This window comes from Platalea leucorodia (assembly GCF_965183815.1).
Source record: "Platalea leucorodia genome assembly, chromosome: 3".
Lineage (NCBI taxonomy): Eukaryota > Metazoa > Chordata > Aves > Pelecaniformes > Threskiornithidae > Platalea > Platalea leucorodia.
This window is the reverse complement of record NC_138825.1, coordinates 47,882,591-48,026,769: the sequence shown is the minus strand read 5'-3', so window position 1 is coordinate 48,026,769 and position 144,179 is coordinate 47,882,591. Positions and strand designations below refer to the sequence as shown.

General features: G+C 42.9%; 2 protein-coding genes across 6 annotated transcripts; one reads left to right on the top strand and one right to left on the bottom strand.

The window, feature by feature from the left end:
- Nucleotides 1-59,822: 59,822 nt before the first annotated feature.
- DLL1 (delta like canonical Notch ligand 1) lies at nt 59,823-67,673 on the bottom strand (the record flags this gene model as incomplete). Of its 2 annotated transcripts, XM_082308024.1 has the most annotated exons (11): nt 59,823-60,311; nt 60,704-60,818; nt 60,936-61,728; nt 62,447-62,663; nt 62,802-62,971; nt 63,123-63,253; nt 63,731-63,791; nt 66,235-66,492; nt 66,765-66,825; nt 67,101-67,412; nt 67,614-67,673. In XM_082308024.1, 11 exons carry the CDS (start codon nt 67,671-67,673, stop codon nt 60,306-60,308), a joined length of 2,184 nt encoding a protein of 727 aa, XP_082164150.1. In that variant the 3' UTR covers nt 59,823-60,305. The 2 variants fall into 2 exon arrangements, with proteins under 2 accessions (XP_082164150.1, XP_082164149.1); XM_082308023.1 differs by lacking the exon at nt 59,823-60,311 and having other exon boundaries at nt 60,607-60,818.
- A 7,370-nt stretch (nt 67,674-75,043) lies between these two features.
- Nucleotides 75,044-129,579, top strand: FAM120B (family with sequence similarity 120 member B; the record flags this gene model as incomplete). Of its 4 annotated transcripts, none has more annotated exons than XM_082305779.1 (12): nt 75,052-75,086; nt 77,852-78,026; nt 78,511-79,556; nt 82,830-83,010; nt 89,733-89,828; nt 96,039-96,211; nt 100,316-100,408; nt 117,874-118,080; nt 121,538-121,646; nt 122,918-123,031; nt 127,167-127,224; nt 129,445-129,579. In XM_082305779.1, the coding sequence occupies 10 exons, from the start codon at nt 78,537-78,539 to the stop codon at nt 129,455-129,457; spliced, it is 2,064 nt and encodes a 687-aa protein (XP_082161905.1). In that variant the 3' UTR covers nt 129,458-129,579. The 4 variants fall into 4 exon arrangements, with proteins under 4 accessions (XP_082161903.1, XP_082161904.1, XP_082161905.1 ...); XM_082305780.1 differs by lacking the exon at nt 75,052-75,086 and adding an exon at nt 75,165-76,299; XM_082305777.1 differs by lacking the exon at nt 77,852-78,026 and having other exon boundaries at nt 75,044-75,086.
- Between the last annotated feature and the right edge of the window lie 14,600 nt (nt 129,580-144,179).

Below are 144,179 nucleotides of genomic sequence, written 5' to 3'. Positions count from 1 at the left end.
ACCTCCCTCTTTCATGTTCTAGCAGTCTGTCACTTCCCTAATAGAGCAATATCGCACTGAATATACACCCCCAGAGCAATGGGGAACCAGCCCAGCCAGTGGATTGCGCCACAGGTCAGGTGCTTGCTCTTCAGAGAGCCTGAGGTATCCTCCTGCAGCATCCCAAGCCAAAGGCTCTGCTGGATCCAGTGTCCAAGGCATCAAAAAAAAGTGATCTTTCATCAAAGCACCTGGTTAGTCGCAAGGTGAACCACCTTAATTCCTCCAAAAGAGCTCCTGAATGCTGTCTCAGAATATCCCAGCACAGGTTTCTGGCTGGCAGTGAGGTCACAGCTTCTTTATACCTCATCAAAAATGTGGCCTTGTGCCACCAACATTGTCAACCGTCCTTATCACTTCAACCAGGACAGGCCAAAACATGCAAAGAGCCTCCGTTCAGTCACTCTCTCTGCCTCTCTCCAAGGTGATCACCTATCTTTTCAAGCATTTCAGGAACGCATTAAGTAATTCTAGACAAGCTTTGCTATCCAGCTAAACAAATGACCCTTTCTGAGCACCAAGCAAAATAAGGGCCTGGGAACAATTGGAGGAAGTGCACCAAACAGACGGTCCTGTAGTAATTACCATCATTCACTTGGGGGAGAGGGGGAGCAGGGGAGCACCCTAGCTAGGACCACCCTCTCCTCTGAGGCCGGGGTCTGCTCCCATTGTTCTCACCAGGAGCCATGCCACCACCTCCAGCGGGAGCAGGATCAGGCCTTGAATCCCCATTTCCTCTTGGCCGAATGAACTGCAGTGTATGCCAGTGACAGCTAAATGAAGGATTCCTTTTTCCAGAGGACCGGCAACAGCTCTTAACTCATAAACTTAAGGTAATTGACATTACAAACAAGCTTTACCCACAGGGACCCCAGAGCAGTCAACAATTGTGCTTTAATGAGAAGGGGGGAAGTCTTTGCACACCGCGGTAGGACATTCTAAGAAAAGCTCTTTCCCTTTTCCAGGCAAAGCAATGATTAAAGTCCGTGCACGAAACCCGGCAAGGAGGGAGGCCTTGCTGAAAACGCCTTTCTTCCTGGCTTTCCTGTGGAAAAAAAACACGGGGGATGAAAAATGGTTATTGGGACTGGAGAAGGATGACAGCAGCCAGTTAACAAACCCAAACAATAAAAGAGGAAGCCAAGCTTAGATGAAAAAGTTGGAGATCCCAGAGCTCTGGAGTTTTGCTCACAAAGGCCGTCTAACAGAGTTCAAATACTAGTATGAACTGCCACAGAAGGGCAGAGCATGGGGTGGAAGTGCAAACCCAGGTACTATATGAACTCAGCAACCTAACAAACCTGACAAACTTAAGAGGGTATCCTGCCTCACAATCTCTCTTCTGTTTCTCCTCCTGACTCAGCAAAGGCATGGTGGGTTGGGAGCACTGTGTCAGCGCTTCACAGAGTGACACCAGTCCTGACCACAGAGGGGAAATGAAGTAAAAGAGCAGCACACAAGAGCATCACTGTTTGCAGGACTGCACTTAATGCTTATATGGCACTGCTCAATTTTCACTTTACCCGCTGGGCACAAAAAGGCACTCATACTTCGTAAGGACATTTTTGTTTAAATGGCTCCTTCTCGACCCTAAATTGAAGGGAACTGACCCAGAAATTGATGAGACCTTTGTGCATACATTACATACAACATATTAGCAATTTATTGGAAAAAAATGGAATAATGAAAAATCCTATTATTCACCTTTATCAAAATGTTAGTGTGGCTGACCATGTTTCTAATAGGAGACCACAAAGCCAACGGGCTACCTGTTGTACAAAGACAGTAAGTAAGGATGGCCCCTGCCTAGTAGGATTTTCACTTATATTAGGAACGACAGGGAGATGCAGACAGAGATGCAGGGGAGCAAAAAAGAGTCAGGGGTAATGAGCAGTGGCCTCAGCCCACCACCTACCTAATGGGTATCGCTCTCTGAAGAAAGTGCTCTTTTTCTGGAGGATTAACAAATATTCAGTCAGGACAAGCTTAACTGAATGACATAAGTGAGATTTGGTCACATCTAGGGGGCTGAGGGGCAGAGACAGACTGTGCAGATCCAAATGGCATGGACTGTTTTGGAAAGGAGGGAGCAGTCCACAGACAGTACAAAGGCTGTGCGTTGGCTGATGGTACCAGATCAATGCCAGGAAACTGTGGCCAGTAACAGCAGTTCTCTGGGTTGATAGCTCATGGGGAAATGATTGCAAATAAGTAGCAAAGCCCTGAGATGGAAGAAAAAGATTAACCCGTCCTGAAAAAACTCCAGGAGAGGGACAAAGAAGATATGGGAACATGCAAGGGTTGCCCCTGGGGAGAGGCAGAGCCAGCTGTCGTCTCAGTCCCCTCACACCTGCGAGAGGTATCCCATCCTCAGGGCACAGGGCAGGAGATACCTTCATGTCTTTGGCAAGCCCTGTGAGAGTTGATCTCACAAACTCCAAAGAACCCAGGTGATTTTTGGTTTTTGTACACCATTGTTCTTGCTTGATTGGCTGGTTTTCCTTTGTCAGACCTTTAATGGGGGGCAGCCTGAATCCTGCATCTGTTCCCCCATAAAGTTCTGATTTGTGGTGGTCCAGGTGAAAGGGACTATTTCACTGGTGGTCCTGCTACCCAGTCACACCATAATAAAAAGCAAACTGGGGGGACTCAACTGCAGAGGAATTATCCCTGAATCCAGCAACTGAGGAGTTAACACAGTAGCACAGATAAGATATTACCTATGTTTTGTGATTGGATTAAACCATCTGACATGTCCATGCCTTTGGTCTGCTTTAGCAATGCTCCCTGACATAGCTGGGTCCCAATAACACTATCTGATGACGAAACTTAATCAATCAGCTGGGTTGGGTTTGGGCCTTTTTTTTTTTCAGTACACGCAGAGCTCTCAGTTTTTGCCAGAAAGGAAGGAAGGTCTTGTAGGTGAGCTCACAGGAATAGCACTCGGTGCATGCTGTCTCCAGCTCCAGCTCCACACTAACAGAGGTATAATTTCCAGACCTAAACCAGTGTGTCTCCCGTCAGCTCAGAGTTTGAGCTCAGGGCAAGCAGGGTCAGCTCTTCCACTGATGTGCACCCATCCTCTGCAGCGTCACACAGTGTGCTTGTGTCAGACAGGAGCAGTAACGCTGGCTAAGGGGTGCTGCAACAAGGTTTAGAAAGCTTTTCTGAGAAGGTGAAGCACTGCCTTTCCCAGCAATGGAGCACAGTACTGAAACAGTCCTGTGTGCCAATAATCAGCTGTTCATAGCTGTCCTTATCTTGGGTAAGTCCTGTTGTGTACCTCGGCATAAGCTATGCTGGCTGGAAGAAGCACACTTGTCAGCGCTCCAGGAATGCTTGCAACAGATACTCATTGTGGTGCTTGCTTGTCGATCAATAGTGCACATGAGAGCAGGGAGCTTTTCCCTTAGGTGGGGTTCAGGAGCCATCACCACTGCGGGCAATCCCTGATGCCCATTGCATGGGGATCCTGCAGTCTCATCGTCTACTTAAACCCCTAACGATACACACCCTGGCCATGCTGAGTTCAGTGCAAACTTACAACCATGAGCCCTAAGGATGCTGCTCAGACTGCCCTGGGATTCACAGCTCATGTCTTCTGGTGAAATAGTGGGCTACAGTCTCATTCCTACTGTAGCTAACAGCAAAACTCCCAGCGAGCCAGTGGGAGCAGAGTCAGGTCCATCTTACTGAGGAAATATTTAAGCCAATAAACTACGGCTATTCAGCAGACGTAATAGGCATCTCTTCATTCCACCAGAACTGGGAGTGGCAGGCCAGTGGCAGGAGCATCATGTTCACTGGAGGTAGCTAGGGCTGATATAACACCATGCCCTTGCTAGCATTGTGCTTTAAATACAGTAAACCTGTGCAGGGCAAAACAGAGACAAATTTACAGCGTACAAACTATTGTACAAAAAAGATTGTGAATTGCCTAGACTGGTAATATCATTTTGCTTGAAACCTCAAGTTGAACCCAGACCACGTTCCCAACTTTGAAAGGCCAGTGCATTATCTGCTAAGCCACTCATCCTACTGGAAAATCTTCTCCGTGTTCATGCAAAAGGAAAACAAAACCCAGACTGCTCTGGGCTCTAAGCCAAATCTGAACACAACACGCACACTCCCCAACAGGCAGGGAAAGTGCTGCACCAGAGTTTGGCAATTATGAACAGGCACTGATGGTTGCAAACTAGGCTTTGCCACAGAAGTCTTTATGCTGACAGCCTTGGGTATGTTCCGTTGTTCGTAAGCTGCAGGTACGTTTCTTTACTAGTATTATTGCATTCCTCCTGGAAGGGAAGGCAAAGCTGGAGTATACTAGCCCTCAGTGGATCAGAGGTTATTTGCAAAGAGACTCTTGAAATGCAGGGCACCATCTTGTTTGTTCTTTTATTCTCTGCCCTTGCGCACTGTAAGCACCTTTGTTTTACAAGAACAGGTACAGAGAGCAGGCACTCAGAACAAGATTTTCTCCTATCTTGTTCTTTTCTTTGAAATCTCTGGTCACTGCAGTCATCTGTGAAAGCTGTTTCCTACATTCCATGATGGGAGCTTCCTCTCCGTTGATGTTCAGCTGTTCTTCAAGAACACACCCCATGTGAGGATCCATCACAGTGTTGCTACTTACACCAGAATGATTTATTGTTTTGTTCCATATCAAAGCAAGGCACCATTCATTACCCTTCATCTGCATGCAAAACTCCCCCTGAGGTCACCAAACAATGTGCCTATACTCAGCTGTGTTATAGGGCAAATAAGCTGCTACAGCACCAATGCTTTGGTTATTGGTTAATAGTGCTGTGCTGGAATTTACAGAATTGGCTTATTAAAGAAGGTCCCTGGGTTTCCTAGTTAATCCTCGAGCGGGAAGCTGAGGACATCTGTAGTCTATCCCTGACTCTGACAAAGATTTCTGACTCTAATATTGAACAATTGCTATGTTAACCCTGCCCAAACTGCAAGAACAAGGTAAATAACACTGATCCACCCCAGAGTTAGGGACCAGAAGAATCCAGTCATCATGGCTGGCAACTTGGGTTTCAGTCTTCACATGAAGGTTAATGCAGCTATGTGAACGTGCCACTCTATATCCCCGTGAGGACAACCAGGGAGTCCCACAGCAACAGCGGTTTCCCCAGGGAGAGTGAAAGTTTCTCAGCAGCTATGACACACTGAAAGCCCATTTCCAGGGGATATTGCTGGGCATGAACAAGGGCTTCTCCCAACTTCTGCTTCAGAAAAAACAGCCCTGTCGCTCTTTCTAGTGGTATGTCCAAGGAAAACAGCCGCAGTGCTGAGGGATGGCAACACCCGTGCAGTACGGTGCAGTGCATGGCACTAGGCTGAAGGCAGACCTCTGCAAATGAACTGCTGCCACCGGCACCAGGGGATACCCTCTTCAAGGTCACACAACTGCTTCTGATGGGATTTGTTTATCATGGAAAGACTTTTCCAAAAAAGTAAATGAGGTGCACACACAAGTGCTGGAAGGGAGCCTGCCAGCACCACAAAAGACAGGATGGAGGGGTTATTTCCTGGATCCATGAATAAAGACCAAGACAGATATGGAAAGAGCAAGAGCTGTTCGTATCTTTGAAAGAACTGCAGCGCTGGTCTGAATGAATTATATTTGCATTTATACAGCACAGACATCCTGGGAGGCTGGAAAATTCATGCACAACGTTGCACATTGCATATCAAGAAAGCTAAGGAGCTGAAGTCAAAGTGCATGCAGCAGACAAGCCTGATTCAGAGAAAAGGAAATTTATTCAGAGTCATTCCAAGTAAACCCCTATTTTTATAAGAAACACCGCTAACTGCATGTACAGCCACTTCTGCAGAGCAAACTGCTCGGTTTATCAGTTTCAGAGTGGTGGAAGGCAGTATCAGTTTTGCCTAGATTTGTATCTACAGCCCCAGAGTACAGAGATAAAACAAACTTGTGTTTAGACCACTAGGCCAATACCCTTACTCTCTTATTAGGGTTATTGGATCTTTCACCACTTAGGCATTGCATGAAAGAGAGAAACTGACACTAGCTCAGAAACCATTAAAATGCACATTAGTAAACAGTGAGCCTCATCGCTGAAGCTGTAGTTGTGGATTCCTTGTTCACACCACAGGAGCAACGTGACGCTTTAAGGCTTGCTTGGCAATGTGAGGTGCTTTCCAGCTACCTATGCTTGGAAGAGGAGTGGGTTTGCATCCCACAGAGTGAAAACCTTCCTAAACCTTGGCATTTGGGAGCATTGACCCCCAACCAGATCTTTGCCGCTCACTGGGAAATAATTCCTAGCCTTGGGAATTGCCCCGAATTACTCTCCTGAAGCACAGTTCCCATCGGGATTGTCTTTGTCTACTACCTCATTTGAATTTCTTGCCTCCTTGGAGACAGAGGGTCCTATGAGTGGAACTCACCTGGCCTGCCTCTGGCTACCAAATGTGCTTGGGGTGGGCATGGGTCTAACATGGATGCCCCGGGGCTTGAGAGAGCCCACAGCCCTTTGGCCTTGCCAGATCTCCAGCCAGTGCCTCCTTCAGTCAGGCCAAGCCACCATCTTGGTCCTGCAAGAAACAGCAAACGCTGCAAGCCGCTATGCCACTTGCATGTACCTCCAGCCAGGCTTGAAATCTGGAGCAGTACCAGCTTTACAGTGATTCAGCAACAGGCCGTTTTAGATGAATATGCTTATAAGAGAGGGCTCCCTTCCTTCTCCAAAATATGGCTTGTTCCCTGAGACCACAGGCAGGAATAAAGCAAGTTCCTCTTCTTCCTTCCCATCACTAAGTGATCCTGTGGTTACCTAAGAAAGGCTTCGATTTCCCAGAGCTACTGAATAGCCCCAATGTCTGCTCCGAGTAATGGGAGCTGTAGGCACTCGGCACCTGAAACATATGGATTTAGGAGTCTAACCTTCATTCCCTGTGATCAATCATTTTAACCCAGCCACGGTGTTCAGAGACTTAGCCGCAGCAAGTAGGGATCAGACTTCTGCAGACTCCCACAATGTGGCATGCAAATGTCTCATCAGCAATGCAGGCTACATAAAACTGATGCAGACATTTGGAGAAAAAGAGAGCAGTTTGAAATCAGCATCTTCTGCTTGCCAGGCTGGGCCAGCGCAGCCCTGGTGCACACCCCACTGCCACTCCATCAGCCACGAGACGCACACGCCGCCTGCTGCAGCAACTGCTATTCAGAGAGATGGAAGGAGCCATTTCTTTGTCATTAACAAAAGGCAGAGTGTCTATTAAAAAATAAAAGGCATCACAAAACAAACAAAATGATTCATTGGGATTTTAGGACTCACCTCCAGACACAGCAGGAGGGGAAGAGCTTGCCGATACCCATTCTGGCTGCAGAACGGGATCAGCCCAAGAAAAAGCATGTTCCCACAGTAGACAGTTTGAGCTTGTTTTGTTCGACGCTGAGGTTCAAATGACCTTTCTTTTTTGGCACAAGGATTTTGGCAGCCTGGAGAGTGCTGGTGCTAAATAACAGTAACACCAGCTTTTCTATGGTACCACATATAGTAAACAATGCAAACAGTGTTTCAGGGACTTGGTGGGGCCGAGTTGCCAATTGGGATCCAGAGACGGATCAAACTTTGGTTAGTGAATGAATAGCTCCTATTTACTTGTAATCTCCACCGTGGTGGGGGACACAGACACACATGTGAGAGCAACTCCTTCTGCGAAAAGATTTTTCACCTTTCTTGTCTCTGTGCTCTGCTTCTTCAAATACCTTCTTGGATATCATCTCTGCAGCTAATGTGTCATGCAGAAAAGGTATCCAGTCACAGGAACAGTACTGTGAAACAAATCTACAGTATTAACAGCTACAAGAAAAGCAAAGGTAGTCCTGCACTGCAGGTTTTATACTTGAAGTTACCTTTTAGTTCAGCTATTGCATTTTTGTGCCTTTATGTCAACTTTTTGTTTAACAACTTTTGCATCCATAGGACAATTTCAATGAATTTTGGCAAAGGGATAGAGATATTTTGTACATCACCTTCTCACAAGGTTTGTGAAAGGCTTTGTGAGGAACGAGTCCCTCTTAAGGTCTGATACAGAAGGACCCTGCTGTCTGGAGTCTCTCAGTCATTATTAGACATCAAAGAACCCAAGCAGAGGCTCGGCCAGCTTCCTTCTCCAGACCTGCCTGGTTTGCATCTTACTGAACTGTGCTCCGCTCCAAAAGAGCGAGCATGCAGGTATCTACAGCTTCCTTCAGCTTCCTACCAGGAGCAGACTTCTCAGAAGACCAATAGAAGGCAAGCACAGACATTTCAGTTGGGAAAAAAATCAATCCAAAAAGGTAAGTGGCATTATCTTTTGATCAGCTTAGCTTTAGGCTAACTCTAGGCAGCAAGGGCAGAAGGTTTGCTAGGAACCCTCAAACACACAAGAAAGGTATTTCATGACTAAGTATCACCTGGAAATGTTTGATTTGATCCCTCTCAAATGCTCCAATAGGTTTACTTTCCATTTGGCTGTTCTTCCCTCACCAGAATTTCAGACTGCCCCCCTGCCCCACTCCTGACCTCACTGCTAAAAGACACCTTTCTAATTAATTGTTTTACACATTGCTACAATATTTAAATGAATCCAGGTGGGAGCTTTCAAAGGAGATGAAGGTGGAAAGTCAACACCTCATTTCCTTTTAGAACCTTTGAAGATCCCATCTAATGGGGCTTGAGGGTTTTAAAGTTGAAAAAAAAAAAAATTGTAAATAGTCCAACATACCCTCTCAGTTCTGCACCCAACAAAGCTAGAGCCTAGAAGGCAGATTTTCAGTACTTGAGTCCTTGGCTGAATTTAGTGTCAGAGGACATGAAGATAGCTACAGTCTGCCTGCGTGTGGGTTTATATCCCATCATCTAAAGTTTCCACCTGGCAGGAGGATCACCACCTTGTATTTTCGTTCTGCTTTTGATATAGAGAAAGTCACAGCAGCGTGGTGAAAACTCAGCATCCTATGGAGCCAGTACTGGAGACGTGAGCCATAAGGAGACCACTCTGACCTCTTCTAGAGAGGGAGCCTATCATCCCCACCACATCCGTCACCCATCCTCACACCTGGTGCCAAGTTAGCTTGGCGCCAGTGGTTGGAAGGCAGGTCCACCTTTCCAGCAAAAGGTAATCACGGCCCTCTCCAGCATTGATCAGTGCTGGTAACCTTATCTGGGTCACACTGCCAGGCAGAGGTGTCTCCCTCACACCTCCTCCTGGGATGCTGCTGCCTCCAGGCGTACCTGCACGTTTGGGTCTTCTGTGGGGCTTGGCAGCGGGAGAAGTTTGCGTGTTTGCTGAGCGGTTTGTGGCTGGACAGTCACCTTTATTATGCATTTCGTGCTGGAAATATGTAAAAGAAATGTTTTGTAGTATGTGGTGCTCGAACCTCTCCCACTCTGAATTAAAAACAGCAGAGCAGAGCCCAGCACCAGACCTCATCTGTCCGGTGTACCTCTTGGCAAAGGAGAAAGCAGGAGCGAGGAACGTATCAGCGCCTTCCGCTTTCCACAGAGAAAGCTGATGTAAACGTTCTTCTTTGAAAGTGAAATTTCTTTTCGTATTGACCCGAAATACAGTGAGGCACATCAGGAGGTATTTGTCTTCCTCTGAAAACTGATGGTACTAGCTTTTTCACAGAAAGCACGTATGTGTGTTACTACTTTTGATTTGTTCAAGTATAACAAATACTGTCTTAACCTCATGGCAGCAAAAAAGTTAAGATTGCATCAAGAAAAACTTGCACAGGATCAAACCGTACTACATGCTGTATAACTTCTACTCCTAAGAAAGGTACTTATCTTGCAATATCAAACCATTGCTCCTTTTCACAACACACAATTATTTTTCTGAGAACAGCGGGTGCCAGGCATTTTTTATAATCTGGCCATAGATTATCCTTCTGTATATCCTTCTGTCTGTCCATCTACTGATCTGTGTGGTACTATTCATATAGAACTAGTCATGTCTCACCACAGAGATACCTGTAGCATCTCCAACATAAATAACTTCAAACTCCTCAGAAAGGTGAGAGCAACACACGCCCTTCCTCGGTGAGGAACACCAGTTCCTCTCTGTGGATACAGCTATTGTGAGGTGGAGCACTGAACAGAAGCATTCCCACTGTCAGTGGGAATGAGAAGAGAGCTAAATTAAATAAAATAATTATGTACTTTCCTATTTGTCTGAAAGAATGCAGAAAATGGAAAGGCCAAAGGCTGTCTACGGGACCAGGTAGACCATGGATCAACTCAGCTAACAACAGGCATTTGGTCATCTTAAGTAGAAATAAGTCGCTTATATTTAGAAATGTAAGCAAAAGCATCATCTGTTCAGCAAATAGCTCCCTTATCTAACTGTGGTGCAGGCACAGTGTGTCCACATAGATGTCAGCAGCACAGATCCTGTTTGCATGGGTCTGGTCAGATAAGTCAGCAGTACGACCAGCAGATTTTCAGGACCAAAGGGGTGCTGGAGGTGGCTTGGTCGGGTAACCTGACCTGGGTGTTAAGCCACAGCCCATTCAAACGTCAAGAGACCTGTTAAACATTTCTTCCATTAAACTCAGCCAACGCTGCCTCTGCTTTCTCCCTGGGCAGATGGTCATACCACCCAAACCCAGCCTGATACCTCCTGCACCCCGTTTACCCAGCCCTGCCTGCAGCTCCCAGGCCTTTCCTCCCCCGCAGAATGAGAGCCCCAGCTCTCTGCTTCAGGCTCTGCCCAGGGGAGGCTGCCCAGCTGCTGCGAGTGATGCTCCGAGACTGGAGCAAATGGCAACCAGAGCTCCTTTCTGCTTCTGCGCTCCTGGAATGAAATGTCCCATTTTCAAATCCAGACAACGAAGCTCAGCACCCTGACCCTGCAGCATGTTCCTCAAGTGTCTTTTAGATTAGTAGAACAGGAATTGAGGGACCAGTGCACTCATTTGAATGTTCAGACACAGTGATTTGGCACCTAAGGTTGGTCCTGGTTTGAAAACTGGGTCAACTGTTAGTTTCTCCTCTGATCTGCCTCTTTACACTGGTGGCAGTCAACAAAAACTACTTTTCTAACCTGAGACAATCTCTCACAGATTAATATGGCAGAACATTGCTGGAGAATTAGTGTCTTGGGCTGCAAAAGCATGTGGTGACTTACTGAAAAGATAGGATCTCAGCAGCCTTTGCAGGACTACATCCTGAGAGGCAGGACAATTCTCCCAACAAACTGATGGGTCTGATGTGAGAGAGCTCTAATATGTCTTCAGTCCTTGAAAAATTTTCATACCCAGTGGCTGGGTGACACTGTGAGCATGGTCAAGAGGCATAATTTGCAGCTTCCCCTGAACAGATGCTCACGTAAAAGACTATATGAAGGGCAGCTGGAAAGACTGAGCAGGGGACTGTTTGTGGAAAACACTCATATGCTATAGGCTGAGTGGATACTGAGTTTCTATCAGTTTCACTTCTGGTCACCTACATGCAGTCATATTAATGAGGGCTTGCTGCTGCTCATTGCTCGGTTTTATTTTTTTGTTGTGTCAATCCTGTACACAGAGCTGCCCACAGCCTTAAAGCTTGGGGGTTTATCTATTTCGATTTAGAAATTACCAAACTGAGAACTGTTGACCTCAAGCTCTCTGTTTGCTAGAACAAAACCAAAGGTCTGCAAAATCACATTAAATCACTTGGGTCAGCTACCTGGAAAAGACATGCTCAGACTGGACCCAGTGTTTTACTAGGATGTGCCAATACTGAACCCCAGCTTGCTCCGCGGAGCCTGTGAGAAGGGACCACTGAGGCAGGAAAGCAAATCACAGAGTCAGAGGCTCGCGACCCTGGACCAGCCTTTCCATCAGAGAGATCACAGTGCCTAACCCCCAGCCCAGCTTGTCTCTCCTGAAGGTGACAAAGTCCTGGGTGAACACACAAGCACCATTACCAAGCCCAAGTGGGCTCTTCAGCATAGAGGCTACCTGGGAATTCAAGAGGCAGCCTGGAACCCGGTGACATCTTTTCAGCCTGATTCATAAATAATAACTTCCTATACACCATAATTTGTGGGGGTGATATAATTGTATCCAACCTCTCTGGTTGTTGTCTGTAACCTATCATTCCCTCTGTTTCATCTTGTGTGAACTCCTGCCGGTTAACCTTCACCCAGATCAAACCTTCTGTAAACATTGGATCATCCTTTCCACCACACCAGCAACACCAACTGTGGTGAAAACACCCCCCCAGGTTTCAGCCCCGTGCTGCAGACACCATCCTCGGTGTCTCCTGGCTCACCCACAGGGACAGGACCACTTGAAGCCCCTGGGACCTCCCACAGGAAAGACGTGGAGGTGACCGGGGGATTACCTTAATTGTAGCTTTGGGTGCTACCGTGAGCTGTTTGCAGTGCCCTTGCCTTGGCCTCTATTATTCTCAGCATGCTGGACATACTTTAATTTGGATTATCTTTTACACTTGGTGCCTCAGTATCACCCTGTAAAATTCAAGTTCCCATTCTGAGCAGCACGCTGCATGTTTATGGTGATAAGTCGCAAGACACTCATCGACAGATGCTTGTTGCTCAGGCTGGCAAATGATGTCTGGGATCATATACTGTGTTTTGGCTATGATTTTTTTTTTAAGTCTCAATTCAAGAGAATTTTTTGCCAGTTTCAAAGCACAGCTGAACTACCAGAGGGACTCATGCTTAACTTGGATGTATTTACTGTCAAGTATACCATTATAGCTCCCATTTTTCTAAATTCTCTGACCTTGTGCATTTCCCTTGATCAAGGAGCACATCCAACTATTTTTCTGTTTTGAAAGAGATGCGCAGGGGGAACAGGAGTTCCTCAATGCTCTAGCAAGACCTAGCCATCTCCAAGCCCTGTTTAAAGAAAGTTACCCTGAAGACTCTTCTGGTATAAGCAGAGGCTGGCTCCAGCAGTGTGTCACCCCAGCCGTCCCCTCCCAATGGCAGGGCCGAACCGGGAGCAGTGAGGGCCAGCTGCATGGCCAAGGACTTCCAGCTAGTCACATCAGGATTTCTCCAGCCACACACATTTCTAGTGAGCACTGGAGAAGTAACAAAATACTGTGTCAGCATAGGGAATGTTTAAGTATTCTGGAGAGTTTGTTTAATTTTACAATTCTACAAATAAAACATGGGGGGTTGACCTATTTCACATTGTTTCTTCTTTTCCTTACTGCTTTTTTCTATATTTTTCTATCAGTTGTTCTTCTCTTAAATGCTGTTCCTGGAGCGGCAAAGTTTCTCCATTAAAAAAAAGTCATTATCATTTCTGCAGCTTGACCAGGCTCCTCTCTCTTTGTTACAATGTGCCCCACTAGGAACTGGGAGGATGAGCTCCACGGCAGGACCCCCGCTCCGAAAGCACCGGGGTGCACGTGTGCATGAGCGTGTGCGGGTGTGCAGAAAGGGAATGCGAGAGGGAGAGAATGTGTGTGTGTCCTCAGTTTAATTAGAAAATTTAATTGGATGGAGTTTGGGTCATTTTTTTTCCCCCCCTTTAGAGCTGGCTGCAATAAACAGACTTTTCTCTTTCCCTTTCATCCTTCAGTGGTTTGTAGTTCTGCATCTGCTCTGCTGGCATTGTCTCCGCTAACGGCCATACCGATCAGGAAGCCAGAGCCAGGAGGCAAATGAAGGGACTGCATTGATACCGCTGATCACTGAGCCCCACATAACTGGCAACTGTTTCTGTCTTTTACCTCTGGAGATGAGTTGAACAGATTGTGTAAAATTAGGTGGCTTCCAAAAAAGGAAGGGGGGTGGGGGGAGAGGGACATCTTACTCCCTGGGCCCTCTCGCTACCTGGTACCCAGGGGTCTGTTGGAACGACATCCTCAGCATAGGAAGCAAAAGTGAAAAATTTGTGGAAGTGAGCAAATCCACTGCTTTCAGGGAATGTTTGTACAAAAGAGTGAGATGCTAAACACACTGCTTCCGTTTCTCTGTGGGCAGATGCTACAGGCTTAAATCCTACTGCAGAGCCGTCCACCTCCCAGCTTTGGCTCTGCTGTGGCAAGAGAGCAGGCAAAGCCTTGCACCATATGCTTGGGAAAGTGTTCAGCTCGGACACAGGGGAACCGGTGCCAGGAACATGACTAACGTTCGAGAGAGGCTGAGGATGTGGGACACCTCTTGCAGACACCGTTCTCCCTTGCTCAGCAGCATCTCATCGCACAGGATATGGGCCACAGTCATAAGGTGAGATGGGTATTTGTCATCTCTACCCAGAAAAAATGGCTTGGGGAAGCTGACTGATGTTTTTTTGCTCCCCTCAGCCCATCTTCCAAGCAAGGCAGTAAAGAACTTCTCCTTCACCACGTCCTGCCACCTTTCTGCATGCGTTAGCAGCTCTCCTGATGTTTGCCATGTGTTCGAGTATGCAGGTGAATTACATGTATGTGGATGTCTGCCCATCCTTGCCTCCTCGGCTTTGAGGAGGATTATGACAAAATAAACGTCTAATAGAGGACAAATTTTGATGCAAACAATTCCTTTCTCTGAATTTTAAGATGAAAGGGACAAGGTGGGCCCCCACCATATCATTCTGCTGGTTCCTCAAGTGGATCAGGTTCAGACACAGGCATTACATGGTCCACACTCCCTGTAATCTCTCTCTCTCTCTCTCTTCTTCTTCTTCTTGCTCTCCCTGCCCCACCCCCCCATTACACAGTCAGGCTAGGATCAAATTCAGCTTACTTGAATGTATATCATTTCCAAGCTGAAGTCTAATCTGCAGCCTTGTCCCCAGTGAGATACTCAATTTACCACTCCTGTAACTAAAGCTCATTGTTACAGCTATAATAATCAAATGTATCATTTTCCTAAAGGATACTTCTGGTCAACATTTTGCATTTATTAGAAAGCTTTCTATAAAACTCTTCTCTTTGCTAGGTCACACGCAGGCTTCCTGCTCCATTCATTCTTTCTTTTTATTTCTGTGTCCCATTCATCACACCAATGTGGAGGCAAAAAAAAATTATATTTCCCCTTGGAAGAATCAAAACTGTTCATGTCTATGAAAGAAAAATAGAATGACCAGGGGACTACAGATCAATGTTATCCAGATCAGCACTTAAATGGAAATCACTCTGCATGAAAAATTCACGATGCCCTCTATCCTTTAGATGGATAATGGGGACATCTGGTTACAGCAGACAGAATCATTTTACGTATGTATATACGTGAGATACAGACCTGTGTTCTTTTGGTGTAATTCAGACAATGACTGACATTGCCTGAATTAGTTATTTTGTAACTATTTTGAGGAGTCTAATACACCTTCCTCTAATGAATACGCGTCCCTGATAGCAGCAGCATCAGAGAGAGGATAGTGGGCTAGGTAAGATCACTGCTGAGACCCCATGATGCCTGCAGGCTACCTGCTGCTATTTTTTAACTGATGCTTTTAATATTGATAAAAGGGTTGGTGACCAATCCTCCTGCCCATTCATTTCTCCTTCTTTGATCTCAGCTGCAGCAACGTTTCCGCTGCCCTGGGACTCTTGGCATCACCCGCACAAAGAAGGAGGGAGCGCAGAGCCTCTCCGTGCTCCAGGCACTTTGCACACTTTTTGCCCACTGGTGTCAAAAGCAGTTTGTGCCATGACAGCCTTATGGAACAGCTAGTGGAAAACTCGGGAAACACAAATGTATCTTAAATCTCTGACCACCCTACTGAGGACTGTACAAACCACATGCTTACCTACCACCCTGACTCCCCTTCTGGAGGCTAATGCCTCGGTGCTTTACATCCAAGGACTGAACAGGACCCTCTTACCCTTTAAACACCATAGGACGACAAGTGTCAGCAACCCCGCTGGCCTTCTGATGTGGTGTACTTGGGCCTGGACACCCCCCTAGAAAGTGGGACACCCAGTTTTGTCCCTTCCCCTGTCCCATGGGACTTGATCCTGTGCCCCAGCCCATCTGGGGAGGAATTGCCTTGGGGAAGAGGCTGGGAACTGCTGAGCAGAGAGGCAATGCTTCCATCGCTCCTCCCAGAGGTGGCCACCGCCTGGCGAGGGATGAAAGCTTTGAGGGCTAGAAGGAGAGGCAACGTCAAAGGGAGCCCCGGGCTGCAGCCTCCGCCTTTAAAGGCATACACGAGTCTCAATTTCTCAGCCCTACCCCACTGTGGATTTATACTTAACATGATCCGGTCTTTGGACAGAAGTTGCTAGTTTTGATTTGTAATGGGGATATCTCCATCTTTAGTTAGGCTTTTGAAAAAAACATCAGGCCTATATTGTATTTCTTCTCACAAAACACTCACAGCTACTTCAGTTTTGCCTGAAAACACATCAGAAGTGTAAGGAAATCAGCGAGCTTCCCTCCTCTTTCTCAGGAAAGTCAGGGGTCAGTGTGCAGTGTTGTGCAGCACCCCAGAGACCGGGGAGCATCTCCTGCCCGTGCCCACCAGCAGCCAAGGCCAGAGGACAGGAGGGCAAGCCCAAGGCCTGGGAAGGGGAACTGCAGCACCCCCGTCAGCACGCAGTAGCATGGAGGAAGGAAAGGTGGGCAGCTACGCCACTTTTAATTGTCAGGCATGAAATGTGAAGGCAGAGGCCAGCATGGAGGGAAGAGCAACCCAAGCGGTTTCAGGATACGCATATGCAAAGGTTCACATATGTTAGCGTTAGAAATTAAGACAAAACCTGTCTTATACCTGGAGAAAAGTCATGAACAATAGACATACAAGCTCAGCAATCCAGAAATAGCAATGGTAACAGATGAATCAAGATTATCTCCCACCTTAGAGGAAAATTAAGTTGTATATTAGCTGTTCAAGTTAATGATATATCAGCACATGCTTTTATTACCTATATATTTAGCTGTCTTGGGTAATATAACCAAACTAGATCAGCAGAAGAGGATCCCATATCCCATACTATGGACTTATGTCCTAATAAATATGCACGAGAACTACTTCACACACTGCTCAGGCCAGAAGCTGCTCTCTCCGTTGCCATTAATATTGATTGGTGTTTAAGTGGAACCCACTGTCAGTCCATTGCACTAACTCTAAAGTGACAGCCACGGTTAGTGCAATTTCTGTTTCTAATACAGACCTTAACCTTTCTGCACTTACTGATTCCCTCAGTACCCGCTTCTCTTCAGGCGTGCTGCCTCAATCAAACGAAGGCCCAGGACACAGTTTACATAAGGGAGATGTGAATTTTCTATATTAAGAGCATAAAATTTTTCCCCATCACTCACACAATTTTAAACATTCAAATGAGGAAATTAACTGTTGAGTGGTACAGACTAGATCTAATCTCATTAATCCAACAATAATTGAAGTACAGGACTTCCCCTGAGGCCACGGATTAATGACCAGCTAGGTGGAGCTGCTGACATGAAGCACCGCCAAGTGCTATTAACCCCAGCCAGGCATTATTTAATCCCAGAGGAAATGTCCTGTGCAAAATTCGTTACCGCTCGGGCGAGAGGAAAAGGGAGGAGAGGGGGCACGTGGGCTGGGTGCACGGAGGGCGCCCTTCCGGCTGCCGCGCGGGGCATCCCCGCACGTGCCCCTCACCTCCCGGCATCCCATTCATCCCGCCGCGTCCCCCCAACCCGCGCTGACCAGTGGACACATAATTAAAATGAATTAATGATCTGAAGCAGAAACTGTGTTTAATGAAGCCCCACTCAGGCTTGTGCGCTAATGCCAACCCTGTTTGCCGACAAATATTTACTAACCCTCTGTGCATAAAGGGCCGGGCCACCTGTTCTCCCCTCTCATTATGTCTCCCTAAGTCTAAAGGTAGCACTGTCTGGTTAGACCTGCAATGCCCAAGCTGCTTGAGAGGCTCATAAATGTCTCCGAGAAAGCTGAGCCAGATCTGCCAAGCTCTATTTGTTTCAGCCTCCTTCTTTTTTAACTGCAGCCATTGTTCACTTCCTAGATGTAAACTCAACTACATGCTGTTGCCTCTTTTAGCCTAAGAGGTAATTTCCTGGCTAAAGGTTCCCACCAAAATAATTTCTGTCTTCTCAGCCAGAAATTGGAAGTCCTTTAAGCTGCATGTGTTGCTCCCAGCCTCTACAAAGTGCTCCACAGAAAAAAGAAATAGGTAATAAATCATATTAGTAGTTGTAATAGCGATACTAGCAATACTAGTAATAGTAATAGTCATAGTAGACATAGTAGTCATAGCAGTAGTAATTAGTATCATCATAACGCAATTAATAATAGTAATGGTTTAAGAGCCTACGCTTGTTTTCATTGAACTTGATGGAACTTTTGGGATTTACTTCAATGGGAACAGGGTCAGATCCTAAACAAGCAAGGGTTAGCCTACTGAAAAAAAGGAAGCAGTATAGGATTAAGTCTCCCTCCCCTTTCCACTCCAAGTAAAAGAAAACCAGGAAAGATTAGAAAGCTGTAAGGGAGACAGACAAGCAAGAGACAAGCAGAGGTTAAAAAGCAAACAAAGCTGCATGCACAGCACTGGGTGGTGCCCCTATTCACACCAGCAAGGGAATGTCCACCTGAGCCATCCCTTACCAGGGGGTGAAGTTCCTCTGCAAGAATAAAACCGTGCCTCGCATTTCACCTCTCTGCTCAGTGGCTTAGGCTTTGATGCTGCCCTGAGGTGTTAAGTGCTCGTACGTGCTCAGGCTGCCCACCCATCCCCACACGTGAGTGTGGGAAGCTCTGGGATCCACAGAAGGAGCCGATGTTCCCGCACAGGCAGGTAACTCTTCTCCTTTGGCACGCGGGCTGGAGCTTGCTGCACGCAGACAAGCAGGCACCCCTGGCTGAGCAACTGAAGCTTGGACATTCAAGTGACACCAAGCACGTATTTCTCTACAGCAGGCCAAGTCTGAGCTCACAACAGCCAAAGCTGAACCGCGCCGTACCCTGTCGGAGGCCAGGAAGAAGAGCCCTACAGGCAGCCCTTGCTCACGCTGCACAGTGCTCAGCCCAGCTCTGGGGAGGCTGGACCCAGAGGGGCAGCTCCGGCAGCAGAGGTAGGCTGCCTAATGCACTCCCGGTGAGAGAAGGAAGAGCGGTTGTGAGCGCAAGACGCGCTCAACAGATTTTTTCCACCTCTGGCTCCTCTGATCCTGCCATTGGCCACACAAAGCTTCTGTTTCACATCCGTATTTTTCTGGGAATGGCATGACACAAAGCAAAGCCCCACGGTATTACAAGGTCATGAAAAAAAAAGGCAAAAAAAAAAAAGGCACTGCCTGCTTGTTCCTCCATCTAACCATAGCCAAACATTAACAACCGATTGTTCCTTTGTAGATAGTTGGCTGCTTCCAGTCCTGACATGTGCAATTGCTTTCTGGTCTCCCACCCGACAAAGCACAGTGTGAAAGGATGTACACATGAAAGCTAGGGTAAATTCAAAAACATCAGTCCCAGGCTGCAAGGGAGCTGAATTCAATATCAGCAAAACATACAGGAAAGGACAATGTATAATGGAAGCGGAGGGGGACGGAGGAGGGAGCATGCAGGGGGAGGGGATAACGTAAACATTCACGCATGAAAATATTAGATGATTCTTGTTGCACAGTGACTTGAATTTGAAGTATTTATGTGGTCATTTCCATTTCTTTTCCCAAGAGGGTGCTGGGACTGGCATGGCTGTCAGAGGAGTGTGAGAAGATGCCAGCACAGGCAAGCAGTTTCCAAGGCAGAACTACAGCAATGCCTGATATTGTATTAATGTGAGTGCTGGCCATCTGGCCATTAGGGACAAGCTGCTGCCAGGGTGTCTCTCTTTTTCCATCTCATTTCAGAAGCTCTGGAGCCTGGGACTGAGACCCCTAGGGAGATTCTGGCTAAAGATCATTCCAGCATCCACTCAGATGTTGTAGAGAAAGGGCCAGAGAGCTGATAAGGCAGGAGAATGTGCTCACACCCACACAGAAAAAAACAACGGAGAATAACACTGAATGGGGGGGGTTAGAGGCAGAAAGAAAATGAGAGCAGATGAACAAGGGAATGGTTTAAACAAATAAGAGGGAGGAAGCAGGCAAAGGAAAAGAAAAACAAGAGGCACAGCACTCACTCAAAGGAGTCTGAAAAGGAGGAGAGAGGAACAGAGAAGAAAAGGAGTAGAAAGGGTTCAAAGGGTTCAATAAGGAGAAATGGCTATCATTAAAGAGGCAGGGGTTATGAAAGGACTACCAGCACAATGCACCTTTTCGGATTTTAACTACTCAGGGCTAAAGTAAGATGGCTTTCAGTTCACCCTCTTGAATAGCACCTTGTCCCAGGAGCCTGCTGAAGTCAGTGCTCCGTGTAAGGGATTAGGGAGCGTGGGTAAAGGTGCCAAAACTTTGTCTTGTCAAAACAAATGCTCTTCCTTATGCTTGTTTATCTACTTTTGAATGGTCATTGGAGATGCTTAGACTAATCCCCTGGGAATTTTTTCAGCATATAGAAAATTAAGTGCAAAGCTGATTGATAGTCACCATTTTATATCAATATGGAAGACTACATTCCTGGAAATGTCAGCAGCTTTACCAGATTGCTGCTAAATCAGAAGACTGAAAGGAAGAAACAAGGGCACCCAATTCTTCTGTAAAAGAAAGCAAAACATCTACCTACAAAATAAATCTTGGCTAATGGGCAAGGAAGTGGCATGGAAGAGCGAGAGTACTAAAATGACAGCCTGTGAAGCCTCACTTCCTGCAAAAGCTGCTCAAGAACTGGCATTATAGTGTGATTTCCTGACTACATTACTGAAAAGTAGGCATCATACATGACTGTTATTTCTGTTCCTGTTATTATTTTACCACTGTTATTTAGATCCATATCCTCCAAGAGGATCTGCGGGCGGATCTGGAAGTCCAAAAACAGGATCCCTTCTGAGATTTCCCATGCTTCCTCATTTTACCTAACATCTGTCTGGTGACGTTTAAGGGATGCTTTTCAAGAAGATGCTTCTGGCATGAAAGCTGGGGTATTAACTCCACACTGAGGAGCCTAAGTCCATCTCTGGATCAGGCCAAACTAGGGGCAATCTGAACTGCACTGCGGTCTGGCTGGTGAGTCTGGTGTGGGTCGCACAGCTAGGGCTTATCCGTAGCTTCAGAGGACATGGATTGCAAGAGCCTTTCTGTAACGGGATCTGCAGGGCCTCACCTTTCACATCAGCAACAGGTAAACTTCTGCCACATGGAACAGGACTGATCCTCACTAAAATGCGTGCAGAGAGGCAAGTAACTGACTAAGAAATAATTTCAGAAAAAAATAATTCTTGACAGTATTTGGGATGGGAGTGGCTGTGTTTATGTACCTGACATTCACTTGAATTTACAGCAGCAGAAATATTTGATGTCCATTGTTAATTAAAACCAAACCCAATTAAGTACTGGTATAGTATTACCTTGGAGTTAAACCAGTATAACCGGGACTAAACCCAAGGTTTGGTTCCTGCAAACCCTCCCATGCAAGTCACTCCCGCTCACCAGAGTGACCCATTTATGGCAACGTGATTACTTGTATAACTTCCCCTGAGCGAAGCAGCAGAGGAGCATGTCCTTAATGAATAAGACGTTTTTCTAGCTTTTTGGAGTTTGGAGTGCTTTTTTTTTACATTCGACTAGCCATTCCTGCCATAGCTTCCCTCTAGCAGCAGTGCTGGCTGCGGGCAGCAGGCTGTGCAGGAGGATGCTGCGGGGCTGCAGAGCTGGGGCCGGCGGCAGGACGGGTCACCTCTCAAAGGCAGCCAAGAGCCCCTGTCCCAGGAGAGGCGGCGTTAGAGGAAGGCGGCCTGACAAAAAGCCCGAAACAATGCTGAGGAGGGGAAATAGGATGGCCAGAAACCTGCTTCTGTCCGTGGAGCACAGCTGTGTGCTGTAGCATACACGGGAGCTGGGGTTTCTCCAGTGAAACCACGCCGCATCACACTTCTATTCTAACAATTCATTCTGTGCTCATTTCTTTAAAAAAGATTTTCCAGCCACCTACACAGATTTCAGTGAGAAAAAAAAAAATCTACAGGAAACGTACTGGTCATTGCATCCATTCCCATTTAAAAGTTCACTGAAGTTTAGAGTCCCTTTGCAGCGGCACCCCCTCACTAAACATTGAGGGACTGCCACATGAGTGATCTTGGTAGGCATTCTTCAGTAGACACAGAGAATTAAAAATTTCAGAGAGGCAGAAACTAATTGAAATGAACTGAAATAAAACCAACCTAAATGTCTTCACCTTCCTGGAGTATTTTTAATGCTGCAGGGTGCCTTAGCTCCCTTTATCTTATATTTTATTAGCCAAAGTGAAATTGACAGCACTTATAAAGGTTTTATTTTTTTTTAATGTCCATAATTACTTCTGTGAAAAAATGTCATGGTTGGGACAAAGCATACTGTAGGAAGATACATGGTGGGAAGAGGAAGAATTCTTTGTCTTCCACGAAGAGAACAAAATCATGTAAAAGCTCTTTTTCGCTTCTAGTTTCTAAGATTTAATCTATCTTCTTTACATTTCTGAAGCAGAACTGGCCAAAACTCAGGAAAATTATTTCACTAAATAGGAGTGCAAATCAAAACTGGTTTTGTTTTACAGAATCTTCAATGGATACATTCTTGCCCGATTTCCTAGGGTGTTTTTCAGATATTTTCTCTACCAAAACCTTTAACAAAGTTTTTAGCTGAAGGCGGGTTTTTTTAATTCTGCATAAAAAAATTTTGTTTGATGAACAGTTATTTCCCACTAAGAAAATCCACTGTGCTTGATTTTAAAAAACTCAATTATTGTTCTGATAAAAAATACTGGAGAAGAATCTTGCAAACTCAGACCGTTCTGACAATGATTTGACCTTTTCACCATCTTTAAAAAGCTTTGAAAATAAAAACATCTAGCAGAAGAATTGGAACAATGGTTTTCTAAGGGTAACTTTTTCAACTCCACCTTCATGCAAGAACGTAACAGCTCCAATGTGGCCATGCTTTCTTTCTCTGATGTTTGAAACAACCATGGATTAGGAAACACCATGTTGTGAGGGAAAGATATGAGTTATTAACCAGGCGTCCGTGTCACTGTTTGTATTCTCTCGCTGCGTTAAATCACAGGCACCCAGGAAGCGGTTTCATCTGTTGATGTCTAAGTGGGATGGGACAGAAAAAACAAGACGACTCAGTGCAGAAGGCCAGGACAAAGACCTGTATGGCTAACAGAGTGCCACCCCTGCACACATGGGGATTAAGGAGGAATCAAGTGGCACGGGGACCCTGTGCTGCACCCTCTGCGCAGGACTGGATTTCACCTCTGGCAACAGAGGCAGCCGGGGAAAGGCCAGGTGAAGCAGTAGCAGGCAGGATGGGTGGTGGGCAGGAGGGGAACTGGGAGGAGAGCTCTGTTCACTGACACTGGGTCTCCCACATCAGGAGACCCGCACCAGGAGTGGTCAAAGAGGATACCAGCGCTCTGGGGGGTGGGGGCTCTGGGTTAATCTGGTTGGACAAAGCAAACCCAGAGCCTGTGTATCTGCTGCTCAGTGGGGTTAAGAATGGGCGATCAAGGTGTTCCCTTCTCTCTGCAGATCACATGGAGAAGTACAATTTTCCCCCACTTCTGAGAAGCCTGCGACTGTTGCTTCTTCCCCAGGGAGGTGGCTTGGGGCACAGCCTGTCCTGGAGCAGGAGAAGTATGGCTCAGAGGGGTGGCACTCAGCAGAAGGCTTCCTTGGGGCCCCACCTGCACAGGTGCACTCATGGTGCTTCTGCTTCATCTGAGGCCACCAGGCAGCCACTACTGCTCTGGGCAGCAGCCACCCAGCTGGGGCACAGATACAACTATTTGCTTTGCCAGGAGCCCGTGCTCTTGCCGCTGTGGAGGATATGGCTCTCTCTCACCTCATCTGCTTGAGACAGCAGAGAGAAGCAGCAGAGGAAGGAGCAGAAGTGAGATGGAGGCGAAACTGTGGGAAATCAGACCAGGCTCCAGACAGCACCTGCAGAAACAGGAGTTTCGGCAATGGGCGTTTCACAGAGCAGCCCTAGAAGTGATCGTGGGACCATATCAGTGTGATGCTGCAATCTTGGCTGGACAGCGAAGCGATGACACAGAAATCAATAACAAAGCTGCCCATGATGTCAGTTGCATCAGATCAGGCTCACAGCGCAGGTGAAAGCTGAGGATCATTCTGCAGGGAAGCACAAGCCTCTATAGCACAATTAGTGCTGAGGCCAGCTTTACAATATTTACACCCCATGATTATGATATTCCCTGGTTAGGAGAACAACCAGCTAACAGATGGGTAAATAATGGATTACATGTGCTGTTTGGGATTTGATTTTACTCCGTCCTGTGAAGGCAGAAAAACTACGCATTTTGAAGGATTTATTGTTTGGAAATAATATCCTTCACACTCAAGGAAAATCAATCCTAATGCAAACATTTACAAATAAATTTTACTTTCTTCATAAAAATGCACTTTAACGTTAGAGCCCAACCTTGGCAAGTCCTGAAAGACTGAGTTCTTCAAAAACTAAAGGTTCTCATTACCTTTCAGGACCAGCCCTTAACCTCGATCTCTCCTTAATGTTCATACGGAACTTTCTTCCCTTTTAGGCTTATTTTTGTTTTTAACCAAGAGCCAATTAGACAGATTTTGAATAAGGCTGGAGCACTTTTTGTTCAAATGAGAAATTTTTAGTCCCTTGAAGTGTAATGGGTTTTCAATAGAAATCCTCTCCTGCTGTGCATTGATCAGCTATTGATTGGTGAGGGTTTAAACCAAATTATCACTGCCAAATAAAAGACCTTCAGGATGAAGGAACTGAGCTGAGCACAGTGTTATATGAAAAGTAAGCCAATCCTTTGTGGTGGAATCGAAAGGGCCTGGTCACTCTTGAAGAAAAAAAATGTTAATTGAAAAATTCCTTAAATAGGTAACAGCTCTGAAAGTCTGCTTTACATAAAAGATATGAAATCACAATCAGCCGACAGAGAGAAAAGGATCCTGCAGCTCAAGTGGTTTTTCTCTCTAAATGGTGCTGATTACTTTCCCATTCATGGATGACATGGAGTGATGGAAATTAGTCATTTCAGAAGAAAGGACTAATGACAGCTGAACTTGCGGGCACTGGGGGAAGTTTGACGATTGGCTCCTCGAGACAGAAAGTTAAAACAAAAGAACTTCCTATTGGGTGGAAAGATTTATCCCAAACCTAGCAGCAAAACACATACACAAGCTTGATCAGGCTTCGAAAGATCCATTTTTTAATTTTTGCTTTCACTAGCAATCACAGGGGTTTTGAACTTTGTTGAAAGAGCAATGAAAGAGAACTGTGTTGACCACACACAATTGGCTATTGGAAATTAAAAGAATGGATCTTGCTGATCCTCCAAGGCAGGTGTGGGAGGTCGGAGCTCCATCCAGCTGTTGGAATTTCAATCAAAGGTCTGATCTGAAGAGGCACTAAAAAGCTTCTGGTAGCCCCCATGTAAGTTAAAAGGGAGGTCAGTATTCTTAAAGTCAGGCCAGATTTTTGAGGAGCTAACTCTAGATACCCATATCTCAACACGTGCAGGACTGCAGGATCAGGCAAGATTGTACCCTGCCAGAGTCACAGAGTGCTGCAGTCCAAGTTGCTCCAAAGCTGCATTCCCATATCCCCGCTGGAGCACGGACACGTCTTGCCTTGGCCATATCCGTGCCTGCACTCAGCTCTGCCTCCACGCTGCCAAGCTCACCTGCACCACCCTGGGCATGGCTCTGCCTTCTCTGCTGGGTAATTTCTCTGCTGCCAATCCTCAGAACATGTCTTTTTAAGGATCAGGTAGCATGTACTTAATACATACTGTCTTTCTTAGCGTGTCAAATGGTAACATGGAATAGGATCATTTAGTCAGCATATTTAAGTGTGTCATATTATTACAATCAAAGGTATTTCAGGACAACAAATCTATAACCCTGTTTGTGAGATTTCAGTACCTCAAAGTTCAGGATTGCTCAGTTTCAGGGACAGTTTCTTCCCATTTCTGAATAGCTGGCTCCGTAACTAAACATGGATTCCACAACATTGTCATTCAAACTCATATTTACAGGGCTCTGTAGTGTCTGGTTCAGGGGTCAGTTTAGTTTGTTATCCAGATCTCTGAAAGAGAAAGGTCTGGTTTGGACTCCACAAAAATTCACTTTCTATCTGGCACTTTGTACAACAAAATCATCTGCATTTCAAGACTTCAAAGAAGTCAGAGCCAATATGGTTGCTTGATTTCTTTCAGTCAGAGGAACCATATCTATCAAGTAAAAGCACTTTGTAGGCATTTAGCTGCTGGTAGTTGTAAACTGAGTGCTTGCCTAGATTTTGATACAAATAGTTCATCCAACAAGATCCAGCAGAGATCTGCCATACCTTCTCAGTCGAGCAGGATATCACAGCAGTAACAGAATAAATATTTCTCTGTCATAACTTTGCCAGTATTATAAATACAGTGGTCAATGCCAGAGCCTTCAAAAGAGTAATAAAATCCCTCATAAAGCCCTCAGTTTTGTAACTGTAGATACCTTGAATGTTAATGTCCCAGAAGAGCCTTATCATTCATAATCAAAGACCAGATAGCATTCACGTGGGTAATATTTTTATCTAGACAGATGTCTACTGCTTTTTCTTTATTTATTAATATCCCAAAGCTGCGAGTTTCATCAGATAATCACATGTGCATCAGCCAAGCACAAGCTATGCTTTAGGCAAGCATGCATTCAACCAGGCTTGAGAGAGAGGTAACTGGGAAAACGTAATAATTTCTGATAAACAGGAGGACAAACTAAATTATATAGTTGTCCCATCCGGCTCAGAGCTCTGTGAAACAACTTGGCATGAAGAATCATGCCCTTCCATTCATTTTATACCTGCTGCCTTTAAACTGAGAGAATTCCTTTTTCATGTACTCTGTGTGCAAAAGTAAGTAGGAAGTAACATCTCTCTCCAGTGCAATCTCCAGTTGAACACACAAATTTCCCCCATTTCTGTTAAATAATCACAACAGAAGAGTATACTGAACAATGAAAGCCCAGTCTTCTTACCATTTCAGTAGTAATGAATCACCTGGCTTTAGTAGGAGAAAGATCAAGCCATAGCCCCTGAGGCAAATGAATCTGATGATGCTGAAGATAGCAATCTGGGAGAAGGAAAACTTATGCAGAGGAGACTGGAAACGTTTTCTTCCCCTGCTGCCCACAGAGTATCTTCTTCATTCTTGCTCATTCCAGCATATTTATGCAACAGACACATTAATAAATTAAATAGTGCCTCCTTAATCTCCAGTTTATCCCCAGCATATGGATACAATATGCTCCAAATCCTAACTCACTGATAATTAGGACGAATTTTAGAGTAAAAGAATTAAAAGAAAAACCTCTAATGAGGATGTAGAAGTTTGTCATCCATATAGCAAATATCTACAAAATTAGGTAAAGTAAAATCTAGTGGTTTGATTGGACAACTCAATTTGATGCACAACTGGTTGCCAGATTCCCTGTTATGTCTCTAGACAATCAGTGCTTTGGGTGGCCAGAAGGGTCCACTGGCAAGTCAGGGTGCTGTGGCAATGCTGGGTGTCTTCCCAGAACACTGCGCGCAAGCCTAGGACCAGAGTTTCAAAAAAGAAATTCAAAAAAGAGAAGTCAGCTCTCACCTCTCCTGCGCCTTGAATTTCAGACCTACATTTTATGTATCAAAGTTTCAGATTACAATCACCAAAAACTTCAGGCTTTGGCATCTGACACAACATGCCTACTGGGCATGTTTTTCAGACTCCACAAACTCACTGGGCAAATGAAGAATAATCTGTTTAAGCATCCACACTACTCCTTTGATGCAGGTATAATGAAAATCTCTATTTCACAACAGAGAAAACTGAGGAATGGAAAAAATATCACCTACCTACAGGAGGAAACCAGCATCACAGACAATGCTAGAACACAGATCATCTAATTACTGGACCGTGTTCTCCTAATTACCAAATAAACCCATGACCCTAGCAGAAGAATGATTGCACCTTCATCACCATCCTGTTTACTCAACAATCTGGTAAGAGAGCAATGACTGGGAGAAAATACATTTTGTTTTTGAAAAATTATCTCAGAGATTTGACAAGTCCTCACACAGAGACCTGTAACGAGTTCAAACCACTCTTAAAATAAAACTAAAATCTGCAACAAGCTTCTGAAAAGGAATCTGTGTCACTTTCTGAAATGAACTGTTCATTTACATTCCTTTAATGATCTGACTGTATTGAACCCAACGCACTGAGCAATACATGCAGGAAAGCTCATTTACACTTCCAACTTTGTTTTTCCAAGGGAGCTGTATTATTTACCTCCTCATTTCCTTTGGAGCTCTTACGACGGGAGCTATAAGCTAAATGTCTCGAGCAATAGATGGAAGATGAAAGGTGACCAAATATGTTCAAGCCGATAATAAACAGAGAGCATTTGTAGGTGAAAACAACCAGCTTGGCACAAGAGAGAGAGAGAGATAATGCAGTGGGTTTAATAGGAGGCTTTTAACGTTTCCTGTTCGGGATTGGCTGGCTTATTAATGATTTAAGCACAAATTGAATTAACCAAATATTGAACATATGTTCTTTTAAACTCTCTTAAATCTACCAGAGCCTTGCGCGGGAGAGCTATGCGGCCATGCTGTTGAAGTGGGGGGAGGATGACAAGGGGGTATTGAGGGTGACTGGGTAAGTAAAACATAACCTGAAGGTGGTCAATTTAATGCTGTGTTAGTGGCCTGAACTTTCAGTTCCCAAAGGGAAAGGATGATTAATGCCACTACCAAATGTATACCCATACCTGACCCTGATCTCATCAAATCCTGCTGCCACCATCTGCTGTTTTTAATTCCTCTGCAATATTTGTATTTGCTACCTCCCTTCTACAAAGAGAGGGAGGAAAAAAAAATGTTCCCTGCTTATGAATGGTGTGATCTGGTTGTACTGGCTGAACGCTGGCCAGGAGGCATCTGTTGCTTATAGTCCTGACAGCATCTGCTACTATTTCTCACTTTTCCCAGCATGCTGTGAGATATGGTTTCTCCCAAAGGTGGCCTTTGTATGCACCATTGTCAATTCCATCATTGTCTGCCACAGCCTGTTCCCACGATGCAGTGGTAGTTATTACCACGCTGCAAAACCTTTTCTTGCGGGCTATCTGTAATCTAAGATATTGTGTGATTGAGTTATGCAGTTAACCCTTTTCCTATGCATCAAACCATTAAAATAAAAAGAAGCAGGCTGGACCATTTTTGGAAGGAAAACCTTCAGGGCTTGCAATGGATGGGAAAGTGAAACAGATTTTTTTTGTTGGGTTTTTTTTTTTGCTTTTAAAATAATGACAGTTTGGCATTAAGTAAACTCCAGGTTTAAAAACAAACAAACAAAAAGACAAAAAGCAAAAAATGTCCTAACTAGCAGTTTTAATTCCTTTAAAAATACTATAAAGGATGCATTGTTTTTTCTCCTGATTCCTGATACGGCTATTAAGCATTGTAACCAAATGTGTGTGAATGCTATTATTTATGTGTCTGATCTTTAAATACCCTCTGCTAGTGGGATACAGACTGAGACTTCTGATGGACATAGGCGTCCCAAGCTGTCATCTTGCCTTGTCCTTCTGTCAAACAGTTAGTGTGTCAAGCGCTTCTCCTGGGAACTTTTAGAGTAAGAGACTGTAAGCGCAGAACGGTCCGGTCTCCAGAGAGCCACTTTTAACTCACGACAATATCCTTGGTGTCAGCTGAGAATAGCCCACTATGGGGCAAGGAGAAAGAAAGCGCAACAGATGTTACTAGTAAAACCATGTTTACAATTCTGTAAAGTTATTGCCCTTATGTACCTCCTGACCAAAACCCACTTATAAGACAGCCAGGTTCCTAGCGGTTGGATTTTTAAGTCAATTCTGTTCACGTAAATCTTCGCATAGAGAATGAGTGAGATGATTAAAACAGACATCACCTCTCTCACATGTACGTGTCCCTCCCATTCTCCCCAGATCATTTGTTACAGTGTGGACTTTTGAATAATATAGTTATCACTTACAGCCGTGTTTATGGTAATTTCTACATCTGTATAAGAATTGTAAATATCTCTCCCTAAAACACATAGGACAAGTGATGTTTTCTCTTCACAAATGCAGTCATACATCTTTTATCCTCTTTTTTTCCTCTTCTTTTTAACTTTTCATTAATGTAGGGCTACTTATTACATATGGAATCATACCTAAATCCCCTCAGAGGTACTCTCACAATTTTGTAATAGGTAAAGCAAGCAAGGTGGCTGAGTCTGGAAGCAATAATGATAATTAGCTGATTTTTTAAATCCATCTTAGAGCAGACCAAAACATTGGAGAGACGGGGGTAGGGGGGTGGGGGAAACAATCATGGAACTTGTGAAGAAGGCTTTTAAATCTAAGCCCCCCCAAAAACCCCATCTCTCCTTCTGTCCAGTCCTGAGTAACAGTCAGGCGGTGCAATACAGCACACAGTGACAAAGCAAATACCACGGCAGCATTTACAAGACTACATTTGGCTACTGTTCCCCTGTTAGCCTCATTTGTATTATATTTTGCATCATCTATATTGCATTTTCCGGGAGAGAGGGCTTCTGAGGAAGGGGGAAATTGTGTTATTTTATATCTCTGTGATTCCTATTTTAAGTGGGGACTCATGTTATTTCAACTGTGTTTTTACCCTGTGTGCTCTAATAATGCGAACTGTAGCACCAGCATGGAGGGAATGTAAAGAACAAGCACTGTACAGATGTACTGCTCTCTTTGGCACCAGTTCATCTTGCCTTCACACTTTTTCTAGTTATTTAAAGTCCATTTTCAGTGCCATCATAAATTTAAATGAGGAAGTCTGATTTAAAACTGTTTTACATTCTCTCTGTGCACGTAAAAGGCTAGGGAGAATAAGGCACTTCGCAGGCTAAGCCAGGTATGATGTTAGATAACATCTGCCGAGCTGCTGTTGGTTAAGACTATTAAAAATACATTGCTGAATCCAAGATCGAGTTCCTCTCTGCACTCTGAAATCCTTTTTCCAGAGGCAACAGGTAACAGAAGAAAAACCAGGCTGGGTGACTCGCAGCTTTTCTGTTGCTAAGACAGGCTGAGCTCAGGGAAGTGAAGAGAGTACCTAGAGCTGGACGTCTGTACTTATAGCACCTGGTCTCCACAATGGCTGCAAAATCTGCACAGGCAGATTTGCATGGAGAAATTAATGACTTCTTTAAAAAAAAAGAAGGAAGAGAGTGTGTGCATGTGAAGGAATCCATAGGTACAAAGTGTGTGTGACCTATTTTTATAAAACATTTAATATCCATAGATGGAAAGCAATAAAATTATTCTAGCAGCCAGATAACATGACTTGTGACAGAATCATTGAGCAGGATCACAATATACAAATGCTCTGAATGACAGATTTCAAGCCACAGATTCCTCCCAGGTTGGCTGTGGAAGCTCAACTGCTGCAAACCCACGACCACTTCTGAGTCTGTAGTTCCCTGAGGCACCACCGTATCCTTTTTTATTTCCCTTAGGATACAGGATCCCTTACTGACAGCTTTTTTGCAGGAGCTGTGTGTTTATTATTTCCTGAAACAAGGTGAACCAAGGTAAGACCTACTATCAAGGGCACTATGACCTTCCTGAGATCTTCAGTAAAATACAGCAAACCCCAGGTGTGATGCAAGGAGGCACAAAAGCAGTGCTTTCAACAGAAAGAGATTTGCACACTAATGGCACAGCATTGCTTCAACGAGCCTCACTGGATATTTTTTCCTATTTCAGGCCAGTCATCGGGGCTCTGTTGCTCTTCATTTTGACTCCTTTCTGCTTGTGGTCTGGCTGAAGTCAGTGAACGGCTCCTGCGAGAGGTGGTGGGTGCACCCTGGCCCTCTGAGGCCAACAAGGGGCCCAGGCCTCACCAGCGTTATAAACCAGAACTAACTTCAGCCCTGCCAGCAGCTTCCCTGAGTGAAAAGCAGCACTGGCACGTTTACAGACAAGCATGTGTATAAATGTTTTCCTGAATCAGGAAATACTGCAAGGAGGCAGCAATATTTTTTTCCCTGTTTGTTTCAGCAGCAGGAACAAGTATGGACAAAATTCTTTTATTATGGGTGAGCAGGGTATTTAGGCTAGGATCTGTTGTCTCTTCTCCTCCCTCCAGCATTATTGTCAGCAGATCTGCTTGCAAACTAGAAAAAAACTTCTGCCATGTGCAGGTAGGTTTTGATAGCAAGCGTGAGCTGGAGGCTGCTCTCACTCACCCACTGTTTGTTTTTAATTTAGCCAAGCAGCTACAGCTCCCACCATGCAAAACAGAGATTAAAGTAAAGCGAAGCAGAGGCAGGAGAGGCCTGTACGTAGATGGGGAAGGGGTTACTGGAGGAGGAGATCGCACGCCAGGGGAGATCGGCCACCCGACCTCGAGCTCGGCGGCAGCAACGTGCCGCCCAGGCGCCTGCCCCAGGCCTCACGGCCACGAGCGACCTCCTCCCCATCGCCCGCGAGGCGCCAGCTCGTGGCCTCCGCCCAGCCACCCTGCGCCACTGCCCGGCGGCTGGGCCGGCTGGGTGACAGGGTTTGCTGGGATCCGATCCCCCGGCCTTCCCCGGCCTTCCTGGCCTCCTCCAGCCTCCTCTGGCCTTTCCCGGCCTTCCCCGGCCTCTTCCCGGCCTTCCCCGGCCTTCCTTCCCCGGCAACAGCGGGGCGGCAGCCAATGGGGCCAGGCCGGGTCAGGGCGGCACAGCGGCGGCAGCGGCGGCAGCGGCGGCGGCGCGGGCCTTTGTGCGGGGTGGCAGGTGACCACGGCGGGGGAACAAAGCGGGGTCAGGGCGGGAGCCGGGTCCCTTTTCTCAGGCCCATGTTCTCCACTCCTCACAATCTGTCTGAATTTAACTTGCCATTGAGGGCCCTGGCTGTAGAAAACAGCTTTATGTCGACTAATCCAGGCAGAAGTAAGGGTAGACACAGAGACAGGTTTGAAGGCGGGGACGTGGCTATTCTGCTGCCTCTTTTTTTTTGGCTTTTTTTTTCCCTCCCCCTCCCTTCCCCTCTGCCTCCAGTGAAAAGTTTTCTGAACAAAAAAAAAAAAATGGTGACAAGATTAATCAGCCCGTGGAGCTGAAACACATGCTTGACTTAAACAACCTCTTTGCTGTTATTAACAACTGCTCCAGCATTTCTCTTGTTATGCTAATGGTACAGATTAGAGTAAAATCTATTACTTCTTTGCTGAACAGGCCAATTGATAGAGGCCAATCTATTTTTCTCCCCCGATTTAATTCTTTTTTTCTCTAGGCACAAGTGTTTGCGGCAGCAAGAACAACAGAACATGAAAAAAAACCAAAACTGCACACAAAAGTGACTAGCCCCCACATACACTAAAATCATTAATAAATACAAATCTATATCGGTCTCCGCTACAGCCTGGAAATAATGTCTGGGTGTTGTAAGATAGGCTGACCACAAAAGACAGGAAATTCAACATAGTGGCCGATGCCCTGCCTTTAACTCATTCTTTTTTTTTTCTGCGCAGACACGGAGTGCCTGGTAAAGGAGACGGCTTTGATTAGTTTTAACATGTTCCTGGGATGAAAAATGAAGGAGAAGGGCGCGTTGCTGGCAAGTCCTGGAGAGGGCAACTTGACTCAACACCACACCACATGCTGGAGCGTCATTCAGATGGAAGGAGACAGCACAGGCCATAGGGCTGTTTGCTCTCTGGCGTCAAGGGGAGCAGGATAGGTGCCTGCGTGTCAGTCTGTGCTTGGTGGCTTGTGCCTTGTGTTAGCTTAGGTCAGACCCTAAATGCTCTTTATTTTTTCTGTATTTTTCCCCCCAGCTTTTTAGTAGTCAAAGACTGGGACCTGTTTCGCAGATAACAGCAAAGATGACATTGCAACCTATGATTTTATGACATGCTAAATATTTAAAAGCCTAATATGTCTGACATCTCAAAGAGGAGCTTTCGGCAGATAATAGCAACTGAGTGAGAATGAATGCACCATCAACTTCCATGTGCAGCATGCATATAGTATTTATATTAAACCCTGTATCACTTCCTCTGGATTGGAATTGTTCCTATACAAATAAGTGGAAATATCATGACCCTGGTTCTGCCTCATCCTAAGCCAACTTAAGTCAGTGAGACTCCTCCTATTGATTTTGCTGATTGCTAGATTTGGCCCTACCACTGTCTCTGTATACAGTCACTGCTGAGCAGCAAACATCTGCTGCTGCCTACCACCTTCTTCAGCCTCCCTAGACCCATTCACAGCTGGTTGATACTGTAAACTTGTCCGAGTTCAACGTTCCATGACTTCAATGAGTTCAATGAGTTCAATGAATTTCCAGGATCCACTTGTGAAGCCTGCAGTAACAGCAGGCTGATCTGCCTGGGTCCAAAGACGTTAAAGACTGTCCTGGGCCAAGCCTGGATTTGGAGGTCAGCACTTCGCTAGCACTAAATTCGATCAGACAGATTTCATAATTTCACAGAGTCAAAGACCACAGGGATTGTTAGATCATCTGCTCTGACTTTCTGCATACCATATGCCATCATATTTCACCCAGTTATTCCCATATTGAGCCTAATTACCTGTACTTGATTAAAACAGATCACCCATCCTGTCCTAATGAGATGAAATAAAAAAATGGGAAACTACTACCTCCTGTAGTAGTTTGTGCCAGTATTTCGTTGACCTTCACTCTTCAAAAACATGTGCCTAGTTTCTCATTTGAGTGGGCCTGGCTTCAGTGTTCATTTTCTCCCGATTTGGCTCTACTGGAGTAAAAGAGCCTTCCTGAAGCTGGTATTTTCATCTTGTGAAAGTATGTAGGTTTCTTTGCAATCTTTGTGCCTTTATGTCATTTTTTTGTCAATATAAACTGGTTGAACTCCTTAGGGTGTTCACTGGAAGTCACCTTCTTGATCTTTCTTTTCTGTTAAATGGGGATTGTCTACTCTCACTTGCTAATCCTGTGCAGGCACCCAAGGACTGCCTTGACCCCTTTGCCATAGCCATTCTCAGGCAGCTTGTCCACTGTGAGTGCCAACCCTCTGCAAAATTGCCATATTCCAGGAGGCAACCCCACTTTTTCGAGGAGTGGCCCACTTTATTTGCTCCGAAGTGTGCACCATTTTGCAGTTTTAAACACATTGTGTTTGTCTGACACGTGATCATATTGCTCCATATGATTGCTGTGTCCTCAACCATTCTACTAATCTTTGTATGTAAATATATATTTAGAAGGGCATTTTTTTTTACTCCAAGGTGAGCAGGATGAGGCTTGCATCTGGCTGCTGTCAAGCACACTAGAAACAATCTCATTGAAAGATAATTACCCAGGGACAACTTCTCTTCAGTACAGGCCAGTATCTAGCTATTAATCTATTTATCACATGATCTAGTGATATTTTAAAGAACTTTATTCTTAATTAGTGTCCTATAGCATGAATGCTGTAAGAAATATATTGTATCTATCTATGTAGTTATCTTTAAAAGTTGAACTTTGAATCTCATTGAAGAAGGAGTTGGCACTTATTTGACAAGATCATCTTTCTTTGGTGTCGTTAATCCAAAGATATTTCCATCTTCTAATTCTTTATTGATTAAAATCTATATCAGTCGAAGCATTATTTCCCCTCAGATAAATGGTAGGCTAATTGGGCCACTGTTACTTGGGTCATCCTACTTGCCCTCTTTGAATATCAGCAGGCCATTTGCACTCTGTACAGCTGGAATATCCTTGGTACTCTGAGATGAATTGAAAATTAATGTCAACAAGCTGAAGATTTCCTCAGCCAATGGTTTCTGAAATTCTGGGTATAAGTTACTGAGCCCTGATGGTTTATCAATTATTATCACTAAAAGATGTTGCCTTGCTTTCCTTCCAGTAACCCAGTGTCTGAAAGGAGCTTCTATGATCTTCATAAAATAGAAGTACATCAAGAAAAGAAAAAAAAAAAAAAAAACAGGTGTGAAATACCTATTTTTCCACATCCAGGGAATCCTTTTTTGTAATCTCCATCTGCTAAGCTTTATATCCCATCATTAGGATTTCTTTTGTTCCTACTGTAGTTAAAAAATTCCTGTTCATTGTCTTCAGCAACTCCAGATAGGGATTTACCCAACTTTGGCTTTCCTTTGTCAATTTTCTGCATTTCATCCCTTATTATATCCTTTGTTATCAATCTTACCTTTTTCATTACACTTTCTTATTTCTGACTGCTGCTTTCAATGTTTTGCTGATGCTTCGTTGTTTCTTCTTATGATAAGTGCCCAGTTACAGTAAAATATCCTTTCTATCCAGAGAAAATATAAAAATGTACTGCATTTTCAGCATATCAGCACTGTGACAGACTCCCTAAAGGAAATCTAAGAAACCACAAACTCTTTGTTAGTCTGTGCAAAGCAGTCCTCTTTCCAAGAGGGAAGGAGATATGTACCAACGTGTCAATAACTTCCGATGCAGCCCCAGTCCAAAGCTGCAGGCTGCACTGCTGCATTCTCATGACTGCATCACGTTGGCAAGAGCATGCAGAGGAGGCATCAACAACAGTTCAGGAAATCCCAGGCAGAAATATGGTTGTGTGTGGCACATGATAGCTGTGCAGTCACCAGCGGGACTGTCTCGGAACGGTGTAATCAATACCACACGTGAGCAATGGCCCAACAGCTGGCCAGAGGCACTGCTCTGCTTCGGCTGATAGACATTGGGAAAAACCTGAATGCAAAAAGGTGTGAGGGAGACAGGGCCTACAGCTGGTTTAGGGTCCTGCCACTCCTTCTTCTCAGCCCCAAGTAAATCTGCAGGTAGGCTTGGCTTCCCTGGATAATTCTGTGTGAAACAAGCATCGGAGCACACGTGGTGTGAGCTGTTTCATAAACAGAGAGAGAAATCCTAGCGTTTTGAGCCACCTGCTAGGTAAAAGAAGTTCTTACTCTGCACTGAAGAAACAGTGTTCCTGAGAGAAATATCCTCCCCTACACTCAAGTAACAACCCAACAACAAAAAGAAAACAGAATAAATATTTCTGATTTTCACCCATATACCTTAAAGTCATGAGTTTTTTAAACAGGATTTCAATATCTACTTGCAAGTCAAATGTTTTCCTCAGTGAGAATTCATCTCTACACAGCACAAGGCCTGTCAGTCCTACCGTAGGCCACTTTTCCCCCCCTCGCTTGGAACATGTCAGATGTCATTATTTCTTGTTCCAGTTTAGCTGGTGGGGAGCAGTGGAAGAAAAGTGAGAGGAGAAACATGTTGGGCTCTGATGCCAAATCCCTGAGTCTGAGCTTCATGGAAACAATGCCAAATTGTGGATTAGGCAATATAGGAGCCAAGATGCTGTACAGGAACTCATTGCCAAATTTTAAATAAAACTACTGTCTTTAGAGAGGAAACTATTAGATTTTAAGAAGAGTCACCACATTGTCCAGCACTAATGCCTCTTATAGCCAATAAGTGCAACCCAACTTAGTATTATACAAAGGGTAGAAGCCAACTATTCTTGCAAATCAATGAGGAAAGAGCAAAAGTGGTATAATTGCTGCTATTTTTTTATTTTTATTTTTATTTTTATTATTATTATTATTATTATTATTATTATTATTATTATTATTATTATTATTATTATTATTATTGCATAATTTTCTATTCCTAATACTGCAGCCAGAGACAGTGAACTTCCTTTCACAGCAGAGAGTCAAGAAAGCTGAACAAAATTCTGCAATTTCCATTTACCAGCATTCACACAATTTGCTTTAGTCCACATACCACGCAATCCCTGGTTTACCCAGAAATATCTTGTAGACAGAAGCTGTGCCTAAAAATAAGCCAGCAAAGGAACTAAACACAGTAATAAAGAGACTTTGTTGATATGTGTAATATTTTCAGAGAATTGCACAACATCTAGCAATAAACACTTTTCCAAGCTTTAACTACTCCATCATTAGTTGTGTTGTGCACTGCCTCTTCTGTTGTTGTTCATATTTCTGTAGCATTACAAAGTCCTATTTGTGGACCCTTTCTATTTAGGAATCAGTACTCTGTTGAACAGTCCCAGATTTTGTGGTCGTGCAAACCAGCTACTGGTCGGAGAAGATGTGATACAGAGTCTGGAGATTTTTCTCAGTGTGGGAGTTACCAGGCTTTCTGGATCAGAGACTTGTGACAGCCATTCACATTTCTGTCAGTCGTGAGGTACCTTAAACATTCACCTTTTAGCTGAATGCACTCTAAAGAGAAGATAAACCATAAACCAGCTCCTTGGATGGCTGATGGTGTACTGCACTCAGGCTGGGAAACAACTGGTTAGGCAGTATTTCAGCAATGCTCCAGGGGCCAGAGTTTTTGAAATGAATCAGAACATATTAAAGAAATACCTAGACTCTGCATCACTGTCTTCAGGTTTGGCTGCAAAAAACTTTGTAGGCTGACACAACCTCACTCTGCCCACACTCCAGGCAAGCACAAACGCTTTCCACCAAGGAAACTTCTCGTGGCCATGCAGCTGTATTAGTGCTGCATGGATCCACGGTGGTTTCTCCTGCATCTCTCAGCAGGACTTCTTAGCAAAGGTTCAGCATCCCTCTAGTCACAGTCTGGAGCTGTCATGGGTCCAGCTACCTCACTGGAAAAGCAGAGTATCACACAGCCATGGCACCATACAATAATGTATTCTGTATACTCTGTGTGCATGAGAGATGGGCAAAAACACTAAAAAAATCCATTGCCTGAGACCTATCAGCAAAAAATATTGCCGTACAATTCATCAGAATCAATCCTGTTTCTAGAATTCATTCTAGTTAGACAAAAACAGGAGTCAAAATCTTCTGATGCTGGAAGTGAATTCTCCAGGCAAAGAGGAAACACGATTTAGCCTAGCAGTTTTTCAAAGACAGAACAGCATTCTCCCTAAGAAAAACAACTGTTAAAGCCACAGGTGCCAGCCCCATGCCTGGACTGTGCCAGACTGCAGTTATCGTATGCTCTTAATGAATGATGCCACTGCTATATTAATTTGGCTTGTATAAACCTAAGAATATATTCTATCTATTTTAATAAATATATGTAATATTATAATATATCTTATATATTATAAACATATATTAACTTTACAGCAGGTATTGTCAGTGTATGACAGTCCTGTACTTAGCTCACCATTGGTGCTCTGTGCAAATTTGAGTATCACTGTTGAAGCAAGATGCACGGAAATTGGAGGAAGCCCAAAGGAGATGAAAGAAGGGTGAACAACATGGAGTGGCCACATTCAGAAAAGTCTGAGCGACACCAGGATTAGAATCCTCAAATATGTGAAAGGCTGCCAGTAAAGAAGAAGAGAATATCCTGCTCTCCTTACCACAAGTCAGGAGCTCATTCAGACATTAGGAAAACTTTCTGACAGTCGTGACAGTGAAGCACCCGGCTGGGTCACTGGGAGTGACTGCAGGATCTGTGTCACTGAACATCTTAAAGAAGCAATTAGAAAATATCTCTCAGGAAGGGAGATATATCACATAGGTAGAGCTGATCCTGCCTTGGTGCAGTGCTATGGACTTGATGACTTCCAAAGGTGCCTTCCAGGACTACTTTTCTGGGGTCCATGTTTTTAGTATTACCACGTGAATGAAAAGGGCTCGTTCTCAAAAAAAGAGCAAGAATTCTCCCTCTAAAGACCCAAAGACCAGTGCTAGCCAGCTCCAGCTTGACAGCGGTAAAAGCTTCAGCATAAGGGCTGGTGCCTGCAGACTTCTGTGGGTTAAGTGCAAGTGTCTGGAGGAATTAACTACTGCCCATTCCTGGTCTTCAACCATCACCCATGTGCTGGAAATGCAACAGCAGACATGACAAAGAAGCAATTATCCCAACAAAATCAGTTATTACCAGCAATTCATATGGTAATGATGGTGGTGAGGATGATGATGATACTGCTCAACTGTAGCAAGGATAATAATAACCAGTGTTTTAGGGGACGGATTACAGGTTTAATCAAAATGAATAGTTTATCACAGATAATGAATTTTACAGGGGAATATGGTCCTAGGAAAATGCCTTGTTCTGAATGCCTGAAAATTGCATTGATTTAAGTAGTGGGCTACCGTATTTGCACTATTCATTTGGGAGAAGAGAGAATGTAGCATTTTTATGTAGATATTCTTTGCCATCCTCAAAAAATGGGTGTTAATGTCATGATCATGGTAAGGAGAGCCATTACAGAGTCCCACATGTTTATTGGTATAATTTTTATAAGCTCTAAAATTTTACTCGAGTCCCATTTATTTCATCTTTGCTTTGTCCCTGGCATAGAAAGAAAAAACTACCCATGTGCTAAAAAGAAACTAAGATTTGTGACCGTCTTGTGAAATTCATAAGCAACAAAGATCCTAATTCAGGAGGATGTTGTGACTCCTGTTATTACAGTGGGACTTGAACACAAGCATAGATGAGAGGGAAGCTCTCTCAAACAAAGGATAAATGGAGAAGGTCTGGAACAATATATTAGCACTAAAATATTTGTTAAGCATATTCATTTTCCAGTATGTGTCCCTTTTTCTAACAACAACAAAAAAAAAATTAGAAGCTTCATTTATATGTCGTAGGGAGAGGCTAGGGAACAAAAAAAAGAGAAAGAAGGGTGTGATAAGGTAGAATTAAAGAGTTGCTCTTGTTTTAAAAATAGATAGAGAAATTTCAGACCCAAGAGAACATTACTTTATTCCCCAAAAGAAGCAGATGTGGGCTACCAGTGTATCTCCTTTCCCATTCATTTAACTTTTCCTTGTATAGTTTGCATGTTGAATTCTCTGTAAGATCATTCCTGATACTGTTAATGCTATTTTGCTATCATTGTTGATTTCAAACCAGGCTCCGCTTTACTTCACAAAGTGCCCTCCAAACTCAAACAAGCTGCAGAAATGCTGAAATCAATACATGCCTCTTGAAGGATAGATCTTTTGTAACACAAAGAAGAGAATGACTAATAGATTACTGAAGCCTTAACAAAACCTCAGCAGATCCCCATATGGTGCATTGCAATTAAAAGAGTAGAGGATGGATTTATAATTTTTGGGGTGGAGAAAAGAAAAAGAAAAGAAAGAGTTTTGGACAAGAAAATGAGTGAGGTGGAGACAGAAGTGATGTGTGACCATACACAAAATAGAAACCCTTCTTTCTGAGCCTTTCATCTCCGGGTCACTGGTTCCAATCGAGCCCAGGTCGATAGCGAACAAAAATCATTTTAATCTGATGGCTGTTTGCTGACCTATGTGAAATGAACTGGTTGTGTCAGTCCACTTCCCAGCTGACAGCTCTCCCCATCATCAAGGCCATTGCTACAAGTGGCAGTAATTGGTACTTTTTTGAGGCCAGCTCAGCTAAAAGGCTGAAGAATGGAAAAAGCAGTAGGGCTGAACCACCTCCTCCTCTTGTTCAGCTGCTCCCTCCAGGTGAGTGCTGGGGGACACTGGGGGAAGGTGGCACTGCTGTTGCCTTCACCACATCTGCTCTTTGAACCAACAAAAGATTTCGGGGCAAAGGGGAGTTCTCTGAAGTGGTAAAGACCTCTTGTGAGCACAGATTTCCTGGGGAGGATGTGGGGCAGTAAGGCCCCAGGCCTGCGGTGCGTTGCAGGTGGATACCGTTGTTTGTTGGTGGCCCCATGGGAGGGTGTCTGTGCAAGCATGGGACTCTGAAAGGACCTATCAGGCTACCGAGCCCAGTCCCCGGGGCCTGAGGGTCTGTAGTTACAATTCCACCTGCAAAACAGGAGCAAGGAGGCCTAAGTCCAACTTCCACTGATGTCAGTGGAAAGATATCTGGGCTCACTCACATGTAGGTACGTCCAAAGGACTTTAATAACATTTTCAGAGAATTTCAGTTTTTAATGAAACAAGCTCATGTGAGGGGGCAACCTGACAAAGTGAGCTGAATCTAAGATGTTAAAACAATAAAGGAAGAAATAGAAGATGAACTTCAAGAGGTTAATAAAAACTAATGCCCTGGAGAGGACAGTTTTAATCACGAGTTTTATCAGTGTTTCTCTGGGCAGCTGATACCTCCCCTGTTGTGAGGAGATAATGTATTATGAAGAGGATATTATGAGGGGGACTTTCAATTACACTTCAAGCCACGGCCGCCTTGTCTCCCTCAGATGCCTCCTGGGAACAGTGATTTCTCCATGGAACATCAGAGGTGCCAGGATTGTCTGGCTAACTGGGGCACCAACAGGTGCTCCAAAGTCTGCCCAGATGGTGCTGGCCAGTGACGTTTTCTACGAGGTAAATCTGTGCCTGCCACTGCAGACAAGAGGGAAAGCGGTGAAGGGTGTCATAACTGCTGGCAAAGCTGTGAAACAAAGCCTCACAAAGTGGGAAATCCACCTTGTGAGTATCTGTTTCCCCTTTCAGGGGTACACACGGAACTATAAGAGGGTGAGGTCCCATCAGACACTCTCCAGGTGGAAGGATCCATGCTGCAAGTGGATTTCCTGACATCTGAATGAACTGCTCCTGACATTGCACTTCACGAGCAGTTTGTGTGATATTACAGCTATGAGACATAGGTGCATGGGATAGGGACAAGGAAGAAAAGAAGCCTAGAAAGATTAGGAGGAACCTGGGTTTAGCAAGTCATGCCTTGTGCAACTAAGTCTTTGCCATACATGCTCCTCTTCCATATATACGTAAATGTCCTTTTCAGCTCCCACATCAGGCATCACCATTACTTGGCAGACTGGGCGGTAGGGAAAGCAACACCTCAATTCTCAAAGTTGGAGCAAGAAAAAGACACGATGCTCTCTCATGTCGTGCCCTTCTGAGCTCCCACCATTCGCTTTCCATCATCAGATAGACCATGGCTAGAGGCAATCTGTTTGGAAGGCTGCCAGCGGTCCTCACCAGCACAGGTACCCTCTACTCCATTTCTCTAGAGTTGGAGAGAAATATGTGATGTGTCTGCATGGACAAAATTCCTTTTCAATTTTTATTGGTGATCTCTCATATTACTGTCAAGAAAAGAAAGCACCTGGAAACTTTTAGCAACTTCAGGCTGGACCCTAATGAACATTGACTGCTAGCGAAGCTGTCTGTGCACACTGAATTCCCTTGTAGATCAGAGTCTGAAGAGTGGGAATACTCAGGTTATCTCCAAAATCTAAAAAGGAGCTGTTGCCTTCCTGCTAGCTGAAATGATTTGGAAGGCTGTAGAAAGAGGTAATCGTCTAACAGGCACTGGTCCCACCTCAACCTGAGTCAGTCCTCAGGCAGGAGGATGAAGAGCAAGCACTTAGAGGACTGGAAGTGAAAGAGGCATGTTATGACAACTGAGCTAGCTGGGCTTTGGCTGGAGTCTCGTACTCCCTAGGATCCTTTCTCTGTTTAATCCAAGTTAAGCTCCCTTTTCTCAGAGGTTTGCCAGTAGGGTAGGTGCAAGCTGAATTTTGCTGCCATGGATAAAGACCTGGGGTGAATGTCCTGCCATGGGCAAGGAAGAGAAAGGGCAGAGCTGGGATGGAGAATTTGTGGGATGAGCCCATCTCCACAGTATGCTGTGGGAAATGAGGTTTGTCATTCACGGAAGGGTGAGGAATTATATGAAGAGGAATGTCATTGATATAGCATCAATTGATAAACTAAAACGTACATGTATCTTATATGATAGTCCCCATCTCTTAGAATACAAACCAGAACAAAATGTTTAGGGGCAGGTAGAAATATCATCCAGAGGTGAATTGCACCTGTGAGGTATCTGACCTTCCTCTGAATAATTTGGTCTTTTCAGATATTAGATCAGTATTGGAATAAATAGGCTGCAAACAGAAGAACACCGTTTCAGTTGAAAACAGAGAAATTTCCACAGTGGCTCAGACCTCTGGTCCATTTAATTCAGTACCCCAGTGGAGCCACCAGCAAGTGCTTGTTCAGAAGCTGCTACGCCCCTGTAATAGGCAGTTCTGTGAGGATAGACCTGTTTTGAGCTGTTTCTGTCTAAATACTGCAATATTGTCACCTCCTCAGAATTTGGGTGAGCCTCAGTGAATATTCATAACTTGAAGCTATGGGGCTTAGGAGATTGGAGTTTTGCAGTAATTGGGAATTACGTGAGACCACCTAGTTCATTAAAACAAAAAGAAAGACAGAGTCAAAGCCAGGCCTGCAAAGGTAAACAGTGCATGAATTCACTGCCTCCATATTTAAAGCCTTCAAAGCCTTTCAGTTAAAATCCTTTTCCGCTCTGGATCTCAGCATGAGTCTGGCTGCGGGGAGGTTTTGTGTGGTGGCCTGTCAGCTTCCATCTCCAACACAGTGAAATTCAACTAATTGTAAGTGCACGTTGCTCCAGGCATACTCTGCACACTGCCACGCAGGCCGTCCACACGCGCCGTGACCCCATCCACCTACTGTAAAATACGGTATTCTCTCCCCACACGCACACTTTTCTTTTTTGTTACTTGCAATCACCGAAAAGATGACAGGCCAGAGCAAGGAGCAGAGATCCCCATTGTGTTTGTGCAAAAATCAGTGTGGAGGGATTTAGTCCCACAACTGCATATGTGCCAAGAATTGCAGCAATCATTGGATTGTGCCTCCATTAATGAAAAAGGGTTGGCCAGAGAGCACAGTGTGGGGCTGCGTCTGCCTTTGGACTTTGATCTTACCTGCTGAAGCTGACCTCACTGCCATGTCAGGCTCTCTGCATTGCAGCTCAGGATCAGAAAGCATCAAGAGGAAGAGAGGAACAGAAAAATGGGAAATACCTCACAGTTGAAGACACTCCGTGACCCAAAATAGCCTCTGTTAGTGCTAATCCTCAATTGCTTGTGAGGTTCTGCAAGGTCAGACCTAATTTGCTCCTTATGCAAAACTGTTTCGTTCCTGAGCTTTCATGGCAATAACACAGTGACAGATTACTGGCAAACTGTCCCCAGCAGGCTTTTTTACAGCACATTCCCATTCTTCGGAATTTGCCATCTGAACTTCACAGAAGTCATCTGAGTTTGTTTCTGTTTCTGGTTTGGATAGGCCGGGCTTTACTTCCATCAAAGCAGGGTTTGTTTTCTCACTCCTTAAACTAGAATTTTTTTCAACTGAATTTTGGCTGTCAGCTTGACCATCACAGATTACGAGTGATGCACTGCTTGCATGAATGCCATCATCTTCAACTGGACTCTCTTCTAGGGGGACAATGTAGGAGTATGTTTACCTTCCTCCCCCACAAATTTCCTAACTCCCCAGCTGAGAAGATCATTTGCATCACTTTCGCTGCTGCCAGTTAATCAGCAAACTATCATGGCTGCAAATTGTATGTTTCATCATTCTACGCTCACTTTTTTTGTCCATCTTTGTGCGCTCAGTGAGGTAAGCAGCCACCTGCTCTACCACACCTAGCATCCTTTGTAAGGACCCCAGTGCTCTTGGGGTGCATTAAGCATGATCCAGACACACTGAGAGATCAGCCCCATCAGGGTACTCAGGCAGAGCACAGGTAGCTCCAAAGTTCAGTGAGCTTGGCCTGGACGCAAGTGCCTGCCCCCAGGATCGTAAAGCTCCTGTGGCAATGGGGGAATTTCAGGGAACTTTGTGATCCAAAGCTCAGAAGCTGAATGATGCTAGGTGCCTCCCCAGCAATGGGGAATGGGGTTTCTGAATTAATCTCTTTGTGCCTCGTTCTTGTTTAGCTCTTGTATAAGGTTCTGGAAGAGGTCATTTCAATCCCGCCCTATGCCTTTATTGTGTGTTAGTACCTGATCCTTCACTGGCGACTCAAGGTGCTACAGTTGAATGAGTCATGTAAATAAGATTAATATTTGGTTAGTTGTTAGCACACCTTTCTGTCTAATCCTCATAAAGTTAAGTTCAGTTCTGAGCAACCTTCCTGATGTGACTAGCTTCATTTTCATTACTCTACTGCAGAAGTGTTTCTTGTCCTTCAGATGACCTGCTAACTCTGCTCTCTTGTTCAGTCGACCTGTGACACTCTATAATTCAATGCTGCTTCAGTGACAATAACATTGAAATTCAACCACACAAGATCAACAATTTAAATAAATAGTTCCAACTGCTCTCAAAGAACTCATAATCCAAAAGGCTTTCACTGCCACTCACCGCTGAACCTCACCACTTATGCTCACCTAATTATGCAACACTTTTCTTCCCAAGCCATTGCACCTGAAGTGCTGATTATACTGTACTTGGAGTGCTGTATGCTCTCTCAAGGGCTGTTTGCAGTCTCTGTGAGGTTGCCACTTGGTTCCTGATAGAAGTGATCCCATTGCTATTTCTACTTTGTTTTGGAGGCAATAATTGAAGTGCTAATGTTCAGGGATGCATCCACAACACCACAAGAAGTAGAAATGCAACATTTCCCGTTTTGGAGATGGGGATGGTGGAGCAAAGTAGTTAGCCCAAAATCTCGTCCATAGTGAGAACTATGATCCAGGAGTGCCAGACCCATCTACTGCCTGTGAGAGCACCCTTCTCCAAAAGTAAACGCTAGGCAGGGGAGCCCTGAGGAAGATAATAGCTGCCACTAGCTGCCTCGGGAATTAATTTGTTAGAGATAAGACAGCCTCAGAAGTATTTGAAGGAACAATTCAGTTTCATTAAATAAAATCTTAGAGGAGTTAATAGAAAGAAACAGAATATGGTCATGTGTGTGGTGTATATGTGCATGTCTGGAGATGGATATAGATACAGATATAGCTGTAGATAAATATACATATATATTGTCTTTCCCTAACTGAAGTATTCTCATTAGTTTTATTGCTTCATTTCTTTTTCTCTATGTGTTTTAATAAATAAATTTTTAAGAAGACGTCATTCCAAATACTAGAGTCAAGGGGGACTTTTTCTTGGACCTTTTGATGTTGATTCAGAGTGCACTGGGTTTTTCTAATAGAGCAAAGACAGCCTCTGCACATACAGCCAGAACAAACCAATGTGCCAGTGAAATATTGTTTTGAGGACTTAAATGCTGAGGACCTATGGCTTTTTACTGATCTTCTGCAAGACATGAATTTCATCCATAAGGCTTCACAAGGTAAAAAGTGGCACCATAGCAAGCTGGAGGCACGAGTATACCTCTTCTCACTTGGCCATAAACGTCTTACGCATTTGAACTCACATTTCTGAGAAGAGATTAGAATTAGGAAGAAGCTGATTAGATAGAATTGAGTGGCTCAGCTGATCCTGACATGTATTTTGATAGGTTTTGTGTTTCTGGAAGTAGCTATTCAAGAGAGTTGGGGCTCCTTCCTTTAATGGAGACTCTAGGTCTGTCATATCAGATGGTTCTCTCAGAGCACCTCACCCACCTTGTGGGCAGAAAGCCAGTCTCTAACACCAAAGCACAGAGGGAAATGCAGGAGGCACAGCCCAAAGGAATGAAGAAAATAAATATCACGTCCTCAAATGCCTTTCCTTACACAGGGACTCGAGAAGGGCCAGGCCCACCGTTCTCACAGATTTTTCAGAGTCTCAGACTCCCATCTCCTGCCTTCACACTGATTTCTGCAAAAGAACATTAAATTTTACCAGCCAGGAAACTCTCAGAGGACAGCTTCTTCTGCCAGCTGAGCCAGTGCTGGGGAGCAAATGGCTTCCCACACTTTGAGTTCACAGATCATCTCTCTGTCGAGCCTGGATTTTTCCTTGAGCATTCTCAATATGAAGGCAAAGCATTTTCTCCCACCAGGGCAAATTCGCTTGCCTGTTCTCCCCTGCAGTTGCCCTATGGTTTCTCTGAGAAGCCAGAAATGCCTAGAGCGATTGCTAGTATGGTTGATTTTTGCCATGTTGACAGTAAGTAGTAGTCATTCATTAGTAAGCAAATACTGAATTCCGCATGTTGCATCTTTCTCTTGCAGCTCAAAAACATTATTCATCTCTCTACTGTCTTTCCTGCCATGCTTCTTCTAAGATAACTATATGGTACAAAACTCACAATTATTCTACCACTCTTCCATTCCCAATCTTAATAAGCAGTAACGGCTGAAGTGTAGGGATTATTTCTGAAGAGCTACTGACGAGTCAGGAGGAGCTGTTGGTTTGAGGTGCAGCAGCAAATCGTTAACCTTCAGCTAGTCATTAATCGCCAGGAAATGTCCACCCTGCAGTCATTACTGCTCTTAGGATGAAAAGTGTTGTATAAGAGCAGAGTATTATTATGAGGTGAGAAGGGGGGTGGGGGGGTGGGGAAGAGGTTTTTCTAAGAGGAAGTGTCCTCCAAATTTTATTCGGTTTTGATTTCCTTTTCCTAACAGTATTGAACTTCAGCAGAATGAGCACTGGGTTGCTTTAAACCATTGCTTCCCTCATATGTAACTCAGTTTGTACAGGCATGGGTTTTTTTGTTGTTGTTGTTTCTCTGAATACTGTTTATTTAAGTAATTGTTGGCTCTTTTCCTGTCCTTTGTTGACCCCAGGAAACAACTTTTTTTATGTGTTTCCATTCTGGGATTTCTATTATCTACTGACTTGAGCTGGGTGTACTTCCGTGAAAAGGCCTAAAAGAGAAGGAGAGAGCTGAAGTTACTCTTGAACTAAAGTCAACTTGTCTGCCAGTCCGAGGCCCAAGAAAACCATCACTTGAAGCAAAGCATTTAGAAGGTAGTTTACAAGCCTACTTCCCCAAGAACAAGCCAGGATGCGGTGTTATCACCTTCATGAAGTTAAAGGAGGTGGTTTTACAATTTAGTGGAAAGAAGTCATGCTGTTAATTAGTCACATTTATTTGACAAAAAAGTGGGGGAGGGTGAAAAGGGGAAAGGAAGTTGGGAAAGCAAAACAGAAGGGAAAAAATCTTTATGATGAGGTGCTCGGCAGGATGAAGGAACAAAAGGAAGGCTTTCTGCCTGTCTCCTGATATTTTCCAACTCAGCAAAAAAATCCATTGTGTAGCTTAAGGGGAAAAAAAAAGTTAAAGTTGAAAGCTTAGTGTGTGAAAGCAACTGCTCAACCATTGTGTAATATGGGCTAATGTAATGTCACTGTTTCCCCATGATGTAAGTTGCGATTTTTGTTCCAGTTGCTGCGGTCAATGTTATCGCTTTCACTTTTCAAAAGGGGGCAAAGGGGTGCATGGAGATGGTATTTCTCTTTACCCCCACCGCCCCTTCCCCACCCCGAAACAAATACTTCTGTTAGGAAATATCAGTGCTGACCAGATGTCACTGACTTTTTTTTTTTTTTTTTTTTGCATGTGTCCCTTAACAGCTGGCAAGAATATCAGCTTAAATTATTCACCACAAGCACACTCTTTCTGTTTGTCTCCAGATAAAGGGATTTGAAATCCTGGTTGTCAGAGAGGGATGCTGAAAACTGTGGAATGGATTTCTTTGGGCAGAAGGAATACTTCTTGAAGATCTTTAAACCAGTCAGGGATGGTCATGACTATCATGCAAAACCAAACAGATCCATTAGCGTTGACACTTCACGTTCTCAGAAACTGTTTTAGCCCAGGATGCTTTCCTGGAACCACTGTGAAGTGGCTTGTTCATAACAATCAGCAAATCTAAATGTAGAGATGCTTTTTGTTTCTGTCATGTCAGCTGAAAAAAAAAAAAAATCTTAGATGTGGTTATAGATGAGAAATACAGTGGGTGGGTGATAAAAAGAGACTGCTGTGCATGGATGCTCTAGAATTGCTTGGGACCATAGCCATGTGTCTGTGCTACCTTGAACTACAATCTCTACGTCTTGCAAATGGGCTGAGGGCACAAGACAGCGCCAGGTTTGCAGTGGGACTGCTCCACACACAGCCCTGGTGTCGCAGGGCTCAGGAGGCAGCAGTGGCACTGCTCCACCTGGAGCTGCACTCGGTGGGTACCGCTGCACACAGCACAGAACAGGGCCTGTTTTAGCCTCATAGACCATAAGCCGATGGCCCTTGCCACCCATGTCAGTGAGGACCATTACCTTCTGCCTAACCATAACCTTCTCCTCCTCTTCCCCTCATATTTACAGTTACATCTGCTTTTCTCTTCAAAACCGTCATAGGTAACTAACTGGTGTTGTACAGAATAGTGCTGTGTTCTTCCCCAGTTATGGCTCCGTTGCAATATAGGTGTGTTTTCCTTATATAAGCAAAGATAATTAAGGACCTCAGTACATGGAAGTCATAACATGATAGCATTATTTTTAGCAATATCTTCAGATGAATGAAAAACTAAGATCAGATGAAGATAACTCAGAGTTTGTGAAAAATCCCAGACAGTGGGGAGGCAAATCACAACTATTCACTTCAGCTCTGCCTCTAAACCAAAACAAATCACTGTGTTTATTTAATACTGCGCCTTGTCTTTGGTGATGGTTTTAAATAGTCACTTTAAAAGAAAGAGGCAAATATTTTTAATGAACAGTAACGACAGCAACTAGCCTTGGAAGAGTATGTAACACATGACATGTCCCAGGTATGGTAATATTATGCTTCACCATATTAAGGCTTGTATTCTATTACTTGTCGTCTCTAATGTAGCTGTAGAGATTCTCACTATTGATGTGAGCAATGTTTTTCTAAAGCATGCCAAGCTCTTGAAATGACATCAAAGTTGTTCATAGGCACTAAGTTCCACTGGTGGACTACATGTTGTAGTTTCAAGTCCTCTTATTTTGGCCTTTTCCAGCAAGAAAGCAGGAGAAACCAAGCCACTGTTCCATGTATTGTCATGTTCCATCTTTACCTACCCTTTAGTAAGGAAACCCTAGCATTTTATCATGACATGGAAACCTTTCCATATGCCTCAGCACCTCCACTGTCAATCTCTACAGTCCATTCAGTTTTGAGCCTACCTGTTTTGAAATGCAGAGACGGGAAGTGACTGTGGCTCTGTCCATTTTAGGATGCAGGGAGATGGGGCTCTAGACTACTGGAAAGGCAGTCTGGGCTGACCTAGATTTCTGTAAGAAATGCTAGCTCCATCTGAGTCAATACCAGCATTGCCATTGACTTCAAAGGGGCCAGGATAGCGGTCCCTGTGCCTTCGTTTTTGTGCTGAAAAATGGGATATTATGGTACTTGCCATTGTTTCTGAAGTGGTTTTAGATTCATATAAAAATTAAATTATTAAATAAAAAATAATTCTAATTATTACTGTATTTTCCATATTGTTTTCCATCACACTATTTTGTTTGCTTCTCTGATGGCCCCAAGGCACAGAGCAGATGTTTTCACTGAGCTGTCCTCAATGACTTTTAAATTACTTCATCATTGAAAAATGGCAACAGTGCCAATCTTTCGTGTAACATTCAATCTCATCATCCCTCATATGCTTATGAAAAGACAACTTCAGGGCCAAATATACACAGCATTGGAACCACCATCTCCAGATACCTCAGGTAAACAGCAAAAGGGAGATGGAGAGGTAGAGAGAGAAAAAAACAGAAAGAGTGAGAGAACACAAGATGGAAATGGGCAGAAAGAAAGAAAGTCATTTGTGCAATTGAGAAGCATTATAGTTTGGATTTTCCTCAACTATTGATGGCCTGAAACTCAAATATTAATTTAGCTTGATTCTTGAATCTGGTTTGCCTTAGAAATAATGGGGGAGCACTTCATTAGAAAAAGGAAAAAACATTCCTCAAATGTCTGACAACGGAGCATTACTGAAAACTTCTGATTCCCCCAACAGAAAACCTATTTAAAAAAAGACAAGTCATTAATCAGTAACAGCTGCTCCCAGCACCTGTTATTTATTCCCGTCATTAACACTTCCTTTAGCATTTCTGACAGAAATGGGTATCTTTTCTATCTATCTGATAGAAAAGTGCTCTTTGGAACATCCCCAGAACTTGGTGGCTACCTTTGATCTACAATGTGTGTTTACAGCTTACCCCAGTGTGGTATCGCAGCTTTTCTTTTTCACTTGTCGGTTCTTTCTTTATTCTAAATGTAGATTTAAAAAGCACTGAACATCCCATATCTTTTGCTGAATACTCGTGCAGCCTCCAGTCTTCAGTATGCCCTGGTTAATTGGTCACAGGGGCAGGGGCACACAGTGACTGTGGGGTGCGTACAGGTACCAAAGGATTCCCAACCACCACAGCCCCCCGTACCTAATTCTTACTGAGGCAAATGGAGACTCAGAGGGCTTACAAGCTGGGACTTCAGTGCTAAAGGTGTTGTAATGTTTCTGTGTCAGTTTTGTCTTCTGTCGGAGCCTCCATCTGCCTGCTCAGATCAAGCCCAGGCTGGGTCCTCCGCGGAGCTGGTGAGGAGGTTCCTCACCCGCCTTCCCCCACCAGCGCGGCTCTGTGACCCCCCCGGCTCCCTACCATCATCTGGAGGAGCGGGGGTCCCCAGGCAAAATGATGCCTTGTCTTACCTCTTCCTGAAACAGCTCCCGGCTGCCTCTTGCCCCCTCCCGTCCCAGTGCAGGAGGTACCCAAACCTCTTCTCCCGTAGCAGAAGGAAACAGAGGAGATCAAACAGCAACAAGCATTGTTTAGAGGCACCTTTCCTTTATATCCGTTACCTGCAGGCTTTCAGCAACAAAGCTTGCTGTGGGAAGTCCTGCTTCCCACGATCATCCAAAACCCTCCTGTGCACGTGCAGAAGTGAGCTCTGAAAGTCCAGCCGGCTCTGGCAACCCTGGTTTGAAAACCGTATGGTAAACACTAATATATAATATAAAATAATATATAATACAAAAGACATATAGATGTGGTGCTTAAGGACATGGTTTAGTGGTGGACTCGGCAGTGCTAGGTTTACAGTTGGACTCGATGATCTTAAGGGTCTTTTCCAACCTAAATGATTCTATGATTCTATATTTCTGCACATTGTTAAATACCTCAGCAGCAGTGAAGAAATGCAAGCATACCTGTAATATTGCTGCTCTTTGTTTCCTTTTTCTTTTTCCAGCTCTCTCCTTTTGCTTAATAAACATCTGCCAAATCTGTTTCATGCTTATTCACAGTTTAAACATTGAGATTTGTAGTGGTTTCCTACCACCATTAGATAATGTTTTTCATCTGAAAGCCACTGTTTTCATTTAGGACTGTTGAAGTTGTCGCAACATTTCTGTTAGTCTTGGGGTTTATAACGTTGTTTTAGTAAAAAGCATGCGTGGGGTTGGATTTAGGAGAACATTGTTTCTTTAATACAGATAGATAAAGAAAGCAGTGTATTGTATTTATCAAAAGGAAATGTCAGCAGAACTTTATAGTCTGGTAATTAGATAACGCAGATAAGTCTGCTGAGTTTGTGTGCTCACAACTGCCATTCCAGATAACACTTCCTGAAGTCAATTAGAAGAACTTACACAACATCATACATTTTTCACGGTTCCTTTCTTTAAACTGATACAGAAAGAAAGAAAGAAAATTAAGATACAGGCTATAACAAGCACGATATGTAGTCGGTCTACATTAGTTTTTTGCTCTGAACAATCCCGCTCGCTTTGAGCGAGAGCGCCGGGGATCTGACTTTTCCAAAGAAGCCCGCAACCGCAGCAGCAGCAGCAGCAGCAGCTGTGCCAAACCATCACCACTGCGGGGCAATGGTGAATTCCACAGGCCCTTTGATTCAAACCAAGGTAAAACCAGACCGAAGTGAGGGGCTTACATTTTTCAGACAGGTGGCCTTTGTAAACACCCGCATTTGCATACATGGAAAACCTCATAAAGGAAAATCTCTTAGTGCCTTGAAAAGGAAAGCACACAAGTAATAGCCAAATTATCTTGGATGCGGAACTTGGATCCAGTTGTTGGAAGCCTGATTCTCCTCCATACAATTTTTATTTTAAATATAGATGAGGTATTTTGACTCTATGCCTGTTGAAAATGTTCTAAAGAACTTTGATTTATTTATATTAATGGTAAAGTATTAGCCTTTCATGCTAGGAGTTCATATCTCATAATGCTTTGTGCCTCATGTAATTAGTTGTTCTTGAGGATACCAGTTTTTCCTTGTGCAGGTTACCATTAAAAGTATTTTCTGACGTATGGCCAAATCCTGCAGTTTGCTTGTGTTAAATACAACCTTCCTCAGGCCACTAAAGTGCTACTTAGGGCCAGAAAATGGGATGAGAAGGAGAACTTATCTTTAAAGATGTTCACATTGTAAAGCAAAAGGAAAAGTAAAATACACAACTTTTCAATGAGATAAAATTCCTGTATCAATTCTATTTTTGGGAGGGGGAAAAAGAAAAAGAAAAAGAAAAAGAAAAAGAAAAAGAAAAAGAAAAAGAAAAAGAAAAAGAAAAAGAAAAAGAAAAAGAAAAAGAAAAAGAAAAAGAAAAAGAAAAAGAAAAAGAAAAAGAAAGGACATTTTCGGCTAATTTGCCGTCTGCCGGGAAGCACTCACTTGTCATTTTCCTATCTTGCTTCACGAAGAAAGTGAAACTCATAAGACTTTTCTAAGAGGGTATTTCAGTTTACCATAGCTGAAGAAGTTTCCCCACTGAAAATCTCCTTGGCAAAAATATTGACTTTGAAGTGTTATGGAAAAACATAATTTTCTGCTAGGTAAAAATTCTGATTAGAGATGATCATCAACTGGCTCCAGCATGAACATCCTGGCAGTGGTGGGAGCTGGGTGCAGAAATGGCTCTGCAGCACGTGTCCTCCCTGCACTAAGGGCTGGTCAGAGTTGCCTATCTGCTCTGTCCTTTCCCACAGAAAGTGCTGTCCTCACAAAGTTCCAGTTTCATGTTACGAAAGAGAAGACGGGACACCCCCATCCTGATCCTTTCTCCTGCTCAGCCTTCAGCACCGTGGGAAATTAGCCCGTGGAGATACACGCGCTAACTAGCGGTCCTGAGCGTGCGCAGCTGTAAGCGCTCAAGCCTTGTCCAAACAGCCATGTATTTTCTGAATTATACCTGCGTCTTTTTTGCCACACAGCCATGTTCTGGAGAGCACAGTGGTATAAAGTTGCTTTTACTAGCGCGGTTTAGATAAACAAGGAGAGGGAAGGTACACCTGCACTGATGTACGTGACCTTTTTTCAGTGTAGCTGCATCCACACTGGCCGTTCAGCTGGTATAGTTTTATACCATGAAAAAAATCACCCTGATCATATATAACCCACGCACAGAGCAGGCTTTAAAGTAAGTAATGCCAGTTTATATAGCTGCCCCTAGCAAGAGACATGAGTCTGCACTGACCCTCAGATTTACCCCCACAGCTGACACACAGCATTCCTCATCTATGCCAAGGAGTAAGGCATTCCTGAACACAGCACTAACTAAGATGCTCTGGATACACCTCTGCTGGGAAATTACACAGGTCCTGGTCTCTGGAGTGCAATCAGCTGTATCGTTGGATTGCTACAGTGGTCCCTGCCATGCTTTTGCCCCTGCAAAAGCAGTGGGTCTGTCATCCACCTCTGCCTCACTGCAAGCAGCAGGATCAGCCATCAAGTTTTCACGACAGTTGGCCCCATGTTTCATCTGAAAATCTGCCTCATAGTGCACATGGGATCTTTTCTGGCCAGGCTCTTGATTTCTCTGGCTTGCATAGAAGGCAGCAGAGACACAGACAGAAAGGCAGGTCTTAACAGCCAGGCGGAAAAGGTGGCTCCTGAGGACGGAAGGGAACATAGAGGCTCCCCATTCGTCCGACACAAGTAGATGTCAGGCATCATGAGAGATTGCTACTCAGTTTGGGATTTGGCCTAGAAGTAGTTCTCAGATCATTTTCTTTGAAATATATGACTTTAGATGTCAGGCCATTACAATAGGGAGGTTTCCCAGGGTCTGTCAGTGGAGAATTCCCATCTGTATCATTTCTGCAGCTTTCCTCCTTGTCCCTCATAGTCCCAAGCCCCATTTAACCTGTGTCTCTACCTGCAAAATGGTTTTGCTGGCAGAGAGCCTGCTACAGCATAGAGCTGGCTACAGACCTTGGTTGCAGGAGGCTGATGGCACTGTGGCCCCCCACGCTAACACTGCCGTGTGTGGCATCCTTTCTGCGCCGTGGGCACACAGCTGCATCACATCCCCCTTGCACACACTTACACCACTGCTGCTGCCTCCCTGCCCGCCGCCAGTTTGTCTCCTTGCTGCCAGTGCAGGGTTTGCATATCCTCTCTGAGATGATGGATGTTTCAATTGTGATAGGGGTCTTTATTCCATGCAAGCATCTGAAAGCGCTTTGCAAAAATAGCTCACCACCTCGCAGACAAGCAATCTGACATGCAGAGATAGGAAATAGCCTTACTCGCCTTGCAGGGTATTTTAACATTCCCCACCACTGCAGTATCCTCTCACAAGCACAAATGACCTTCTCTCTGTTAGCACAACCAGGAGGCCCCCATTTTCCTAAGGTCCTGGAAAGATTAAGTGACACAGGTCCAAGGTTGCACAGGAAGTCTGGAGGGAGTGCTGGAAATAGAAGGGGGCCCTCCTGAGTCCCTCCGCAGCGCCTTGACCACAAGACCATCCTTCCTCTCCCAAGGTTAGACATCAGGTCTGTGGTGGAGCCAGGAATAGTACCCAAGTTTCCTGACACCCAAGCTGTCCTCCTGCACTGTGTACAAAGTAAGCACAAATATCAGTTTAAAGCAATTTATGAACCCGTGTCTTGCAATTAGACCTAAGACGCTGTCTGAACTCAAAGCTTCCTACATTTCAAAAGCTGTGACACACCTCGCTTAAAAAGTCCCTTTCCACAAACAGGGCAGCTAATACCCCCCTGCAGCTAACCTCTCCTGCTGTTTCAGTGCCTCTAAGTTCCTGACATGTCCTGTCCGTGCCAAACCTGCAAATGCCGCTTGCCACGGAGAAACAGCTTTGCAGGCAGAGATGTGGGCTGAGGGGTGCCCTCTGCAGCCACCCTGTTGAGACCTGGCACTGAACGAGGCCAAGGTGCAGGGCAAAGGGGGGGAGATGTTGCAGGTCGAGGTGGCGGCGTGAAGGGATGGTGCTGCAGCGACGGCCTGAAGAGGGACCCCAGGCCCCCAAGCCCCTGGCACAGTGCGCGGGCTGGCACCGGGGGGATGAGCCACCCGGGGGGCAGACCTGGCTCATGGGCTTTCGCATCCCCCACCCACCGCGACACGCGCTGCATTGGTACATGCAGCTTCCCCAGGGAGAGACGGAGATGTGCTGTGTCAGGAGGGGCACGGTGCCATGTGTCCCTGCAGCTCATTGGAGCCTTTCCATTAATTTTAATGGGCTTTGGATCAGGCCCTGAATTCTCAGCTGTCCCAGCTAAGCGGCCTCCCCAGGCAGGCTCTCCTCTCCTTTTAGAACCAGGAGGCCTTTCGGAGACCCTGCTGACAGGGAGGTTCCTGCCGCTTTTTGGCAACGGAGCTCCCGTCCTCAGGCGAGCACTGCCCTGGCAGGGCCAAGGCAGGCAGGCACCTTCGCTGCCCCTTGCCCGTGGTGTGCACCACCTGCACACACCTGCATCTGCCGCCCTCTCTCTCTCAAGCAAACACACCCACGCCCTCCACCCCCTGCCCCAATCATCCATTTTTTTTCCCTAGAAAGGCCCAGGTACTAAAGGTGAGGAGCGTGGATCCAGTGCTCCACACTGCACACCTCAACCTGCTCTGGTCACCGAGAGCCCCTTGTATACGCACACACTCAGATTTGGCGGACTTAGTAATCCTGTACAAGAAATAAACCCTGCATGTGGCAGTAGCCCCAACCCTGCTCAAGACAGAAATGGAAGAAGCCATTGGGCTCATCGGCATAGCATTATTTCCGAAGGACAAGACTGCACCCTTCTCTTTGCCCACAGCAGGTTTTCCTTCGCTCACCAAGCTCAGCGCTTCTGTTAATTAGCACACTTGGACAAACTGAGCTTTCTGAAGCTGTTTGATTTTTAAGCAAAGTTAGGTAGATGCCAATGCCGTGCCTCTTTACAAGAGCAAGGAGCTGTGTGCTTTTCCAGGCCTTTACCTGACACCATATTAAAGTAGTACTCACCGTAGCATTAAAGACCTGACGTTATAGAGGCACTTAGCCATCAATGACCTTCCATTCATTACTGCTGTTTCTACAGAAGCAGCATTAAGAGGGACCAGCTGAGACCATGGCACTGACTGTGCAAAGTGCAGTGCATCATAGATAAGCCTGCTCCAAAAAGCTTGGGAAGAAGAGGAAACAGACGGAAATAAAGTGATTTGCCCAAGGTTGAAGAGCAAATCAGCAACAGAGATGTCAATAAAACCTACCAAGGCTCACTTGTTTGTCCAATCTGTGAGATTATTTTGCTCTGAACACCTGCTGCCATACACACCGTTGTGCCTCGTTTAATACATGATGCATCGACTGCTTATTGGCAGGTTGTTATGTTACTGCTCAGATTGAAAATACTGTTCAGACCATCACTGACAAGCTGGTTTTTAATACCTCACATCACTCTCCTCATGAAAACTTTCCCTAAAAAACCACTTGGGATAAATGAAGTGAATGACCCTGTCGGGTCACTTCATGAGAAGTGAGTCGGTAGATCTTGTCTAAGGTTTGGCTTAGTGAGAAGGCCTTACAGATGGACAAGCCCCTGCAGTCAGTGTGAGTTTTCCATTGACCTCACACCAAAGTACAGTTCCAGTGGTTCATGTACTTATGTACACTGAAACAAGGGGAGCACATATATACTTTACAGTTATAGATCACCAGCTGCGATAATTGCTTGATTGTATCTACTATCCCACTCTTTGTGTTTAGGATAGCATTCCCCTCCCCTGAAGTGAATGGGAACAAAGGATTTTCATCGGCTTCCCGAAGCTGCGGGAGGTGGCCCACAATGATTTGGTTTCAGCTTTAATGGAGCAAAAAGGAAATTATGTCCTAGATTTTCCTTTTTTTCCTGAAGTAGAAGAACACTTTACCTATTTCTGAGGGGCCTCTGCTAATTAACACACAGCACAACCTGAAGGAGAGCTAGTTAGGGCAAACTAAATTGGGGAAATTGCCTGAGCGTTCAGGGCCAAGCCAGGGGATGGGATCACACCCTGCCCCAATATGAAGGCAGTAGGCACCAGGGGCAGAGTGGAAACCAAAGATGCAACTAATACCTCAGACAGGTATCATAGCCAGGACAGTTGTGGCCACCAGTCAATTCAGTGTCCCCCTTTCCTGGAGAGGGAAGTGCAGCCCCCCAGCAGGTGTGACTGGGGGAGATCACATCCCATGGGTGCACATCAAGGACCTGAGCTGGGGGCCCTCGCTGGCCTGCCCTGGGTGTCCCAAATCCCCTGGACTCCAGGCAAGTGTTTGAGGTTATGAGAAATGAAGAGCTGAGTCATGACGAGCCCCACATCTGGATTGCAACGGAGCGCACTCGTGCTGCTCTTCCTCGGGAAGTGATGCCGTATGTGTTTATATATACACAGCCCAACATGACTGAGCAAACGTTGCTCAAGGTTTTGACAGACTTTCGCCTTTGGGGTAAGAGTGAGCACAACCGTGGGGTCAACAGTTCAGAAGGTTAGGAGGGGAAAGAGGGGGTTCTACACAGAACAAGTTGTTCCCCAGTCTTTGTGATAGGTCTCGGTGCTATCCCACCCACCCATGAGTCCACAGAAGCCTGTCAGATGCCTGGTTGCAAGGTTCAGTCAGTTCATCATCAGTTATGGAATAAACATAGCACTCTGGTTATCATTAATAATATTTATTTTGGAAAAATATTTTAAAAATGAATTTCTTCATTAACAAAACGGTAAAAAAAAACTCAAATAACATTTGCACAATATTCCATAAATACATTTATATACAAAAAAATATAGTCACATAGACCCGAAGTGCCTTTGTACATATTTACCAAAAAATTTAAATTATAAAAAAAATGAACATCACAAAATACTCAAGCTTTACAATTATCATGAAAATATTTTTACAGATTCAAAAAAATAACACACTTTTTCTCACCTAGTAAAAACACATTTTAGTATCAAAAAAGACAATAAAGGCAGTGTTTGTATCTCTAATTCAAGAAAAGACTGGCTCATAAGAATCCAAAATATACACTTCAGGCAGTGCATGCTTCTTATGTAGTAATTAAGTCCATTCATTTAAATATATATAGAAAAGCAACTGACCATAGTGCAATGATAAAATTCATAAAAGGCAGTGCAACAGTAATCCTTGAACACAGACCCTTGCCTGGTGTCCATCTTGTTTCTTTATTTTGCAGTCACTTTGCTAACTTCAGTAGAGAACCAGCTCAAGCCTGAATTTAGTTTCTCAGCAGCAGTCAGTGAAGGAATCTATCTCCCATTCCTCTTTCAGCAGCATTCATCGGGGCACGTCTCCTCTGAAATTGTTCTGAACAACCACCTTGCCATATCACCTCTGGTTTACACCTGGTGAGAGAAAAACACGGGCAGAGATCGGGAGAGGTTAATGGAAAGTAAGAAGAGGGCTGTAAGGCTGCAGAGGTCGGGACTCTGTCTTTTCGTCGGGCAAGAATGGACTCTGCGTGAAGCACACTAAGAGGCAGGTCAGCAGACCACAACCACGCTGTTATTGTACCCTTGCCTGCAAAAGTCGTCGTACCCGTAACATCCAGAGCAGCGAGTCACTATGCTTGTCTTTACAACATCCACAGCATGACAAACTCGAGCTGGCTGGATTTCAACAGGTACAAATCGCTGCGGTACCATGGGAAAGAGTTTAGCTGCCCTGACATGTGTTAGATGAGGGTGGCGCATCGCGACTTTTCTCTGCTGTTCCAACTGCCAGGCAGCATACTAACCTCAGTTGCTATGATGCACTCGTCTTTCTCTTCTGATATGACATACACCGACTGGTACTTTGTGTCCTTTGAAGTGGAATATACTGAATCTGGTCGTTTTCTTTCAGAAGTATCACTATTGAAGACAAAAAGAGACAACACAGGTCAGATGGCTGTTGCTTAACGCTACCTATGAGACACACACACCCCCTTCAGAGTCAAGCTGCCCCCCGCACTCAGATGTGAGAGGTACCTCTTTAGTTGTACTGCACTTTTCTCCTCTGCCTCTGAATCATATGTTTCACACTTGGCTTCACATTTGCTGTGCTCCTCTTTAACAGAGTCCTCGTTCTTGAGTTCATGCACCAAGTTATAATCCACTGATGGGTATCTGACTTTGTAGCCATTTTTATCAGAGTTATCGCTGTGAAAGTCTACTTTCTTATTCGTGTTTTTAATCTGAGTGGCACCAATGACACTTATGGAAATGTCCTTCTCGCGCTGGCAGTTTGCCAGGTTGTTCATGGTCTCGGTCTCGCTCCTGCAGGCATCAGGCTGGTGGTGCCTCTTCTGCACTCTGAGCCTGACGCAGACGACCACAGCAGCGCACCCCAGCAGCAGCATCAGGACCAGAATAATCCCGGCGCAGACGGCGATCCAGGGGAACTGGGCGTTCTGGCCTTCCGTGTACTTCTCGGTGAAGTCGACGATGACCGGTCCCTGAGGCGGCTCGGGGAGCAAAAATTGGCAGTTGAGCCCGCCGTACCCCCGGGCGCACTCACAGACGTAGCGGTTGTTTCTTTCGTGGCAGGTGGCCCCGTTGTGGCAGGGGTTGTGTTCGCATCTGCTCACCGGGGTGCTGCAGTTCTTCCCGTTGTATCCCGGGGGACAGGTGCACGAATAGTCATTGACGCCATCCTGGCAGGTCCCTCCGTTGACGCAGGGAAAGGAGGCGCAGTCGTCCACGTTATCATCACAGTGTCTCCCAGTGAAGCCAGCCTGGCACTGGCATATGTAGGAGTTCCCCAGATCGACGCACTGGGCTCCTGCAAGACATCAAGGGGGACGAGCGCTGAGTGGTGGGCAGCCAGACCCAACAGCCTCCCACCTGCTGCTCTCGGGGCGACTGTCGTAACCGGCAGCTGAGAAAAGCTTTCTTTTTGAGAGGTTAGTTCAACCTTTGCCGAGTCTGACCCACCATAAAAAGTATGGGTTTTCTTTAGGGAAGATATTTGTTAATCAGATCTATTTTTCATTCTCTATCCTATTGCCTTTTTAACATTTCACTCAGCTTGGACAACAAAGCTAGTCCAGATCAGGTTAACACCATGATCTCACATTACAGAGTTTGAGAGGCAATGAATGAGGAGGACTGCAGTAAAGAAAGTCTTCTCTAGTTTAATCAAAACAGGAATATTACTGTTACCAGATTACCAGTAATAATATTTAGCGCTTGTACAGCATTTTGCATCCGCAGACCTCAAAGAGTCTTTGCAAAACGTTTGTAAGTATAAACCTCCACATTTTTATGCATGAAGCTTCAGGCCAAGTTACCTGGCCACAGTCACCCCTTGAGAAAATGCAATCTGCAGCAGTGGCCCAAACCACACCATTACTTTTTAAGTACAGTTCCTCCACCAAGTCAACTATTGACATGACATGGGCCATGGTTGATCAGTGGGCCTTGTTATGAACTCCAGACCAGAAGCCAAAATAACTGGATGGTCTCCTTTTAGAAGGTTACTGTAGCGTGTTTGGCCTTACCATTAGCACAAGGGCTGGAACTGCAGTAATCGATTTTCTTTTCACAGTTGAACCCAGAATAACCCAGTGGGCAGCGGCAGCTGTATCCCCCATCAGGGTTGTCGGTGCATCGCCCACCGTTGAAGCATGGTCCGTCGGCACAAGTCATTGCGCTCAGCTCACAGTTTTTACCATAGAAGCCTGGGGGGCAGGTACAGGAATAGCTGTTCTCAAGATCCTGGGGGGAAGAAATGAGAAATGGCCAAAATATTTACCTGAAGTTGCTTTGAAATCCAAAAAGGGATTTTGAAAATCAGTAAAACTGACATTAACTCCTCCCTTGGGGTTTCAGATGGCACAAGCAACTCAAACTTACCGTGCAGCTTCCACCATTCTTGCAAGGGTTGGCGTCACATTCATTGATTTCAATCTCACAGTCGGAGCCTGTGTACCCAGGTCGGCAAGAACAAGTGTAGCTCCCCTGACCAGTGTTGCTGCATGTGGCACCGTTCTTGCAGGGCTTGTGGTGGGTGCAGTAGTTCAGGTCTGTAAAAGATTTTTTTTTTTTTTTTTTTTAAAAAGAGGGCAGTCAAGATACTTGCTACTTTGCAAGGTTAGCATAGGGTGGGTGAGCTGGAAATAGCCGCTTGCTTTCTGCGTCTTAAAACAGACGCTCGGGCAGGGACTGAGAACTCACCCTGGTTGCAGAAAAGGCCACCCCAGCCTTCCTGGCAGTTGCACTGCCACGGCTGCTGACAGGTACCATGAAGGCAGCCTGGGTATCGGATGCACTCATCACAATATCGCCCCTGCCAACCCACTCTGCATCTGAAAAAAAACCCAACAACAAAGTCTCATCAGATTTAGATTTCTCACAGTTGGAAACCCTATCGCAAACTCTGTAAACACACTGATGCCAGGGATCAAGTTTCCTAAAAGCCCTCAGTGATCCTTCATGTGAGAAAGTCACCGAGTCTAACCGTAGCATCAGCTTTCATCGGTCCCAGCTATTTCTTCCACTTCCTTAGATAGAGCCACGGTTCCAGGTAGTTAATTTGTTTACTCTAGTAACAAACAGCTAAACCTTACACACAGCGCTGTAAACTCATTAGGTTAATATTAATGGCACTGATGTTTGACTTGTAGATTAATACTTTGATCTGGCATCACCTGGATTTCTCAAATTACCATCTAATATGAAGAAGGGCATTTAAACTGACCCTGCAAATGACCGATGGCTTACTTAATCCCAGAGCATCAACGTTAAAAACGAAGAAGGGAGCAGGAGGGGAGTGGAAAACTTACTTGCATTCCCCAGGTTTGTCGCAAAAGCCGTGTTGCTCATCGCATCCAGGCAAACAAATCGCTGTAAACAAACCAAGCAGGGAGAGACATCAGCACCGGCGCCCAACACCTCCCTTTTACAAGTCCGATCCCGAAAGCATCTTGTGGGTGGGGAGCGAGCCCCTTTTACTAGGTTGGGGCAGTTAAGCGCGGCTGAGTTAATCTCTGGAGCCTGCAGGAGTATTGATCTCGCCCCGTAACTGGGCACTTTACTTATCGCCGGGGATGAGCATTCTTCTTAATACAGTTGCACACAGACAAAAGAGGGCTCACAATTGCTCCCTTCCCCACAGCCCCTCACCCCCCTTCCCTTCCCAGTGAGGGTCAGAAGTCCTTTTTTCCAATTCTATGCACACAGCTCCACCTCTTAATATCCCCCGAAAGTGTGTGTGCAGATAAGAGTGGACAGCTGGTGTGCAGGGTGCCAGTGCAAGACAGCTGCTCTATTGTCTATTCTCTCCCAGCAGCTGCCCCACTGCAACAATACCCCGGCCCCGGAGCCAATGGGGCCGGCGGCCGGCGGCCGGGCAGCCTATCCCTGCCCACAGCTAATCTATGGCACGCGCGTGATTTCGCTGCAAAAAAACTTTTCTTCTTCTTCTTATTCAAATAAATAAGTCTAAAGTTCTTCCTCCCTCCTTCCCCCCCTCCGCCCCGCTCCGAAAAGGGGCGGGCGGGTGGATGCAGCCCTGGTAAAAGAGGTAAGCGGGCCAGCGGGAGGGAGGATGAGGGAAGGGAAAAAAAAGGGACTTCTGCTCATTACTTCGCCTGGTTATGGAACTCATTAAGCAGGCACTGCAAAGTTTTAATTCAACAAAGCCAGCCGGAGACAATGGCATGCGAGGGGAAGGGGGCGGGGGGGAGAAAAAGAAAGAAAGAATCGGCGCTGATAATCAGATCGCCTCCAAGTTGGAAAGAATGGAGCTGGGGGCAAGGCGACGGGAAGCAATCTGCGACTGGCAGCTCCGCTCTCTAACGGCAAAACATTCTTTTTGCATGCACACATAAACACATCCCCTGCCTAGTAGGTTTGCGTCGCTCTTATAAGCTGTTGTTTCCTGAGAGGGAAAGCAGAGCGAAGAGCGGACAGAACAAGTCAAGAAAGACGGAGCGCTTCTACTTTGCTGTGGGAAGAGCAGCGATGTACAGGCATCCAAAAGTGCTGACAGCCCCGAAAGAGCTCGTTATCAAAATGCTTCCTTTTTCCCCACCCCTCGACACAACTGGGCTAGGCACTTTTGATCATGGGAAAGGTTGTAGTTCCTATTTAAAACACTATCAAAGGAAATGCGAGCCCCTCTGCCTGCTGTTTGTTGTGCAACATTGTACCACGAACTGCTGAAAGCATCCTAGCAGTCACTGACACTGTGAATAACCAATCTGGGCTCCTTTGATAGCAGCCCAGCCGAGACCACAGTGTAGGTGGGCTTTAAGAAAAACGAAAACACAATGAGAAGAAAACCGAGAGGCTGCTTTACAGCCCGTAACTGTTTTCTCCCTGCCTGCCTGGCCCTTTGATGACTGGCAGTCATCGCCCAGCACGTCATCTGCCAGCATACTTCAGATCTGTGTATACACACAAACAGAGAATGCCATCACATGCTGCAGCAGGAGCTCCGTGGGCATGTTTGGGTGTACACCCCTGTGTATCTACAATGGGCGGTAACCTTGCACAAAGCTGCAGGTGTCTGACATCCCTGACTATCCTCTCTGTGATCTGCTTACTGTCCCAGCTTTTCCTGCTCTATCAACACACCGCATTCCTCAACAACTTCCAGCTTCAGGTGTACTTTAAAACTCATGTGCCTCACTACTTTATTAGTAGTAATGATCGTGGCAATGGCACAGAAGAGAGATGGGGAAGAAGCTGAACGTTCTTGTGGCTCCAGGTGCAACAGTCTCTGCTAGTGGCAGTTTCTGAGTACCCCGAATGAGAAATGTACGGTCTAGAGGCCACAGAGAATATCTTGGACCTCCCAACACTTTTCTCAATACAAGGTGGCAAGACATCGGACGATAACAAGCCTACCAATAGGCCTGCCACATGGATGTTGCCAAAGCCTAGCTCCCTCTCCTGAAGCCATGTACCCTGTATGATGGTATCAATATACCATGGTTGAAGGGGCGGCTAGGTATAAAAAGTAGTCCTGATATATTTTAATAAATCCCCCAAGCAACTGCTGAACATTTTGCTATCATGTTTGATGTCTACAGCAAATGAGCAAGAGTGTAATGTTGGCACTGACATTTACTGAGAAGGGGCTGTCTGCATTACCTTTCTGTGGCAATGCTGAGGACCTCCCGTCCCCCGCACCAGTAAAGCCTGTACACAGCACCAGACCTCCACCCGCTGTAGCCTGGTCCCCCCTCTCCCGTGGGGCCTGATGTCAGAGAAACGCCCCCGCAAGAGCTCAGGGGACACTGCTGCAACCGGCGCCCGGGGAGGCAAGAAGGTGGACACTCACGCTCAGTGCAGTACTGGCCTTTCCAGCCCGGGTTGCAGACTTTCTCGCCACGCTCTCCGCAAGTGAAGTGACCAAAGGCATCGTCCCGGGGGCGGCAGAAGACAGAGCAGCCTTCTCCGTAGTAGTGCTCATCACACACGAAGCGATAGGAGTACTTGAGGTCAGTGCGGCCGCTGCTGTGCAGGTCCTGGGACCACTCTTCACCCACTGCTAAGTGCCTCTGGGTGGCCAGGCGGCTGATGAGGCGCTCAGGGTTTTCTGTGTGAAAGTGGAGAGGAGAGGCGTGATTAGGGAGCCCGAAGCAGGCAGGGGCGTAGGAAGATGCTCAACTGGGGGTCTCTGGTGGGAGGGGAAGTGCAGAGGCAGGATTATAGGACTGCGTGTCAACAGGTTGGCCTCTCTTCCCATGGTCTCCCGAAGAGAAGCAGGGATGGGATGGGGGGAACGTGCTGCATACCGCAGAGAGAGGGGCCGAGTGGGGCCGCAGGGCTGGGTTTATTCCGGGGAAGGGTCTGTTTTGGGAGAGTTACCTGTGGTGAGGTCGTCAGGAGAGTCCGTATGGAGAGCCTCAATGATGAGCGAGAAGGTGCCCTGGGGAAAGAAGGAGCAGAGACAACCCACCGGGAGAGCGTGAGAGCAGGCAGGGCTGGGGGGCAGCGGCCCCAGCCCCCCAGGAGTTATCAGTCCCCCCTGGAGGATCGGTGGCCCCTCGGAAAGGTGCTCACCCAGCTGGGGTGGCCGGGGTGAGTGGGACGGGATGGGATGGGATGGGATGGGATGGGATGGGATGGGATGGGACGGGATGGTAGGGGACGGGATGGGAGGGGATGCGGGCCGCCCCCTCCCGCGCCGCCCCCCCCACTTACGGGCCAGGTGAAGCCGAAGGGGAAGCGGATGGGGTTGCTGAAGGCGGGGTCGGCGCCGCCCGCGCCGTCGGGGACGCTGAAGGAGTTGGCGCCGAGGACGGGGGTGATGGCGCTGCCGTAGGTGCAGGGCGGCTCGGGGGAGACGCTGGCCTGGTAGTGCTTGAGGCAGACGCGGAAGAAGGTCTTGCAGTCGCACTGCTGCAGCCCGCCGCCGCCCGGGCCGCCCCCGCGGCAGCAGTTGCGGTTGCTGAGCAGCCCCTTCTTATTGACAAACTCCTGCAGCTTCAGCTCGAAGACCCCGGAGGCGCCGACCTGCGGGGCGGGGACAGCGGCCGTCAGCCCGCCGAGCGGCCCGCTCCCCCGGCCCGACCCCAGCCCCGCCGGCCGTCGGCGGGACTGACGCCCCCCGCCCCGCCGCTCCCGGCCGCGGCAGGCAGCGACAGCCGGCGGGCCCCCCCGGTGCAGGCAGGGACCGCCGCAGGTATTTCTGCCCCCCACCCCGCGGGCACTTACCTGGCAGCGGCTCTGCAGCACCGAGAGGAGGGCGAGCGTCAGCAGGAACCGACCTCCCATTTTGGAGGGGCAGCTCTGGTGCCCTCGCTTTCCTCCCCCTTGTCTTCTCGTCAGAGGGGAAAGTGTCTCTCGGGGGCGGGGGGGAAACACAGCGGCCAAAGCCGCACGCCCCAGCAGAGCTGGAAGAGTTAGTGTCACGGTCTCCTTCTTTCAGGAGTGTCTCTGACTTTTTTTTTTCCCCTCTGTCGACACCTCTAGGTGTAGCCTGTCGGCGACTGACAGCTCTTTCGGATGGCAAAAGAAAAAGAAAGGAAAAAAAAAAAGAAAAAAAAAGAAAAAAGGTTAAGATTAATCTGCTAAACTCTTTTTCTTTCCCAATCCACGGTGCTCCTCCTTTTCTCCAGGAAGAAAAAATAAAAATTAAAAAAAATAAAAGCAACTTAATTCCCAACAGAGGCAGAGAAAAGGCTTCCCAAGGAAGATTTTAAAATCGGCGATCTGGAAATCCCTGCAGAGGCAGCGACGGACGCGGCGATAATTCCCGGTGGGGTGAGGTGCGGGAGCGGCTCTGCGCGGCGCTGCGCGGCTGCGCTCGCCCTGCGCACGTCGGGGCTGGCGGGTGTCAGGCGGCGGCGGGCAGGTCACGTCGGAGCCCTGGTCCCCTTTTCCCTTTTTTTTTTTTTTTTGCAAAAGAAGCGAAGCTCTCTTTCCTCGTTGTGGGCTTACTTTTGTTTTTAGAGGAATCCCGGCCAACAAAAATAAGCTCGTGTCTCAATAGCGGCGCGCTGAGCGTGTCCGGGTGTGCTCCCACGGGGGAGGGGGCTGCTCTGCGCCGCGCCGCGGCTCGGCTCGGCTCGGCCGCTCTCTCCGAGGGTGAAGCGCTAAGGATCTGCCTCTCCTTGGGCGCCTGCCTCCCTTATATCCCGCCGGCCGCCTGCATGCCTAATGAGATGCAAATGAGCAGCCCCCCAATCTGGCTAGAGCTGTCACAAAGGAGCCACTTTTCCAAACCCTCCTCTCAATGGATCGCCAAATGGTCAGTGAGCTGTAAAATGTGCAACCCTCCTCCCCCTCCCCTCCGCGCTCACAAAACGTGCTCATTTACATTCCTGCAAATTTGGTAACCGCAAGAATCCCCCTTCTGCTCCGGGGAGAGGGTAACACCCCCGCCGCACCGGCGAGAGGCCGCGCAACACGCTCCGCCGAGAAAACAGCCCCGGGGACGGCGGGCTGTAATTACCTCCCGAAACGGGCAAAGCCACCGCCGTGCCCCCAAAAAGTAACTCGGTGACCACGGCCGCTTCCAAGGGGCATCTTCGGCGTTAAAGGGACGAGGGAGGTGGGAGCCAGCGAGCCACAACAAGGGGAAGCCGATCCCTTGAAATTCACACCGCGTTTCCCCTGGCACAACCGGGATAATTGGGGAGGGGGGGGGGATTGGGAGCCGGGGCCGGCTCTTCCCTTGGCTCCGCTCTCAGCGCTCACCCCGGCGGCGGAGGGAAGGGGGGTCCCCGGGGCTGCCGGCGGCGGGGGAGAGCGCGGGCGGCTGGGACCAGCGGAGGGAGAGGAGCGGCTGCGGGGCTCCGGCTGCGGGGCTCCGGCTGCGGGGCTCCGCCGGTCCCGTCCCCGCCACCAGCGCCGCCGGAGAGAGCCAGCCGCTCCGCCCGGGTCCCGCACCCCTCTATGATTATCATCATCATCACCAGCAACCTCTCCCTCTCTCTCTCTTTTTTCCTCCTTCAGCTTAGTAAAAAGTGAGTTTGGTGTGTGTCGTTCGCGTGGCTGTCATTAAGGCCGTTTGTTATTGTGTGAGGGCTGAATCAGTTAGCTCTTTGTGCTCTCAGCTGTATGGTAATGTAGACAGCACCTGCTCCCTGCACAATGCGAGGGAGAGAAAGAGCTCCCCTCGGCGCACGCTACTGCCTCTACAACAATGTCCGCACATTTTTTAAAGAAATCCCTTCCAGCACTTCCCCCCTCCGTAAAAAAAAAAAAAAAAAAAAAAAAAAAAAAAAAGAAGCCAAACCAACCCAACTTTACACCAACCGTCACCTTATTATTTTTTTACATATCCATCAGACACTAGAACTTTTGTTTTGATCTTAAAAACACGGAAAGGAGTTTACTGGTGCGGTGAAAGAGGGATAGGGATGATTGCCATTTGAGCAGTTTCTTAATGATGGATGGAAGCGGGAGATAAAAGTTGGAGGGCGACTCTGGCATGTCACCCGAAGCAGGGTTTTCCACTTTGTTCGGGCCCTCTGTTTAAACACCTTCGGTAGGCGCAGCCGGATTCATTAGGATGCAAGGTGTAACTGTCTCTGTAAATGTCATTTTAATTGTAACAGATCATTTCAGCACAGATTAAGCGTGTGTGCGAAAGGAGAGGATTTGGCTACAATAACCTCACTGTAGGTATGCCGTGCTAAAAGCCTTATTATTGCGACTTTATTGGGTTGAAACGTGCATTTGCATGGCAAAATGTGACTTTCATTGAAGCAGATGTCTTGATCACAAATTATCTTACAATGCGCTAGGAAAAAAAAAATTCTTAAAGACTTCTTAAAGTAAAAGCATTGGGTAATACCAATTAAAAGAAAATCACTAATGAGTTCATTCAGCCCAGCTCTTCTTGACTGTTCCAGGACTGTAGCTGCCCACGTTCATTTACTGGGGGTTTGCGGCACCTACCCCAAACCCAGGCAGGTACCCTCGGCATTTAAACGACCATCCAGACTTTTGCAACGTTTTGCCGCTCACCGTGTGCATCCTTTACATCTAATTTCGGTCGAACGAGGCATCTGCATCCAGGTACTCCTCTTCTCCCCTCTCCCCGCCCCTCGACGCTTAAGCGAAAGCCTAAATGTACAGGAATGTTTGGGGTTTGGGTTGTTTTTTTTTTCTCCCCACCCCGGAGTCCTATCTGGGCAGAGAGGGGAGCAGCGATGCCGCGGGCAGGGTGCGAGGGCGCCGGGAGGGCGGCCCGGGAGGGAGCGGAGCGGGCGGCGGGTCCCCGGAGGGGAGGCCGGGCCGCCCGCCCCCGCCGTGCCCAGCCCCTGCGGCGGGGAGCGGGGGGGCCGCCCCCCCCCGGCGACGCCGGGCTTCACTGCACGTTACTTTTGCCACCTAGCGTCAACATCTTTTCAAGTGGCTTGCCGCTGCCTCGCAAACTTTGCTGCGGCGTTATCGCAGGAGAGAAAGAGAGAGGGGAAAAAAAATCATTTCGTATCGGGTTTACTAAGCGAGTGGGGCGGGGGGGGGGCAATATCTGTCTTGAAATTTGGGGGTAGCTCGTCTGTGGAGGCGAGAAGTGATATATCACCGCGGATCTTTTCATCTACGAGAGAGAGAAAGTTGGTCCATTAGCATCCCCTTGCTTAAAAAACTGGAAATAAAAAGTTACACGCGCGAGGGCTTTAACCTAGCGATAGGGAAGAAGAAAAAAAAAAAAAAAAAGACCCGAAAAAACTTGCCCCCAAATCCTTAACAACCCCCCTTCGGTACCGGGTATTTGTTAAATTGACGTGGCACAGATTTCTCGATTACCGCTGCTGAGCGTGACTGAAAGGCGCCGTGAGAGCCGGCAGGATCCTGCCCACGGCGCTCATTCTTCTCCGGCTTAATTTATGCCACGCGATTCTGTATTGGGGAAATCAAGCAGAAAGCTCCTTTTTCTGCTTTTTTCCCCCCTCTCCCTCTCTCTTTCAGATGCTGGGCTAACGGGGAGACTGTTTAACTTAAGTGTTTCTATAGGAGGCTGTTGTAGTTTAACTCCTGCCCACCAGTAGCTGAGGCGAACAAAGGAGGGACTCGAGGTCTAACTATTCATCCATTCTCTGCACTTTAATTTTCATTGATTTCGAAGACAAGGGGAGCCCTTAGGGATTCTCGCTGAAGGGGGATGACACGCCTTTAGACGCGATCAGCCCCCCAGCCAGCCATCTGCTCCCAACCAAATGGCGCTTTTTCGCTCCCAACCGCGTGTCTCCGCACCGCGCTCGCCCGCCGCCCCCCGCCGCCCCCCGCGCTGTTGCCCGCGCACCCCGCTGCCGGGGACGGACGGACGGACGGTCCGGTCCCGCCCGACGCCCAGCCCTGCCCGGCCGCGGCCGCCCCGCCGGCGGCGGGACCCCCCGGGGGCGGGCGCGGGGCCCGGGGCCCCGTCGGGGCGCGGTGACCCCGCACGGCCGGGACGCGGCGGGCCCGGCCCCGCCTGCCAGCGGCTCGCCGGGGCCGGCGGGGTATTGTGCTCTCCCTCCCTGCCCCTGGCTGACGCCCGTCGGGCAAGGCCGGCCGGCCGGCCCCCCGCTCCGGCCCCGGCCAGGATTTACGGTCCCGCCGCGCAGCAGCGCGGCCGAGAGCTCGCCGTCAGCCGCAGCTTTGATTTCTAAGCGAGCCAGATTATGGGAAAAGTCACTTCAAAAGCGGGAGTGCGGGGGGCGGGGGGGGGGGGGGGGCGTTAATTAGCGCGACGCGCTGCCATCGCTGGCGCGCAACCCTGATTTTTCCCGGGACGGAGGGCTCCGGGCATATGGCGAACGGTGCGTCGGCGGAGGGACGCGTACGTGTGGAGCTATGTGTAGCCGAGTGTGCATAATATTTTAATTAGGTCTCTAGCCCCTACGGAGGTATGTGTGCGCGGCCGCCCCTCCGCCGCAGCGCTCCCGCACGCCCCCTTCACCTGTCCCCCCGGGCCGGGCCGGGCCGGGCCGGGCCGGGCCGGCCGGGGTGGGAGGGGAGGGCAGGCGGGGCGCCGCCGGGCCGGGGCTCGGCCTCCTCCGCCGGGCCCGGGGTGCCGGCGCTGCCCGGGGCCCCGCCCCGCCGCGACCCGGGGCGGGCGGTGGCGGAGGTGCGGCGGCGGCGGAGGGGCGCGCCGCCGCCCTTGCCGTGTGCGGGGCGGGGGATTAGGAAGTTTGGCGCGTAGGTTAGCCCGGCGTTGCAAAGGCATGTGCTGATTAGAATAAGAAAGGGCGGTCGCGTGGCTCAGCTGGCACACAGCGAGGCCAGATGATAGATAAGCAGCTCTGGGCCTCCCCTCCCCCCCCAGCCCCCTTTTTCAAATCGCAAATCATCTGCTCCGGCCCTATCCTAGCCCCTCATTTTCATGACAATGGTTGTGTGTTTACCTGTGATCCTGGGACCGACGGGGCATTCCTTTGTCTCCCGAGGAGATTACCGCAGCCAGCTGCTCTCCAGCCCTCCCTGGGCAAATCCCGAAGTGGCCCCTATATGTGTTTTACTGATTGCACACGAGGAGAAAGCGAGCCCCCCCCCGCCCCGCTCCCCGGCGCTACGTGTTTGTTTGGGTTTGCGCCCTGGCTTGCTTCCGACGGGATTTTGCTTGTGGGAAACTACGAGGGATAAAATCGGTCGCTCGTGTGCGTGAGCTGCCGCCGCTCCCGAAGCGGGAAGGGCGGAGGGCTGCGTACCCCTGCGGGGCCTCCCGGGGGCGAGGGGACATCAGGGGCCCGGGGGAAGGAGCCTTCCCCCCGCCTTGCTCTCCCCCGGGGCCTCGGGCTCCCCCCGGCCCGGGACAGCACCTTCCCCCGAAACCTCCCGTGGGCGCCCCGGGCCGGGCGGCCCCGCTGCCCCCCGCTCTCAGCTCTGGGACAGGGCGATTCGGGTGCTCCCACCGCCCGCGCCCCGCCTGGCGCTGGGAGAACTGGCCTCTTTGCCCCGCTTAGACTCCAAGGACACTCGCGATCTCTGCCATGCTAGAAACCACGGATCACGTTTGTACTAGATGACCTTCTGAGGTCCCTTCCAACCCGAAATATCCCGTGATCCCGAGACTTTCCCGGCGCCCCAGCACCCATCAGGCAAGCCCGGCGTAACCCCGTCCTGCGCCGAGGCCCGGCTTGTCTTGGCACGGTGTCACAGAGCATGGAGGGGGAGCGATCGGGCTCAGATCACGTAGATGCGATAAAAAACATGACAGCGCTTCCCAGAAAAATGTTTTGCATTCTGGCTATGAGATTTTGCTGGATGGCTGGAAATACTCCCTTCTGCTACCAACTTCTGCAGCTATATTTGCTGCGCTCACCAGTTCTCATAGGGAAACCCTCTCTTCTCTTTTCCCATTTTATTACCGTCATTTTAAGCCAGAACTCTAAATAGTAGCTGCAAGCTACCGCTCCAGACAGTAGCTGCACAGACCACTCTTCCCCTACGACGGCCAGCACAGCGTGCCGCTGTCCCGCGCTGCATTTCACGCATGAAGGGTTTTTCTGTTCCCCTGCGGCCTGCAGCCCCCTTTGCCCGGTGCGCACATCTTGTGCGTTGCGTGCTGGCTGCAGCGCAAAACCTGCTGCTAATAAACTTTGGAGGGAGGGGAGCAGTTCGATCTTATGTTTCCAGGGCTTTCCGAGCCGCTTCCAATTTGCGTCCGTTTTATTTCTTTCCACATCTCTCGATGTGCAGGGAAGGTGGGGGGGAGGAGGGAAGAGAAGGAGGGGGCAGAAACTCCTCTGCAGAAGGTGATTATGAGAAAGAGGATGGGTATGGATGGGGCGGGCCCGAGCTTTTGGAAATGCTCTCCCCTTTTCTGAGAGCATCTGCCCGGAGACGAACAGATGTGGGCACCTGCGGTGACAGGCCACATATGCTCCATCCTATTCACAGGCATTCAGGCACGGCTACAATGGTGGGGCTTTGTGCACGCGGAGTCACCAAATATATTAATCTGTGCTCCCCAGAGCACCGCTCTGTTTAATTTTTCACCGGCAGTAACATCTGATCTAATCCTCCCATCGGCTCCCCCAGGTCCCTCTTTCCCCCCTGAAAAGATGTGAAGTTATTCGGGTCCCCACCTGTTGCCGGCAGGGCGGAGGCCGGTCGCGCTCCCGGCACGCCCGCAGCCAGGCCAGGCCAGGCCGTTACCCCGTCAACCCGGGGAAACGGGGGCTCCCCGCCAGCGGCAAGCGCCGAGCGAAGCGGAGCGAACCGGGCGCCCTCCCGGCTGCGGGCCGGGGCCCGGCCGAGCCGGCGGCCAGGCTGCCGTGGGCCGCTTTGTTCACCCGGGGCCGGGGCGGCTCGGCAGGCCGCCCAGCCAAGGGGCCGCATAAATCTCCCGTGCGCCACTCGGGGGTTTTCAAGCAATTTCGGTGCGCGACGCTTTCATCTCCCCACGTCCCGCCCCCGCCCCGTCCCGGCGGGGTTTGTTCGGGGGCACAATGGCCCCTCCGGCCCCATTGTGGCCGTACAAAGCCGAGGGACACCAGGCCGCGGGCGGGGACAGCCGCGGTTCAAACCAGCCCGGCCCCCCCTCGCCCCCCCGCCGCTGTCATGCGAAGGGGCCCGCTGCAGCCGGCTGTCACCGGCAGGGACGGCGCTGCCCGCCGGCAGGGCGGGAGGCGGGCAGGGACAGCGACGGCGACGGCGACGGCCGCGGCCCCTCGCGCCTGGCCCGCCCCGGCCCGGCCGCCGGGCGCATGCGCAGCCCCGCCCCCGCGGGAAGCGGAAGCGCAGGCTCGGGTCAGTGCCGGGGTACCGTTAGGAGGGGGCGGGCGGCCGTTTAACGGCCACGCTGCGCGGGGCGGGGGGGGCTCGTCTCGGGGTGAGAGCGGCTGGAGCTCCGCTTCTCGCTCGCAGCATGGCCCGGGTGCCGCACGGCCTCCCGAGCGGGGGGGGGGCTCGGCTCTTCCGGGGCTGGAGGCAGCGGCCCTCACACCTCGCCCGGTGCAGGCCTCGGCCCTCCCCTCCGCGGCGGGCGGGTACCGCCGGCCCTTCGCTTGCCTGCTTGCGGCCTCCCGCTGCCGTGCCTTGGGAACAGGCTCCGGCCCTTCAAGGCCGTGGGGGGCTGCGGGCCTGGCTGTGCGCCGCTGCCCGTCAGAAGTGGAGGGCTTTGCTCCACGTCCTTTGCTCCTTGTGCTGTGGGCCTCGGCTAGAGGGCTCTTGTGAGGGCTGGAGCGGTTATTGTGGACGTTTCTGCTAACAGCCGTTTGTAATGCTGCGTGTTACTATGGGCATAATAAAATTTTTATTGTGGTAGTTGCTTGCTGCCAAGATGAAGTTTAGTGGTGTCATCAGCTGTTGTAGGTCATCTCTCTGAATTTTTGTGTCTGTATAAAACTGGGGGGAGGGGGATGGTTTTGATTATTTCAGTTTGTGGAGAAAACTTTTTTTCCCCCTGCAGATTCATGTACTTGATAGTAGTGCAGTTGAGATCCTATGGTAACCTGAGATACCTCTATTTCACACAAGTAACATTGGAAATATGCGTCCAGCCTTAAACTCTTCATCTGTTGCACAGAATGTGCATGTTTTCCACTTTTTGGAAACTTAGCATTACTACATAAAACATTTTAGTCCTGATTCAGCCAGCTTTTTTTTCTGCCTCTGATGAAAGTACTTCTCAAGTCAGTAGATTTTACTTGTTCTCTTTCCTGCTACTGTGATGGATTAGAGAGTGATTTCCTTCACATGGCTGTTACTGTTTAGCAGTGAAACAGGATGGTTGACAGAATATAAACTCTTTATTTTTTATTATGCTTTCAGTGAATGTGTTTGATAGTAATATTAAAATGCTAGTAGTGGCCAAGGTGCTTGCTTATGTGTTTGGGTGTGAACTTGCTATTGATTAAGCTCTCCTAGTACTGGTAATGGAAATTTTTTCTGATAATCTCTGTATCATAGACTTGCTTAAATTGTTAGGCAAGAGGAGTGCTTCAGATACAGGTGTGAGAAGGTGGGAAAATGTTTCTTTCCATTTATTACGGTACAGCATAGCTAATAAGTTGTTTACCACACTCCTTGCTCTAGGTGTGTAGTGACTATGGACAGAATCTGTACTGAATCATAAGTAAAGCTTGCTTGGACGCAGTGCATTTCTGCAGAAGTAAGACGTGCCGTGGATACTGCGTCTGTGTAGTGACCTCAGATCATTTAGTCTGACCACATGTGTTAGTGATTGAAAGATTAAGACCTTCATGCCCATTGCTAGATCTCCATGGAAAGTAATAAAAACCCACTAACCTACCAGTGCTCAAACCATTTGGAATCGGAGGTGCAGCTTTCCCGGAAAAGCAAATGGCTGGAGTCTTAAGGGCACCCAGGTGATACTGGAAGTAGCATCGTAGAGAGAGCAGTGCCCTACCTTGTATCCGTGTGCAGCAGTGAAGCAGATTTGTACACGTTTATTTCTGATTTTATAACAATGAGGTCTACTGTATGCTCTCAGCTTTATTTTGCATGTATTTCGTATTGCATTATATAAGGAAAAAAATTTTTATGATGAGGGTGGTGAAACACTGGAACAGGTTGCCCAGAGAGAAGCCCCATCCCTGGAAAGATTCAAGGTCAGGTTGGACGGGGCTCTGAGCCACCTGCTCTAGTTGAAGGTGTCCCTGCTCATTGCAGGGGGGGTTGGACTAGATGGCCTTGAAAGGTCCCTTCCAACCCAAACCATTCTCTGATTCTATGATTAAAGAGGATGGTATTCAAAAACTGTATCTGGAGGGTATTAGATATTTAAACTCTGAGGACTCAGGAACACCTTTAAAAGCTGTCAATTCACAATACTTTTTTGAATTCAACTTCCTTTTTTTTCTTTTTGTATACCATGAGCATGTATATTGTAACACTCCTGAGACAGTCTGTAATTGGAACGTCAGAAATCAGCAGTGTGAAAAACGGGAAAAATTGTACCTGTTTAATTAAAACATAGTGAAATTCTTCACTGTTTAACTGAGAAGGGATTTGAATTTTGAGTAAAACCAAAGGAAAAACAAAACATTTTCTGAGAATAAAGAAGAAAACAAAGCTCGATGGAGCTTGTTACCTTCGTTGTTCATTGGAAGGTCCTTTAAAATAAAATGGCACTGTGGTAGAGGAAATTGATGCTGTAGTAGAGGAAAGGGCACATCTACTGTAGAGGCTGTGCCAAACTTCTTTGCACTGAGATTTCTAGAAATAAAAATGGAGGTCATCAATGGTTTTAATTTTATCTCACACCTCTCTCTATGGAATGTGTAAATTGGTTCATTTGGCATGCTGTAAAGTTCTGCCACAGAATTTGCAGACTCTCTTCTTCAGTCTCTTGGTATTTCCTAGACTGAAAATAGGCTTATTCCATTTTTAATTATTTAATGTCTAGCTAGTGTTTGCATGTGTGTCTTTTAAAGTAGATGGGTTCAAAATTGCTGTGCATGTTAGAAATCCCATTTAATATATTAACTTCATTATTAATTATAGATTTGTAGATTCACAAAACATAGGTAAATCTCTAATTCTTTAAACAGGTCTTGAAAATTATGTCTTCACATAACAGGATGGTAAAATGAAGTGAATTTCTGATTCAAAGCAGAACTGATACTACCAAAACTGTTGCAGAAATAGAGGTATTGCAGCTGATGCCATATCAATGGACTGCTGTCTATAAATTCAGATGGTAACTGAGCCATTTGCATAATCAAGGTACAAGACTTGATTTCCAAAGTTATTCAGTATTTTTTTCTGCCGACTTCAATTAAAGACGCTTGTATACTTTTGATGTCAAAATCAAGCCATTAATTCCTGTGTTGTACACTGTCAGCTAGGTTGTTACAAAGGTTCTAATTACGTCTATACTTGTTTTTCTAGCAATGTGTACTTTTCTATATTTTACACTATTAATCTGAAATTTTTAAACTTATATTTATGAAAACCTTTTGATATTTACAGTTTTCGCTGATATAAAAAGCAGAAGTGTAAGGCAAAGTGAATGGGCACTTATGTCCAGTTTGTTGATGGGAAGAAAACTGGTTCAAACTCTTTAAAGGCCAGGACAACACAACAAGCTATCAGCAAAAGCAGAAAAATAACAGTTCAGTTTCCAAGCTGCTTTTTTCTTGATTGTAGAATTTCATTATGTTTCTCAGTATTGCATTTTAGAATGTTGTTTTTGTTTTTCTTCTTTCAGACTGCTGTGAGCGTCAGAGATCAGCCATGGGCATTAAAGGTTTGCAGGGATTTGTGGCAAGAGTTTGCCCTGATGCATGCAGAACGGTAGATCTGAGAGAAATGGCAGAAAAACATCGCATCGATCATCCTGATTTCCCACCTGTTATCGTAGTAGATGCCATGTGTTGTGTTAGATACTGGTACACACCAGAATCCTGGGTGTGCGGTGGCCAGTGGCGTGAGTACCTTGCTGTTATAGAGGATTTTATTAAAGCTTTTATGGCAGCTGGTATCGAGTTGGTGTTTTACTTTGATGGAGTGGTAGAAGAGAAAAAGAGAGATGAGTGGGTCAAACGGAGGTTGCAGAATAACAAGGAAATAGCCAGAATATTTCACTTTATCAAGACTCACAGGAAACAACCAGGGAGAGGAATGTTCGTTGTTCCCTCAGCTTTGCCTACTTTTACACGTTTTGCCCTGAAGTCGCTTGGTCAAAAAACAGTATGCACATTGCAAGAGGCAGACTTTGAGGTGGCTGCGTATGGTTTGCAGCATAACTGCATAGGAATTCTCGGGCAAGATAGCGACTACCTCATCTATAATACATGCCCCTACTTTTCCATTGAGAAGCTCTGTTTGGACAGACTGGTCACTGTTATGTACTCTCGAGAAGATCTTTGCCGTGCATTGGGTCTTAGTTTGACACACCTCCCTCTCTTTGCTTGCTTGCTTGGCAATGATGTTGTTCCAGAAAGCTTGTTGGAAGGCTTTTGGCATAAATGTTTAGTCACCAGTCCACACAAGAATAACAGCTACAACAGAAGAACAAACATACTTCTAGCTGTAGCGAATTACATCTCCAAAGTTCCATGCTCGTACAGCAGCCTGAAACACTTGGAAGAGATGCTACCTTTGGGATCAGACAAGACATTACTTCGCAGAGGAGTGGAGTCCTATCTTCTGCCAGGGCAGCAATCTCCATGGATTCCTCCCGATGTAAAAAATTGTCAGATGTTCTCCCTTCAACAACAATCAGCCGTTTGCCAAGATAAGGAAATCTTTCAGGTACCTTGTTTTTTAAAGCTTAATGGTCACTTAATTGCTGTGACTACTTAGTAGAAGTTGGTAATGAGTACACCGAACCTATTGATTTACATTTGCTTGAGCAAAATCTTTTGTCTGTTAAGTACAGCCATGGTTAGGACTATTACATGCATCACGATGAGGGCAGATGCAGCACATTTAATTAAAAGTGTTTCCTCTCTTTTTGAAGCATTGGGCAGGTCGGATAATGGGGAGTAGCTCCTGTATATAGCTGGGTGTAGAGATGTACTTCCCATGTATTGCACGATGTAATGCCGTGCTTTTTGCTTTGAGAACCCACGGGTCAGCTACAGCTGATTAGTGGTCTGCTTGGCTGTGCCTGGCACATGCAGTCAAGGAACCAAAGGGAGCTGTGCTAAGAATGCAGAAGATGAAATCGCTCTTGTGGAGGAGATGAGGAAACTTCCTATAAAGCTGTATTTCGTGATTTTTGGATTAGGTTAATTATCCTTCAGATTCATTGTCCCTGAAGGAACCAAAAGCACTTTGAGTGGCTTGTTAATCCTTAAAAGGCAGGGCTGCACTAGCAAGCTTCACTTACAGCTTCCCACATAGGCAGAGGTGTGCTGGTGCTGGGGTGAGAAATGGTACAGTCAAGTTGGGTCACTGTGAGAGACTGGATATATTAGCTAGGGTAGCATACCTGGCTAATAGAAAATTGAGCTGTCTTGCGTCAGAATTTATGCAATAGTAGTAAGTCTAGAGTAAAATTCTGTAAATTCATGGCAATTAAGATAACATACTGAGATTTAATTAAAAAAATGTACGAGGTAGTGTATTTTAGACCCTGTGTTAGCCATCTGTTACTCCCTATTTTGTTAGGTACCTATAGACTTCAAATAGAGTCTCTTTTTTTTTTTTCTGTCTCTTACTTATCTTGAGCATTTTCTTTAAAACTATTCTTCTGTTTCCTCATATTACTCTAAAGTAAGCCTATAATTTACATTTTCCTTTTCTAAAAAGACTCTAAAACATTTTAAAACTACATTGTAACCTATGCAATGCTTATTTCAGCTAAACTGCAGATATATTTAGGTTTTTTAATTAACCACACATAGATACAATACATGTAACTTTTCACTGTAGTAGTTAAACAGAAGACATTATATAAAAAAACCAACAACCCTACATCCTAATAAAGTGTTGAAAAATATTGTTTATGCTTCAAGTGCAAGGGAAAATTAGCCAGAATGTAATTATCTAGGTTGGATTATGGCCAGGACAATAGTGGTAATATCCTTGCTCCTTAAGAGAATGTACCATGCGGTCTTTGTGACAAGTGGTCATTATTTCTTGGCTAGATCTTTCATTTGAAGGGTTGCAGTTCTCTAGCATCATGCTGAGCTACTGCTGTAATAAAATAATAATGTTTAGAAACTCCATTGAAGAATGTCTCACTGTTGCTGCATAAATCCTATGTTAAACCAGTCCCTGAGCCAAGGAAATTACAGTCAAAGTTGTAGACATGTTAACGTGTCTTTTGTTTTTGTTACAGGTGTTTAAATATTTGTATATGTAATGTGTGTGCTTTGCTCCATATTTTGAAACCCATATGTAGTTCCGCTTACCTTGCACATAATCTGAACTGCACGTAAATGACATACATAGCTCAGTTCCAACCTGGAGGACATAGCCTCATGTTGCTGCTTCTCTCAGAAAGAGCATAACTTTCTAGCTGACTGTAGGTGTAAATCAGAAATATTCTTCAAGATACAGCATTGAATACAACAATACTTTTTAAATCAGCTTGTGTTTTTTTAGTACATCCTTGTGTGTAGATTATTGGCAAATTGCAAGAAACTGGTATTTTCAAATTTTCTCATATCTGTGACAGTGGTTTGTATGAAACAGTTCAATGCTTCATTTAAATCATGCTTAGAAATACTTAACTCTGGGGGTTTTTTTAATACAAAAGTAGATTTGGGGGATCATATTGTTTACATACATTAGGAATACTGAAGTATTTCTTCTAGGGCAACCACTAATTTATTGTTATAAGAAAATGCTCTGTTGTTTGGCATTGTACACAGAAGCCTATCATTGATTTTATGCTCATGTGAGAATTTGTTCTGAAAGTATGGCATATCAGTAGAATTAGTTTTGATCAGTAATGACGCAGTGATTGACTGCAGCTTTGACTGCTGAGTTCCCAGGTTTGCAGATACTGGAATTCTGCAGAAATGGTGAATTTGGCTCTGGCCAGTGGTGGTGTAATTCCCAGGAGAGGCTGAGATAACTACGTGGATGGCACAACGCAAATAATGCAGATAGTGTGACACACGCAGGGAATGCAGAGCAGAGAAACTTCAGTGCCTGCTCACCGTTTGGCAGGGGTCCAGGTGAATTTATTAGTGGCACCCCATGGAAATAGTTGGCTCTGCTCAGCTGTTTGAACACCCCCATAGTTTTGGTCTGAGGCTGTGAAGTAGAAAGTCTGTCTGGCTCTGCACATGGCCAGTCCAGGTTACAAGTGTTACTGGTTGAAATTCTGCGCTGCCTGAGAGCAGCTTTCTTGCTTCTGCATCTAAGCTGCTCCAGACCAGTGGTTCCTGTTGGTACTGAGGCTGCTTGTAGCCAGATGTATCTGCATCCAGTGCATGGTTAATATGCAGCATGGGTGATGCTGTGACTCTGCTTTTCAGCAACAGCCTGCAGACCTGGTTTTCCTCACTCGAGCAGAATGTATTTCTGTTCTTGGGGAAGAGCTATTGCAAAGTTAGAGTGTGGTGAAGTTAAGTATTCTAATTTCACCACAATGTAAACTACGCAAAGTCAGCTCGGGAGAGAAATGGAGCTGTCTTATGTAGTTCATCTTGCAATAAAATTAAAAGTTTGGGTTTTGTCATGCCTTCACTTGCTATTTAAAGAGGGAAGATACATTTTGAGGTGCTTACAGGAGAGCAGCTCGTTTTTCTATGCCTGAATTCAGAATTCATTTTAAGAATAATTCCTCTCTAAAAAGCTGTCATTAAAACCCCCAAGTTTTAAGAATTCAAGGAGAGGCTAAGAAACGCAATGACAGGTTTCCTGGGTATTCCTGTCCACAAAAAGATAGATGTCTGAAAAGATAGTAAACTGGTGCTATTTGAAAAAGCACTTGTTCCCTCCCTGGCCATTCCCTCCATTTCCACTGATAGAGAAAGTACTATTTCTTCGGACAGCGAATACATTTTGTTACTTTTTGATCCTTCTTAATTTTGAAGATAATGCCTTCTTCCTTCTTTGAACAAACAGTTAGCTAAAGAACAGCATATCCAATCTGAAAATTACACAATCTTCAATATCCTGAGTAATGGAGCGATTGATTGTAGCAACTCTTTGGAAGATGAATGTGATACAGAGATTCCTGGACAGGCACTTATCTACCGTCCTGCTCGTCAGCATATTTATTCTGTCTTGTTGGAATCTGGAAAAGGTAAGGATTAAACTACTGACACCATTATTCAAGTATACTTTCCATTTTGAAATATGAAATCTTAAATTCATTGTTCAGTGGCTACATCAGCATGGCATTTAGGATAAGAACTGTGGGTAGCTGAAGTGTACTTCTTAAGGAATGGAGAAAATGTGACAATGAAATTGCAGTTTTTCTACATGCTGTTCAATTTCAGTGCTTTTAAAGATATTTTTAAAAATTGGGCGGTTTTTCTTTGTTAAATGGGAAGTTGTGAAAGTTGTTAATGAGCAAAAGATTGAGCAAAACAATGACATTTAGAAGATTTTAAAAGTTTGAGAACATATGAAATTTGTTGCTTTGATAAGTGTAGCTCCTGATGAATTAGTGTGTTGTAATACGCTTCTGCAAAACAGTAATGCACTGTTACAGTTTTACCTTCTGTTGATTTTAAGTCTGCAATTTGAAGAACAGTGGATAGTCAAATATAGTTACTGTAGTAATACAAATGCAAGTAGTCATGCCAGTGATTATGAGTTCTTTTGTCAAAGTGCAAGAAAATATGATTTCTTTATCCAGAGGTATAAGCAGATTCTGTAGCAGGTACATATATCTGTGCTTCCACTCTTCTGCTTTAAGACAGAGAATTCTTTATTTGCATCCTTGGACAAATTTTATGTTCTTAAGACTTCCACTAGTTAAATGTTATCTTTACAGTGTCTTTTAGGCAGTGAGTTGAAAATTAAAAATGTACTGAACTTTTATTCTTTTCAATATGTTGATTTCCCCTTGGTAATCAGTTTACATTTTATTGATGAAAGTGCACCGCCATCAAACCTAATATTCAAACTATGTGCTTAGAAAGGCACAGAAAGGTAATTAAGTACCTGACTTCCTTCAGCAACTAGAGGTTGAAGTTGTGCCACAATAAGAAAAAAAAAAAAATAGGAAAAACTGAATCAGAGTTTACATAGTCATTTGGAGAGAGTAACAAAAATCTCAGCAGTAATCATGCGTATCTGTCGTTTTTCATTTTTCAGCCTCCCGCCTCTGAATTTTGTAGAGAATTATAACTCTGTTGGGTTTTGTTTATTCCTCTAAGCACCAGGATATTCACTGATGTTTTCAGAAACACCCAGACCAAATTCTAATTAACAGTTGTTGCTGCGGGATGGCAGGGTAGTAGGCAGATTTGCATTTGTGTTACAGTGTTTGTAGTACTCAGATGCAGAAGATTAGAATTGAAATACAGAAACATTAATTTAGAATCTTATTGAAAATGAAATTCAAATGTGAAAGAGGTCTTCTTTTAAGAAAGTGCTTTTAGAATAAAACCACAGATAACATGTATTATTTGTTCTCAGTTTATGCTTCAAATTCCAGAGATAATTTTCTAAAGTAAATCATAGTGCACCCTCAATCCTTAACCCTTCCGGAAAGTTAGGTAGAGTGTGTCTGCATGGGCACGCCTATTAAATCTGCATTTTCAGTGCAGGTATCTACCTTTAACTGCTTTTACCACGTCACTTCCTAGTAGTTCACGGGTTGGTTTTTTATTCCAGTGTATAGTTGCTTCTAAGTCAAGAGTGTACATCATTAATCAGAGTCTGTATGGGAATTCATAAGTAAATTTCAGCATTATTTTTTATGAATTTGCTGATGTACAAGGAAGTTTTGTTCTTTACAAGGTAAGTAGAATCCTTTGCCCGTTTCCCTCAGATGAGGACAAGTTGACTGTTTTTTGTAATTCGATGAGGGGTAGGATGGGAAGAAGTAACTTATACTGTATGTAGGTTGTAGTATAACGTAGAATTACTTTGGCTTAGCATTAAAAAGGAGTTTATTGGAAGGAGTCAACCAATTAAATTAGTCCATGTGCAGTCTGCTGCCATTGCGATACAGTTGCTGATGTAGCTCATTTGAAGCTAACTTGCCTAACTCTACACAACGTTCCAGTTTGCAGTGGAGATATATGTGTTAGTGACCCTCTTTTTTTATTCCTTAAGATCCCTCAATTACAAGATTCCTGTGTTGGAAACTGACCTCTTTGCAAATCTGCTTATGTACTGTTAAATAGGGATAGCAAAGCAGCCAACATGTAGCAAAAGCAGGGGTTACAGTTTTAGTAAGAACAGGTTAAAAATAATGTAAACTGTTTCCTCTACCCTGAAACAAGAAACTGTTAGTTTTGAATGTCTAGGTTGAGATTTCCAAGGGTGCCTAAGAGACCCAAGAATCCATAGGAGCTGGATGTTGTCATATCCTTTGAAATCACCTGCCTAGACCATGCCACTTTGCCTGAAGCCATAGCGTGATAAGCGTTTCTTTTGCTGTCAGTGCCAATTTAAGGAATTCTCTTGCACAGCCACTCATTTCAGTCCCTGTGCAACCATTCAGTTGTGCTGGTGCAGCGGTTTGTGCAGCTGCATGGTGGCCTAGTTTGAGAAACTGAAAATAGCCCCTCTCTCTCCCCCCTCCCTTTCTTTCAGTCAGGTAACTGACCTGGTTCTGTTTCCCCATCTGGATCTTTGTGTAGCCGCAAACAGCTGTGGTGAAGCAGCCTGAGGGAATGGCGGGGAGTGGGAATGAGCAAATCAGTGGCTGCCTGAAAAACTCAGCAGAGCTGCTGAAAGAATTGCTCCTGTAGCTATGCCTTTGGCATAGTTTGGTATGTGGTAAGCACATGCGTACCTTTACACAGAAATGCTACTAGAATCACAGCCTTATTTTTCACCCTACCAAAGTAAATAGGGGGTTGGTGGTGATCCTGATAGCATGGCATTTTTTGTCTGTGTATTTTAAAGGTATCTTTATAATTGAGCTATTTCTGATCATTAAGTGGAATATTGCATATAGCGATATACAAATTGTCATCTTTTAGCATCTTTCCTAGAAAAACAGTACTATTGGAAAAATTCAAGACGGAGGGGAAAATAACAGTAAATAATGCACCTTGATAGGCCGGCCAAGCTCGCTCTTTTGTGTGCGAAGAGTTCAGAACAAAACCGGCAGGTTTTGGCACAGGCGCAGTCCATGGAAATACCTGCACCTGCGTGACTGGTGCCAATTAGGAGGTTATGTAACGTAGCCTGAGCCCGGGGCCAGCTCCTGGAAGTCCTGGCGTCACTCCCAGTTCTAACATTAGCAGGCCAGGCTGACCCTCGCTTTGGCACTGTCAAAAACAGTCCGTTAGCAGAATTTTTGCCAGTTGTCACCAGTGACCACTCAGGAGGGCTGGCGGTGTTGCAGGTGTAGAGGAGCACACATAACAGCGTTTCCAACTGTCTTGTGTTTTGGTGTTTTGCACGTAGTTGAAATTTTCCTTAGGCTGCCAAAGCAGTGGTTCCGCAGGTCGTTCAGAATCTATTTAAACAAAGGAACTGCTGTTTTTTTAATTTCACTGGTGATATTCTGCATGTGCATTGTGGGGAAAAAAGTTTGGAAAACTTCTGTTTTTTTCCAGAGATATTTCCATGCTAGGAGGGTTGGCATTTAGTAATTGTGTCTCCATTTTGTTCTTGGTATATTAATGTGCTGTCAGTTTGCAGGACCTTGCTTTCAGCTATATTTATTTGGCTCCTTATGTGAACAGTAGTATACTTTTGTTACTAATGGACTATAATAGTGGAAAGCACTCAGCTGATGTGGTGCTACATCCTGTACCAACATTTACATACATTAAAAGAACAAAACTAGAGGTTTCCTATTGACTTCTCTTTTTACTGTGCTTGAGCTCAATGGGTGATGTAAAAATAGTATTTCACTGGCATTTGGATTCAACAGGCATTTTGATAAGTTGTTCTGTGAGTTGGGGAACTCATAAAGAGTGACTTTCCCCCGCCAGCTTCCCCTCGGCAAAGCCTTTACATTTCCATGCTCCTTCCTAGCATCCTCTTAACTTCTCCCCATGTCCTTGACAACTCCCTTCTGCAGTATAGGGTGTTCTCAAGTATATTGCCTCCTGCTCTCCCCAAATCCTATCTACCTTTTTATTCAGCTGTAGCTCTTCCATAGCTAGGTGTGTATTGATTTGCCATCCAGTGCGTTTGGATACAACAGGTAGCTTGACTTTCCTGCCTTTTTTTCAGTTGGTGCCCTAATAGTGTTGAGGGTTAACTAGAAATTCATCATTAGGAAACAGGATGTACTTAACAGATAGACAGGTAGATTGTAGGAGTGTAGCCTGATAGATGTTCATATATTAAAAGTTGAAATATAAAGAGGATGTCTTTTGAAATGTCAGTAATAATTGATTTTGGATTCTTTGATTTAAACCAACCAAGGACACTATGGAAACGGTGGACAACATACTTGTCCTTTCTATGAACTATCCTCATTATAATACTAAAAATCACACCCCCTACTGTGGGACCCTCCTCTGATTAAGGGGACCCCTGCTCTCTGAGCATGCTCTGTAAAGATGTACCTATCTTGTTACCAAATTAGGAATGTATATTAACATATACCAATCAAGTAGCAGAAAGGCTATGTAGTGGATTACATATGTTATGTTTGCACTGTATAAAAAGGGCTGTTGGTAGAAATCTCGTGTGCTTGATTTGTGGGAAACCACTGAGCACCCAGGCTTGTGCAAACCTGAAATAAATAATCAATGTCTCTCCTGCGTGTGTGATTATTGGCCTATTGCACACCGGGCAAAGAATCCGCTTTTTGGACAACAATAGGATCCCTCTGTCAGCTGAGTCACCAGTTTCACAAAATGTTTAGGAATTTAATACATTTGAAATCTCTTCTCCTCTATCAGATTTAGTTGAAACAGAGCAGTGCATCCATGAATTAATTATAAGACAGATGTCCTAATTGTATTAGGCTTGCTTCCTTAAGAAGCCAGGCTAAAATCTGGGAGGCTGAGTGAGCTGAATAGATTGAATAAAGCAGAGTAATTTACATAATAAATCTTAAAATAGAATGCTAAAACATCAGAATATTTCTGAAAGTGACTTTGGGATATTAAATTGGAGGGGTTTGTTCATGAAATAGCATTATCATAGGCAATGATTTATAATCAACGTGCGAGGCTATTCAGCTACTAGAATGTGCAGTTTAAGGCTTTTTTTTTTTTTCCCCAGTGTAGGCATTTTTCATTTTATTGTTAGTGTCATCAGCTTTTGAACAGTGAAGCATGGCAAGCCAGGTGTAATGCTGTCCCTCACAGTCCAGCTGTTGGTTCTTCAGTCCCTCACGTTTATTGGGAGTTTGTGCTGCAGGTCTATGGGTAAGGAAGGAAGAAGAAGCAGGGCTGTAAAACAGATTTTGTCGTGTTCTTTTCCTCCTCTCTTATCCCTGACACTAGAACTCCATTTGAGGAATTTCTGCCCTTGCACCATAGCACACTACTTGTTCCTTCATGCCAACAGTCATTTGCAGCATTGAGCTATGAACGAGATCAGGAAATTAATGTGACCAAACTTTTTTGAGTGGTGGAGGAAAGGGGAGTGTTGGAGAGATTTGTTTGGTTTGTTTTAAGCTAGGTAAAGTTTTTGATTAGGGTTCATAATGAGGCATCAGAAATACTTGTGCAGTAAAGTGCAGGGTGATTTGAATTGATGTTAAAAGGCAGGATTTTTTTCAGCACTGGGTGAGAGCTGGAAGGAATTAGAGATGCAATTCTGTGAATCTGGAAAGGGGCAAGGAAAGGAAAAAAAAAAAAAAAAAAAAAAGCTTTGAGATTTGCCTGGAAAACATTTGGAAACACTATTCCAAGTGCCCAGGACTAGCTAAATCTGTTGACTTCATACTGTTTACCAGACTAGAGAGTGGAAATTTAGGGCACTATGGCATGGCTACCATAAGCAAAATCTGGACAGAATGCAGAAGCACCATTTATAACAATGATAATGATTCTAGGGCTTTTTTTTTATGAAGACTTGCATTAGAATGATTATGAGCTGAGTATTGGAAATTGGATAGGCTGCATTTCAAAAATTCTTAAATGCTTGAGTCTTTTCTGAGGGTATTTTCATTTGGGTTCTTTTTTGTTTGGGTTGTTTTTAAGCATCAAGTGGTTAGATGCACAAATCAAGTAGTGAAATTTTTAATTTAAAAGGCACCCAACTCTTTACTGGGGGGCGGGGCAGCGTTGGGGCTAGGGGGTAGGAAGCCACTTGAGCTATTATGCATAAGCAATCCCTTTATACTAGATAAAAGGTCTGGAACAATGGGCTGTAAAAGCTCTGCATCTGACAGTGGGATGACTCCATTGCTGTCAGCTTTCAAATAGCCATCAAGGCCTCCTTATAAAGATTGTGTCTCAAACCCTGACACAGGAAATGTCAAGGCAAGTTGGGAGGAGAATCATATTAAGGACTGCCTGCATACATGGCAGTGTGACAGCCCTGAGAGAGGTAGCTCATGTAGGTCCCTAAGCTACGTCAGATGCCTCCACAGCTTCCTGAATTGACTTGGAATGGGAAGGCCTAAAATCGGCTGAAAGTCATTTTAGAATGCTTTCCACAGGCTCTTGTACTTACATTTTTGGCTGCAGTTCCCAACTCCTAACTCATGTTTATAGTACATAATTCTAACTCTCGTAATTTGTTCTGATGATTTGTCATAAAGATACTAAAACTAATTTTTCTTGGTTTGTTTTTAAAAGAGCTGAGCAAACAAGTTGTTATGAAGTGCCTTCTACTACTTTAGAATCCTGATCACCACTGCTTCCAACTTTTACACTAGTGTCAATACTTGCATTTGACTTACTGATCCAATTCTGTCTTTTTTAGGTGGAGCCTATCCTTTGGTAAAAGAGTGGTTTGTGTATTTTGGAAATCCTCTCCAGCAGCCGGAGCTGATACAACCTGTACAGCCTTCTGTTCCAGGTAGAATAAAAATGTGTATAAATCTGAACTGAAAAAATGACATCACTGAAATCAGGTTAGACAATCCATCATCACATGTTTGATATGGAATCCAAAATGACTGTGGAGAACAAGGAGCTAAAGTAGAAGTGCTGCATGCCTGTAATTGCTTTTAATTACTCTGTATAATTATAATAGGATTCAGCTTTGAGCTACATGTTATTACTATGTCTTCTTAAACCCAGTGCTAATTCAGACATCAGTTCTAAAATGCAAACAATTTCTTAGAGGTTCTAAATGCTGCTCTGAGGCCAGGGTGAGTGGTGTGTAGGGCCATATTAAAATTCTTCTATTAAGCTGTTTGAGAGGAAGTGTTCTCTGGCAGAGAATATAAAAAAGGGCCATTTTTCGATCACCTGTGACAACCCAAAAAGAGAATCCAGCTTTCACTAAAGAAATAGTTAGGCTATGTGTTTCTGTGAAGCTATTTCTACTTTCTTAAGCATCAAGTGTTTTGTGTGTTCTTATCTTCTTTCCTTTGGTAAAGGACACACGCATGAACGCTTTTAGTGAAATTAGTGTTATGAAGAATGTGTTACATTACGAGGAAGTATCATATACTTCAGTGAAAAGATAGGGCACTGTATATCTCGGTCATCTCTTCATCACTAAATTGTATCATGCAATACAAGTTTAGGATAGGAAGTAAACAGTACTGTACCAATTTTGTTATTTCAGAGGGAAAATTGTTCTAATTGTTCGTTTGTCCATGCTGTTGTAGTCATAACCCCTCTGTCTTGACTCTCACAGCTCTCTCTCTCTGTCTAGTCATCTGCAATCATGTGGATCAGGAGCTCAGAGTTTTTTTAGTCTTTCATATGAAATGAATGAGTTCCATTGGTATACAATACCATTGATATCTTGTTAAGAAAAATTATTATCTACTTGACTTTTTGAGAGTAATTACCAGCACTTCTTCCCTCAGTGCGCAGAGTTTTCTGCAGCAGTCCTTGTTCTGATCTAGTCTAAATCCAGATTCAGAAGGAGTTGAAATGCATGCACTTTGTTTCTTGTTTTGGTTAGGGATTGCTTTAGAACTTACTTGTTTTTAATTTGCTAGGGTTACAGTAAATTTTCTTTTAAGGTATCCTAAAATTGTATGTTTATCTTCATATTTGAAACTCTTATATTTAATGAGAGTCTTCAAATTCAAGGATGAAGGGAAAAACACTTGCTCTTTAGGTATCAGCCTTTTCAAAATCCTTTTGAAAGGAACTGTTTGGAAAGAAATGAGTTACATAGACAAAGTACAAACAAGGTTTCATTTGATATACAGTAGTTTCACTGTCCAGTACCCCTGATAAAATATTAGGAGAGTGATTATGTAATTGACTTGATGATAGCATGAAATTGCTGTGAAATTTTCCAAATGGATATGAATACACAGGGTAAGAATTGATAGGTCTGTCTAGTACAACTGTTTTATTTCGGCATAGGATGGTCTGGGAGCATGCATTTGTAAAACAAACAAACAAAATTCAATGAAGTATAAACCATACCAATGTAGTTACATTTCAGTTTGCATGGCAATTATACTGTATTTATTGTTTTGAAATTTTCCTTCCCAGATGGTGTAGTACCTTCCTCCCTTTCTGGAGAGGAGTCCACTTAATCTCATGTACTCTGGTTCTACTGCTCTGCAAACATGCTACACATAGAACCCACCTTCAAGTTGACAATAAACAGGATTTAAAATCACAGTGTTTGTTTGTTTATAGCAACCACATAAGAGGAGTTTATAAAAACAGCATCAGTCATAATCTTTACCAACTCAGTAATGAAAGGCTGTTCAAGCAGACTATCAAAAAAGGGGAGGAGGACTTCTAGTGTTTATTTTTAGTGCTCTGTTGTCATTCCTTCAGTGAACAAATATTTTTCCAGAATTTTTGCAGTCCATATTTGTATGCCTTACATTCGCTCATGCATCTTTTATTTTCCACAGCGTGACTTTCTAATTCACCAAATAAGGTTCTCAACAGTGCATCACATTTTTCAGACAGGGATCATATTTAGAGCTAAATTTAAATAAGTTGTTATAGCAAGTTAGAGTTCAAAGCTGTCAATCAAGATTGGTTGACTCAAAAAAGAGAAGAAACCTTACCAGAAACTATTTGAAAAATCACAGGTGTCATTAATTTGGGAAGGTTCTTTGGATTATCTTTTTTGGAAAAAATAACTTCATCATCGCAACTACTTTAGAACTGTACTGAGAACATATGGGAAATCCTGACTCCATTGAATTTGATTTAGATTAAAAAGTCTGAAGAAATAATATTTGATATGAACTTTGAACTGTAATGGGCATAACCATAAATATTTAAAATTTTGCATTGATCTTAAAAAAAAAAAAGTAGAATTCCCACTGATTTTTTTGTATGTGTGTAAAACAGCAGAACTGTCTTGCATCTGAAAAGCTTGCAGGTGATAGATTGAATGTTAGCTTTTTTTTTAATGAAATATTGAATCCTAAAGGCTGTAAGATGATAGCTTGAAATATATTTAAAATATAGTGTGTATTACACATATGTATTTTTCTTGAGAGACAGTCTTCTGAATTAGCATCTGCGCTTGCTCCGATTTTTTGTGTCTTTCTCCCTTCTGGAATGTTTTCTTCCAGTTGAATGAATGTGATCGTGATATTTCCCACACATTGACAGAGCAGCACTTAAATTGATAAAAAATGTCTCTGAGAAATGAATTTTGTTAGAAGATCTGTGATCCAAGAAAATACTGTTTAACATCCATGTCTTGTGAACATAGCTGATCTATTTGATATGTGTGCAGTTTATATGGAACAGAGGAAATTTTAAAGTCTTTACCGGAAATGCATGGATTCTGCTTTTCATTTTATTTCTGAAAATGTGTAGGATATTGTAGCTTCATACCACAGGAGTTTGGATGTACTTTCAGTATTCTAATCTTTGCATCTTACAGGGATATGTCATGAATACGCTTATGTTCAAAACGCTGTCTCTGGAATGCTGCTTTAATGGTCAGAATTAATTGGCATTTGGGTTTATGGCATCTTTAAAATTGGCCACAGTTGTTGACAAGTTAATGTTGAGTGTTCCTAGCAAGTACGTTTTTATAAACTTACTTTTATTGCTCAGTATTTACATGAGCATGTAAAACAATGAAGTGTTTAAGTTCTATTACTGGTGTTATAAAACGAAATTTCAATAGTCATTACTTCAAATATACATGAACAGTTAATATTATACATTTATATCTATATACACAATGATGGCATGTTTTAAGTTGATATGAACGTGAGAATCACCTTTGTACAAGTCGTGAGTTTGAGGATATCACAGTATTAATGCATTCCACAACTTTTGCATGCATTGCATATTCGTAAGTCAGTTATTGAAGTTCAAACAAATGAAATAAATATTTATGTATTCCCTTGAAGTGCTCTTGTTTATCATGATGCTTTCTGTATGACGATGTCTTTAAATGTGTGAGTGAAAAGGAAAAAAAAGAATTAAATCAATGCTTTTTCACTTGTTGGTTGTCCATTTTTGTGTTTAGGCAAGTAGTACCTCTTGACCGCCATGGAGGTCTTTGTGATGCTCCTCTTCTTGGAGTTCCCAAGGCCTACAGTTTACATAGTACTGAATACGGTTTTCACACTATTTTGTGCATGTTGAGAACAACCATAATCATATGCAGTGTTTGAGGATCTCTCTGTAATTCATAGGAACTTATGGTTCCTACAACCCCAGTAGGGTAGATAATTTTTTCATGACTAATCTTTACAGTAAAGATGTATCATTCATATATATATATATATATATATATAAAAAAAAAATTAAGTATGTTTTGTTCTGTTTCCCTTTTGTTGCTCAGCTTGGGGTTTTTTTTGAGGTTAATTTAGTAAATATTTAGATGTGTTCAGAAAGTAAAATATTCTCCTCCCTATCCAAGTAAATTTCTCTCTTTCAGGAATGTTTTCTATTTGCTGTAAAGTACGTAGAGAGGATGTAACTAGAGCAGAGAACAGTTTTGGGGGTCTACTGTATATGAATCTTAGGTCTGTTGTTGACTGTACGCATAATGGAGAGTCATTAAACTTCAGTGTATTTGTTCCTTTGTTTTACTTATCTTTCATTTAAGGTTTAACATAATGGATCGCTCTTGGATATTACATGGAATTTAATTACTTGTAGAAGAGATCCTTTCAAAAAAATAATGCTTTTGGTTGGTATGTTCCAAAAGGAGATAGCGTCAAGTTTTCTTTCCCAGAGTAAATAACTCATAATTCATCAGTACCTCTTTTTCCCAGGCACAAGTAGATGTTGTTTCTGAAAGTATAAGAAACTGTTTATGGAAGAGATGTCTTGAATTTTTTGTTGAGCTCTCTCAATATAGATATGTAATCTTGATTATTGATGTAGTTCATGGTTTTACTCTGAAGAAAGAAGGATTTCTATTATTAGGTATACCCCTGGATGCAATTACTTTAAAAAAACTGTACAGATGGAAAGAGTACTTTCCTTTAACTGATTCTTGGCGTATCTCTTCATATGCAGCTGGTTGGGAACCTTCTGGAAAGCAGAAACCATCAAAAGTATTTGAGTTGACCCATGTAAAAATTGTCTCGCACATTAAAGTTGCGTAGCCTTGGTAGGAAAAGTTGGCTTTGTTTTGGTTTTATGCATGTTATCTTTGCTTTTCTTCCTGGAAGTCAGTCTCTGCTGTTCTTTTTTTTTTTCTTAAGGCAGCAATTACCGGTATCAAAACCAGTAATCTGAGTTTTATTGTGCTGTCTGTACTGGCCCACTCACTGCCACTATTTGTGTTATCACTAACCTGCGTTTCCAATTCCAGTCAAGCAACTGGTATTTTTTTCTTAACATATATATTTCCCTACAAAATAAGGTTAGAAACTTACAGATTGTATGATGGTAGTTCTTTACATGGTTAAAACTTCTGACAGGAGAGTTAGTCTTAAAAATAGTAAAAGAAACATCCATCAGGGAGATGAAGAAAGAAAATACTAACTTCTTTTCTAGTTTCCCCCTCTCCAAAGAATTAGTACCATTTGGTTAATGGGCATTCTTGGTTAAATAAATATCGTCTGTGTGGATTTCAGCACATTGTCATTTTAACCATTTATTGTCACCAAGTGTTCCTAACTGGACTACAGCTGCTGCGTGTCACACAAAAAAGAAAAGTTGTTACCAAATGTAGCTTAATTAGTCCACACTTAAAATTCACACCTCGTTTTATTTAACTACAGAAGCAGCAGTACTTTATGGGAGGATTCTGTCTTTAATTGGGATTCTTAGGCATAACCAGTTAGTTGTTCTGTTATTTCACATGCCTTAGTGTTTATTTTGATAAAGGATTAAATGTAATTTAAATGGGGAGCAAATTTTACGTTAGTTCACACGTATCACAAGTTGGAAGATGGCAACATGGGGTAAGCATTAAGGATTTAGAGACCAGGGTGAATGATACTATAGAAAGTGTGGAAAGATACATTATACATAACTGATGACAATTCTTTTGTGCATGTTTGCAACAGCATTTCATACAGTAGCTTAGGGAGTGCAAAATACCAGCTAGCCTTGATTTTTGTTCCCAAACTGGAACCTACTGCAGAGGCGTCGTACCAGCGCAGTGTTTTGTGGAGAATGCATGTTTGCCAGCAAATGGCATAGGTGACCAGTTTGTTCATTAAAACAGGTGATTATGGGGGAGGCAATGCGAGGATCTTTCAAGGACCCCGGTTACGCTAGCTCTAGGAGAAAGAGAGAAGAAACAGATATGGTTGTTTTCTGCTGAATCACTATTTTATGATGAAGCTAACCTCGTTTAATGCTGTGGATCCCCAAGGGAAAGGACACACTTGTAGACAAACTTTGTTCTTGCAAAGGGTAAAAGCTTGATGTCTCAGAGTTGTCTATATAGTTGTAACAATTGAATTCAGTCCACTCTGCTTAAACATGCCTGTATTCAATACAATTTGTTTAAATTACAGGCCTTAATTTTTTTATTAATTTTTTTTTTTTTCCAAATGCCAAGTTTTGTCAAATACATTTTATTTTCAACTCTGTGGTCCTTGCAAGTGCCAAGAGCAGATCAGTTGTTTCCTTTCAGATTGTAATGAGGTAGGCATGTTTTGTCTTGTTGCTGCCAAGATAAAATAATGGATTTCTTTTGTAGGTGGAACACCTAATTTGAAAACACTGTGGTTTGCCAAAGGACCTGACGTCGAAAAGCAACGGTATAGTACGTTTCTGGCATGCTTTCACCTTCAGGACGGGATGGAAGAGCTCCAAGCTCTAGAAGCACCTGTTGCAGCATTCTGCTGCTTGTTGGCCTATCTTATGATGCAGGTAACTGGGACAGTTGCTTTTTCTTCAACTGTCAACCCTGATAGATGTGATTGACTAATAAACTGTTTCTTGCTAGCCTGTGCTGGATTTTTCTCTTAATCTTTACTGTAGGCATAGTTGATCAAATATAATAGTACTGCATTACAGTATTTTTAATTACTCCATTTAACATGCATCATCCTGTTGAAGAAACACTTGGGTTTTTTTAGTAGTTAATCATAACTCTCACGTGCCCATGACAAAGCCCCTTGGGCATTTTAACAGAAAGAGTATAAACTGAGGGATTTCCCCCGCTTTATTTGCAAATTAAAGCTTCTCTTTTTGTGTTTCCTTTGTGTCATCAAAAGAAGACGTTCCCTCAGGTGACTATGCAGGCTGTGCAAACAGACAATATAAATATTTAGTCAGCTCTCACTATTTTTTCACACCATCTTGTCAATCTACTCAGTTTCAAGCCAGAACTGAGGATATGGCTCTTCTCATTAAATTCTGAGTAATAGGTGATCATTAGGTAGCAGTTCTGTTATAATTCCAAACATTTTGCAGCCTGCAGACTACCTTAATTGTAATAAAAAGGAACACAAGATTAAATACAATATTGCTTCATTATTTAAATTTCTTTTAGATATTTAATATATTGTCTGTACTTGCCACCTTTCAAATGCTGATCTCGCAAGAAGATTTTCCTCTCTGAGGATGAGAAAATTACAATGCCTTTATCTAATCTGATAAGCTCTGTTGCACTTATACTGAACTGCATTTTGTCTTTTGTTTTGCTTTGTCAGACTTTCCTCAATAACAGATTTATACTGGTGTGTGATACATGAGAACAAGTTCTCCCTGACTTTTCCTTTCTTGTTCCTTCATACGTGTTTGCTCAAACTTGGATGATGCATTGAGGAATTACATATGGATATTATACAAATGATCCGTATAGCTCTTTTTTTCTTTATTTTTTCTATATCAGAATATAAATGGAAAGTTTTTTGAAGATAAAACTCATTAAACATCATTTAATGCCTTGCAGTTTCAATTCAGCAAGATACATATCATGTATTTAGCTTTAAACATACTTCAAGTGTTTTTCATATTTGGATATGAAATCACCATTTCATTTATTTATCTATTTTCAATGTTTCATTTATTTATCCTGCTATCCTGTACGCCCTTTCATAGCATGATTACTAAATTATTTGAGAAGGGTTTCTTTAGTGGGATTAAGAAGAGGAGTAACAGGACAGAACACCTCCAGAAACGTGGATTTACTGAGCCTTGATCACAGCATATTAATAAAATGGGAAAAAAAAAAAAAAAAAAAAAAAAACCACACCAACAAAAAAAACCCCCAACTTGGTAGGGATATGTTTTTCAGAACTTATTATTCAGTGGCTAATGTTAAAAACAGAGATGAAAACAGTTTTGCAGCTCATGTTTTCAACAAGAATAATAGCAGAGAGATCATGCAATGGCCTTAGTTTGATGGAGGGTTTTTCATGGCAGTGCCAGTTTCTCAACACCTGTCCCGTTTGCCTGATTCTCTTCTGCCCTCTGAGTTGCACTGACACAATCTACCCTGTGAACCAGACTAGGGAATTGATTTGGATTAAAATGTTTTTCGTTGCTGAGTTGTTTTAAACGTTGGTTAGTTCTCTGATATTGTCCATTTGTTTTCTTGGGGTGTTTAACATGAGAGCAAGAGTGTCAGCAGCCATGCTTTGAGCTGGCCATACTGGTTCCATTTGTTTTATAGCTGAGAAAACAATGCTTGTCTAACTGTGGCCTCATTCTTGTCTTTACTTTACACTTTAGTCTTACATTTGTATTAGAGAGGGAAAGTGGATTGTTACCCTAAAGGTGATTTAAGTTGAGCAGTTTTAGGTTGCCTTGAAGCAGGCTAACATCATTTCCTTCAGCTCATATGAAGGAGAAATAAACTTCTTAAAAATTTCATTACTTATCATTTAATCTAACCTAAAACTTAGTTTTTTGCAGGAACCAGCATACTGACCAACCTGTCTGGTTTCCTCAAGATTTATCTGCGAGTATTTAATAAAAACTTCAGATGCGTGTTTTTTTTTTTAAAGTGAGAAAAAATTTCCAATAAGGAAATCTTAACTATATAAAGAAAGTGTTGATTTGAAGAGTAATCTTTTCAGTGAGGGTACTTCCAAATTAAGAACAAAAATAGTGGAAAAAAATATAAAATAATAGGTCTGTCTTTAAAGTTAGGGAAAGGAGGGAATGAGTTCAAATATCAAACTGTGGAGCCTCCAACAAAAGGGGAAATTTCTCTTTCAAGCTCCTACAGTTTTGGAAGAAATCTGACAATGGAAGTGTGATAACTCACCAGGTTTGGTTACTGAATAAAATATTTCTCCAAAGAAGTGTTTTGACACTCATAAGCATTTTGGCTGATCTGCTCTGTTGGGGGCATTTCCTTGCTGTTGTACTTGCAAGCAATCTTTGACTTACTTTTCTTAGGACAAAATTATGCAAGTATTAAGAATTGTTTTGTAGATGAAAGTTACTTTTTCTGTTACTGCAGTGTATAAAATGTGCAGCTTTAGTAAACATCTCTTGTTGCCATCTACACAAAGGTGACACCTGACTTGAAATACAGGGTAGAGTAGGGCCATTATCAGATCTTAGCAGCCAGGTGCAGTTAATGAATACCAAGGAGCATTTTGAAAGCTTAAAACTTTTCTGATGCCCCTCACATTCTTGTGCTTTATGCAAGTTTTAACAAAGTCATAGAAGGCAAAGTATTTTACAGTGGGATAAGCAGAAAGGCCTGATTTAAAAAGAAAAAAAAATTCTTCATAGTGGTTCAATAATTTTTATCTTGAGGAGGAAAGAATGGATTACTCCTCCGAAGCAAATGAATGAATGAAGTAATTATAGATGGCTTCTTAGTGTTTTTTTTTCTTTTTCTATTGGTTTACATCAATACTTTTTTTGTTAATTTTTCTCTCCATTTTTTTTGTCACTTCTTGATTTTTAATAGGCTTAATAGAAACAGATTGAAATGGGATATACACAACATTCCCTGAAAATCAAGCTGTTACAAGAAAGGCAATGCAGAGTTTTAGGCAGCTTTTTAACTGTACTGTAAACCCACAATGCACATTACCACATTTTGCAAGAGAAACTTTCCCTCGAGTTCCAATTGATAAAGCATTGTAATGCTTTATGGATCTCACTTAGAGCCCTCTTTATAGCCTCAACATTTGTAACAGATATTTGGTCTTGGTGCACATGTATAACCTATAGTGTTCTTATAAGAGGAAGCAAGTGATCAGAACTGGACTGGTACTGTCAGGGAATCAGCCCAGCTGGTCTAGAGGCACTGTCTTTCTCTTGAGGTGGCCATGTGCCTCTATAGAATCTCAGAATACTTTTTCACAACAGTAAATGCCTCCATTATCCCTTATCTGATAGAAGTATTAGAGTGAACGTCTACATGACTTTAGAATTTTCCTTTATGTTTGCCCACTTGAACATTTTACGTTTAGTTTTCGTATAGTTTTGAGTTCTTCCCACTTCAATATGTAGCCTAAAAAACTAAAAGAATCCAAATATGTTTTGTTAAATCCTGAAGTTTAGCTTAAAGTAGGTAATTGAAATATTTTAGATTATTTTTAAAGTTTCCAACAGATAACGGCATAAGCATTTGAAAGAAATCCTAATGGTCATCAGATCTGTGGCTCATTGAGGTGTTTTTTATTCTGGGTCTTGATTATAAAGCAATTTAAAAAAAAAAAAAATCTCATGGTTTTACTATGCTTAGTGTTATGGAGATGAAGAAATTTCCTGTTATTAAGAAACTCCAAGGGAAGACGAGAAGGGAATACATAAAGGGTGGGCATTTTGTTTGGTGTGTGGAAATCCACATATATACATTATACACGGGTGTTGGGGTATGCTCTTCATTCAAGTTGTGAAAGTAAGTATTTTGTTGTCTTGAAGTAGACAATGCATTCATGGTGCTCGTAACTTCATGAGGTCATTGATTTAAGTTTGATGTGCTTAAGCAAGAGAAGCCAATTTTCAGAAAGTTGCTCTTCAGAGCCTTCAGATAATGTGTTATTTTTTCATCTGTTTTAGGTCAGTAGCCTCTCTCTGGAGGACCTAAATGCATTTTTGGCACTCATTCTCTGCCTCAAAGGGAAGTCAGCTGCTCAACTGGCAGGTTTGCAGGTATGGACTGGGATAATTGAGTAACATAAAATATTCATGGTAATTTTGGGATAGATAGTTTTGCGGAAAAGTCTTCTGCATCCATTTTTTTCAGATACAGGAACCGAGGGTCCTGGTAAATATGTAGGCTTTTAATGTGCTACAGTTCATGTGAATACTTACATTTGTTAATCACATAAAAAAAATAGAATAGAAAGGACATTTTCTAGTGGTTGCAGTCCTAGGGGTGAGTGCATTAGTCTCAGGTTTCTTCCTGACTTGGCTTCCAGACTTCCAGCTGATGGAAAATTTGTAATGGTGAATCCTGTCTTGCAACATTGCTTCATTCTTTTTTCCTGAGGAGGATACTGTTTTGAGATATAAGTTGTATGAAAATCACTACATTAAATAAAGTTTGGTATTACTACTTGTGAGAGAACATAAACGTAATATAAACCGAACCAGAAAAAATGTCTTGGTACCTAATGTGGCCTACTGTAGTGAAGACCTTTTGGATCACTCTATCCTGTAATTATTCAGGAGTCCTTTTTAAAATTTTTATATACTCTGTGCAAATCTGGTTTTCTCCTTCCTGTCTTCTTGAATCCACATGTGGAAAAGCAGGTTCCTAGATAGTTATTACAGTGAAACCATCTAAATAGTTCTTCTTGCATATCTAATTATACAAGAGTATTTTCAATCTCTTAGCATGAGGTTGTATTCAAAGTATTAGCTGTGTACAGCACAGACTGCACATGTCAATGGCTATTTGAATTGTGGGTTTACTTAAAAGTAAGGGGGAAAGGGTTAGAAATGGTTGGAACCTTAACGTATCTTTAGTCTGAAAATCTTACTTATATTTCCAATAAATCCTCTGTTACTTTGAACAGTCCATGTTAGAATTTTAAAAGTACTTTTTTCTGATAGCAAGGTAAATCAACCACTCATGTTATTATCCATTGGTTTCTAGTGCATGGGGACCAAAATAACAAAACTGGTGTGATTCCAATTTCATTATTTGATTCATTATAACAGATAAAGTCCAGCCTCCTATCAATTTTTTCCGAATTCAACACAAATTTGTTTTGCAGCTGATGAAGTGTTAGATCTGTGTAACAAAAAGGAAGCAATGAGATGAAGGCAATATGGAAAACGGCAAAAATGTAGGATTTATTTCTGTCGAAGACGTTATTCCACATAGTGTTGCACTTAACATTGACAGTATCATTATTTTATCAAATCTGTTGTGGCAGTCATACAGTAAAAGCATAAAGGAAGCCAAGCATAAGCAGGGAGTGTCAAAACAATTCGTTTATAGGTGCACTTACAGGTACTATTATGTAAGTTTCTAAAATGCTTGGAAGTTTATTCTGTTTGAATTAGATGTCTTTGTGTGGTATATTTGTGTTGTGGTTCTATGAAATTATAAATCTGCGTGTTGCATCCAAACACGTAATATTAATCAATGCATACTACTTAGCAGCAATCATTCTACTACTTAGCAGCAATCATTCTACTAATTCAAAGCTGTTCATAAAATTTTGTAAGTTTCTCACAAAGCTTATGGCAGACCAGATATTGTCTGCTCTTCCACTGTTGACATAAAAATACATGAAACATGAAGCTGGTCTTACGCTGTATCATGTATCTACTCTATGAAGCGGACAGTATGTTGTTGGAACTGGCTTGTGTGTGCTATTGGCAAGTACTTTCCAAAGTTAGATCATTCTGCTGCTTATGTAAGCACTTCATGCACTGACACATAATGCCTTCTGCTGTGCTAAAAAACAACAAAAGATTCTTATAATGCAGTTGAAATTTTTGTATCAGGCTATTTTGTAGAGCATTTCCTTGTCTTAGTCTATTGAAATTTGCAGTAGGGCCGTTGGTAGTAGTTTGAGCGAGAATAAATCCCTCTGAAGAGAATAGTGAGGAAAGATTTTGGCCTGTTTCCCTTCTGAGGTTGTGAATAGGTGAATAACAGTTTCAAAACTTTCCCCTGTTGCCTTCAAATTAACCTCCCTTCCTGTGTTTTGATGACCTGGATCTCCCAGTGGAAAATAGTTGCTGTTTCTTAGCTTATTATGTATCTCTGACTTGTCAAGCTATATCAAGAGAGGATGTTATGTTGCATTAATTGTCATAAAAATCCTTTTTTTTCTTCATATATAAGCCACCTGTAATTTTGTGGTAGCACCAAGACCAATTTGAAGATTCGTATGAGGTTAATCTCACTTCACGGGAAGAGTAAAAAATGGTCTGTTTCTTGTTTCTGTGCTTCTGAAATGTGATGCGTAGATGAACTTAATAATGTCCTGTGAATTTTCTCTTGGAAGGACAGGAGAGTAAACTAACAGAATATCTTACATAAATATCCTAAAAATAATGATCAATAAAGCAAGCTTTCTGAGCATTGTAAGTCAAGCATCTCATTTTCAAGATTCCATCTCAGAATAGCTTAAACTGTTTTTACTCATTACTATGTTTATTTAGTAGTTTTACAAAATTGAGCTATGCTGTTATTTTAATAGTTAGTAAGTAGGCTATCAGTAGATATTTAACAGCTTAATTTTCTAGGTATCTTGTGTTTAAAACTGAAGGATCCAAGTGTAATGAATTACACTAGCACGCAGCTAATTAATATATGGGTTTTATAGTAGGAAGACAGAGGAATAGAGTTTAATCTGTTTACCATACTTTTTCTTCTCCACTGAGAAGTTAAACGTGATCCCTAGAAACAACTTAATAACAGAGCTTTCAAGGAAGCTGTGTTAAACTTAGTCAGCATCTGCAAAATTTTATGAAAATGTTTGCTCATTTGCAATTTTGGACTTAACACTATATTATAATTTTAAATGTAGAAAAAAATGTTTACTCCTTGTAAACAGTTCTGTGAAGAATACTGATTTGATAAAGAAAAAGAATTGCTCTGTTTCTGCAAAAGAGTCCATTAGCAAATATGTTTTAGCAGAAGAAAACGTAACTTCCACTGTGAAGTATGAGAGAAAAATGTAAATAAACCCTGCTCTTCTGATAGGATGAAGAGAACTTTTCAGCCTTCACTTTCAAATCTACTTTCTGATATGCTATCCGTATTTCATACTTAATGAGATCCATAAACCCACAAATTTATGAAACAGAAATGTCCATGGTTTGAATAAAGTAGGTTAAAGCCATAAAAAAAATAGTTTATCTCATGCTGAAAGCAAGCAGGCTGTAGACATATAACTAAAATGCGCATTAAATAGTTACTTTCTGAGAATAACATAATGTTTATACATGAAGAGTTGATTATTTTTCAGGATCGATGGTTTCAAAATACCAAAATGTGCATGCGAGAGACAAGAGATTTTATACATTCTTTTTTCTCATAATTTTTTTCTAGTTTCCTTGTGCCCCCCTTATATGGTAGATTAACATTCTGCTTTGCCCAAACCTCCCGTAGAGCTTATACATAAGGTCAGAATTAAATTTTGGACCCCAGGTTGCCTATTTCCCTTCTTTCTATTTTAATCTGGTGTGTGGTTTTGGCAAAAAGCCCAGAGAGCCATCAGTCTAACTTTGAGGCCATCACGGAGAAAAAGAGGCACCAGCAGTTATGCTTGCAGTCTTGTTTCTTATATTGCACTGGCCGTGGTTGTTTACAAGTGCAATTATGGATCATCTTTCACCTGTAATGCATGTAAAATACTGCCCAAACGGGAGAGGCCATAATGACTCATAAACACAAATACATTTTTTCTAAGTTTTCTCTAAGTATGTGAATATATGAAAAATTTGTGTCGAAGGTGTAAAGTTGTGAATCACATCTTTTCTGAAAGTTGTGGCCAAAGGTGAGATGGGAAAATTTGGTTAAAAAGGAAATACACCTGGAAATTAGTAGATGAAATTTGGGTCCTGTTAAATGCTTTTAAAAAGTGAAATGTATCTCAGAAAATATGAACTCGAAGTTAGTAGCAGATGTATGGGTGGACATACACATCACTGCTGGAATTTAGGGCATTTGCAAGCTCTTTATAGCTTTGCCATAAAATATCCAGTTATGCTAGAATATCTGCTTTGGACTAATTACATCTTTTGTGCCACCCGTAAAAGGAACAGTTTGGCTGTGTTTGAGGTATAAGAAAGTCAAGCACTGAAGTGTATTCCTTCAATTTTCCAAGTGCTTTCAGTTATTACTGATTCAAGTATTACTGATTTTAGTATTACTGACTTCAGTATTACTGATACAAAATAAGCGTGGTCATTTTAGATCTTAAATGATAAGCTCCAGAGAGTCTTTGCAATTTGATTGCAAATGAACTTTCACAAAATGCATATTAAGTATTACTTAATTACCTTTTGGAATAATAATAAAAAAATACTCAGCGAACTATTTAATTAGTCTGACAGGCAGAAGTAGCTTTAGCAAGAATTGTAGTTGTGTGGAGCCTTCGAATATTTTCCGTTGTACAGTCATGGAAGCAGAGTTAGCTTGGTAATAGTATTATACCAATATTACATAAGATATTTTTTTCCTGAATATTTTCCTGAGGGATACTTAGCCACATGCATGCAAAAAAGCAGTATGTTTTAGAGCACTGTGTCGGTATCTTGGTTAGGGTCCTGCAAATTTCAGAAGGATGTTGCTAAATCTATTCTGTATTTTTAAACTCAGTATTCTTTCTCCCTTGCCATGCGGACAGAAAAGCATAAATAATACCCAGATTCTGAACATTCCAGAATTTCAATCTTCTGACCTATTTGGCAAGCCAAGCTACGTTTGTCAACACCATTAGATGTCATACTTCTCAGACAGACTCTGAACAGGCTTTATGAGCTATCTGTATTTTTCAAAATACAATTGTTTAAAAAAAAAAAAAAAAAATCATTTCTCCCCCAGGGAGTGTATGTTTATTGTGCCTGTGTGACTGTTTCCTAATAAATAGTTGCTTGAAGTCTAATTGGATTGAGGAAAACATAAAATACAAGTACGAATATTGTAAAGATCTCAAAGATAAACCTCTCTTACATACTTAGGACTTGCTTCTGTGATGTATGTTGGTATTAACTGAAGTGGAATTTGAGTGCATTCCTAAATGCTTTACTGAATCGAGGCTTTATATTCCCACAAAATTTGCATCTGTCAAAAGTGTTTTTAAAATGATAGGTGAGATTGTAATTGGCAGGGGATGGGGAATGGGGGGGATAGAGGTGGTTTACCGATCTTGGCATTGCTTCCCAGCCCATTCTCTCATCTGCGGTCTTCAGGTTTTCTCAGTGTTCTGGGCTAATCTGGAACAAAAGTCAGCAAGGTTCTGTTCAGCCTCAGAAGTATAACTTTCTTCTCATTTCCTCAAGATAGTCTTAAATGGACTACTCCAAATAGAAACAGTTTAAGTATTCCAGCAGCTAAATTGGTTTTGGTTTAAAACACTAAAAAAAAAATTACATGATTAATCAAGAGAAAGTTGCATCAAATGAACCTGCTTATATTAAATCTGTATATTAACGCTGAATGTATTCAGACTTCCATACCCTGCTTTTCTCTTTATAACTGTGTTTTGGCCTCCTGGGCCTGCATGCCTAGTTCAGTACCGCAGAACCTATTTGTTTTCTCTAATGACTTTGAAGTGGTGGGTATGGCTCCCCCATTCTGTTGCTGAGAGTGAAGTATTACATTTGCATGGATCAAGCATTAGTGCAAATGCAGCTAATCTCAGGAGCTGAAGTTAGTCACTGTTGACGGTATTTTTTGAAAGTCCCATCTCTAAATCTGTTGCTATTTTTATAAGCATCTTTTGAAGCTCTGAAGAAATGCAAGTTTTCTTGGTCCTCTTGCATGGACAACTGGCTCTACCTTTCTTTGCTGCTGTTGGTTCATAAATGTATTTAAAAAAAAAAAAACTTTCTTAGGTTAACATATTCAACCTCCAGATAAGATTGCTGTTCTGCCCTGCTTCCCCCCCCCCCCATTTTCTTCATTACCAAATTGGGTATATTTATTAGTATTATTAGAGTCTGTTTCCCTGAACATTTTGTACATTTGACATAAGCTCAAGTATGAGAATTTAGATAACTGTGTGAATTCTCTTGTGTGTCTCTGGCACCAATACAAACCCCAGCATGACTAGATCAGCTCTCCTACCTTCTGAGAAAAATGCATTCATTTAGTTGGACGCAGCTTGCTTACAGAGAAAATCTTGAGCAAGATTTTGAGCAAGGGCCTTAAACTAGAGGATTCATACTCCTTTTCATGGAAGACAGTCTTTCATTTTTCTCCATAATTGTACGAGTCTGCTTTTCTGCGAGTTTTCCCGTTAACTCCCATGTAGCTTATTAGCAAGGTTTCAACAGCAAGGAAATAGGAGCAATGTTTCAGTTATAAATTGCTTTTAAGCTTTATATAGCATAAAGAATTTTTCATGATGTTTAAGGTAAAAGACAAAATTACTGTTAATTTTTAATCCATGCTCAATAGTACTGCAGAAGGTGAAATGTAGTTATTGGTAGTGAGAGTAATAAACCTCTCCCAAAATATTAAGGAAACTGACAGCTTTGAAAAAGTCAGAGATAACTTATTACAGAGAGGGAAGAAAATAATTTCTAGTATCAGTTGACATTTTCCTGCCAAGCTTGTGTTGGTCAAAGTGTACATTTACTCATGAGATAAATAGTTTTCACTTCCTTGCATATCGTATGTTTAGAAAGGACGAGCAGTACTCGAGGGCTGGAGGTGGTGTTTGCATGGCGTAGGTGGGGCTGCTCTCCATTGCCTTTAAGGGCTGACCTGTGTCCCCACAGGGCAGGTGACGTGCGGGGCTGGAGCCGAGGAGGGAAGGGAGCGTGCCGTCAGGAAGCGGTGGCACGCGTGCACCTGCCTGTCATCTGCTCAGGCCTGCCTGCACCTGCCTGCGTGCCCCTGTCACGCCTGAGCAGGACTGCAAGCTGCACATCTGTCTAGGCTTTCCCTGGAGGGGCAGATGGCTACGTGTAACTTTGGAGAAGCAAAAATGTTTTCTGAAATGACCTAGTGAGCCATTTATAGGTGGATGGAGCAAGAAGATAAAGCAAGCCATTAGGCATATGGTTACAGTGCTTTGTGGGATGTACTGGAATTTTTCAAAGTACTGTAGGAGAAATGTTCATCTTGCAGAAATCGGAAACAGCCAGGCTAACCAAGAACTGATTTGTTCCCTTTCTTTTCAAGTGTATTCTTGATTGACATTGTCATTGTCCAGGGGTTAAAAGTCAAGACAGTGTCCAGTTCCTATCTGTTGCTTCCTCTATGACTTTGGTCAAATTGTTCAGTTCTTTCTCGTATTTTAATTCTTACTTGTAACACTCATGCTCAATAATAGAAGTTCTTTAGCCAGAACAACTGTATGAATGTGTATTTTTGAGATATTCTTAACATTAATATTGATGTTGCATGTATATTCTTCTCCCCTTCACCTTTTATTTTGGGATTATTTCATTTGACGTTCGCTGAACAATAGCTGAGATGTGGTTAAAGGAGCTTTTTATAAAGAAATGGAGCTGCATTAAGAGAAAAGCGATACATGTACATTATAACATCCCTTACCGGCATTATATCTTAGCACCTCAAGACATCGTCACTCATTAAGACAATTCTCTCCCAGTGTTATAAGTGAGGAATCAACACACAGGGACAATGAACACCAGATGTGTAAAGGTGGTTGTGTGTTACCTCCAAACAAAATTAGTGATTTATGGGGAGACTTAGTTAATTGTTTAGGAATCTAATCAGCGTGTCTAGTGTCACACCAGCACTAGCAGGAAGCATATGCACATTAACTAAAAAGGTATCTTATATTCAGCTAGGTTGCTGTATATTCCCCTGATAGATTTAAAAGAAGAGACATTCGATTCCTTGCCAAATAGGAAAACATGTATGTATTGGTTTTAGCAAGGGCAATTAATGCATACCTAACTATCATTTCCTATTTAGCAATAGTTTTCTATTTACTTTCTGTGTATAGGATACAGAAATACATCTTGGCAGAAAATCTTTCTATCTTAGGACTGAAGTTCCATAAGTTCCTACTAAAGTCAATGAGAGTATTACTACTGAATTTAATAAAAGCAGAGCTATGCTAGTACACTTTTGAAAAACCATGCCTCAATCTGCTCAGTGTTGTTTACATTTTAGCAAAATTATACAATTGTACGTTGTATATGTACACTGAGGCTTCAATACAACAGAGGCGTACTTCAGTCTAGCAACAGTGGCAAGTAATATTTTTCAGTTATAGAGGGCTAAAGGTGTAATGGTTCTGCAGGAAGTTTATTTTGGCACAGCACCTTGTGCCAAAGAAAATAGGTACCTTTTGTTAAAATGGCTGTGGATCTGTTCCTGAGGCTGGAATGTCAGTGAATACTTATTTCATCAGCAAAGCACCTGCAGAATCCAATGCTGGCTGAAGTGCTGAGATCCCAAAGTTTGGTTTATTACAGAGCACGCATTTTCTTTTAAACAGCATTCTTCTCCATGTTAAGTACACCTTTAAAAATGGCCAAGTTACTCTCACATAAACTGTTTCCCTATTTATATTCAATTTGCTCTGACATGGTGCTGATCCAAGAGAGATGTAGAATATTACATGTAAGTAATGTTATTTTCTTTAACACCTTTATTTGTAGTCAGTTTTTTAATAGCTCAGAAGACCGTCTTTATGCAACAGCTGTATGCACCAAACAAGCATTCTCTAATTTCACTGTATGCATTCATCTAGGCTACAGCATGGGGCTGATGTTCTTGTGCCAAAAGGTAATAACTTTCAAGCCATGTATGGCAGTTTTCCATTCCAAAATAAATAAGTGTTCTGGAAGTGGATACTCTATTGCAGCTTAATTACACATCAGTTCCTAGTATCTCGAACATACCTGATCACAGGTTGCAGGTTGGCAGTTCCTTTCATAGGTCATCTGAGGTACTGCTGTGTTGATTCGTGGTTTGATTTGTCTCGGACCTCGGGATTGTCGTGAAATAGAAGCAGACCAGTTCTTTTCTTCCTCAACCTGTGGACTTAACACCTTGAAAATTCCTTAGCCAGAACTGTTTACCTTGGACCATATCACTTCAAAAGGTGAACCGTAGTATCAACAATCTTATTGTGCAGCTGCTTCGCAATACAAAGAAACCCTAGGAGGAAAAAAAACCCCAACAAAACCTATATTGCACTGGCAAACGGTATTTGTTCTCCTGGAATTCTGTATACTAACCATCCTGGTTCAGTGACAGTTTTATTTGAAGAGCTTATATACCAGACATGACATTAGTAACAGTTGTCATAATGTTTCTGGAAGCTGCAGAGCTTCAGACATAATGAATTTTGCCTAATCTAATTCTGCTGAAGTTCACTGGTCATTCTTTTGGTTTCAGTGGGAAATAGATCAGGCCCTTAAAAAGTATATACTCAAAACAGCTTAAGAGAGGGAATGGTTAGGACATTAGGACAATTAAATAGATCTTGAACATCTACTCTGACTCTGGGAAGAAGAAAAACAAAACTAATTTTTAAGTTTGGCTAATTAAGCCTTGGACAGTTTTAGCAGTGAACTCCCACCTATCAAAATTTCTTTGTAGTCACTATGATGTCTTAATCCACGGCAACAGTTTCACAGTATGCTGCGAAAAATGTCCAGAAGACAGGCCACCAGACAGCAGCGCACTGAGCAGCTGCACGCCTAACCAGCTATCATTTGCCGATATAGTCTGCGGCTGTGAAAGGACACACTGCATTAGCAGAGGTAGCCAAGCACGCTCTGCTGAGTAGTTGTGTTGGTGATGGAACTTTACTCCTGCAACTTTGTTCTATGGACCAGCCCTATGATTAAACACAGGGAAAGGCCTGGGGTAAGGTGTGGATAAGGGCTTTAGATCAGGAGTATGGTCAAGATGCAGGCAGTGGCAAATGAAGCCCCTCATTTTAAAGATTTTGGTAAAGGAGCAAGTCACTGTAGAGTAGAATACAGAAATACGTAGTGAGTGTCAGAAAGTAAGGGAGTGGAAAAAGTTTGATCTTTGAAGGCTTACAATGGAAAGTTACGGGAACTACGAGAGGGAAGTGATCTTTTGTATGTTTTTTAAATTTTTCTCTGTGTCCTCTAATAACTTTTGAATATGTTGGCTAATTTTAGCCACATTTGACAGAGATGTAGGAGTCTTTGAGAGAAATAAGTTACTGCCGATTGTTTTAAATAGACAGCTGGGGAGAAGGGAAAGGCACTCTCAATTGCCCAACAGAAGGAAGCTATAAAGTGACATCACATTATTAGGGCATCCATGTGAGAGGGAGACATTGCTACAGGCATGGGAAAAAATTTCAAATCATTACTGAACCATTTCAGGTGCCAGTGATACCGCACACAGAGGAGCCCATCAGTTCCTGGTGCAGACGTACCAGGAGTCTGTCAGCAGTTTGTCCCCCATCAGGGACTAACGTTATTAGTTGCAAGGCAGATGGAGCTACCAATACTGCCCCTTCTCATAATTCCACAACATTTAACTAACATATGGGGGGGGAAAAAAAAAGGAATGAAAATGTGATCATAAGAGTTTTCAGAGTCACAAACAAATAAAATATATTTTGCTACCAAATAAATCCAGTATTATCTATATGAGGGAAAGGTGAGGAGGTTCAAAGATAAGTCACCAAAAACATGAGCACGTATGTAAGATGGTAAAAATTAAAATCCTAGTGAATCCATTAACTTTTATAGAAAGGATGTGGCTGCTGGCTGGGCTACAGTCAGATGGTTAGCCTGATGATGATCACTCAAAATTGGTGGGAATGTTCTGTAAATGTCACATGTATTATGGACTGTCATTAGCCCAGTAATGATTTAGATCAGAGTCGAGCAGTTGTGGCTGGAATAAGAAAAGTAATGTTATTTTAATCTTTTTTGCAGGTGCTAGCGTGCTGTCCATTACATAACTGTGTACGAATAAGCTGAAGGGACTAAACCTTTTAACTGGTGATATTAATCATCACAGAAATGTCATTTATGCTGGGTTTTGTTGTAGATATGATTAAGAGCTCTGATAAAGGCTGATATTTTGGAAAATTAAACAAGAAATGAGAAGAAATCTTTTTGGAACTGAAGGAGATTTTTATCTGGTTGCAGATTGGTTAGCAGTAGTACTTTTGTGTTATTATTTGTAGGGTGCTTAAAGGTAAAAGAAATTTTTAAGCTTTTTTTAGGTGGACTCCATTGGAGTTTTTGCTTTAATGTAAATAACAGTGTTGTTCCACAGAGAAGTATCATTTTACATCAAACTCCTGATAAAACCCAGTAAATAAACTTTCCTCAACATATAAACACTAAACAATTGGGTTGTTTACTGCTAAATATTTACTGTGAAGCCTTAGAAGTGTTTAAAAACTGGTTTTTCTAGTTTCTGTTGCAGCAGATGCCCTTATAGGATCTCATTTTCCTTTGCACACACCTTGTTTAAGCAGGAAGAGCTTAATTTAAGCCGTAATCTTTTATCAGAATAAACCTTAGTTGTGTTTTCAAAATACTGGTGCTCCTCTCACCCCTCAGTTTGACAGGTCGAGGAAGCAGGTGATGTACTACTCTCCCAGCAGCCTGTTGCTTAAGGCTGACTGATGCCAAGGAAATGTACTGTTTTACCAACCCATCTGTGTAGGATAACACTCCTTAAATTTACCACCGTTGCACCAGTTCGGGTTATCTTTGCTCAAGAACAGAGCATATAGGTCCAACGCACAGGGGTTTCAGCATCTTTTGACAGCTCACACCGGGAATTTATACTAATGGCTGAAGGCAGGAAGATCTGGAATTCAAGAAAGGACTCTGTCTTTTGGTTGAAAGAATTTGTTTAGTGATACTTTCCATTTCAGAGAGTTTAACTTTAGTGGAGTTGTCATCAGTTGACAGTTCATCTCTTTATATTTGGAACACAATGTGCCTTACCTCTCCCAGGCAAAGCTAAGCCTTACTGTTTTAATGACAAGTTCCCAAGATAGGATCTACCTGCTGCCCTTATTGCTCAAGCATTGCCTATGGTTAAATATTTGATCATTTAAGATACAGGTGGGTTTGGGGCAGGTAACGTAAGAAGTAGTATACTGACTGAGTTCAAATGTATCTAAAAAGAACCGGTTAAACTAGGAAAGTACTCAGATTTTGATCACTGCTACTTGAATTCCAGCAGTTTATTGCTTGGGTCAAATTTCATTGATTTTTAATTATTGTTCTTCAATTGATTAATTTTAACTAGAAATTAGCAAATACTAACCTGTCGCGAGTGTTGTGTTTTCCTTTTTATAACAGAAACAGGTATGTTCTTGGGGGGGGGGGGGTGAATGTCTTATGTAATTTTTAAGTTATTTCTTTTTAAATTTATATTTCAAAATGTTAGCCATAGTCATATCTTCTGTATTCAGCTCAACCACAGGAAGAAGGCAACAGATTAGGAAAAAAATTAAATGCATAAGAACAACCTTAACCTAAGTAAAAATTATTAATACAAATTTTTTTCATTGAAAAAGCATGTCCCCAGAATGTTGTTGAAAATCCTACTAAAGGAACCCATTTGTAAATGAAGTGTAGTATTTAGTGCGTTGAGATACAGATGACATGTAAAGTAGCGCAAGTAAAGAATTGTCAAATTATTATCATATCTTTACCTTTCTCCTTGGTTTCTAGAAACAAAGATAGTGAGGCAGCTTTGCCAGTGGGTATGGTTCTGGCCTTCATTTGTGTCTGCTGACATCTGGCATGTTCAGATACTTGCCCTCACATTTCAAGTGCGATAGAAGCTATTCATCCTTTTAACAGAATTTGAACCCTCTAAATTCCATAGAGTAGGGTGGAGTTGTGGGGTTTTTTAGTATGTTCCTGAAAATAGGTTGTGCAGCTTTCAAAGTGCAGAGGATAAAGTTCACGCCTCTATCAAAAAATTGAATCCACAAAGAGGCCTCAGAGGACTAGTAGTATTTCTTTAAAACATAAAGGTATTTTTGCATCCTGATTATTTATTTATTATTATTTAATTAGATATAATTTGAACTGGAAATTTGCATTTCATATACAAGACCTATGTATTTTACTTCCTGTAAATAAAAACTCTTCAGCAGGATATACAGTCTCGGGGTCTAGATTTGCAAACTGCTCCTGTGCGCACACTTTCCTTCTTGCAAAGCCTCTTTCTGTAGTTAATGAGGATGCACACGAGCACAGAGATCAGCCTGAACTTGTGGTCCACAGGCTAAAGCCCTGTGTTTCTAGAGCAGAAAAAGGCATGATATGAGGTAAGTCTATGATGATGGCTTCTAGCAAAGACATTTCTAAAATTGTTAGAAAAAAACATTATACATTAGTGGTGTGGGTGCTGTAGCACTTCTCTTGCTCTTTTCAAGCGGGCTTACCCAGTTCAACTCAGGCCTTCTAAGCACGATGTCAGTAACCTCTGCTGCAATGATATTAGAGGACTGTGAACTTCGAGTTCTCTTCTCAGTCTTCAGTTAATGTTGGCAAATAAGAAAAGTAATCTTTTTCCCCAAACGCTGAGAGGGTGGGGAGCTGCTGTTGGTAGGAGCAGCAGCAGGGGCACGGCGCAGGCAGCTGGTGCAGGAGGAGCAGTTCTCACGCACTCCCTGGCGCTCTCACACAAATGTCATCAGCTGGTGGTAGGAGTAGCAGCAGCAGGATCACAGGGGTGTATCTCACATGATTCACTGGGGTCCTGAGTTTATAAAAATAGTAAAAGGAACAGACACAGTTTCCAATAAGAAGTAATCTCTAGGGTGTAATGCCCTGGAAAGCAAGCCTTCTTTTCTTTTGGAATTTTCCACTTCTCATCATGACGTCTTTGCATTGCAGACACCAAGCAGTTGTGAGCATTCCCATGGCAAAGTAAGTCTGTGGTTTGCCATGTGCACAGGCTCATTGTTATAGACTCACTGTGCTTTCATTTTCTTTGTTTTTCATTGCCAGACATGGAAAATAGAAACTACTCTTTAATGAATGTATTTCCTGTCTTATTAAAATAAAGAAATCACTGTTGATAGTTCTTGCCTTGGTCTTGCCAATATTGATTTCCATTAAAAAAACAAGTCTTACCTGATATTGACCCCTCCCCAATACTTTAGTGCTTTAGGAAAGTTCTGGGTTGATACCCCTAGACAGTGGAGTCTTCTACCTGTAAAACCTGTCACCAGCAACATTATTTTGTCTTTTTAGCCAGTATGTCTCAAGTGTAGTTGAAAAGAGCACAGCTAGGGTTGTATTGGTGGCTCAGACTTCATGCTCACTTAAGCAGAAGTAACAATTAGCATCAATGACAGCACTACACTGATCTCCAGCTTGAGACAGCACTCTAAGTCCTCTTCTGTATTTTACTATTTTGTGCATCACCATCAAAAGCAAAATTTCTCAAATTCTCGTTTAGATGCTTGCTCTGCAAATATGTATGCATTTGTTTTGCACTAATTTGAATAACGTCGCTGAAGAAAGTTGGGTTAATCACATATTTGTGTTGTGTCTATGCTTAGAGTTTTCAGAATAAAATAAAGATATAAAAGCTGTATTTTAAGATTTCTGGCCCAGATGGCATCCAGCATCCACATATAGCATTAGTAATCTGTTCTAACAGCTGGTTTACGTCCTTGGTACCAGTGGGATTAAAAAGGACAGTAAAAGCATCTTTATCAATAAATGACAAAAAGGTATGAATTAATAGTCATATAGTACACAGCCGTTAAATTAGAAGATGGGAAATTGCTTGCTGCAGATGACAGCATTTACTCTGTTCTTTTCAGCAGCTTAAATACTTGTTTTCATTATTCTTGATGAAAGTTTGTTTTCAGCAATTAAATCTTTTGACGTTATCAGTACTTACTGATAATTCAGTGACAGAAGATACTGATTTGTATGACAGGGAATTTCAGTCTGGTTTTGTACTGATCTATAATAGAGACTATTGGTGACATAAATCATACTGATATAAATTTGGCCAAGTTTGAGTCAGCTGGTTGGTGTGCTGCTGTCGCTCTTGGCTTCTACTGCTAATTGTAGCTTGACATGTCCATTTTTGTTTTAGCTTAAGAGCAAAACTTTACCACTTGTCAAAGTGCTCTAAAGTATTTTATTGAAATTATTTAAAGTTCAATTTATTGTTGTGTTGAGAACAAGACCGGAGTGCATAAATTATGAAAGAACTCCCTAGCTGGATTAGTTTACAAAAAAAGGGAGTTCTCAGGATTCCCAGCAGTTCTTACTCTTTGTACTTCCCGCTCATAAAGTCTTACTTTGTGATCACAAGCCAATTGGATTCCATTTTAAAGCTCATAATGATGTGGACTCATTTCCTTAGCAGGCCTTAAGATTTGATCAGGTGATCAGAAACAATCTGGTTAGTGCAATATAAGAATCTCTCAGCTGCAACATGATAACTGGCTGTGTGCACTCGTACAGTCTGCTTTAGTACAAATAATACTGGTTCACTTAAACCACATTGCTTTTTCAGGAACCTTTCAGCATTGTTAAATGGTTTGCAAAAACCTGCTTTACTTGCCAGAGCAAGAGAGTTATGAGCATGCATGTAGTTACTAGTCTCAGCTGGCAAAATGATAGCTTACATCTGGAGGCAATAACTTTCTGAAACTCAAGAGGCTGATCCTATACTGAAAATACTTTTCTTTTAAAGGAAGGGGAGAAGAAGGTCTCCCTTACTCAAGTATGAAGTGTCACAGTCAGAAGAGGATGGGCCTTTCATTTTCTAAATGACTGCTCAAATTAGCTTGTGTCATCTGCATTTGTCTGGATGTCAGTGGTTGTCTTCAATTTTCTGTATTAGCTGAATTTCAAGTACTGAGTGTCATGCTGGGTCAGTACCCTGGTGGCCAGCTTGATGCCTTTCCAGAAATCACTAGAGGCAGAAGTTCTTCCCAGAGGGCCCTGGGCCACCCTGCCTGGTATCTTTTGCCTACGTCATCATTTCTAGGTCCTCTTTTGCTTTTGTACTGTAGAAAAAACAGCCAGTGGAGGTACACCTCGTATCTTCAAGTTGGCTTAACAGAACCCTACTGCCCCTTGTCTGTGGTTAGGGGGAACCCTATCACAGAAGTCAGTTTCATGTAGTCAAATTATGTAAGAGACTTCAGCTCATTGTATAACAATAAAGAAAAACCTAAGTCCTTGACCAGGTTCTAGCTATATTCTCCAAATTATTTATTGTGTTTGTCTCTTGGAAGAAGCTTTGTAGCTCTGTGTTGCTTGCAAAAGTTTCCTGATTTTGTTACGTGGACCTTAGGGAGGAAAAAGTTCTGATCCATTAGTACAACATTTCGTGTTGTCTGCTATTACTTGTCATTTTTTTAAATAGGGCACTGATGGTGTACGTGCATACCTTTAAGTCTTTTGGGGATCTTTCAAGATATAAGATGTTGTTATTGTTAGTAATAATGGGCCAACCCTTTCCATTGCATTTCAAACAAACAATTCACAGCTCTTCAGGAGCTCAGGCTAAGACAAATTTGAGCCAGATTTTTGTCCTTTCTGTTCTGGACTATTTTGGATGCTATTCCATTCCTGGTATAACTTACACTGTAAGGAAAACTGTATTGTAAGGGTACAACAGCTGCCACGGATTACAGTATTGATGGCCACACAGTTATGAATCCCTCCTGGTCCTGACGGTGACAGACTGCTTCGGTACAGACTGTGGAAAAGGCATTCCCCGCTGAGGAGCTTTGTAGTGTTTACACAATACTTAAAATCACAGTTTTCCCCATATTGGATTCAAGGCTTTTATAGTTTGCTATGCTTTGCCACAGCAGGATGTTAAATTCACCCATCAAGTTTATTTTGGCTGTGAGTTTTAATTGTCTTGTTGAGTTTCTCATTTTGCATTTTCTGGATGTTGTCATACCATTCCAGTATTTCTTCTGGAGACATCCATGTTGAAGTGAAATGATTTGACTTTCAGACTACAGTCAGAGGAAATTTGAGAGTGTTTAAAATAAAAGCCTGGGCACAATACACTTTGTTCTGTCAAATCTTATAATTTAAGTGATCTCTAAGTGCTGTAACATTTCCCGGTTGATCAAACTGTGGAAGGTCAATGGATCACTGTACACATCATTTTATACTCCCAGTTCATGTTTTGCATTCCACTAGCAGAATTCTTTCTGGGGAACTGCTGTTGCTTGAGAAATACTATGGAGAATAGCCATTTATTTTGTCTTTCTGTTTTCGTTTTGAATGTACCTGTCTTAAAAACTTGAGTGAGATGCTGTATTTGTTAAAACAAACTTCACTTCTTTCACTTTATTGAATAAAACTAGATACAGAATCCTTTGATGAATTCTACTGTGCAATAGAGGACCATCATTGTCACAACTTTGGGACTGTTTATCATTTGCTCTGCTATTTGCATGGTTATATGTAACGGTAAGATTGCTTATATTTCCTGATTTGTGAGGCTTACCTTTTTTGTGTGTGTGTGTTAACAGCTTGCACAAGTGGACTCCAGAGGTGTACATCTTGGCGCTGTCTTTGTTCGTGGCCTTACAACTTTGCTCATGGCCAATAGTGCTTGTGGCTTTCCATTCAGAATGGATGATTTGATGCCTTGGGAAGTGTTTGATGGAAAACTTTTTCAAGAAAAATACCAGCAGTCGCACCGAGGTTGCTCTTTGGAAGAGCTTTTGGAAGGCAATGTGAGTAATCGCATCCTCTTAGGCAGTTCTGTATTCTTTGAAAAATGTACCTGTCCATGTTTGTTTGTTGTTTCAATATTCATGTTTACAGTAGTCCCTTTTCTTTGTATTTTTCCTCTCTTCCTTATTCCTTTTTCATCCTCTCTGCCAAAAAAAACTAAGAAGGCAGAAATACTGAGACTATGAAGGAAGCTATAATTTTGCCTTTATTTTTGTTTCCATTACTCAGAAAATAATATACAGAAGTGTCAAAATGGTTGTCAGTTTCAAAAAATGAAAATGCCTGTAATGGTTTTTCTAGTACCAAGATATTAATGAGATCTTTTTCCTGTAAGATTTTAGGCAACATATTAAGAATGTCTTTAAATAAGCGTACTGGGTATGATTTTTGAAGTGTTCAAGAGTGATATTTTTAAAGGTATTAAGGAACCTAAAGTTTGAGATGAAGGTTTGGTGAATTCAAAGACGAACTGGAAATCAGAGGAAGGTATATATCTAGGTATTTTTTTAGGATCTCACCAAGTACTATCCTGTACCTCTAAGTACTTATTTAGTTCTCAGTCCCACTTTTCAGAAGCTGAGGATTTGTACAGTTTGCATGCTACGTTACCAAAATAACAGTATGAATTAAAACCTGTCTGCCCAGGCAAGGGCAGGGAGATATCAGCAGAATCTTGCTGGGCATGGGCCGTATCTGGTGCCTTAGGGTGGCATCATGTCCAGGCTCAGAGGCAGGGTCTGCTGGACTGGGTGCAAGGCTGTATTAATGCACTAGTGAAGCCTCAGACCAGACCTGGCTCGTGCACCACCAGCACAGAATATGTGGAGAGATGCTTGGGTAGATCTGTACTCATCTCTGTAGGTAGCTCTTAAAACCTTCAATTAATGTGTCTCTTTTCAATGTGGAACTGAAAATCCTGTATCATTTAATTACTTCTGAAAATTTTACCTTTGAAATGTTTTTACCTGCTGTTACATATATCAGTTGAGGTTAAAATAAATAAAAGTGATTAAAATCATTCAAAACCAAAAACTTTGTAATCTCATGCATTCGATACCAGTTGTTGTATAATTAATTTTATTTTCTAATGTCCAATTACATACCATCCTGATCTGGAGTGATGAGTGGAACGTGTGTGGGTGGGTGGAATGTATGTGCTTTCAGCATGGAGGAGGAGGATAATCCTTTCCATATGGAATCAATCATATGATTAGGACTATAGCCTCTATCCAAATCCTGTGGTTCCCATTAATTGGTCTGTTGATTTCAGTAGATTTTGGATTGGGCCAGTGGTTCATCCAGTTTTTCATGTAGGACTTTTGCAGAACAATAGAGAGTCTAAAGAATAAACGTGAAAATGTAAAACTATACAGAACTCTGTGAAATTGATACTTCTTTTCCATTTGGGTAGAATTCAGGTTAGTGAATAACTTTTACAATATGTATTTAAATCTGTAGAAAACTTATATTGGCTGAGAGGTATTTTTAAATGTGGTAGGTAGTATGTTTTAGCTAACATTTGAAAATCTTGATGTGATCAGGTTGAAGTTATATTTTAACCTGTCTTAGAAGGAAGGTGCAGGAAGCTGCTTAGATCTCTAGCACAGAGTTGGAAATTTGCTTGATCAACTAAAATATCTAGGTTAGGATTTTTAAGAGCCTGATACTCTAGTTTAAACAAACCCCAGATAAATTGTTCTGTTGTGGGGAAAAATAGTCTAGCCCTGTGAATTTTTAGAGTAGTTGAAATATCTTTTTCTTTTTTAGGTACGATTTTATGGTACATATATGGCAGAGATAGCTCCCAGACTAATAAAATAGCTTTCCATCTTATCAGTTTGAGGCAAGAATCTGGTTTGGGGAGAATTGCCAAGAGATGCCAGTTTAGCTGGGGACACTGGCAAGCCAACAAGCATATGTGATTGGTTTTTCCTATTATTATAAGTTCAACTTTAATAAATAAAACTGGTACTTAGTTCCTGGCAGAGCTTAATGTACCGCTGGAAGCCAAGATCTTTCAGCACTCGTTTGTTAACAATATGCCCTTGAGCACCATAAATCTAATCTGATGATAGTAACGGCATTGTGTTCAGAAAAAAAGGTTATTCTACATGGGATGTTTTGTTATAGAAAAGATAAGTAATAGGAAAACATTACTCCTTTTGGTGTTTGGTGCTTTTCTCCTAAGGTCCCTTCTGTATGATCTGGACAGTTACATTACTTCAGGGAGTTCAGGAGATCTCAGAATCAGTGTTGTTTTGATTATAATGGGCTTAAATACAGTAAATAGCTTTATGAAAATTACAGTAGAAATACAATCTTGGTTAAATATTTACATGTATACCAGAAATTTTGAATATTTTAGGGTTTGCTTCCCACAGATTCTTGTACCAAAAGAAGAAAATGTATAAATTAAATGCAGTTGATATATTTGTGGGCAAGTTTTTGTGTATCTCAGCTCTTTGTAGCCTAGCAGCTGTTGAAGATAAAAAAATTGAAAGCTTCTGATAAGAATCAAAAATAGAGCCATCTTGCTTTTTTAAAAAAAATATGCTAAGTTCATATTATGCCAGTTCTCTGTTTTTCATAACAGTAATCATATTAGTTTGTTTATCCACACAGAAAATTGGATATAATAGTCTCATAAAGCAGTGAGGCAATGATATTATCACTTTATTAGCCTTTTTATTGTGCTTCTCACTAATGAGTATGTTCATGATCAATTTTTTTTAAATTAAAACCAAATTACCTAATGGGGTCAGCATAAGTGATATGTTTTGTCCTTTTCTGATCATGCCTTTCATCTAACCTTCATAAACACATTCTGAATTTATTCTCCCAAGAATACAATAAAAGGTTTTTCCCAGTAATGGGTGTTCTTCACAGATTGTACTCAGTTTGTGTGGAAAAAATAATCTGTGGGTTTTGCTTAAGGCTCTATAAAGAGGTTTGTTAACTCAAAAAATGCGCTAGGAAAGTTCACTGGAGGGCTCAGGGATTCAGACTCTACCTCTAATTTAAGAAACCTCTCTAGTTGCTGCAGTCTTGCCACCTACTGGATTTTTACCTTATCCTGTAATCCTCTCTCCTCCTTCCTGCTCTCCCTCCGCCTTGGTGGTTACAAAAAGGAATTGTCATCCTGTAAAAATCAGTTCAGTTTTATGAAAATCACAAGTTATGCTGTTTCTATAAAATCTGTCTTTTCATAATTCTTTTCATAATTCAGAGGGGAAAATATTCCTTCTGCACCCCTACTCATCCCTCCAAGGATCCACTTTTAATATGAAATGTTTGAACTTTGTTTCCTGAAAAAATGCAAACCAGGTCTACCACCTTCATATATGCATGAGTGTGGCTAAGACAAGTCTTTTAGTTGGTGTGTGTGTGATTGATTTGTGCTACACCTGAAGAGAGAAAAGCAGAACAGTTATTGATTTTTAACCCTATTGTCTGCAGAAGTCTTTGTATACACCCTTCCAGAACCTGAAGTCTTTCATTTGCAAGGCTTGCATGGCGAAGAAAAGAACAATACAGAGCAGACCTAGAGGGAATGGATTTATCACAGGTTGGCATTGTGTTAATTTTCTCAATAGAATCACTATATGAATGAGCTCAATTATCCTTCAACAGCAGCAGCGTTTACATAGGCAGCCCATCAAGCTAAGTAAATTGTAAGGTCTTTCTTCAAGAAACCAAAGGAGAGATCTGAGAAAATATTTCCTGTTTTTAGGAATTCATGTGAATTGTATTACCCAAGTTTGGATAGAATAATATTTCCATCTAGCTACATAGTTAGTGAGATACATGCAGTAAATAAAATATCATTCACTGACAGAAACATCACTGCTATTTACTCAGTGACTGAAGTTATTTTTATAGGAAGAAGTAGATGACTCAGAGTTTTTTTCTTCCTTTCCCTCAGGGGAGCTATTTTAACGTTGATAATTGAAGGTCTGAGTGAGGCATTGAAGAGAGAATACTCCTTATTGGACTGACTGATACAGTTCAAAATATAAGAAAGCTTTTGGGCAACCTGGAGAACAGCTTTATTTTGCCTAAGACCTTGCGCTTTTTTTCCCCAACTTTATGGCTCGGTTTACTAAAGACATTTGTTTTCCCCACCTGATCTGCCTGACTTTCAGGGGAAAAAAAATCTAAAAGGTTTTTAGCATCATACACAGATCAGCCTGAATGTTGAGGCTTTTGAGGCTTCAAAATAATTCACACTGAATCTCAGTGTTTATGCTGGTATTATGTTTATTACCTGCTTAATACCTGGTCAATTACAATGTCTGTGAGGATAAAAATTACCCCTTCAAAATTCCTTGAGCATATTACAACAGACAGCATGATTTTCTGCTAGTTCAGTACTTTGCATTATGTGACAGCAATACCTCTGATGTGGTACTGCACCATACTGGTGCTGGACATTCAAAACTAAGCGTATCTGTTGGTGATTTATGATACCAGACCTTGTTAGCATCTGCTATTGCTTGAGAGCTGTACTTAACCATTTTAATTATGATTTGTGATTCCAATTTGGACAGAGATTTCTGTTTTGTTTTAATGACTTCAGTCTCCAAATCTGTGTCATAAAATTTTGATCTGGTTTCTAAATACACTTGTTAACAGCTTGTAATCATGATGTGCATAGATGGAAATGAGGACAAGAACCATGTTTATTAGGCTGACTTTAGTTTGGAAAAGTCCTAATTGTGCATAAGTATTTTGGCATAAAACTAAGAAATGTTGTTTCCCGAAAAAGAATATGCTGTCTCTCTTTCTTCATTTAATCTTATATACAGTCAGAGTTGCTTAGTAAATACTGTTTTTCAGGAACACAACAAAGAGAATTTAATCCCAGGTCCCAACAAACATACAGAAGTTCTTTTATTCCTCCATATCATAACCAGATGAGGGGGGTCCTATGGAGAAATCCTCAACCACAAGGTAAAAAATATGTGCACGTGTGTGTGTGTGTGTGTGTGTGGAATTATCTCTATCAACAATATAAGAGCTCCGTGTCTATGTGCAGTTTGCATTTGTATGTATACAGTTACCCTGTGGCTACAGCACTCAGTAACAAAACCTCTGCAAGGTGAGGTAGAGTGTAGCATTATAATCTGGAGTCATCTTTTACTCACAATGTTCCGGGAAAAAAGCTTTTATGTGGTATTTAAAATTTCCATGCTTGGTCTCAGCTGAACTGTGTTTAAAATTTTAATAGTACTAAAACAAATTGGCACAGCTGCACAGAAATGTCTGTCTGAAGTCTTTAGCTGCAGATCTTAGTTGATACTTCAACAAAACACTTAAGCATATGAATAAAGTTAAACACATTCTTAGGTGGTTTTCTAGATCAGGGTCTCAGCTTCCAGATCATTGCCTAAGTAATACAAATGCAAGTTCTGTCTTGTCTTGGCATTAATCTTAAGTCATTCACCAATCTCACTTCTTGAACAGAAAAGACATTTCAATGAAGCATCACTGTGGATAACACTGTTGAGCTGACATAATTCAGGTTTACTTCCTCATTATTATGAGTTAAAGCACAGACACGTAGATAAAAGATAATAAGCAAAAGGAATAGAAGTGTCTAAGAAAGATCAATTATTTTATTTAGTCTGCAGAGCCTAAATTTCTTCTATGTTTCCAGGTGAGGTTTTCAAAGAAGACTGATGATGTGATTAGGGAGGATAAATAATAAATAAATAAATACAGTAAAGTCTTTAATGCGTTTCAGCTGCCACTGTTGTATGCTTAGGGTGAGATACTATAATTTGATTCACAGATAAGATTGTTTGATTGCGTATGTAAAATGTAAAGGTAAAATATAGAGTGTGTATGCTGACCATGAGCAGAACGCAAACTGGTCATTGTAACTGTGACCATCTCAAGAAGCCTGCTACTCAGGGGTCAGGTCATCTTTGACCAGCTCCAGAGATCTTACGACTAGATGTATTCCGCAAAGCATGTTCCACAGTAACTGTGCGGAACTGTGTTATAAATGTGTTTCAGTAGCATTATTAAAACATCTTGGCTTCTTCTACACAAACCCTATTTACTACCCTCAGGACACTCTTAAAACATGATCCCATAAGTGCAGTTAAATTGCCTCTGTTATAAGTAAAATAGATTTATTGGAAAAAATATATCAGTCCTTACAAAAGAGCCCTGCAATGTTTTAGAGCTCCCGTTAAACTGATCCGCCAAGATGACTCATTTTGACAAAGTTTCTTTTTCCTAAGTTTGTTAATATTAAGACAGGTATTTGGGTTGCTTCGTTATGTAGCTGTTGTCTCTGCTATATATGTGTGTCTCACCAAAGAGAGAGAAAAAGGAAGAAGAAAAAAGTAGTGATTTTGTGTTCCATGATAGCTTACGTGATAAAACTTCCTACTAATATTGCTGATATCTATCTATCCCATCCTTTATATACCTTCCCGTGGTATGCTGTTATGGCTCCTGCTGTTGCATATTATATATAAATCATTGGATTAAATGCATTAAAAAGTAATGGAACAGTAACCACAGGACCTGTTTCTTGTGTGTCAGGAGTGTACCTAATGATTAGGCAGCCTTTGCTCTCTCTTATCAGTTAATGTTTAAGAATTCCATGACAATGTCTCAACTTCAACAGTGGAGGAAAGAGTGCCTCCACCCAGAAAGCATAAACCGGAGAAGCACTGGTATTTCCCTGAGACGATGGTTTGAATCCCCTCAGGCAGAACAAGAATTGAACTTAAGCATCCCTCATTTTATGGTGAATACTAACCACTGATCTGCTGTAATTAACATCTCATCCTCTAGCTGTATTTTGACAGAAGGGAATTCAGGTGTGGGGGTTTGGGGTTTTCAGGGGTGGTGGGTTTTTTTGTTTTGTTTTGATTTTATTTATTTATTTTAAGTCCTCTTCATAAATTTCTTGGCGGTCTGTCACAAATGGAGAGTGCATCCACCTAACTCAGAGCAGGACATCTAAGCCTCACAGGGAGGTAGATTTTCCCTTAGTGTTTCTTGTTTGTTAATTTAGAAGACTTCCTATTTAGTATACTGACTTCTGTGTGTCCCATTCTAAGTGTCTGTCCATTCTGATGCTTGTTAAACAGATCGTAGGTATCTAATTTAAAGCTAAGGTTAGGCTTCTGTTATTGATATATAAAACTTTGCATTGCAGCACTTGTAATCTGTGTGCTTTGAGTTTAAAAGTCTTGCCTGAGGTAGCATAGATGTCTCTAATAAAGCATGACTTTACGGATTCTAGGTTCATGGCTGAAACACCACACCACGCACCATATAGCCTATTGGTAGACAAAACTTCGTTAATTAGCGGTTAAGACTACTCGTACGTACATTGTTACCTCATTCTACAAATAGCTAAAAATAAACTGAGCACTAAAAACTGTGGAAATCACTATGGAGTATCATGTGTCTCTGTCACTCTCTTCAACTGATAAACTTTCCATCCAACTGATAAACACTGAGATTGTTTGTCATAGCATACAAATTACCACCTAGATCTAAATCAACATACAAAAGATAGCAAAAAAAGAAAATAAAAAAGTAAGTCTAACCTTATCTATGCATTGTCTTATATACTTTTATAGCTATATTTTAAAATTGCAGTGATTTGGACAATGGTTCTTATATTAGTATTTCGAAACCTGCCTGAAAAGTGAGCAGAAGATAAGGGAAGGAGATAGGGGAGAGAGTGTCTATGGGACTGGTTGTAACAGCTACATGAATGGTTGAAATCAAGGATACCCTGACACATTAGAAATAGTGAAAGGTATTGGCAAGGATATAGAATTTCTGCCGGTGATAAGGTAAACATCAGAACTCTCTGTATGATCGACCCAGGGGAGGGGTGAGGACATAATGAGTAAGAGCTGTCAGAGAGCTAGAAGTAATGGGTGATAATTGTAGCTACCAGTCATCTACCACCAGAATAATAATCAGTGAGATGGGGAAATAGTGAAGCATTTTGACAATTTCATACTTGCATTTAGAAGCTGTTGGATTTGGGGGTCACCTATGTCCTACCTAAGAAAATCATGTCCTCTCCAAAAAATAGTTTTGCTTTCTTTGTTTCCATCCACCTTTGCCTTGGTTTTCTTCCATCTCTCTACTGGAAAAGAAGAAAAAAAGGGAAATGGGCAGCTTTTGTTTTTTAAAGAGTTCAACTTAGAAAATATCACTTTTTCAAAAGTGATTTATTTTTCCTTAAAAACAAGGTCTTGGAGAAAAGCTTTTATGGAAAATTGAAAGCAGTTTTTCAGGGGAAAGGAAAGATGAGTGTCAAGGAAAGATATGGAAAAAATAGAATTGTTGGAGGTATGTCTTACTCAAGAGAAACTCTTGTCCAAGACAAAAGGGAATTCTCCAGAGTCCCATTTCTTCATGGAATGTAATTGCATCAAACGGGTACATTCACTCCGGTCTTAGCACACAGTAAAACATGCAGCTGAATGTAATACAACTATACTGAAGGATCTGAGTTTGTAGCAAGTTTCCATTTGCTAGGTATTTAATCAAGGCTTCCACACTCATGTTGCATACTCTGTGTTCAAGCACGTTTCTGATTAATAGGATTTTGACAGAACTGTAATGTAGATGGGACTTGGTAGAACTTTGGTGCTGAAAAAAGGATTTCATTTACAGTTTGAGTACTACTTTGCTTATAGGAATCTATAACTAAAGCAGTATTGTACACAGACACACTTAAACCAGTATGAAAATGTTTGTTAATATAGCTTATGTCTGGTTCTAAATAGTGTATTTTCCTTTCCTGAATTCACACAGTCTGATCTACCAACGACAGTGTATGACCCGTATGATTCACTATCCCAGCCCATTAATTGGACTAGATTTAAAAGTTACAGTGGCCCAAGGGCTTTAAGAAAAGCAGTGCCACCATGGACTTTATCCTCCAAAATCTCAAAATACTAGCCATTATTATACACCAACTGGAGACGTTCTTTTTTCAAAATATGTATAAATATAATTTTTCTTGCAGACTATCTGTATAAGCTCTTGTTTTCCTGCTTTATTGTTAATTAAAAATGTTTAATTCCTCTCCTTCCAGGTAGAGAATATGGATGGGGACATCCAGATCGGAGGAGAAGATCCCACCTTCCTCCTCGGTAAAGAATGCGTGTGTACAGGTAGCAAACTGAGATGATGGGATAGTTACCATTGAGATAATTTTTGTCTATGAGAGCCTCTTTTTATGAACTTTACAGAGTAACTGAACCATGTGACTGCGGATGAAATCAATAGCTGAGGCTATTCAGCTTGTTAATCACTTGTCTTGTTAGGTCTAAGCTTGCTGTGAGACCAGAATCACTAAAACTTAAGTTAAAGGTACCAGCTGAAGCACAGTAGCATCCCAGTATAGCTACATTGTTCTGTGCGTTTGACACTGGAAAGTCTGAAGTGTTTTTACAACATTGTTAGATATTTCCAGCCGTCAGTTTTAAGACTTAAACTATAAGTTTTGCCTGTTTTCGTTATTGTTGTTTATATTACAAGAGTTTGCTCACCATGAATAATGTGGCATATCCATGCTGAATGGTGGTTTGTGTCTTAATTGTGGATTATATCTTTATCTTAAGGGTTATACCATTGTTACTGAAACCTGTTGAAAGGTTTAAAACATGACGTCACTGATGTAAACATCACCTGCCAGTAAAACAAAATGACCTTACTGTAAAATGCAGCGTTTTCTCACAAGAGACAAAAATTGCTATTACTTTTGGCACTTCTAGCTAAGCAACTTTTTCTATCTATCTCAGCTGTGTGGAGTGAACCACATCACTGCTGAGGAGAGAAAGAATCTGTCATGCTTTACTTCTGTAATAAATAATACTTAGGAGTACTAAGTATTTTTTCCTGTCCAGAATTCTAATTTAAACACTTATCTTCAGAATTATTTCTTAAAAATTGGTATATTTCACTTCTTGATTCAATTTCAGTGATGTATGTGTTTCTTTAATTGTAAAATTAATTCATTTTAAATAGAGTTAATATAAATAATACTAAAGAAATGTAAAATAACAGAGCACATGCAGTTTCTAAAAGCACCATAGGATCATATATTGGTAAATTGGTACCACAAAAGCCCCTCTTCAAGTCATTACTTGTGTTTTTTAAGAAACTGTTTTAGAGATTACAGCAACTTTCTTATGTGTTCCATTTGCATACCCATTCGGTTAAAATAATCAGAGGTCCTTTACTGAATTAATGTCATCAGGCAAAAAAAATTAGGCAGTTATGTAGAAATCCCATTTTAAATCGTGAAATGTAAAAATTGTACCAGAGGAAAAAAGTGTCAACACCGCTTATGTCTCATAGAAAGTGGGTGACACACTTAGAACCGTGCTTATCTCTTTACTGATCTGCATCTCAACCTAACTGAAAATTGTCTCTGTCTATGTAATCTTCAACAATTTCATGCTTTTCTTAGGTTTCTAGCATTCTTTGAATTGAGTTGGCTCGAGTGGATGTTTATGGAACTGATGGGGTTTCGTCTGTTTATGTGCTTTGGAATCACAGTATCTTTAGTTTTGGACTTCAGCATTTTCACTACATGAAGTTATATGAGAACCTCTCTTCTTCTCAGCCGGGAGGTATATGATGAAAGAAAAATGAAAGCCTGGTGTCTTGTTCCTGCTCTCAAAAAAGACTGAGCAGCAGAAAAAGAGGATATCCAAAGACAGAGGCAAAATGTTAAGAGCAAGTTTTGAACCCTGATACAGTTTGCAGGTTTTCGTAAGAGCGTGTTTAGTTATTGAGGATGATGACCATTCCAAACAGTGAAGTCAGTGGTGCTGCACATGGACAAAACTTTGTATTTACACAGAGAACTGTAGCCGTAATGTTTATCATGTTGGAAAATCCACTCTTTCGGATTATTTTTCTTTTTTGTTTTGAATAATATTGATTAGTATCTTATTAGTGTAGTTCTCATAATCATCATTCTAGATTTTATTGATACCAAAACTGTATCTCAGTCTTAGGCTTCTTATTGTATTACTGTCAGGATTATTTATTTTTATAAGCATTTAAAAATTAAATTTATAGCTGAAAACTATCTCATGACCCATACTAACAGAGAGTAGCAGATGCTATAAAACTTAATGCTTGCATTAAGACTTGCAGAACTTAAAGTTCAAAGCATAAGTGCTGATCTGGATAATTAATACATAGATCAGTAAACCCAGAATGCATCCTTATGGTAGTTTAATCACCTGCATAATACAGATCACAAAATCTTACCCTGCAACAGGCTGTAACTTCTAGAATTGTTTCGGTGTTGATGTTCGTGTGTCTTATTTGGCTCCTCACAACTGTTTGTCTTTTAGATCGCCCAGGTGACCCTGCTCATTTCTGGAGGTGGATGAAAATGGATAAGAGAACAACATACATTTTTATGAAATGCTGTATGCTGAAGATCATAAAAACTTCATCAGTATTTCAAAAATGGTGGTGGGAAGGCTCTAATCAGAAATTTATCATGCCTCGTTTTCAGTTCCATTTTATTTTGTGTACTTTTTTTCCTAGCCTGTAGCTTAGAGGAGTAAATTATGGAATGTTGTGAAGCAATTATTATATAATTTAGGTTCCAGATAGTATTGTTTGGAGCACTTTACAAAAAACTTGTTGACACAGTTATGAAAAATGATCATTAAAAAATTATGTCTAAAAAGTAGAGGCCAGCCCTAGGTGTTGAAGAAGGCTGGAAAAATTTAATTAATTCATCTGGTTCTGTCATGAAAACTATTATGACTCTTCTCTTAAACCTTTATGCTTTATGAGGCTGAAAGTATCCAGTCTCGGACAAAAAAAGTACTTCGGGTACTTCTAAAGTGTTTACAATCATATCACAGTTGAAAATATTACTTTTCTGTAATGTGGCTTACTTTCGTAGTTCCTCAGTCTCAGAGAATGAGAAAAGGGTAGCTAAAACATTCCAGAAAGCTATAAAATTAGTATCTATGTACAAAACTGCTAGAGCTTTAATGTCCTATGATTTTGGGGCCTTTCAGAGCTGAGTCAAATGCATAGTCCTCTTCTGGAATACCTAGAATTCTCCTCCATATGTAGTGAGTCATTTATGAAACATTTAAGATTTATGCCAGTCCTTACATCTGTCAAAGTAAAGGTGTTAGTGTGAGCCTCTGGCCAGTATAATTTCAGAGGAAATTCTAAATCAAGGGAAAACTGACAGACATTTTGAACGCCTTTTTTTTTTTTTTTTTTTTTTCTCCTAAGTCGCAGTTCTTTGAAGCACACGGGGTAAAATGTTTTCCCTGTTGACATCATTGGTGCATCTTTTGCAGATATTAGTGACACCATGATTTCACTCCATACTGATAAGGTAGTCCCAAGAGATCTAAGTAAATGAACAGAGTACAGGTAGGGCAACTGGGTATCTCCTGTCTTAATTTTCCCTGGCCTATTATTCATCACACAGACTTTATTACTACTTTGGAGATATGTGTATTTTTAGAATAGTACATAAGTACACTTGAAATTAAATGTCTTTACAAGTGTTTAGCATGAGGAAAAAGCATTATTTTTATATTCCAAAGAGAAAATTTAGCTCTAATTTTGAAATCTATTTTCAGAAGTACTATATCTATTGTACAACTTGCACTTATCTTTATGGTACAATGATTACTGATTTAAACTCTGTGGTTTTAGTCCATTATTGTTCAGTTAATGTTGTTTCCTAGGCCTTGTGCAGGTAACTCCTTTGAGTCAACTGTCAGTAGAACTTAGTTCCTATTTAGTATACGTATTATGGCAAAGTGAATTATATTGTCAGATACACATAACTCAATACTATAATTTCCTCACATGTATTTTTCTGTTTGTGACCCAAGAAATATACTCTTTCATACTCTGCATATAGCAACAGTCCAGCTAAACAAATTGGCAGCAATATAGGATTTCTAGTTTTATTAAAAGTTTGAACAGACGCAATTTTTACACAACACAGTGTCTGATTTGCGTTCCAGGGACCCTGTCATGATAGGGGCATTCCTGCTTCCTTTTTCTATTGATTTGTCACTTGCTGTAATTGTACTACCACTGTTTTCTCCCCCCCCAACCTTTTGGAATAATGTGGTCTGAGTTTTATGGAAAGTTCTCTAGTTTCAGGAATTTCATGATGTATAATAGTGTATTTTAAAAGAATGTAACTGTGTGCCAGAATTTGTTGGTAATTCCCCCTTCAGGCTTTGATATGAGAAAAGATTTCTGTTGGCTTCAATAAACAAAGTTAAATACAGTTAGAGTGGGAGTTTTGCTGTGCTAGTTGTGGTATGTTATGAATTGTTGGTAATAATTACCCTGACTACTGAAGAATTGTTAGCTTCTGTGAGGTTTTTTTTCCTCCTAATGTTAGACCATAAGCAGAAGCTGCTTATTATTTCCAAGCCAAAAGATTTTTTTTTCCTCCACCAGGAATCACGGAGTGAAAGCAGAAGCATGAAGTCAAAACATAGAGGTGCTACTTTCCTGCCTCACTGAACTTTAAATTGGTCAGAGTACCATAAGGCTTATGGACTGTAGAAAGAAATCGTATACAAGAACGTGCCCTTAAAGATTCCAGTCTAATAGGGTTTCCTTAGTATGTGGAGTACAGGGTTACTTTGAATGGGTACAGGACAGAGGAAAAACAGACGTGGATTCGAAGTGGAGGAACCTATGTTTGTGAAGAAAAGCATTCTTACTTCTTGTTTGGCTATATTGCTTACTGTCTTCTCTAGCCTGTGCACTGGGTAGCTGCCTTTCATCAAATGTTCACTGAAATTGTGGCTTTATTTATTAGCTTTATTTATTCCCCTGCTGGAATGGGATTCAGAGAACATTCATTAACATCAATAACTTGGTCAACTGTGACTCAACAGAAATCGTGACATGGTCATTGTGAGAGAAAGAGTGACTGACAGGAAGACATTTATCAACTTTCCTCTTTTTAGCTAGTATGTATCCTTCGTCTTACATTACTTTGCTCATTTGTAACACCATCACACTGGGAATCTGGATCTGGACTGCAGGAAACACTGAAACACTGAGTTAATCTTACGATGCTGTGGCATTGTAAGTATCAAAACATAGATTATGCCTGTTTTATAAACCAGGAAACCACAGTTTTAATTGCTTTGCTACCTTAGCAAGCGCTGTGCTGAGGCGGAGGGGAACAGCAGTGGTAAAGCTCTACAAATCTTTGTGTGCCATGCTGTCTGGGCAAAGTTATAAGGACAATCAAACGCATGGTATTATTTTGCCAAGATGGTCCTTAATTAAATGTTGGGGAAGAAGGTCAAAAGTTTACATGTTCACGTTTAAACATTGACTCCCTCTTGTCAGCTAAGCTGGGCTAGTATATGCTCCTTCCCTAGGAAGGTTGGTGGGAGATTCCTCTGCGATGCAGAGCCTCCTCCTTAGAGAGTATCCTTTGGTGATAAGAAGCAAGGTCAGCCCAGTAAATAAGCAGAAACCTTGGCTTGCTTGTGCCACATAGGCATATCATGCTTGAGAGCGTAGCGATACCATGATGTTTTGTGAGTCTGGTGAGGCTGCCCTCTTGGATAAATTTGATGACCTGGTAAGGTTGCTCCTGAATGTAGGTCGTTCAGACTTGCTGGGGTTGCTCAGGACAGGGCTCAGTGACGGTGAGTATACAAGCTCCAGTGTTTCCTCATGTCCCAGGTGCAGAGGTGCCTGACAGCCCCATGGCTGTCTGCACCCTGAACGCTCTACCAGGCTCTCCTCCTGGCCCCTAAGGGGCTTGGGTGCCTGGAGCTGGGTGACCTTGGATCCAGCTGGTGTGTGAGAAAGACGTGTGTGAGAGAGCTGTGAAAAGTCTCATGAGAGGCCTCTGCCCCTTGGCTCAAGAGCTGCATTTAAGGCCAGGTCCTTGCCTAATCCACTTTGCAGCTGTGCCTGTGTCCAGCCTGGCACCTTGCTGATTCTGCCCTTGCCTCGCTGATTTGACTTCCTGGTTTGACCTGGGGCATCCCTCATCACCATAGACTTGTCCAGTGATGACAGGACTGTTGTGTGAACCTGGTGACCATCATCAGACCTGCTCTGCTCTTGTTCAGGTACTATGGGACTGCACCCTCACCAGCGAGGTCGCTGCCCTGCCTGCGTTGCCACTCAGCTGCTGGCTTGCCTTCCTTTGTGGAGCAGCCCACCCTTGCTGCTCCATGGCAGTGGGCTTTAAGGCCCTGACAGCACAGGTGGTCAGAAAGTTTGGCTGTAACTGCCATAGTAATTGGACAATGTCAAAACAGTAGATATGGCCCATGGGATTACTTGCTGCTGAAAGCAGCTTGAAAAACTGAAAACAGCTACAACCAGCAAAGTGTCTTTGTATATCACTATACAATTAGGACCTTGCATTCATTGCTTTCCTAGACCTTGCAGCTGACATCCGGACCCTTCTCACCCATAATCAGGCTACTGAGTACACCATGTTTCAACGTTACACACCACAAATGTGAGGCTGGTTCAGAACATGGAAGCTCATTTGTTAAAGAATATGTTCTTGCAACTGATACTCCTAGAGCTCTACTGGCTTGTACTGCTTTTGAGGTCCCAGGTAGGACATTAGGTGTTAAGTTTAACTTACAGTGTCTTGGCTAGGATTTTTTACCTGGAAGTATGTAGTTCTCTTAGGGTTCTCTAGTTGAAACAACGTGTTGAGTTGAAGAGTTGTCTGTAAAAGACGAAGAGGCAGCTGGCAGGGTGTTCTATCTGAGTACTCGCCAGCCTAAATGTGTTAGTTAATCTTAGTACAAAATTAAGCACTAATGTTTGTTTTTGCATGTGCCAACTAGGAAAATGCATCTTTATTGTATTAAAAAAGCCAACCCTACAGTCTTCAATATTTGTTTGTTTAGGTAAGGAATCAAAACCAAGTACTGGCCCTGATCTTGTATTGAATGCTGCTCGTTGCACGAATGGGAGTTACGCTAGTGCACAACTGAGAACTCTCTAACAAGCTTGAAATCAGAGTGCAGGCATGACTTCACCTATAGCAATTTCAAGTTCTGTCTCCCATATCTCTATATGCTGCAAATAGGGAGGTAGACATTTAATTGGGGCCAAAGAACCGCCCTGACTGCAGAATTTCAGTCACACAGAGTGTTGCATTCTGCGCTAGGTGTTCATATTTGATATCAAAATTGCGTTTTGTCAATAAGCATCCCCAAAAGACTCTCCTCTCCTCGTTGATTGTATTTGCAACTACGGCTCACCAGTCCTTCGGAGATGAAGGACTTGATTTACTAATCTGATACAGTCACAAACCTGAAAATTGTGCAGTCTAGGGAAGCAAGGAAGAGACACAGAATACGAGGGATGCATACAACATTTAATATTTTTAGACTGTTGTCTTTGTGTTGGTTCTTTTTGTTCTCCCACAGTTTGTCATTGGATCACTTATTGAATAACCTATTATTAGTAGTGGTCACACAGATAAAAAGGTATATATTCAATGTTAATACACTTAATCTAGACATGAATTTTGATATGAAGTACATTGATATTTCATGTGTATTGATCTTCTCTTTTTCATGGCAGAAGACACAAGAAATATGAGGCACAGAAACCAATCCTGGATATAAGCCCTCTGAAAATGCTTGATAACTGAAGGCTTTTTAATAGAGAATGGTGCCCCCTGTCTCAAAAATTAGGTAGCCAAGTATGCAGCTGGCCTTTGGACTCTTATTAAAGAGCAAAACTACTGTAAGAGTTGTTCTGATCTCAGATGTGATTTATAAATATGCTGTAGGTAGCTCAAAAAGTCATTGTTCAGTGAAAGCGATCGTAATTTTTAGAAAAGTGATGAGAGACTTGCATGTTGTTTACGGCATTTGGAAAATTTAAGTCAAGGTAACCATTCAGGAGTTAGCTTTATCAGATCCAGTTTTATTTTAGTCAAGTGTTTGTTTGTTTGTTAATAGCAGAGGCCCAGCAGGCTCTGTATTTGCTTTCTGAGAATACTTTAATTTTCATTTGTTGTGGTGATGCAGTTCATCTAAAAGGGTGTAAGTATATAATGTGCCACCTTTTGATAATCATCTTTGCCCTCTGGTTTAATTACCCATCAGATCCTATAGTCCTTTTGATCTACATTCTGCTGGAGGGTTTTCAATTTGAGCAAAGTTTATCCGGGTTTGAGGCTTGCTGGACCTCTTGTTACATAATACACATCTGAAAGATCACCGCATTTAAATATGGTGATAAGGCTGACTCAGCATCTAAACCATCTTTGGGCAAATTGCAATACCTCTCTCCTTAACAAAGCCTTCATTTTGTAGGTGTGATTTAATTTCTACTCTGCCTTCCCTATGCAGAGGGGAGACTCCACAAAGGAGCAAATAGGAGAGGTTCAAAAAAATCCACTAGCGACATTGCATTTCCGAACAAAAGAGGGAGAGCAGCTACAGAGTTGATGCGCAGCAGCACAGAGCATTAAGAAGATGGCTAGTGCATCTATACCAAAAGTTCTAGGTTTTGGAAACAACTCAGAAACCTAGGGCGTACTGTACTGCCATCATGGTTGCAATGCACTTAATGCAATTATACTTTTTTTTTTATTGACCGTCTGCATATCTGGGCTCATTTTGCAACTGTGTGACACCTCTGCAAGTCTAGACAGTGATTGTGGTTTATGCTTTACAAAAAGGTTACATTTTGAATGATTTCCTCAAGTGTTTGAACAGAAAAAGTCATTAATAACCTGCAAATTCATCCTCCTTTCATTTCGAGGAGGGAATTCTTTTACTTGTTTGCATTATTGATTACTATGTTAATTCTTGGCAACAAATAGTGCTGTAAGAAACTTTTGCTCCAAGCAAGTTAAAAAATGGCATCAAAGGAAAAAATATTAAGTGCTAATAGGAGCCAGTTTGTGTGTCCTAACACTTATTTGCTGGGAGTAGGAAAGAAATCCCAAATTTGTCATTGTGCATTTGCTTACACTAACGTGTTATTGCTTAATCAATCCACCATCCCTCTCCCTGATAAACACCCCCATCTGTCTGTAGAGAGAGCCCAGCCTAGCAAGGCTGATAGCTTGTTGTTTTAGAAATTTGGGGCGGGGGGGGGAGCTTCTTTTCTCTTGCTTGTGCTCCAGGAGTGCAGTGATTCAGGGGGTTGTTAACTGCCCTGCCTAACGCTCACTGGGGGCTACAGCTGGTGCCAGCCCGCAGCATTTAGATTTTGAGAGGATGAGTGTCCAGCCTGCTGGAGGATAAGATGCATTTGCCTTTCCTCATGCCAGATATGGTCTATCCTTCAGAAGGAAACAGTTTCAACCCCGAAACAGTTGTACTTCTAGGTAGGTGAGGGTAGCATGTGTCAAGTTTCTGTGAGAGACTCTGTAGCGTTTTTCACCCATACAAAAAGGTTCCTCACTGTTTTTATGACTTTAGTTAAATCTCTGAAGGGCCAGAGGGAGGGCTTTTCCCCCTGAATTCTGCTGGGTTTAAATTGGGCCTACCAGAAAAGGAGATAAATCAGTTTAAAGGTAACTTGACAGAAGAAGATTAAGAGGATATGAGGCCAGAATTGCTTGAAAAATAGAAATTAAGGGCTATGTTTTGTCTTAGATGGCTTGTGCAGCGGACTTCAGATTAACTGCACCCTTGTAGATGTGTTAGGCTGACAGTGCTGGGAAATTAGCCCAGGCCTTCTGACTTCTGGGAGCTTTCCTGACTGCTGGACTACACACTCACATGACAGATTGCATCCAGCACAGTAGGCCGCAGAAAGTAGTTAATGGAAAATAGAGTGCTTTGATGTTCACTTCTGGTGGGCTGATTCTCTGGTTTAAAGGCTAAACATCTATTGTCCTCAGTAGGAGTTTTCTTTAGGAAAAACTTTCACAAAATCCGTAATGTCCGATTTTGTTTTCTGAGTCTGTGGTTTGCTCTATTTCTACTTTCAGTAGCCAGCAAATATTTTCAAAAGCGATTCCTAATTTTCAAGTCTCTAACTTCAGATGCCACAGACAGGACCTTATTTCTCAGAAATGGCTAAGCATCTGTCCTCTTCTGCTAAAGCAGATGTCTCTAAAGTATTTCCATTAGAGCACCAGAAATGAAGGCACCTAAACACACTGCCTACTTTCCTGAAAAAGGGGGCTAAGCACTGCAGAGATGCACCTTAGAAAACAGGCTCGGCTAGAATTAACATGGGGGGTGGGGAGGGTGAGGAGAGGGAGAGCAAATACAGTAACAGCCTATGATTAGAAATCTTAACAATGACAGTGAGTTCTGTTTAATTTCTAACTGCTTAAAAGCAGGCCTGGGGAAATGCTCTGCTTAGAAATGTCACGGAAAGTGCAGCTGGTCCATGGGCTTTATCTTGAAAAGCAAAGGATCTTTCCCATTTTGCAGTAACGCTGCCATTTACTGGGCCATACCACTAGCAATTTGCAACAATGGGAGGGAAAAAAGCTGCCATTTGACCTAGAATGCAATTTTCAACTAATTAATAAAGTGACCATTAGTGCCCGAGGGGATAATAACAGGAATAAGAACAAATTACTATGGGGTGCAAAGGAGGCTTGGGCATTGTATTGCAAATTTCTTATGGCACTATTCTTCTTTTTTTTCTCACTAATACTTTTAAAGTGCTCCCACTCAACACTTGCTCCTTGTAGGACCCTTGCAAACCACATAAGAATTAGCCCTTCAAAGATCAATCAGGATCTAATTGTTGTTAACAAAGTGCCACCTGGAGAGAAATGTTACAATATACCTTCATTACAAAGCATTCAATCTCTCTCACGCTCACAAGTCCTGGCTACAGTACAGACAAAAAGAAGCGGTTGCTAGCATTAAGATCAGGCACCTGCAATTGCTTGTAAAACACTGCCAGTCCCTGCACAAATATGCTCCTAACATTGCATGAGCCTCGTTAGAACTGCTCTGTTTATGCTTCCTCAGAGCAAATTTTGCTGGGGTCTCTCTGTTTGCAACGTTTTAACGTATCACTGAAGCCCTCATATTGATGGGGACGTTGGGCGAAGCAGCTACGCCATTTGCCCTGCTCTTTCATAGGCTCCAGGATCTGCGCTCAGTAAGGATTCGTCTGTATTTTATGGCCCCTGCTCTCCATGTCCCAAATACAAATGTTCTGGAAACCCCCAGTGAACTGACTTTTAATGCCCTGGTTTCATTTCTCTGCCCTGTCAGAGATTTTACTTGTAGGTATAGCACATCTGCTGTAGGTCCTGCCTGTGCTAGTACTGTGCAGCTTTGATGGTTAAAATTCAAGACAAGACCCACATTGCCCAGTGTCTGCCACTTAATTCTTGGACACCTTTGTGGCTACATGTCCACAGAAGTTGAAGTCAACTGATACTACTGTCGTCTGTCCTGAAAATTTCCAGTGGACTGCTTTATGGCAAATTGAAAACTACTGTCCGCAGACTTGCTTTGTTCACGCCTTGTTTACAAAGTAAGGGAGTTGGCCTGACTGAAAGCTAGCCTGCTCAAGAAACTAAAAATAAATACTAGTTTTTGATCAGTTACTCAATCCATCTGATGTGGCTGCACAAAGTTAGTGCCAGCACAAAGGAGGGGCGGAAGCTGGGAGCAGGTGAGGGAACACAGGACCTTCCCTTTAGTGGAAGGACTTGCTCCACATTAAGGTCAACCCAGCCTCTCTTCCCAAAAGCATTTTGTAAAACCTTTTTTTTCTTTTTTTTTTTTTTTTGTTTTAAAGCAGTGGGAGATGTAGAATTGGATCATCTGCCCCAACCTTTCATGGGAAAGGGAGCCTAGATGAGGTTATCTAGCACCCTGTCCAATAACATCTTGAAAACCTCCAGTGATGAGGACCCTACCACATGCCTGGGGAGGTTGTTCCAGTGAATGATTGTTCTCACTGTAAAGAATTTGTTTCTTATATTGAGATGAAACTTCTGCTGGTGCAACTTGTACCTGTTGCCCCTTGTCTTCTCCATGTGGCTCCTTGTGAAGAGATCCTTCTGGATCCTGAAAGGCTTCATTTGTTAAATGTCATTCCAAATGCCCTTAACTGGCACATACTGGCTGTGTGTCCTCACCCTGCAGTTGTTTTGTAAATAGTCAGCGTTATTGCTGCAGTTAAAACACATGCTTTGAATTTTTCATTTTGACTTTGTGTATCTTTGACTCTTCAACTTCATGGAAGACAACTGTTGGTCATAAAGAATCTGTGCTGCTTTAACCTAGGTGAAGATTTGCCAAAGAACTAAATGGTGATATTTCAAATACAAAGTCTTTGGTGTATTCGGGACAGTGAGGCTGCATCAAACTAGTAAGTATGTACAAGCTTTGCTTACGTGTGGTGGAAGAAAGGAACAAAACATCACCTATGACTGGAAGAGCGTCCCCCAAACAGCACTGAAAGAGGTAGGCTTCCGACAGCACAATCCCAGACTTGTAGATTGCCTTTTTGATACGCTGAAAGTCATGAATGGCATAAAGCGTAAAGCAGCCTAGAGCATAAAATGGGCCCGTCTCAGCAGTCTAGCATCCTTGTGCTTGAAATGAATCAAAAATGGTTCAGCTACTTGGTCTTTTCAGGTTAAAAGTGTTCTTAAATGGCTTTAGTAGAGTTACAGTGCTTGCCTCTGGAAGTTAGCAACAAGAGCACGTGCTTGGGATGCCTTGCTACCTAAGCAGAAGTCTGCAGTTTGTGTGTGATTGTCTATCTGCTCGTTGGCACACATTGATCATTAGGGATTTGTGTGTGGTTGTCTATCTGCTCGTTGGCACACATCGTTCGTTAGGGAGTTCTCATTGAACACATGTTTTCAGAGTTGATGAGTATCTAATTTGGTCTGCTGTAAGAGGATTCTGTCTAATCGGTAGGATATGGGACAGAGTTAGGAAACCTGATTAATTCCCCTGCACCTTCCTAGATCTGTCATTTACTAACTCTGTGACCTTGGTCAAGACATACCAATATCTTGTGACACCCACTGTCATCTGCCGGAGCACAGCCTACCATCTTTAAAAGTCTCTGTGAAGCTTAGATCCATTGGGCACTGATTGCTGTAGTGAGTGGCCACTAAACGTGTGGAATATTACCCCTAGTAATTCTGTAATGCTGAGGCCAAATACCGAGGTGTGCAAAACTAGAAGCCGCTTGAAAATATCGGCAGCTGACTCCCTGTGCTCCTCGTTGATAAAAGAGAGCTGATGATATTCACCTCTCAGAGAGATTATAGCTTGAAGAAGGGCAGGAGATCCTTATGTCAATGGGCTCTAGGAGCTGCATAGTATCTGGGTAAAGCTTCAGAGAAGAAACCGTGTGAATAAATAGCGGGGGGTACAGGGGGTTATCCAGGCTGCAAATCTCTGATCAAATTCATGCTCTCCAAAGAAAGGCACAAGGAACAGAGATGGAAGGGTTTGCCATCCCCAAAACAGCTTGGCAGTCCCCCAGGACTGTAGACTGGCTTCACTGGAGGGTCTGTTCTTCTGCTGACACAAGAGATGGATGTACATACAAGCCCCATTAGCATCGAAGGGAGGTGCCTGCTAAACTTTCCCACGCGTTAGCGGAGGAAAAGGCTTCTAAAGGTATCTCACGAGGTAACAGAAGGCTGTTGCTGCACATATTGCATTTCTTTAATATTTTCCTGCGATACAGCTGTATGCTTACATCATTTGGATGTATCTACTTGACATCTTGCTGTCTGTCACAAAGAGGCATTTTGGAGCCGTCCAGCATGCTTTCCCATTATCCTCAATGCAAGTCTATAAATATACAACTTGTGTGTAACCTGTTTGCATACTGATTCCCTGTGTCCCAGATCAATCTGTTGTTGATTTCCAAGGACTATAGTCTCTTTTGATTCCTAGTTTTACTGAATGCTCATCAGCAGGGATATATGCTTGATTTTTTTTTTTTTTTTTTCCTTCTGTGGCTGTTTTTCTGTCTTTTGTAGCAACCATTAAAGTTTATTTGTGGGCTGAGGAAAGTTATACCCTTTGTGACAAGGTGTTGTGGGGCTTTATTTAATCCTGTGGGGTATTTGGGTGCATTCTGTTGGGGGAGGGATGGAAGGAGTAAAAGAAAAAGCTGTAGAAATCAGTGGAACTGGAGATCTAGAGTCCTAGAAGGTGGCAATCTGTTAATTAGTGTTCTTGGGAAAACCTGCCTGTGATGAAAATAAAGCCCCATCGTTAAAACCCACTGCATTTTCCTTTTCTGCCCCTGAATGTTGTTAACAATGTTGCACTCTGGTTAAGTAAAAATCTAAAACTGCAGTGAAGTGTTAGTAATCGGTTCCTGAGCAGATTCCCTAATGCTATTCACTTTTCCCTGCTAATCTTCCTGTGTGAGTTATAACAATGCAGCACCAAATGAGAAGGAAATGTCAGGTTATGTTTCAGGGCCAGCCTCCTGCCCACCCTCCATCTGTGCTGATGTCAGTGCTTATTGGAACATATGCTGCCTGTTGCTCACTGACCATCTGTTAGCTGAGCTGATGAAGTGTTCCCGTTGCTGGGACAACCCGGCCCTTGATTGCCACTGGCACCGCAAACATTTTCCGCTCAGGTTTCACTTTTATCTGTGCTCTGGAATGGCAGCCCTGCCGTGGTACGGGTTCCCCCATCCCTGCCTTTTCCCTCGACTTGCGGGGGGAGCGCAGTCAAAATTCAAGTTACGAGTTTTAGGGCAAGTGTAAAAGGCTGCAGCAGAGCTAACGTGCCCGTGATAAACCGTTGGCATTACAGGCTCGGCCGCAGGGGCAGGCACGCTTTCCGATGGGAGCCCAGGGTCGAGGGAGCACGTCTGGCGGTGGTTAGAAAGTTTGCGTGATGAGACTGTGACTGGCGTCGCGCAGAAACACCCGTAGCCCTGAAGGGCAAGGCTACAGAGGGATTTTTGGAGCCAAGCAAAAGGCGAGAGATGGGCAACCTTTCCCTTGGTTAAGAGTCACTTGTTCCATAATTGCTGTGTGTTGTAGTTGTGCCTGACAGCCACAAATCTTTCAGACATAACTGGATCCAAATGTAACCGTTCCTTTATGGAGTAGGCCTCAGTTTGTGGAGTGAAAGCAATGTTAAGCCGTAGCACGCAGCCTTTTTGCAGCTCTGTCTGGTGAGATTTCCCCCTCTCTCAAAAATGTCTACAAGCATTAATCAATCCTCATGACAAGCCTGTGGGGCTGGCAGGTGGTATTCCCGTTTTAAAAAGGGAGAAGCAAAGTGTGAGAGCTGGCACGAGAAGCGCGGCATGCCCACCTCCCAGCCCTCGCCTGCTGAGATCACTAGACCATATTGCCCTTCGTTACACACCAAGAGTCCCAGCTCAGCCGTGGTGCCAACAGGAGTTGCATACCAGACATGAGGGACGAGTAGACTGTCCCCTGTAGTTCTTTCCATCTTATATGTGAAGGGAATAGAGCAGCGTCTGATAAATGAACTTTGTTCATGAAGCTGACCACGACAGCTAGGGTAAAAAGTGACGGCCTATAGGATGCAGAAAGTCTGGACGCTCAGTAGTGTTAAATGCTCTCTGAAGCTGTGAAATGTCTTGGGCTGTTGTTTTCTGTGTTGGTATTCCTCGGTGTTTTCTCCGCTGACCCTGGGGTGTTGGTCCCTGGATGACAGCAGTCGCTTATGTGATCTCTCGGCCCCAGCCTCGGGGCTGAAGACTCCCCCATCGTCCTTCCATTTCTCTCCCTTCCCTTCTGTCCAGCCTTGCCTCTTTCCTGTTTCCCCCAAATCTTTTCTCAGATATGTTGTCCCTTTGCAGTCCCTATGCAGCTAAAGCAAACTTTTTAGCCTTTCTCTCCTCCAGCCTATCCTTTCTGTCTCCTACCACAGTCCTCTGTCAATCATACCTGTAGCCTGGCCGGTCAGTCGTACTCTGGCTGGCCTTTCTGCCACCTCCCCTTGCTTCTCATGTTTCTAAAATTCTCTTTTCTTCTGTTCCTAGCACAAAAATCCTCTTCCCATTTTTTAATGCATCCTGTCAGATATCTATACCATCTTTTCATACGGCTAAGTTGTAAGCTCTTCAGAAAAAGGGCTCTTCATTTTTCACCATATACATCAATTATTGTTTTAATTAAATGACTGAATAGTACAATAATGCTGTGTGCTCAGAGACTACATGATGTGTGTGGTAGAGCTGAATAAGATATGATACATACTGACTTAATCCTAGGTGCTAATAGTACCGTACAACTTAAGCATATGTTGCTATTTCGGGATGTTCTGGTATAACAGGCTGGTTTTATTCACCCTGGGGACGAGTACATGAACAAATTACCGCAAGTCCAGCAAGGGTGGGGATTTACATTGCCTCATCTGCCTTGTGGTGAGTGCCCGAGTCTTGGGTCTTATTCTGTGGCGCGTGTGAGGTAGTGCGCTCTGCTTTTGTCAAGTGGCAAGCCAGGTCTCTTACCTTGCCTTTATTGTGGTTATGATAAAAGCATTTATCTGCAGTTTATCGCAATTACCACAATGGAGCCTGAGCACTTCAAATTATACCCTCTCTTGTGGCAACTCGTTTGGTGCCAGTCTGCTTTTAAATCCACTTTGGTGTCCTTGTTTGTTGCCAGGATGCTGCAAATGTGCCAGTATGTAGAAGAAAATTGAGCCAATCTTTTCTCCCCTCCAAGAACGTCATAGAGCTTGGGGGTTTTGCTGGCTTTACAGGCCTGGACTACTATGCATTTTGAATCAAGACAATGCAGAATTTAACACTTTGCTTTAAGATTTGATAACTTGATTTTCCCTCAATCAAAAAACATGGAGGAAAACTGGTAGCATGAGCAACCATCTGCCTAGCCTCCAGCAGGGTTTGCAGTTCCCAACTGAAAGTGCTATTTTTACGCAGGACAGGACTGCACGTTTTGTGCAGTTTTTATACTCAGATTAAATGGTTGCTCTGGTTTCTGCATGTGAAGACAGATTACAGTGTGGCTTTACTGAGTGGTATTTGAACAGTGAGAGTGGTAAATTAAAGAGTTTCAAAGCTTTGAGATGCTACTAACAAGGTGAGATGAGGCATATGCATGTACTTCACCAGAAATTTGTAATGTCTTCACATTTCTAGGAGA